This window comes from Juglans regia, chromosome 13, assembly GCF_001411555.2.
Source record: "Juglans regia cultivar Chandler chromosome 13, Walnut 2.0, whole genome shotgun sequence".
In the NCBI taxonomy this organism is placed as follows: Eukaryota; Viridiplantae; Streptophyta; class Magnoliopsida; order Fagales; family Juglandaceae; genus Juglans; species Juglans regia.
Genome location: NC_049913.1, coordinates 3,002,585 through 3,138,606, shown reverse-complemented (window position 1 = coordinate 3,138,606; position 136,022 = coordinate 3,002,585). Strand labels below are relative to the sequence as shown.

General features: G+C 34.2%; 13 protein-coding genes, 1 long non-coding RNA gene and 1 other non-coding gene across 29 annotated transcripts in view; 7 read left to right on the top strand and 8 right to left on the bottom strand.

Annotated features, from left to right (window-relative positions):
- The window catches only part of LOC108990885, a 5,738-nt gene extending 3,765 nt beyond the window's left edge, over positions 1-1,973 (bottom strand). For all 3 annotated transcript variants that reach the window (XM_018964997.2, XM_018964999.2, XM_018964998.2), the window contains exon 1: positions 1,031-1,973. In XM_018964997.2, coding sequence (XP_018820542.1) covers positions 1,031-1,878 — 848 coding nt within the window. In that variant the 5' untranslated portion in view covers positions 1,879-1,973. The remainder of the gene's footprint in view (positions 1-1,030) is intronic.
- Positions 1,974-14,245: 12,272 nt separating this feature from the next.
- TRNAY-GUA lies at positions 14,246-14,332 on the bottom strand. Its single transcript is given in 2 exon segments — positions 14,246-14,281; positions 14,296-14,332. It is a non-coding gene; the product is annotated as a tRNA-Tyr (tRNA).
- A 10,477-nt stretch (positions 14,333-24,809) lies between these two features.
- On the top strand, positions 24,810-26,813 carry LOC108990880 (7-deoxyloganetin glucosyltransferase-like). The gene is made up of 2 exons (XM_018964993.2): positions 24,810-25,344; positions 25,675-26,813. The coding sequence occupies exons 1-2, from the start codon at positions 24,831-24,833 to the stop codon at positions 26,616-26,618; spliced, it is 1,458 nt and encodes a 485-aa protein (XP_018820538.2). The 5' UTR covers positions 24,810-24,830; the 3' UTR covers positions 26,619-26,813.
- A 6,484-nt stretch (positions 26,814-33,297) lies between these two features.
- Positions 33,298-33,900, top strand: LOC109012606 (7-deoxyloganetin glucosyltransferase-like). Its single transcript, XM_035684462.1, has one exon. The coding sequence runs from the start codon at positions 33,298-33,300 to the stop codon at positions 33,811-33,813; it is 516 nt and encodes a 171-aa protein (XP_035540355.1). The 3' UTR covers positions 33,814-33,900.
- A 72-nt stretch (positions 33,901-33,972) lies between these two features.
- Positions 33,973-37,909, bottom strand: LOC109012607 (NADH:quinone reductase). Of its 2 annotated transcripts, none has more exons than XM_018994324.2 (6): positions 37,578-37,909; positions 37,143-37,355; positions 36,435-36,530; positions 35,492-35,637; positions 34,698-34,917; positions 33,973-34,419 (listed from the first exon to the last, which is right to left on the bottom strand). In XM_018994324.2, the coding sequence occupies exons 1-6, from the start codon at positions 37,710-37,712 to the stop codon at positions 34,231-34,233; spliced, it is 999 nt and encodes a 332-aa protein (XP_018849869.1). In that variant the 5' UTR covers positions 37,713-37,909; the 3' UTR covers positions 33,973-34,230. The 2 variants fall into 2 exon arrangements, with proteins under 2 accessions (XP_018849869.1, XP_035540354.1); XM_035684461.1 differs by having other exon boundaries at positions 33,997-34,419; positions 37,230-37,355; positions 37,578-37,867.
- A 6,180-nt stretch (positions 37,910-44,089) lies between these two features.
- Positions 44,090-49,375, top strand: LOC109017871. 10 transcript variants are annotated; one of them, XR_004797984.1, is made up of 7 exons: positions 44,090-46,270; positions 46,701-46,798; positions 47,630-47,706; positions 48,101-48,373; positions 48,465-48,539; positions 48,983-49,128; positions 49,297-49,311. It is a non-coding gene; the product is annotated as an uncharacterized LOC109017871 (long non-coding RNA). The 10 variants fall into 10 exon arrangements; XR_004797981.1 differs by lacking the exons at positions 48,983-49,128; positions 49,297-49,311 and having other exon boundaries at positions 44,098-44,738; positions 46,138-46,270; positions 48,465-48,974; XR_004797982.1 differs by lacking the exons at positions 48,983-49,128; positions 49,297-49,311 and having other exon boundaries at positions 44,099-44,738; positions 46,148-46,270; positions 48,465-48,974.
- A 13,529-nt stretch (positions 49,376-62,904) lies between these two features.
- Positions 62,905-67,052, top strand: LOC118344164 (protein FAR1-RELATED SEQUENCE 5-like). The gene is made up of 8 exons (XM_035684108.1): positions 62,905-63,029; positions 63,195-63,258; positions 63,359-63,481; positions 63,595-64,965; positions 65,116-65,916; positions 66,010-66,096; positions 66,178-66,258; positions 67,029-67,052. Exons 1-8 carry the CDS (start codon positions 62,905-62,907, stop codon positions 67,050-67,052), a joined length of 2,676 nt encoding a protein of 891 aa, XP_035540001.1.
- A 315-nt stretch (positions 67,053-67,367) lies between these two features.
- LOC108998241 lies at positions 67,368-68,320 on the bottom strand. Its single transcript, XM_035684107.1, has 4 exons — positions 68,137-68,320; positions 67,727-68,029; positions 67,561-67,564; positions 67,368-67,462 (listed from the first exon to the last, which is right to left on the bottom strand). Exons 1-4 carry the CDS (start codon positions 68,311-68,313, stop codon positions 67,368-67,370), a joined length of 579 nt encoding a protein of 192 aa, XP_035540000.1. The 5' UTR covers positions 68,314-68,320.
- Positions 68,321-69,529: 1,209 nt separating this feature from the next.
- On the top strand, positions 69,530-71,454 carry LOC108998285 (7-deoxyloganetin glucosyltransferase-like). The gene is made up of 2 exons (XM_018974805.2): positions 69,530-70,072; positions 70,400-71,454. Exons 1-2 carry the CDS (start codon positions 69,559-69,561, stop codon positions 71,335-71,337), a joined length of 1,452 nt encoding a protein of 483 aa, XP_018830350.1. The 5' UTR covers positions 69,530-69,558; the 3' UTR covers positions 71,338-71,454.
- A 17,930-nt stretch (positions 71,455-89,384) lies between these two features.
- LOC108980006 (protein EXORDIUM-like 2) lies at positions 89,385-91,137 on the top strand. The gene has a single exon (XM_018950818.2). The coding sequence runs from the start codon at positions 89,462-89,464 to the stop codon at positions 90,368-90,370; it is 909 nt and encodes a 302-aa protein (XP_018806363.2). The 5' UTR covers positions 89,385-89,461; the 3' UTR covers positions 90,371-91,137.
- A 530-nt stretch (positions 91,138-91,667) lies between these two features.
- On the bottom strand, positions 91,668-95,500 carry LOC108980005 (phospho-2-dehydro-3-deoxyheptonate aldolase 2, chloroplastic-like). Its single transcript, XM_018950816.2, has 5 exons — positions 94,945-95,500; positions 94,353-94,630; positions 93,735-94,011; positions 93,244-93,489; positions 91,668-92,480 (listed from the first exon to the last, which is right to left on the bottom strand). Exons 1-5 carry the CDS (start codon positions 95,410-95,412, stop codon positions 92,214-92,216), a joined length of 1,536 nt encoding a protein of 511 aa, XP_018806361.1. The 5' UTR covers positions 95,413-95,500; the 3' UTR covers positions 91,668-92,213.
- Positions 95,501-96,156: 656 nt separating this feature from the next.
- Positions 96,157-101,627, bottom strand: LOC108980008 (ABC transporter G family member 11-like). Its single transcript, XM_018950820.2, has 8 exons — positions 101,116-101,627; positions 99,428-99,507; positions 98,146-98,616; positions 97,972-98,058; positions 97,756-97,881; positions 97,426-97,620; positions 97,215-97,301; positions 96,157-97,046 (listed from the first exon to the last, which is right to left on the bottom strand). Exons 1-8 carry the CDS (start codon positions 101,489-101,491, stop codon positions 96,342-96,344), a joined length of 2,127 nt encoding a protein of 708 aa, XP_018806365.1. The 5' UTR covers positions 101,492-101,627; the 3' UTR covers positions 96,157-96,341.
- Positions 101,628-108,423: 6,796 nt separating this feature from the next.
- LOC108980007 (ABC transporter G family member 11-like) lies at positions 108,424-111,927 on the bottom strand. Its single transcript, XM_018950819.2, has 8 exons — positions 111,506-111,927; positions 111,249-111,328; positions 110,683-111,153; positions 110,488-110,574; positions 110,068-110,193; positions 109,765-109,965; positions 109,353-109,439; positions 108,424-109,203 (listed from the first exon to the last, which is right to left on the bottom strand). The coding sequence occupies exons 1-8, from the start codon at positions 111,843-111,845 to the stop codon at positions 108,481-108,483; spliced, it is 2,115 nt and encodes a 704-aa protein (XP_018806364.1). The 5' UTR covers positions 111,846-111,927; the 3' UTR covers positions 108,424-108,480.
- A 5,987-nt stretch (positions 111,928-117,914) lies between these two features.
- Positions 117,915-123,681, top strand: LOC109014828 (2-carboxy-1,4-naphthoquinone phytyltransferase, chloroplastic-like). The gene is made up of 12 exons (XM_035683920.1): positions 117,915-118,672; positions 119,500-119,605; positions 120,337-120,583; positions 121,016-121,119; positions 121,375-121,446; positions 121,697-121,835; positions 122,141-122,247; positions 122,333-122,432; positions 122,518-122,556; positions 122,650-122,760; positions 122,912-122,977; positions 123,177-123,681. Exons 2-12 carry the CDS (start codon positions 119,514-119,516, stop codon positions 123,309-123,311), a joined length of 1,212 nt encoding a protein of 403 aa, XP_035539813.1. The 5' UTR covers positions 117,915-118,672; positions 119,500-119,513; the 3' UTR covers positions 123,312-123,681.
- A 3,579-nt stretch (positions 123,682-127,260) lies between these two features.
- Positions 127,261-132,988, bottom strand: LOC108980004 (heterogeneous nuclear ribonucleoprotein Q-like). Of its 3 annotated transcripts, none has more exons than XM_035684218.1 (11): positions 132,710-132,988; positions 131,580-132,088; positions 131,037-131,126; positions 130,687-130,926; positions 130,162-130,383; positions 129,075-129,375; positions 128,679-128,986; positions 128,478-128,599; positions 128,197-128,303; positions 127,978-128,075; positions 127,261-127,883 (listed from the first exon to the last, which is right to left on the bottom strand). In XM_035684218.1, the coding sequence occupies exons 1-11, from the start codon at positions 132,825-132,827 to the stop codon at positions 127,794-127,796; spliced, it is 2,205 nt and encodes a 734-aa protein (XP_035540111.1). In that variant the 5' UTR covers positions 132,828-132,988; the 3' UTR covers positions 127,261-127,793. The 3 variants fall into 3 exon arrangements, with proteins under 3 accessions (XP_035540111.1, XP_018806360.1, XP_035540112.1); XM_018950815.2 differs by having other exon boundaries at positions 131,580-132,085; XM_035684219.1 differs by lacking the exon at positions 132,710-132,988 and adding an exon at positions 132,190-132,442 and having other exon boundaries at positions 131,580-132,085.
- Positions 132,989-136,022: the final 3,034 nt, after the last annotated feature.

Here is a 136,022-nt window from a genome sequence, read left to right as displayed (position 1 = left end):
TAAGTACATTTTTAATGGATCTCATCTTGTGAAGCTTTGGTTGAATAATCATCACCAATGCGCCTCTAAAAACAGTTGTACAATTATTTCTTTTATAAGAAACAAAGAGTTTATTAAAATAAAGGGAAAGTCATAGGGGAGAACATTATACCCCCACTAGAAGCTGCAATCAGAACTTCAAAAGAGCACTAAGATCTGAAAATGAAGAATCGTTAAGCTTCATAGTCAAAAACTTAAACTCCATATATATCTAGCAACCAAACAGCCTATGAAAAAATATGAAACAAAATAAGGAAGACCACCTTTTGTATTGACAAAATATATGAAGGTAATTAGGCCATCTGGCCGGCCCCTTGAGCCTCAACATAAGCCTCCATCCAACCATGGCAAAATTACATTACCATCCAAAATATATTATATGGTATTCTTCTAAATTAAGCACTCTGCCCACTAAGGTGCAGTTTGAATAGTGAATGGAGATGAAAGTTAAAAATTGAATAAAATATTATTTTTTTAATATAATTATTGTTTTGGAATTTGAAAAAGTTGAATTATTTATTATATTTTGTGTGAGAATTTGAAAAAGTTGTAATGACGAGACGAGACGAGACGCTTCTTGTATCCAAACAGAGCCTAAATCACCACTCAGAAACCCAATCACAAGTAAATGTCCCTAAGCACAATTTGAATGAACCCCAACTTCCACAGCTTTACAATCAAAGCAGAAATACTGGTCTAAAACCGTCAACATCCATAATTAACAGGCATTTTCCAGTTCATCTTCTTCCTAGATAAGTACTCATAAATTCATCGTGCAAACCATTTCAAGATCGAACTAATGTCCCAACCTCAACATTATAAACTAACATTAAGCGAAGCTAAATAATTAGAGAATATTGCCAAATTAAGTATAGGAACACAGAAATCACATAACTCTACTAATTTCCCAGAAATCAAACGGACAGAGAAGCCAATTATAAAAAAAAGGGGGCAGAGAAGCCGAAATTTGAAACAGAAACAGGAAAACCACCTTATATATCTGCGGCAGTAAATTGAGGCGCGCCCGTCTCTCCTCTTGATCCCCAGTAGTAGCTTCCATCCGACCGGCAAGGCATCACCGAACACGCCAGCCTCCACAATCTTCCTCTTCTTCCTCCTACTCCCCCATTGCCCACCCAATTCTCTCATAAACCCCAGCAACTCATCCTCCCTCTCCATCCCGAGAGTCCTCCTCCTCAATTCTTCTCCATACGGGTCTTCCAAATTTGCCAACGCCGCAAGATCCACCGCCACACCGTTCCTATTAACAACGTCCACTACACCCCTCCCATACCCCTCCTCCAACTGCAGCACCTTCATTTTCGGCTTCCTCCCCCTCTTCCTCTTCCTCTCCCCGCCGAAACTGACCGTTTTGTCTGGCTCCGCCTCTTCGTGATTCGTGCTAACGAAAAGGGACGATATAGACGGCAGGGTTAGGTCGAAGTGGTCGAAACGGGGATCTTGGTCAAGGAAATGCTTGAGGTGGCTGATGATGTGACGGTCCTCGACGCGTTCGGGATCATCAGAGAGGACGGTGGGGAGCTTGATCGTGGGGAGAAGCCCGGCGACTCGGCGACGGTGGCCGGCGGTGGGGGTGGAATTGGAGGGGCTGGAATAGGTCTGGCGGCGGGACCCTGCGGATTCGTTGAAAATGGAGCGGTCGATTTTGGGGGGAAGGAATTGGGAAGGGTGGCGGAGATCGAAGGCGGAGGGGGAGCAGAGGGAGAGGGCGCGTAGCTCGGATTGGGAGAGTGTGGACATGTCTATGTGAACTAGGGAGTCGAAGTTAAGCAGTCCAAGCGGTGCTGGTGGCGGTGCGGTGGTAGCCACCGTCGCCATATTCCTAGCGGGCGAAGAGAGTGCTTGTACGGGAGGGAAAAGAAAGAAGGTAACCGAGCACTTGCAGGACTAGTGGTAGTAACCCTTACCTTCAATTGTGCATCACTGCATTTAATAATAGAGTAATTTTATGTGGTAGAGTTATACAATTATTTTAAAAAAGAATAAAATTTATTATTAAAAAGTTAATATTTTTATATAAATTTTATATTTATTTAATTTTTTAAAATGATTATATAATATTTATATATTCACGACAGTCATTATAATTTTTATTAATAATAATAATAACAATAAACGGATCAAATTTACATGTTAAATCATTTTATTTATTTTTGGATGAATTGTTTAGAACGTATTTTCTTTTCGAGTTTTGCTATTTATAAGTTTAACATACCATGTATCATAATTTATTTTATTTTTTATTCTTTTTAAAATAATTAAATTATTCTATTTATTATCTATATATTACACATTTAATAAGAAAAAAATTAAAAAAAATGATGCATTATGTATGAAACTTATGAATATAATTTTTTTTTTCTAACCAAAACATCCAAACAAAAATTACCCCATGTTTTCTTGTAGAGTTTTGCTATACAATTTTTATCATACTTTACACTTTATATTTTTTAAAATTTTTAAAATTTTTTTTAAATTTATTTTTTTAAAATTATTTCAAATTTTTTTATTCATTATTCATATAATAAATATTTGATAAAAAAATAATAAAAATTAAAAATAATATAGAGTGTAAAATGTTAAGAGATTATAAAAAATTATTCTTTCTTATATCAGTGGTCAATGATCGAAGTTGGTCCCTCCAAATTTAGGCGGCTACGTCGGCTAGAGGTGAGTTGCGACACACCGGACATGAAACATGCCAGCCGTAACCACGAGTCGACGCACTTGAGATGAAAGAGATGATCGCAAGTCGCAAGAAGGTAATATAAATCATTGATATTGATTTCATGAAAGTTATTTTTAAAATATAATGAAAATTATATAATATATATTTTTTATAATTTCAAAACTTTTTTATCTATAATTTTATATTGAATTAATCATTAGATTCATCAAAATAATATAATTTTATATTGAATTAATCATTAGATTCATCAAAATAATAATATAATATTATTTTTTTAATAATAAGATTTTTAATTTTTTTTTTTATATTTTACAATTACACTATTTAAAGAAAGTCCAACGATTAAAAATAAAAAATTAAACAAAAGGCATCCCATATAACATCGTCAACTTTTTTACTTGCATGGAATTAGATGGGAGCATCATATTTTTGAGCTAATAATATTATATTATATTATTATAACAAATAAAACTTACTATAGATATAACCCTATAATATTAACTCTATACGAATTTAATTGGGTTATTATTTAAAAAAGCAAACTATTATAATATTGTATTAAGTTTACGCAGGAAAGAAGTTGGTTTTAGTTTTTATAATAAAATATTACGTTTGAATATGAACATTACAATTATAAAATCACTGTAGCTCAAAAGTTCAAGCTTTTACATTTTAATAAAGTCAATGTAGATGATTTTATCTACATTTTTTAAAATTTTGAAGATGTATTAACTTTTGGTGAAGCCAATACTCATGCTAGCATTGACATTGGCTTAGCTATTGTCAAGTCCAAATTTTAACTAAAACTATAGCTTTTGGCTAAAGTTCAAATCAATAGAGATAGTGATCCACATTAGATTAATCATTTCAAAGTCAAAATAATAATATTATATTATATATTTTAATAATAATTTTTTAAACTTTTTTAATATTGCAAATACAACTTAACCTGACTGCAAACACTTAAAACTTCATTTCCACCAACAATTCATAAAACAATATAGATTTCCACCTTCATTTCCACCAACAATTCATAAAACAGTACCAACATTTTTCAGTAGCAACATTAAAAGTCGATAACAGTTTCCACCAACTTCATCAAAACAGTTCATAAAAACAAAACATCTATACAGAGCAGCTCATTCAGCAACATTTCCAACATTTTCAAGTTCTGCAAAACATTTGAGTCCATACAAAACATCTGTTGGACATAAAAACATCAGCAACATTTTCAACATTTCCAACTTTAGCCAGATACATTTTAGTCAAACACAAAAACAAAACATTTCCAACATTTCCAACTTCAACTAGTTACAAGCCACTTTTACAACCAGTTACACACTCCATAAGGTGTCGAATGAGACTCCACCAGTATTTGCAATTATAATTGGCTTCTTCTCTCTGCAGAAACTTGCAACAATGAATGTTTTAATATTTCTTTTTCAGCTGCAAATGTAAAACCAGTTTCACAATGAAGCAGATGTCTCTCTGGAGATAAAATGCAAAATGATTTACTATAATATCATTCTCCAAGAAAAAAAAAAAAAAGAGGATAAAAAGACTACCATGAAAAAAACCACCATCCAAAATTCACCTCATCAACAAATCATGACTACCAAACCACATTTTTAGTGTATAGTATATACCATGACAATAGAAAGTTCTTATTACCTTTGTTATTCCGGAAACAACTTTAAAAAAAAAAAAAACGAAATAACAAAGGGATTGCCATATGCTTGCCAATTGTTCAGTCATCTAGATGATTTGATAAATTAATATTGCCAATATTAGTTTATCGTGTGACTCTTGACTTTTGAGGCCTAAGTGATTGCTAAACGGCCAAAAGAAGCAAAGACAACAACAAATCCATTGATGCATACCCATACCGTGTGACCCAGAACATAGCCAATTTTGTGTAACATTGGACGTACCCCACTCATAGCCACTTTGTGGGGTTTCTCCAAAAAAATACATTATAATCCCACTATGAATTTTGGTTATCTTTATGGGGACATCAATAATCTCACTCTCCTTGCACGTCTGATCAACAAACTAAAGGTTGCAGGCCATCTTTGGAAAAGTAGAAAAAGATGATATCAAACATTATTTAAGACCCCACTTACAACCAAACATGATGCGGACTAGATCATGCCAAAACCAAAAGTAAACAGTAATATTAAAAATCGAAAAAAACAAGAGATGAGAGTTGATTACCTTATGTGAAGCACTATAGATTTCTAATAGAGGCATGACCAATTGATTAAAATCGATTTTCTCTTGCAAATCGATTGCTCCTTCTCTTAGTACCAAATTCCCAATTTCGATAGCTCGGGGGTAACGAAAACTGCAAGAGAATTGGAAAAAATAGAGAGAAGGGGAGAGAGAGAGTGTCGAGCCAAAGAGACAACCGATAAAAAATAGAAGAGAAGAGAGAAACGGGGAGAAAAAATTAAAGGGGTGTTCGGCAAGGGAGAAACGAAGAGAAATTGAATGGTTTTGGGAAAAAATGGATTCACGAGAGAAATAGAATGTTTCGATTGAGAAAACGTGATTTAAGAATAAAATAATGATTTGGCAATAAACAATATCTCGGTCCTCGCTATATATATATATACACGACTAATGTTAATCATCATTCTAATTTTTATCATCTTCTTATCATCCTATGATGTGACACTAGATTATTATAGATTATTTATTATATTTCATTTATAAACCTATAATCTAATGTCACATTATGAAATTATGGAAGGATGATAGAAGTTAAGATAATGAATAGATATTTTCTATATATATTTTCTATGTATATATATAGAAAAAAATCTACACAACCGCTTACTATTCATACAACCTCCACATATCACACTTTTTTTTAATTTTTTAATTTTATCAAATATTTAATATATGAATAATGAATAGAAGAATTGAATTAGTTTAAAAAGAATAAACTCAACAAAAATTAAAAATTTTTAAAAATATGATGTGTGGAGGTTGAAAAAATTATGTAGCATTGCACATATATAATATATATATATATATATATATATATATGAGCAGTTGTGTAACATCTTATACATATTAGTAGAAGATGTCACGTGCCTAGGCACGTATGCCCAGTTGAATGTATTTTATATTATTTTTTTATTAACAAGACACCTATCTAATTTACAGAATTTTCACAAGTGGATAAAAACCAAAAACTCTAGTATTAGAGAAAGAAAACAAACCAACAACAAAATTAAATTAAATATTGAAATCCAGTAATCTACCATGCATGAATCTCCGTCTCCGTCAATTAGTCACAGTCTCCCCCATAATCCAGTAACCTAAAATTTTGTAGCAGTTATTAATTTTCCATTATTTGTTTCTTTAACTTTCCTACACAAATTTTGCACAATTTTATTATTACTTTTCAAGTAAAGAAAAAAGACGATTAATCTTATTGTAGCACAATCGTATGATTACTCATATCTATTTAAAGTTTTAACTATTATAATTATAAAATAGATCTAATATATTATATTAAATTATCCATAAAAAAAAAAAAAAAAAAAAGTATATTATGAGACTTGTGTTGGTAAGTCAAGAAAATTTGTTGGTCTTTATGCTAGAAGATTTTAAGGGTGGTTCCGGTGGTATTTCCTCAAGTTCTTAATCTACTTATTTCTCTTCGAATATAGGAAATCTTTGCTATAAAACCTATCTCAATGAACTCTTTATTTAAATTTGATGAATCCATTACTAGTAGTCTTATAGAAACTGATAACATCAATCAAGAGGATTACAATATAATAGATATAGAAAAAAATTTACAAGATTTGACAATTTCTAATGTTCCAAAAAATCAAATATATAAACATTCTACTTTTTCTTCTAAATTATAATTTCTTACTAATTATACTATTAAAATAGTAGAAAAACTATTAGCTTAAATAATGATTATGAATCATTATAACTATTAACAAAAGAAGTTATCAAAGATCACAAAGAATGTAATATTTTTTCATACATATTGGATTAGTATAAGTAGCTATTAAACTACTAACTAGAAATAGATTAAACACATCAGTAATACTCTGTCTAAGAGATGGAAGACGCTATAATTTTCATGATTTATTACTTGGCATGGTAGAATCAAGCTTGTTCCAAAGTCTAGTTTATTTTAATTATTCTATTTCATTATTCGATATTAATATCTTACACGTTTTAATATTAAATATTAAAACAAACAGTTATTATATAATGAAAGGATCACATCATTTAACAATAGTATATAAGATCTATTATAAACTAATGAAAACAATACTAGAACCACAAACTCTTATTACTAATCCAAAATGATATATTTTATTATTACAATCTAGTATACAAAATTCCAGTGTACAAATTCTTAAACAAATTAATTGGAATCAAATTATTCTCCCTAATGATTGACAATTAAAAAATATTACTACATTACCTAAAATAGAAAATAATTTTAAAGATGATCTTGAATATATAGATAAAAAAAAAAGAATGGAACAATCCAAATTTGATGCAAACCTCAAAATTACCTTTCAACCTTTTAGAATATCTTTATCACATTATTATTCTCCAGCATATTCTAGTTATAATATACTCAGATCTGTTCTTACATCAATTTCTCGAAATAAATCTCAAAATTTTGACAATAGATCTCAGAATCTAGCCACATAGATTCAAGAAATTATTCATAAAAATATTATTAATACATCAGTATATACTGTTAATCATCCGGATAAGGCATCCACCTCTCATAACCCTAAAAAGAACATTCTTCTTCAACATATTCACAAGTAATTGGAGATGATACCTAAATATACATCCTAAGTAAAGAAGAATTTAAAATTAATAAAGAATATCTCAAACAAAAGTATATGAAGGAAGAAAATAATCATAAAAGAGTAGCATTTTTCTCGACTTTTAATAAAATAGAAATAGATTATATTCAAGAAAAATATTACGAGTATTTAGAAGGAATACAAATTAATATAATTTTCTTTACATGGTATGAAATTTATAAATCAAACTAATTATCAACTATAAATAGGATTATTAATCAATGGATTAAATAAAAAAATAATCAAATTGTTAATGAAGAATATCCTCTTTTTGAAGCCATTAAATATAATAAAAGAAATACTCAAATATTGGCCTCATTAATAAAAAAATATAATAATTCAGTAGAGGCTAAAAACACTGATAATATAATCCAATAATTAAATTATACTAATTTATATCTAAAAATCATGAGTAAACAATTAGAAAGAATTGAAATCCAAATATCTAATATTAATCCTATTATTAAAGAAGTAAAAGAAACTCATTTATTTATTCCCAATGAAATCTCATCTCATCTCATCTAAAAACTATTTTTTCTAAAACCAACGATTATTTATTAGAACAAATATCTAATAAATTAGAAAAATTAAGTATTTCAAATACAACATCTACCTCAAAACAACCTCATACTAATATATTAAGTAAAACAGATTCACCTATACTATCTGATTCTAAAATTAGTAATATTAAAAACCAATTTAAAAATTTAGATTTACAAGTAAATAAGATTATAAGAGATCATATTAATATTTTTTCAGCCAAAAATTCTAAATATCATGTCTCTATTACTCGTAATTAGTATCTGAGACCGGATCTTTAATTTTGTCTATTAATTCTAATATAATAACTTCATATTTTGAAAGTACATTAATGGTTTTACTACAAAAACAATTATTTTTATCCAGAAAATTACAGCTCTGTATCTCATGTTCTTCAGATTCACTATCAGAAGTTTGTTCTGAAAAGTTTGATTCTTTTAATTGATAAATTTTTTCTTCTTCTAGAGAGCTTTCCTCTTCTTCATTTGAACGCATTATAAAAATATTTAATAATTTTTCATTTAATGTTTCAGATATATCTAATTCATTAATCTTTTATTTGACCTTATAATTTGATTTATAATGTCAAACTTTTCTACATTTATAACAAACAATTTGTTTTCTTTTATTAGTTTTTTTTGAATTTTTTTTTGATTATTATATATCTGTTTATCTTTTGTCTTTTTATAAGGTTTTTTATATTTTTGTTTTTTGTGAGAATAATTCTTATAAATTCTTTTTCCCTTTTTGTATCTTCTTGAAGGAGCTACTAATGGAGTATATCCAAATTGTTCACAAAAGGTACATAATTCATTTTTAGAAAATTTCTTTTATTTATCCATTTGTTTTTTTAATTTTAAATCATTACACATAATCAAACTAATTTTATTAATAGTAGTTATTATATCATCATATGTAAGATTTATAAAATCAATAGTACCATTTGACTTTACTAATGATTCTCGTACCTTTGGAATGAAGTAGTATGGAAATCTAGCTATGAATTTTTCCTTCCAGTATGGTTGTTGACAGTCATTTATGATCATAACTTTAGTTAGAAATACATCTTTATACCAACGAAATCAGATAATTGAGGACATCTTAAATTAATTAGCAAATCACTGATTCTTTCTTTAAATTGAACAGGATCACCAACGAAATGTTTAGTTAATACATATATTAAAGTATTTGCAACATCTTCTAATGGTAGACCATCTTCTGTTTTAATTATTTGCATATTTTCATCAAATTTATATATAGTTAATAGTTTTATTCTTTGTTCAAGTGAAAGATAATGATCCCACCAGCCTTTTAATTAGCTAGTAAAACCTATAACTATAATATGGGCTACTTGGTGATCATTTTTACTATTACTATTATAAACGTTCGCAACCATAATTATTTCTTAGAAAAGATTTAATATTTCATACTCAGATAATCCATCTATATTCCATTCATATAAGACATCTGGTACAAAAGAAAATCTTATTATATGTTCCATTTCTTCGAATTACATATCCGGTGGAGTATGTCTCAGAAGTCAAATACAAGTAATAGGGACATGGTGTTTAGAAGAGAGGCTTGTTAAACTGGTGATAATATGGATTGTTGCAATGAAGATAATCTGACTGGATTCTATGTGTCTGGATTCTGTGCGTCTTCGTCATCATTGTTTGAGACTTGTGACATTGTCTCAGCTAATTTTTTCAAGTCTTTTTGTTTGGTAATGAATGCTAATTGTGCTTGAAATCTATTATGCTGGACTAAGACTTCCAGGACTTTGGTATTTTAGAAAATATTTTTAGTACATGATCATAATTATATTTTTTCCACCATTTGATCGAGACTTGGCGGGCTAAAAACTTGATGTTCTTGAGAGATGGATGAGGTTTGAGAACATATTCTCATTTCATAATCCAATTTAATTTTGTTTTGAGAAAGAAAAGAAGAAGTGATGAACAATGGTTTAATGCTGGTGGACAATCGTCTTATGAAGAAAAGATCCGAAAACTTTTCTGGAGAGGGAGATGAAGAAGAAGATGTTCGGATCTATAATAGTCCCATCATAGTAAAAGCCATTTTGAGAGTGTCCAAATTTCTTGTAATTTGTCAAAGTGCAGAAACCACGAATGACGCAAATTTTTATTTTGTTTCAAAAATATTTTTGTCCACGCCTGTTGATAATCATAATATGACGGATCATAGGAATGAGAAAACTTTCTTGTTAAATATGGATTTTTTCTCCATTGTTTCAAAGTGAGTACCTGTTTAATGGTAATTTTATGAAATGCAATAATTGGATATGCAGGTGGAGAAAGTTGAGTTTAAAATGAACAATGGATCTCAGAGAGAATAAATGAATCAGTGTCTACTAATATGAATTCATAAAAGTGTTGGGTTTTCTTAATGTTTTGAGGGATATAATGTCAATCTGGTAAAAGAAATACATTAAGTAATTTTTGAAGGTCAGACAAGTGTTGAATTTCAGACTCGATAGGGAAGATTGGGTGCCATTGAGATTTAATGATAATAGGAGATGCATGACACTGAGATAGTAATGAGAGATTAACAATTTGAGAAGGAGAATGAGAAACAACTTTGAAGTATGTTGGTAATTTTGAAAAAATTAATGGTGAGAAGTTAATTTTGTCACTGGATATTTGATAAAAAGATATTATTTTAAATGTATTTTTATTTAAACAGAAATGATATTTTGAGTTTTAAGTTGTGTAAATCTCGTACATTTTCTCTAGAAAAAGTAAGCAAATTTGAAACACATATAAAAAATTACTTTTTATAATGAATTTCACTTTTATTTAAAAAAAATGCTCAAAACTTACGCACTCAAAATTATATCTAAAATCACTCTTTTAGAAAATCTACACCGAAAGATAAGATCCATGATCTACATGTTCGTAAAAGCAACTGGCTGCATGAAGATCGACTTTAATTTGTTCATGGAAAGAAAGTGGCATAAAATAAAAAATAAAAAAAAGTTCAATACCACTCAGTCCACGTACGTACGCTTTCTACATGACCTAGAAAATAGAAAAGAAATTATGTGCATCAATATATGCCATAACATAGTGTTAGATGAGATTCCATTGCATAAAACCAATCATGCTTTAACATATCTAATCGATTCTTTAATATGATTTGATGTGGTGGGCATGCAATTGCATTGATAGTGTCACTTCATCACTTTAAACCATATAAAGGCAACAGTTTGAATTCAAAAATTATTTTTTATTCATCTCAATTTATCTCATTTCATTATTATAATTTTATCAAATTCTCACATAAAATATAATAAATAATTCAATTTTTTTAAATCTCAAAATAATAATAATAATATTAAAAAATAATATTCTAATAATATTTTATTCTACGATTCATAAATTATCTCAACTCATCTCTAAATCTAAACGATTATATATATATATATATAATTGAAATCATAATCTAAGTGAAAAGTACCCCCACTCTCTTCTAGTCTAATATAGTTCATAATAATACACTTGAATTTTTGTTCGTCAGTATAATCTATATTATTGATTTGAAAAAAAAAAATAGTTATGTTACTCTCTCCTCCAATGGCGAGTTAGTTACTCACCGTGCCTAGGTTGCTTCACTCTGGAAGGAGTTGGCGAATTCTACCGTGGATGCCGATTACTATCGTTGAGAAATAGCAACAATTGGGAAAGAATGAGATGATCTTGCCACTGGCCTAAATCAAACTGAGTGAGTTGTGCAAGAAAGGAACAATTTAGCTGCTCAGGTAGAGGCTTTTAACAAAGAGAGAAATGAGTTGGCTGCTTGAATGGAGCTTGCCTTAAAAGAGCGGGATGACTTGGCCCCCAGCTTTGATCGTGCAAAGTTAGAGATTGAAGAATTATCCAAGTCCAAGTCTGACTACGCTTCTCGCCTGGCCTCTCTTGGAAACGAACAACGAGGGCTGTTCATAAAGCTGGGGGTGGCCAAAGGGATGAAAGCTGAAGCTGAGAAAAACTTGGCCGAGGTGAAGAGTCTTCTCAAAAATAGCAACCATCAATATCTTCAGCTTGATGAAGTTGTGAAGTTTGCCAAGAAAAAATTGCTATCATGGAGAAAAAATTGGCCGAGTTAGGCCCAGCTTTGGAGAGTTTTCAGAATGACCTCAATCGGGTTCTCTCCTAACTGGCTACCGCCCCCAAGGTCCGATTACGAGCCTGGGGTATAGGTTTTGGAGTTGGGTGTCAAACAACTCTGTGAGCTTCTTCTTCGGGATCCCACAACGAATCTGCATACTCTTGAGTGGAAGTCTATTTGGACTAGTGAGGTTGCCCTTCATTTTTGTGACTCCCTTGGCTGAGTCGAGATGCCTGACGTTTTCCCTCACCCATCCTAACATTTGTACATTTTGAAGTTCTCGCATCCCGTGAGGAATTTGTTTTAACTTTTTCTAAAGCTTTGTACATAACAAAACTTTGTAAGTCGCTTTGAGGCTATTGAACTTTGTTGCTCGGTTATTAAGTATTTATTGTTGTTTCTTGGTAACCTGTATCAAGATATCAACGTATGTTATTCATATCTTAAACATTAGGCTATGCCGTTCGCAACTTGAGGCTAGTGGGAGATCCCTCGACCACGTCGCCTTTTGGCGAAAATGTGTTAACGGGAGATCCCTACACCGTTTTAACCTTTAGTTTTTTTTAGGCTAGTGGGAGATCTCTTAACCACGTCGCCTTTTGGCTAGAAGAGAGATCCCTCGACCGTTTTACATTGGGAGATCCTTCGACCATGTCGCATTTTGGCGAGAAGGTGTTAACCGGAGAATCCTCGACTATTTTACCTTTAATTATTAGGCAGTGGAAGATCCCTCGACCACGTCGCCTTTTGGCGAGAAGGTGTTAGTGGGAGATCCCTCGATCACGTCACCTTTTGGCGAGAATGTGTCAGTGGGAGATCTCTCGACCGTTTTAACATTTAAGTTTTTAGGTTGGCGAGAAGGTGTTAACTAGAGATCCCTCGATCGTTTTTACCTTTAAGTTTTTAGGCTAGTGGGAGATCCCTCGACCACGTTGCTTTTTGGCGAAAAGGTACTAACGGGAGATCTTTCGACCGTTTTAACCTTTAAGTATTATGCTAGTGGGAGATTCCTCGATCGCATCGCTTTTTGGCAAGAGGGTGTTAACGGGAGATTTCTCGACGGTTTTAACCTTTAATTATTAAGCTAGTGGGAGATCCCTTGACCACGTCCCCTTTTGGCGAGAAAGTGTTAACGGGAGATCTCTCGACCGTTTTAACCTTTAATTATTAGGTTAGTGAGAGATCCCTCGACCATGTCATGTCTTAGGAGAAGGTGTTAACGGGAGATCCCTTGATCGTTTTAACCTTTAAGTTTTAGGCTAATAGGAGATCTCTTGACCATGTCACATTTTGGCGAGAAGATGTTAACGGGAGATCCCTCGACTGTTTTAACATTTTAATTACGCTAGTGGGAGATCCCTCGACCACATCACCTTTTGACAAGAAGGTGTTAATGGAAGATCCTTCGACCGTTTTACCTTTAATTATTAAGCTAGTGAGAGATTTTTCGACCACGTCACTTTTTGACGAGAATGTGTTAACGGAAGATCTATCGACCGTTTTACTATATTAAGATATTGATAAATATGATGGACCTATATGTCTATTAAATCTATTTATCTCCAATCTGATCTTGATATATGTTATGTTTAGTTGTTGAACCAAACTCAACTCATCTATCTCAAACTAATCATTGATGAGATTCACTATTTTTCTAACTTTTCATAAAAAAGTAAAACTCATATTAACCTATTTAATATATTTTAACATAAAAAAATTTAAATTCATTTTATCTTAAAAAAATTAAATTTTTTTCAATAAAATTCATAAAATATTACTTTTTAAAACTCAACTCCAAGACATCAAAAAAATCTGGATATCTTGTTTGAATCTGACGTACTACGGACACACATATCGAAGAAAATATCGAGACCTGTGCCCACGCCTTCGTGAGGAGCATGGACGACCAAAAATTTGATCATGTTTTGGGCCTATGAAGGTCCATTGAAAATACAAAAAGATATTAACTTCCGACCTGCCGGATTCGAACCAGCGACCTAAGGATTGCTTAGTAAACAACTACAGTCCTCCGCTCTACCAACTGAGCTAAGGTCGGTTCGGTACTTATTTTTATTAATTAATAATAGAACATGATAAAACGATACGTTTCAATGCATAAACTTTAGCAGCTGATATAAATGCGTATATATTGTACTAATTAAGTAAACATAATGTTGAAATAAAATGATAATAATAGGAATAAAATTATTTATTTATTTTTTGAAATTCGGAAAATTAAATTAAATTACTGAATGCTTTCAGTTTTAAGAATATTATATCACATTCTACATCCATCTATATTTATTGAAAAAAGAACAAAGAGATAAATCTATAACTATATGCTTGATATTTACAAGACTCTTAACGCATATTTGAGATTGTAGTGGAAAATATAACTTATAATTTTAAGATTTATTTAAAATTAAAAAATATTGCTTTAATATATAATACCTAAATAACATAATTTGTCCATTAAAGAATTTTCAAGACTATTTAAGCAACACCAAACAGGTCCTAACTGCGAGGGTCGACATTCTCTAGCCAGTGCTCTACCCCTTTTTCAATTTTTAAATAAAATCATACATCACTTATGTGGTAGCTTGCCATATCAGCATTCTTAAAAAATTATTAATATTTAATTAAACTCTTTATTTAAATACATTAAGAGAAATGATATTTGTAATCGTAGAGTGTGCAAGTACTGTATAATCCCTTTAAAAAAATGAGTAAATATAAGATTCACATGAAAAAATAATATTTACAAGACTCTTAACGCATATTTGAGATTGTAGTGGAAAATATAACTTATAATTTTAAGATTTATTTAAAATTAAAAAATATTGCTTTAATATATAATACCTAAATAACATAATTTGTCCATTAAAGAATTTTCAAGACTATTTAAGCAACACCAAACAGGTCCTAACTGCGAGGGTCGACATTCTCTAGCCAGTGCTCTACCCCTTTTTCAATTTTTAAATAAAATCATACATCACTTATGTGGTAGCTTGCCATATCAGCATTCTTAAAAAATTATTAATATTTAATTAAACTCTTTATTTAAATACATTAAGAGAAATGATATTTGTAATCGTAGAGTGTGCAAGTACTGTATAATCCCTTTAAAAAAATGAGTAAATATAAGATTCACATGAAAAAATAATATTACTCATATATTAATAATATATCATACTCTTTTTCAAAACGATTGGGCATAATTTACACATTTCGTGACTATAAATATTATTACTCATATATTAATAAGATCTTCAATAATTATTATGCGCATATCTAACTTATAAGTAGCATATATAATTGATTAGAAAAAAAAAATAGCATGTATAATTGAAATATGAAACATGGTCCATCCTATGCAATTCAATCGTATCCCTAGTACTCTAGAGAAAGTCTATTTCCAACCGGTAAGGGGAACCGCGGAGTAACCACGTCCCATGTGGCAAAATAGAAATGACGATGTTTCTATCTTCATCGTCTTCCCCTTTTTTTCTCATTTCAGAATCAAGATTGAGGCAACCATTTCTAGAGCTCCCAGACCACTCGAAATCACAATTTCCCCCATTTCTAGAGCTCCCTCGAAATCCACCTTCCTCCTTTCCTCCTTCGTCTTCCATTTAAAGTTCTCACTCCTTCGTCTTCACTAACCTCATAGTTCTCACTCCTCCATTTGGATAAATCCCAAAATTATTGAAAGTTTTTGCAAGGAACTGGGTAATTTTGACAAGAATGATCATTACTTTACCACTACCAAAACAACAAGTTATGTAGGCGTACTAACTACCAGTTTTTTCTAACAATTTGGAGCTTAAAGAGGCAATGGGAAGATGATAGCGAGAAAAATAATTACCAAACTCATAAAGGGATATATAGAAACAAACCATTCAAATTAGAGATTTTTTTTTTCTAAATATCTGATTGCTACCATGACAACATCAGGAAAAACGAAGAAGCTCGATCAAATATTGAAACTAGATGGACGAGATCAACTAGACCCGAAGACAATGACGACCGCAATCTTCTTTCTTCCAATATAAATCAAAGGGGATGAATCTGAGTTGGGAGTGAAGTATAAATCAAGTTTTATGGGCAACAACCTGAGTTTCTTCTAGGATAGGAGCAAAATTGCAGTTTTTCTTCCAGACCCAACTTGTTCTGAAATCTAAGTTTTCCCTCTTCCTTTACCTCCCATTTACCTCTTTGTTTTGTTTTGCTTTCTTTCTTTCTTTTTTTACTTTTTTTCCATCACTGACGTGGCTTTATATAAATATATATATATATATATATATATATATATATATATATAACCCCATGGTTGCCCCTAGCAGAGCTGAGTACTCCAAGTAATAAATATACAACAACCACTTCAACATAGTAGGTTTGCCATTTAATATTATATATATATATATATATATCTTGGTTTCTAAGTAAGCAAATTGATATAGGAAGGGGTGAGATTCTCTAACAAATACCTCAGTACAATAATTATAGTGCAAAAGTGATAGAAAAAAGAAAATTAAAACAGTTTTTGGGATCAATTTCTTGGTCTCCACCCATGCCATACAAAGAGGGCGCTATCTTAAAAGATGGTTTTTAAATAACCACTAGAGGCGGTATAAACTGTGGATGCACTGCAGTTTGTTGTCTTGAGATATTTTTTGAAGAGATCTTTAGTCCATTTTCCAAAATCATCAGTTAGGAAAAGTGATAACATAATAGTCCATTTTACAAGACCGGCATTGAATGGACTCGACTGTGGCCTGCGCACCTGTAGTGGTGGGTGGAGCCCACGCGCTGATGGTTGAGAGGTGAGGTGGAGCAGATCTGAAAGATCTCGAGGTGGGCAATCTGCTAGTGTGGCATGTGTAACTGGTGGACGCTTCGAGGAGAAGCGGCGAGTGAGTGCCACGAGCAGAAGCAAGCCGCACGTGTAGCTCATGCGCCAACATTTTCGCCTCGATTCCGCTTCCTTCCAGTAGATAGGCGACTGTAGTATTGCGTGGTGAGGCACGTGTCGACAGGTGGTCGCTGGAGAGGGGAGAATGGGGAAAAAAAACACTTCCATAAAAGTATATAAAAAGGGAAAGGAGAGGACACCCTCCACTCCGGCGAGAACACTCTAGAGAGAATGGAGACTTTCTCTTTCTAAAAGCCAAACGGCCATGTAATATTTAATATTATATATCTTGTGAGATCTCAATTTTTGCTAGTTATAGTGTTATTTTATTTGTGTTATTTTAATTATGTTGTTTATACTCTTGGTATTTTATTTTTTAAGTGTTATTTTATTGTTATTTATTTTGGTATGTTGGGTTTTATTTCCTTACTATTATTTTATTGGTAATTTTAAATTCCATGTTATTTTATATGTGTTATTATTTTGGTGTAATTTTATTTGTAGTAGGTTTTATTTATTTGTGGGCTTTTTAATTATAATTTCTGTGTTTTAATTTTACTGGGCCGTGTGTGTGTTTTAGTGAGACCCAGCCCGGTTTGAGAAGCTCGAAACCCAACCCAGCCCTGTAGCCCAGCCCGTGCGCCAAGCAGGGCCCAGCTCGTGCCGTGTGACCCAGCCCCCCACTTAATCTTTATGGTGCCGTTTAGAGGGTTCCTTAGGGTTTCATAAGGTTCTTCATGCGCCGCACACCCTTCCTCTCCTTCCTTCATCTTCTTCTTCCTTCTTCTTCTTCTTTCTTCTTCTTCTTACGGGCAGCACACAGCAGCTTGCCGTGGGCCACCTCCACCTTCCCACGGCAGCTTCATGTCGCTCGGTTGCAGCCCGAGTGCTAGCTATCCGGCTCCTACTCCACACTGCCACCACCTCCTTCCTCAAGCTCCTCGGTGGCGTTGTGCATGACTTCCGTGTGAGCTGCCCTTGCCGCCGCGCCACACGTCAGCGCGAGACCTTCTCCACTGCCACACACGGCTAGCTGCCGTTATTTACTTCTTCCCCCGTGCAACACGCGTGCCATGCGAACCGCCACATTTGGCCTATAAATAGGCCACGGCTTTCTCAAGATTTGGGGATTTCGATTTGAGTTTTATTTCTCTCTTAAGCTTTCATCTCTTGGTAATTTGAGTGATTGGTCTTTGAATTTTGGAGTGAACCCGAGTGGTTGTGTAAGCTTTGCCGAGTGCTTATTGGTTCAGAAATTGTGAGTTTTAGGTGTTTAAATCCGAGAGCTTGAGTTTTTGTTGAGCTTGGTTTTGTTCTAGTTTGAGAGAAAATCAATTGGGTTGTTGCCGTGTAGTGAAACCCATTTTTTTGGGCACTGTTTTGCCGTATGCCGCTGTGGTGCCGCCACTTTGTACAACTGTTCATTTTGCTTGATCTTTCAGATTATTTCCATTCGTCGTGTGTATGTAATTTTCTCGTTTATTAATATTGTATGTAATTTCTCAATTTTATAAATAAATTGTTGTAATTATATTTTGTAAACTGTTATCTTTGTTGTAAATATTGATTGTGTTGGAATTGTTGGAAATTGGGCCTTGGGCCGGTTTGGAGGATGGGATACGTGTGTAGATGTGAAATTGTATTTTGGCGTTTATTGAGATTTTGTTAATGAATTATTTAAAAGTGTATTCCATTAAATGGTGATTGAATATTTATCGTTTTATTAAATTGTGCGGTGATGTCACAATATCGGTTGGAAATTGATACTATTGCGTGGGTGCGTGTGTTTCACGACCCCAAGCCGAGATGGGGCATTATCTCGGTAGAGCTCCTCTGGTCACTTGGGAGCGTAACAGACTGACGTAACATCCCCTGAGTTGTCGCAGGGCGACGATGGAAACGGACGAGATGGTAACGCTCTCGTACTGATTTCATGACCTTTGGCTGGCGATGTTAGAGGATGCTTGGCCATGTACGTGCTGAAGGCAGAACTGGGCATCGCTCGTTACGAAGTCTCATGCACGGACGTTACCCGTGATGTGACGAAAAGAGCCAGGTCGTGTGGACGGTCCATAGGGGAGACCGTGGCGCATGCTTAATAAAATAATGGTTATGATTGAGCCAAAATGGGATTTTGGTGTGGGTGGTTTAAAAAGGGTATTTTGAAAAAAAGAACATGTGCTGTTGTTTTTTGTGGATTATGTCCGTATGGGGACGTGTGATTTTTATATATCTCTTGGATGTTATTTTGGTTAATTACTTGCTGAGATGTCATAATCTCATTGTGGTGCTTTACCCTACAGTTCCATTTTATGGTGCCGTATAGTTTGACACAGAGCCCAAGTTTGAACCTGAGGGGCCGACTCCGCCAGAAGTATAAGTTGCTGATTTGTTATTCAGCATTTTGGGATTTGTTTTCCTTATGATATTTCATGTCTTTAATTTATCTATCTGATGACTGTATAATTCTTGTAAAGTTATTTTATTGTTTTTGAACAAATTCTGGTACTGAATAAAGAAAAACTTTTTTTTTCTCTGCTGCGAATATTATTTTTGTACACTTATTGCATGTTGTACACACTCTGAGCACTGGTCGATGGAGTGCGTGATTCGTGTGATCATCATCTCGGTGTCACAAACTCCACTAAAATAACACGTGGGGGTCGAGGGCGCCACATATCTACTTAGACGTTAAAGTGTAAACCAGGTCGAATAGATGAATCATCCATCATAAATATTTTAGTTATAAGAAGATTTTATAAAAATAAACTCATAAATTAATGTGCTTTAATGTGGGTACGCTAAATTCTAAAACTGTTTTTATTATAAAATAGATTTAATGTTTTATATGAAATCACGACAATTTATAAATATTTAATTGATTTGGCTAATGGTCTTCGTGCATGCAGCCTTGATGTTTAAGAATAGTTCCTTTAACTTTAGTGTATGTGTGTGTGTTATGCTTAATTTGTAAAAAACTTTAGTACAATCGGTGTTGGGAATTAAATTGACTTGGCCAAACACTTTGGAAATCTATCACTAATGGAATAAGATAAAGCCAAAAGATAAGACAGGAAAGAGATAATGCAAAGAAGTTGGTTTAGACTCCTAAAAGGAAAATGTATCACAAGTCAAGTTGAACTTTATCACTCCAAGGAAATAACCTTTATATAAGGAGCAGCTCCCCTACAAATTTGGGAGGCTCACTCCATGCACTCTCCACCAGTTCTCTAGAGAGACTCTCCTGAGACAAAATTCTCCTATTGTATTGAGCAATATGTGAGGCTACGAGATATTGTAAAATCATCACTTGATATAATAGATTTTGCCCCCAACAACCCGTGGACGAGCAAATAGCACAGTATCGAAGCTCATATAGCGTATGTGGGTCGGGGTTGACTCTTTCTTCCTTTCCAGTCTGTTGTGCAATTTTTGGTATTAATAATTGGCGCCGTCTGTGGGATCGACTTTTTCTCTATACCGAAATTGGGAGAAGGATGTTCTCCGACTCACGGGATCATCTACAAAAGTTCAAACTCCTTGGCTCACGAGTTCTTCTCCAGAATATAAGATAAGTCCAGCCACCTTGCATTTATTATTTTATTTCAAAAACACTGTTAAAACATATCATATATATAATATATGTTTATCTAATAGAGCAGATATGGTAAAAAGATCATTAATTTATCTTGTAACTTGAACATGAAGATCTTATTCGAGTAATCATGCAAACACAGTAGTGAAGAATAGTAGTACTTAAGATCTTATGTAATTTTGATTAGCCAAATTATAACATATAAATTCATATGTGGCCACAAATAACCAAAAAAGTAGACACAAAAACAGATTTGATCAAGGCTCCAAACCTGCGAGCAATGCCTGACTTTTGTCAATTAATTTGCATGCAGACGATGAGGTGTATGATAATCAATTCTCCACCCATTTATAGTTTCAAGGGGCTGGTCTCATGTATGTATGTATGTATGTGAGTCTATATATATATATATATATATATATATATTTATAAGTTTTTAGAAGGTCTATGTGGTGTTTTGAACTGATACTAACATGTGGGGAAAGTGGGTTAATTGTTAGGCCATTGCAAGATCTTATTGGGCTTGAGCTTATTGTTAATTACTTTTTTTTGGTTATGTAAAAATTGATGAAATTTTCCTTGGCGTGGTTGTCAAGAACACGCACCACAAAAAGTATCTCTCGCCATACACATTATTTTCAACGCCATATACACATGAATTTTATTCAGCGATACAATGAAAAAAAAAATCACTCGGAAGCGAACAACTTCAATCAATGAATAGTTGGATGCAACAACCAAATTACTCGAACCGTTCGGTATCACAAGCATCACATGTCCTCATCGTTGCCAAAGCATAGTGGCCAACGGATATTGCCCATATGTCACCAACCTTCACCACTCAAGCGAGATGGACCAGGTTTTCAAACTTCAAACTTGTGGTTTGGATTATTTAACCAAACATATTTGTTTTTATTGGTATGATCAATCTCTAGCTCCCGCCACAGATTGCGGTTGCGCTTTGTCTCCCACCTCAAAGGGTTACGTGGTAGAGGCACTCTCCCACTACACTCATCGCTAGAGTTACGCGATCGATGGCATCTCCCACTACACTTGCATTGTCAGGGTTACGTGGTCGAAGCACTCTCCCGTTAGCTTAATAATTAAAGGTAAAACGGTCGAGGGATCTCTCATTAACACCTTCTTGCCAAAAGGTGATATGGTCGAGAGATCTCCCTTAGCCTAATACTTAAAGGTTAAATGGTCGAGGGATCTCTTATTAACACATTCTCACCAAAAGATAACGTGGTCGAGGGATCTCCCCCTAGCCTAAAACTTAAAGGTAAAACGGTCAAGGGATCTCCCGTTAACACCTTCTCACCAAAAGGTGACATGGTCGAGAGATCTCTCACTAGCCTAATACTTAAAGCTTAAAACGGTCGAGGGATCTCCCGTTAACACATTCTCACCAAAACGTGACGTGGTCGAGGGATCTCCCACTAGCCTAATACTTAAAGGTTAAAACGGTCGAAAGATCTCTCGTTAACACCTTCTCCCGCTACACTCACTTCCGAGTGTCTCCTTTAGGAACAAGTCAACGAGCTCAACAACCACCTAAGATGGATCCAGGGGGTCAACGGGCACCCTGACCACTTATGTGCGGGTTACTACAACAAACTCTTATATCCACATCAAAACGGAGAAACACCAACAAAAAACTATAGCACGAGGCAAAATCCACTGAGGCCACTAAAAACCCAAAAACGATCACCGAGCACAAAAATAAACGCACTTTACTAACGATAAGCATTCACATACAATCACTACACAAACGTTCTTACAAACAAACTTCTCAAAGGCCTATCCTCAAAGGCCCTTATTACACATTTTATAATTTCTTCTTGAGGACCACTCATTGAGATCTCCTTTGCATAACATTGAAAAACTACGAACCAACTACCAGAATTTCTTTCTTTACAGGTTACCTCCACCACGATTGACTTTAAGATTGTCAAGGCCTTCTTGATAAACAAGTTGACTTTAAGAATCGATGGCATCTGTTAGGAATTAAATTGACTGGGTCAAACCCTCTAAAAATATATCACTAAGGGAAGAGATAAAGTCAAGAGATAAGACAGGAAATAGATAAGGCAAAGAAGTTGGCTCAGACTTCTTATAGGAAAATGTATCACAAGTCAAGTTGGATTCTATCACTATAAAGAAATAACCTCTAAATAAGGAGCAGCTCCCCTACAAATCTGGAAAACTCACTCCATGCACTCTCTACCAATTCTCTAGAGGGACTCTCCTGAGACTAGATTCTCTCATTGTATTAAGCGTTATGTGAGGCTACGAGACATTATAAAATCATCACCCCTGATATGGTAGATTTTGCCCCCAACAATCCATGGACATTTACGCAAAGAGCATTGTATCAAAGTCCAAATCGCGTACGTGGGTCAAGGATATCTATTTCTTTCTAGTCTGTTGTGCAATTTTTGATATTAGCAATCAATCAATCAATCAAATTTGGCTTCTAGCTAAGGCATTGCAACGTATTTATTAAAACCATAATAACAGCTTATTACTGGCTAGGGGCCGGGTTGCACCTGTAAATTTTAGCGCCAGCATGCTTGGTACATACGCTTTTTATATGTGTGAATTTGTTAAAATATTAACCATGATATATACAAATTAATTGAAGTACTACTGGTCGACTTTCTAATTTCAGCAAGAAGAGCTCCTCGATCTCTGAGAGGGCCATTAATATTAGCAAATAAATTAGGAAAAAGGAGGTAGAGCTTCATTAATTTGTTGACTAAATTACCAGTCTAGAAAACATTGGACCCCATGCTTGATCAGGCCGGTACGTAAGGTTTTTTTTATGGACGGTACTAATTACGTCCACCGCTCCTAACTCTCGCAGAAGCTATTGTTAGGTTTAATTATATATATATATATGTTTTATACATTTTTAAATATTTTTTAAAAAATTATAATAATATTAAAAAATATTTTTTAATTATTAAATAAAAATAAAAATAAAAAATTCCAACAGTAAGGTTTTTCTATATGGATCATGCTGGGGCTGTAGTATATATTATATGTGTTTTTTTTTAAGTTGTTTTTTATATAATTTTTTTTAATATTTTTTAATATTTTTTAAAAAATAAAATAAATTTAGAACATCATTAAAAATACTTTCTTAATCAAGAAGTAAAAAAAAAAGTTATTAAAAAATACTTTCTTAATCACGAAGTAAAATAAAAAATTATAAAAAAATATTTTATATTTTATTTCGTGATTAAGCAAGTATTATTTAATAATATTATAAAAATTTTTATTTTTTAAAAATATTTAAAATTATTAAAAATATCTATATAAAAAAAAATTAAAAAAAATACATAATAAAATACACTGGGGCTCCAGCGGGAGCCCCCAGCGGGAGCTCCAGCATTTTCCTTTCTATATACAATAAAATCATGATGACGAAGGTTGCGCACCTGTAAGGGAGAGGCGGGTTAGGAGCGATCGCGTACGAGTCATGTGCATGGAGATAAAAAGTACTACTAGGCTTCTTTGATTTGACAAGTGGGATGAAATATAAAATTTTTATCTCATTTTATTATTTTAATTTTTTAAATTTTTACGTAAAATATAATAAATAATTTAAAATTTTAAAATTTTAAAATAATAATATTAAAAAATAATATTTTAAATTTTTATTTAAAATAAAAAATTATCATCTCACTATTTAAATTTATCCAAAAAATTCTTTTTATTAATTACTATTTACTATCTCACATTCCAATCCTACGTAGCCTATAAAAAAAATATCTACACATTTTATAAAAAATTATAAATATTGAATGTATGATGGCTTTGTTTGTTTTTGTAGATTAGATGAGATGAGTTAAGATTAAAATTAAAATTAAAAAATTGAATAAAATATTGTTAGAATATATTTTTTAATATTATTTTTATTTTAAGATTTAAAAAAATTAAATTAATTATTTAATTGAAAATGATAAGATCAGATGTATATGCAGAGCCCTCGCTATAAATATACATTAATATCTTGTTCTGCCAATTGAGAGAGATAGAGAGATGGGTTCTGTGGAGGAGAAGCCTCATGCTGTTTGCATCCCATACCCAGCTCAAGGCCATGTTAATCCGATGCTCAAACTAGCAAAAGTCCTTCATCACAGAGGCTTCCACATAACTTTTATCAACACCGAGTTCAATCACAGACGCTTGCTCAAGGCCAGAGGTCCCGATTCCTTGGACGGCTTGCCGGACTTTTGCTTTGAAACCATCCCCGATGGTTTGCCTCCCTCCGATGCCGACGCAACCCAAGACATCCCATCACTGTGCGACTCTATCGCAAAGAACTTCATGATCCCCTTTCGAAATCTACTTGCGAAACTTAATGATACTGTCTCCTCGAATGTTCCCCCGGTGAGCTGCATAGTTAGTGATTTCAGCATGCATTTCTCCAGTAACGTTGCTGAAGAACTGGGAATCCCTATCCTTCTGTTGTCCACTGCGAGTGCCCGTGCCTTTTTAGGCTTTGCACACACCCGCCGTCTAGTCGAAAGTGGTATACTTACACCACCCAAAGGTACGATATATTCCTTGGTCCTATTAATTGTTACTTCTTCACGATCTTCTTTTATCAAACATCTTCATATGCACTTCTATTTACGATCGAATCTCAAAATCTTGGACGGGAGATCATTTAACGCAACCTCAGCGTTAAGATGTGGTGCAAGTTTTTGCAGATAACATGTTTCCACCTAGGCCGTTAGGCGTTCTTTATATGAATGTTCCACTTAGGTTCAAACGTATAGGCTAGACGAGATGTTTAAATTTCGTAAAAAGTTTTAATTAATTACACGTGATTAATCTTCAATGAACTCTATTTTAATTTTTTTGAATGAAAATCATGCAGATGAGAGCCATCTTCCAAACAGGTACATGGAGACTACAATTGATTGGATTCCTGGGATGAAAAATATTCGCATCAAGGATCTCCCCAGCTTTCTATTCGCATCAGATCCGAAAGGTATCATGCGGAATTTTATTTTGGAGATGGTAGAGAAAGCTTCAAAAGCTTCCGCCATAGTTGTGAACACTTTTGATGCATTGGAGCATGAAGGATTGGATGCTCTTTCCTCCTTGTTTCCTCCTGTTTACTCCATTGGCCCTCTTCATTTGCTTCTCAGTCAGATTCCACAAAACAATTCAAAGTTGAATAATATCGGTTCCAATCTTTGGAAAAATGAAGCTGATTGTCTCGAATGGCTCAATTCCAAGGAACCCAACTCGGTTATTTACGTGAATTTCGGCAGCATCACAGTCCTAACCCCACCACAAATGGTCGAGTTTGCTTGCGGACTCGCTAACAGCAAGAAAGCCTTCCTGTGGGTGATTAGGCCTGACATGGTGAAGGGTGACTCGGTGATTGTACCCCACGAGTTTTTAAGTGAAACCAAAGACAGAGGTATTGTGCAGGTAAGTTGGTGCCCACAAGAGGATGTGCTAAGCCACCCATCAATCGGAGGATTCTTGACCCATTGCGGATGGAACTCGATGATTGAAAGCATGTGTGCTGGAGTGCCTGTGCTCTGCTGGCCGTTCTTTGCCGACCAGCAGACAAACTGTAGGCTCGCGTGCGTTGAATGGGGCATTGGCATGGAGATCGATTGTAATGTGAAAAGAGATGAAGTGGAGAAGCTTGTGAGAGAGTTGATGGAGGGAAAGAAGGGTAAGGAGATGAGGAAACATGCCATGAAGTGGAAGAAAATGGCAGAGGAAGCAGTTGGTACAGATGGTTCTTCAAACTTAAATCTCGACAAAGTGGTTAAGGAGGTGATGCTGCAGTTGAATCCGTAGATTTTTATTTATGAAAAATTTGTTGAATCTTTTCTTTAAGATTATCTTTATTCTATCTACGTACGTAGAATTAATGCCCTTGAAGATATTTATCAACTACTACCAAAAAGACTATCCCAAGATTGGGCTTAATTGGTTGTTAACTAAGACCCGAGTCAAGGACATTGAAAAGCACCCCCGTCTTTGAATATTGTATCCACAATGTCTATGTATGAGATTTAATAATTTGATACGTAATTAAGGCAACTTATAAAGTAAAAATTATACACATGAGACGCAAACATGCATACACATGCACAGACAGACAAATAATACAGTCTCCCATGTTATTGTCGAAATCATCTCCTCCTTTACAGCCTTGCAATAGTTATTGTGTTGGCAGACACCAAACTTGTAGGATAGCATTAATTAACTGACAAATAAAACACCCTCCCAATAAAAATGCTATTTTGCCTACAGCTCAAGTGTACCGCTTGTCAAAAGAATTTTTTGTTTTTGTTTTTAACTTAATGATTAAGAAATTTATTTTTTGTATATTAGAATATTTTTTTATATTTTAAAAATATTTAAATATATTAAAAAAATAAAAAAAATAACTCAAAAATTAGAAGCGATAAGGTTGAGCAGAGCATCAGAGTAGCCCGACTCTATTGTAATTCCTCCAACTGAATCGTACAAATATATGTTGTTATTATGTCTGCACGGAATAATATTATATGGAAAAAACTACTTTATCCTCCTAAACTTATCATTCCATTTGACCGTTTGTTAATTTTTTTTTTTTTTACTTAGTGATTAAGAAATTAATTTTTAAATATATTAAAATATTTTTTTAAATATTTAAATATATTAAAAAATATATAAAAATATAAATATAAATATAAAAACTAAAATATAAAAAGACGATAACTATGAGCGGCTACTCTGCTGACTCATATTATATATATATCTACGGCCACTTCAACAGTGGTAGGTTTGCCATTTAATAATATTTTGCTTATTATATATATTATATATAGTTAATTACTTAGCAGAAGTGTAAACCAGACCGAATACATAGATATTGCAAGCGAATATAGATAAATATAACACATGGTATATAATTGATTCGGCTAATGGTATATATGTGCATACCTAGCTTGATAAAAAAAAATATATAGTTCCTTTAATGGTCAATCAAAATGGTGGCTTCTCAAGCATTAAAACGTATTTAGTAAAACCATAATAACATGTTACTAGCTACTTAGAGCAATCTCATTGAAATAGCTCAAGATAATAATAATAGAGCAATGCTAAATATAGTCTCCATTTGAGGATTACAATACAAGCCTAGACAATTTTATTTTTAAAAATTTTTAAAATTATAAAACCATCCCTCTTAAAATGATGTTTTTTCTCATTTAATAAAGGATCTGCACATGCAGCCTCTAAGTGAAGACTGCAAATAGAATTTCTCATAATAATAATGATAATAATAATAATAATAAAATAAATAAAAAACTTCAAATAGCGATTAGCACCAAAAAACCGATGGCATTGGATTAGGTAAAGGGTAGGCTACAGCTAGTTTTAGCTACAGTAATTTTAAAATCAAAGTCTTTTTTTTTTTTCTTAAATAGACTTTATTTCGTTCAATGAATCTAAAGTTACAGCTGTCACTAATCAGTACAGGAAAAACCCAGATTACCAGCCAAACTACTCATCTGTTATGGGCTCCTCCGCCCACAAATTTTTTTGTGGTGGACATTATCTTAACTTCTATAAACTCTCTCCTAACAAACGTCAGAGAGAAAAACGCTCTGTAAAAATAGAACTAAACAAACTCACTCCTCCAAAGGAGGTGAGGTACTCTTCTGCTATGGATATCAAGTCCAATATCATATTTCTTTTTATTTTTAACTAACAACAAAAGACAGAACAAAAAATACATAGGAAAAAACTGAAAAATAAAACAGATCTTCAACCAGAAACACTGGACTGAACAAAAACACTGGACAAAAATTTTAGGAGTTAGCCCAAAAAATGCCTCGCGTGGCATCGGCAGAAAGCTTCTTGCGATGGCGCATGGAAGCCACGCACGCACCTTCAACCCGCGCATGCGTGCTATGCGCCATTCCTTTTGTCGCCGTGTTCAGTAGACTGGAAGATCGGCAGTTGAGGAACACCATGGTGGGGCACGTGTAGTCTTTTGGTTGCCGAGAAATCCCAGATTGGCGTTTCTCCCTTATTTGACCTGAAAAAATACACAAAACAAAAAAAAAAATACAGGAAAACAACATCTGGGCAGGGAGGGAGGGAGGGAGAAGCCAAAGCTCCCACCCCACTCAAACTGGTTTCGTTTTTGTAACACTCTCTCTCTTCTCTCGACATTTTCTCACAAACTACAGTCAGTTTATTTCCCTTTCAATTTTTTCATTAACGTCTCTTCTTCTTTCTTCCGCCCCTGTGAAAAATCTTAGATGTTGGTAAAATCACAGCTTCAAACTCACACCCCGCAATAGCTGAAAGTCTCGTCGGCAACAACGCCACTGCACGACCCTCTCTCTCTCTCTCTCTCTGATCTCGCATTTCTCTTCCTCTCAACCAGGTATTTCATCTTCCCCATTTCTTGAATCCTTTGCAATAATAACGTTATTTCTCATTATGATAACAATCCTAAATTCTCCAGCAAAACCTCATAAAACACACGATCTTTAATTCCAAACCTAAAACCCTAAGTTTATCAGTTCGGAGCTCTAGGAAGCAATGTTCATTAATTTATCATTTATTATATAGAGAGAAGTTTGGGATCGATGAATTTGGGGCTTACCATATGTGAAGATCTTTTTGAGGCCTATTGCGGGTTTTTAGGGTCTGATTTTGTCAAAAATTTTGGTTGGTTTCTGAGAAATTGTTAGTGAAAAAAATTAAATCAAAGTTTTGGGACCTTTTATATCATGATTTTGGAAATTAAAACCATTATTAACCTTGTTCTTCTTTAACCATAGTGGAAATGACAATCTGTCAATTGCATTTTTTTGTACAACTCATGGTAAAATGCCTTTACTTGATTGATGATGTTCATTCTTACCACTTGTAGATAGTCGTTTATCTACAAGTTTACTTTTTCAATATTTTTTCTATAACAGAGAACTTGTTGCTCATTGGCCTCATTTCTGAAAAAGAAATTTATGTTAAATAAATTACTCATGGAAATTAGCTAATTCATCCCAAAAAGCTTTTAGGCGAGTAAAATAATTATTTACGAAAAGCTGGCCTTGAGAGAGAGCAGAAATCGATTTCTACAATTGAAAAATGTGAGGACCGTTCTTTTGTGAAAAACATTCCTTAAGATTTATTCATATTTCATGAGCAGTAGTGATGTACAAAATACTAGCAGAGATATAAGGAGAAACAAAATTTAAGAGCCAAGATATCACCATATTATTGCATCAGAGCCATGGAGCAAAAAGAGGATCTGTAGATCTCGAAGGCATGGTGAGAGATCCATCGACAAAAACGAGTTTGTTCTTTGCCAAAAGCGCCATGGACATCGATCGAGACCAAGCATGGTACGTAGTTGTCGCCAACAAGGGGCTGAGTGACGAGGAGAACACTAGGGTTGTTACTAGGACGAAAAAATAAATGAGATGTAGCATCTTCAAAGACGGGTATGTGAGGGCACCATGGAAGGAAAAAAGGTCTGATACCATCATGTAAAGTTCAAACCCTAGAGGAAAAGAGAAGAAAACCTAGAGAGGAAGGGTTTGGAAGATTGGAAATGAGTTACAAAAATAAAATAAAGAACAATATTTATAGTATGTAAAAAATAATCAAATAGAGACGTGTATTTAAAAATAATTCGTGACAAATTACATGAATTTCGATAGCATCACAGTCCTAACCCACAAATGGTCGAGTTTGCTTGCGGACTCGCTAACAGCAAGAAAGCCTTCCTGTGGGTGATTAGGCCTGACATGGTAAAGGGTGACTCGATGACCCCATGAATTTTTAAGTGAAACCAAAGACAGGTATCGTGGTAAGTTGGTGCTCACAAGAGCATGTGCTAAGCCACCCATCAATCGGAGGATTCTTGATCCATTGCGTACGGAACTAGATGATGGAAAGCATGTGTGCAGGAGTGCCTGTGCTCTGCTAGCCATTCTTTGTCGAGCAGCAGACAAACAGTAGGTTCGCGTGCGTTGAATGGGGCATTGGCATGGAGATTGATTGTAATGTGAAAAGAGATGAAGTGGAGAAGCTTGGGAGAGACTTGATGGAGCGAGAGAAGGGTAAGGAGATGAGGACACATGCCATGAAGTGGAAGAAAATGACAGAGGAAGCAGTTCGTCCAGATGGCTCTTCTGCCTCTTCAAACTCGAATCTGGACAAAGTGATCAAGGAGGTGCTGCTGCAGTTGTATCCATAGATTTTTTTTTTGTTGAATCTCTACTTTGAAAGAATATCTTTACTCTATCTACGTACAATACCGTGGGAGATATTCAACAACTACCAAAAAGACTATCCCAAGATCACAAATTATTTTTGCAACAGAGAGAGCTGATTGCCTTCTCTTAATTAGCTTTCCGAGCATTGGGCTTGATTGTTAAGGACAATTAAAACCACCTATCTTTGAATATTGTATCCACAATATCCGTGTATGGAACTTAATAATTTGATGCAATTAAGGCAACTTATGGAGTAAAAATTATACACGAGACGCAAATATGCACATGCACAGACAGACACGCATTCCATATGAGCGGTGAATTGCCCCAAGTATGCATCTCCTCTTTTACAGTCTCTCATCAAGACTGTACGTACAAATTCAGATTTTGTCGTCCACTGTACCCCAATTTGCAAAATCAACAACATTTAAATGCCACCAAATTTTTGTTGGATCAGATGCTGAGCCCCTTCAACGACCAGTCTTTCGACAACTTCACCTGCTGGTAAAATTTCCTTGATAAGGCCCTACAGCTTGGCCAGCATACATAGCCATGCTTTCAATGTCGCCTGTGGTTGTCGCATTTGGAACAGTACCTGCAAACTGGCGAATTTCCTTCTCCTGATGAAACAAAAAGTGTCAGCTCATAGATATGGGCTCCAACTTGAACTAGAAACCATACTTTGAAATAAATCCATATGAACGAGCTTCGGTACACTCGCCACCGGGCTTATCAACAACAAAGATTTGTCAAAGTACTTAAAGAATGGCAAAAATGGCATCCTAAATAATTACTCGTAGGAAAATAATTTACACGCAATATTTTTTATAACATTTTACACAACTATGTTTTAATAAGGGGTATTTTTATAAAACATCTTATAAAAAGAACATCATTTTACAAAAATATCCTTATTTTATAACATTGTTGTGCAATGTATTGTGTATATCATTACTCTTATGTCTGCACAGAATATATAATAAATATACAACAACCACTTCAACAGTAGTAGGTTTGCCATTTAATATTATAAGATTTACTATGCATCAGCCGCAATTCACTCTCACACTCCATACATGTAGCTTTTTCATAGGGTGTGAGAGTATTTTTCATAAAATATAGAGTATTTTTCTTAGAGTATATGATATTTTTCATATGATGTGAGATGTTTTTCATATATGCTATATCTTTCATCGATTGTACAGTACTTATACATTTCACAACTGTAAATAACATTACTCATATATTAATAAGCCCTACAATAATTATTATGCTGCATGCCTAACTTATAAATAGCATATATAATTGAAATATGAAACACGGTCCATCCCTAGCAATTCAATCGTATCCCTAGTACACCAAGTGAATCGTACTTGTGTTGATATTATGTCAGCACTGAATATATAATAAATATCCAACAACCACTTCAACAGTAATAGGTTTGCCATTTAATATCATCCTCTATTTATTTTTACCTTTTATATTTATAACTTTTTCATAATGTGAGGAATGTTTTTCGTAAAATGTTTTGTGTGAGATGATTAATAGTGATTGATGATAATAATTTTTCTAATATTATATATCTACTTAGACATAAAATGTAAGCCAGAATAGACAGAATCATCATAAATATTTTAGTTATAAAAAAGTTTTATAAAAATAAATTTATAAATTAATGTGAGTTAATGTGAGTTTGTTAGACTGTAAAATTATTTTTATTGTAAAATAAATTTAATATATTATATAAAATTACGTCAATTTATTAATTTATTTTTATAAAATCTATTTATAATACAATGGTATTTAATTGATTCGGCTAATGGTCTTCGTGCATGCACCTTTTTTTTTTTTTGGAAGAATCGTGCATGCAGCCATGATTAGTAATAGTTCCTTTAATTTTATTATATATATATTATGCTTAATTTGTGAAAAAACTCAGTACAGTCGGTCAATCAAATTTGGCTTCTAGCTAAGGCATTAAAACGTATTAATTTATTAAAACCATAATAACATGTTAAAAAAAACTATTTTACCTCTCAATTTAATCGCTCAAGATGATTGCTTGACAAAATATTATTTTTTTTACTTAGTGATCGATGAAGTAATTTTAAATATATTAGTATATTTTTTTTATTTTTTATAAGTATTTAAATATATTAAAAATATAAAACAAAATTAAATTACAAAAAAAATTATAAAAATAACTAACGATCAAAGTGAACAGACTATTCTGAGTTCTAACCCCACCACAAATGGTCGAGTTTGCTTGTGGACTCGCTAACAGCAAGAAAGCCTTCTTGTGGGTGATTAGGCCTGACATGGTGAAGTGTGACTCAATGATTGTACCCCACAAGTTTTTAAGTGAAACCAAAGACAGAGGCATTGTGGTAAGTTGGTGCCCACAAGAGGATGTGCTAAGCCACCCATCAATCGGAGGATTCTTGACCCATTGCGGATGGAACTCGATGACTGCAAGCATGTGCGCAGGAGTGCCTGTGCTCTGCTGGCCGTTCTTTGCCGACCAGCAGACAAACTGTAGGCTCGCGTGCGTTGAATGGGGCATTGGCATGGAGATCGATTGTAATGTGAAAAGGGATGAAGTGGAGAAGCTTGTGAGAGAGTTGATGGAGGGAGAGAAGGGTAAGGAGATGAGGAAACATGCCATGAAGTGGAAGAAAATGGCAGAGGAAGCAGTTGGTGCAGATGGCTGTTCAAACTTAAATCTCGACAAAGTGGTCAAGGAGGTGCTGCAGCAGTTGAATCCGTAGATTTTTATTTATATTTGTTGAATCTGTTCTTTAAGATTATCTTTACTCTATCTACGTACGTACAATTAATGCCCTTGGAGATATTGATCAACTACTACCAAAAAGACTATCCCCAGATTGAGTTTAATTAATGATAGTTAATTAAGGAGTGCAAGGACATTGAAAAGCACCCGTCTTTGAATATTGTATCCACAATGTGTATATATGAGATTTAATAAGTTGATACGTAATTAAGGCAACTTTTAAAGTAAAAATTATACACGAGACGCAAACATGCACATGCACAGACAGACACCCATTCCATATGAGCGGTGAATTGCCCCAAGTATGCATCTCCTCTTTTACAGTCTCTCATCAAGACGGTACAAATTCAGATTTTCTCGTCCACTGTAACCCAATTTGCAAAATCAACAACATTTAAATGCCACCAAATTTTTGTTGGATCAGATGCTGAGCCCCTTCAACCAGTCTTTCGACAACTTCACCTGCTGGTAAAATTTCCTTGATAAGGCCTACACCTTGGCCAGCATACATAGCCATGCTTTCAATGTCGCCTGTGGTTGTCGCATTTGGAACAGTACCTGCAAACTGGCGAATTTCCTTCTCCTGATGAAACAGAAAGTGTCAGCTCATAGATATGGGCTCCAACTTGAACTAGAAACCATACTTTGAAATAAATCCATAAGAACGAGCTTCGGTACACTCGCCATTGGGCTTATCAACAAAAAAGATTTGTCAAAGTACTTAAAGAATGGCAAAAATGGAATCCTCAAATCCTCAAATGCAATGTTCCTCAATTAAAAAAAATACGAAACATACTTTTCCACGGGTGGGGAAACAACGGTAAGTTTCTAGTTATCATGATGACAAGATTTGGTTCTCACCATGCCATGTATTGTTGCACGACCAATAACAGGCTTGTCGAGTTCATTCAAGTTAAAAGGAAGGGATTTATGATCACTGAAGAAAGCTGTTTGCAGGACACGTTGCGGTGCACCGGGCCACCTTGCCCGGCCAAATATATCAGTATAAGCAGTTTTGTCAAGTTGAATTAACTTCCTCTTGTATGTAGGGTGAGCATAGCTTTCCACAGTTGCAACAAACCTGCAACATAATTGTAACCACTTTGTAAATTTTGTTAAGAAGCTACCCGGGACTGGCCAGATCGCATTTCCTTGGCTTTTGCATAAATAACAAAAGAAATTAACCCAAACTCAACTTTTTCAGAAAACAAATATGGTTTGTCCCTTGTTAAAATCATAGAAATAATTAAAAGGATTTGCTTCTAACTTTGAAGCAAAAAACAAGAGTAGAGTCCAAGAATTGGACACCACGTGAACACAAAACTAATCCACTTCATTTGCGAACTAAAAATTCCATCGAGCTTGCACTGCAAATAGCACCATCCCCAGAATAAAGACTATAATAATACCCAATTTCATCCTCTCTTTTTTCAGGCTCAAAAAGAGTTCAAAACCATGACTACTATGCAACACGTTGAAATCATTTATCCATTGTGAAACAAATGATATAAACTCCATTGCATCTGCAACTAGAAAACCCTCTATTTCATGGCTGCGTGACTCTAAATGCAGGCCATGTGTGCTGAAATACCACAGCATGATTAGACAAATGAGTTCCCTAAGTTTACTTTTATGTAAATCGAATTGTTCCAAACCTGGTGCCTAAGCAAATGCCTTGTGCGCCAAGGGCCAAAGCAGCAACATACCCACGTGCATCAACAATGCCCCCAGAAGCGATTACCGGTATATCTTGATCCCCAATAAGATCAACGACTCTGGGCAACAATGATATCAAACCATCCTACAAGTAATTGAATAAAACAAGGGGGGTCAAGACATACTCAATAATTCAATTTCATAAGTATCACGTTCAAATAGCATAGAAGCAAGAAGAAAAAATCAAAAACATGAAAATCATCAATGCATAATATCTATGAAATCACTCACTTTGTAAATTAGGGAAAGATACAACACAGCACGTATCAAAGACCACAATTCCGACACTTCAGTTCAATATGCTAATGAGCTAGAAGAAATCATTTCAATCTGAACTGCTTAGAGAAAAGGGATTTCAATCTGAATCTAATACATAAATAGGTAACTATTCTATGAAGAGCACCAAGGACAATCTAGAAAGTTTTCAATGTGGAAAATGATTTTAAGCAGACATCATCTTCTATCACAACAATTTAATCGAAATGACCAATTTTCTACATCTGTGACCACGACTTAGATTTTAACTCATCAGTTCCGAAATGCAAGCTTCTGGCTAAGCCCTTATAGGCACATATTTCTTGCTGTTAGTCGTTCTCTGTCTCTCTCTCTCTCTCTCCCTCACTCTCTCAAGCACACACATTATTTCTTTTTCCTTCAATTGTAAATTTTGCTCAGCCTGTGGGCCACTCTTAACTTTTATCTAATTTCCATTGGTCAAGGTCTTCCAGTACCCCCTGAATTTTATTTTATTTTATTTTCCTTGTTCCAATTTGTTTATCTACAAAAGTTATTGCATATTATTGGATCTCAACTGAAAGCCATAACAGATTCATAACTGCACAAGTATACAGCAATTCTTCCAGAAACAAGGAGCATGGATACCTGGCCAATTACATGCCCTCCCGCTTCACGTCCTTGAACAATGATTGCGTCTACACCTGCATTAACTGCTTTTTTTGCTTCTTCTAAACTCCCAACCTCCAATGCAATCATATGTTACACATGATAAGCACAAAAAAAACAAAAACAAAAACAAAAAAACTAAACAAAAGAAAAGAAAAGGAGCAAATAAATATCATACTACTATTTAACTTGTGGGTTGGAGAGAATGGATTCACATCCAACATGAAAATAGTAAATGAATCCTTTATGACATATGGAATGGCCACTACTTTCCCTATAGCACAATTTTTTGCACATGATCAATGGTCAATAGTCAAATTTTCTACGGAGCTGTACTCTGCATGATAGATCAAACAAGACACAAATTGCTAAACGAAAACCACTAGAAAACATGATATCACGATGGTAAGGACTTCATGTTTTTCTGTTGTGAAATGGTTTTCTTGAGCGCCACCATTGAAAGTAATCCACTTTTGATAGTTACTGATTGATTCAACTCTAAAACATTTTCTCTTACACCCATAGAATTGTAGTGGGTCCCCTATTTTCAAGTAGGCATTACTTATGGTGCCTAATATAGGTATAATATGTCAAGATAAATTATCTTCATGAAAATATGACCTTTAAAAGCCTCATGCACGTGAAAAGATTTTTTTTTCGAAGAAAAAATAGGAAGAAAATACTCACTTGGGGAACAACCTTAACCCCAGCACAATGAGCTTCATGTACAAGCTCCTCGGAAAATTCACCCCAAGAAAGTTGTAGGAACCCTACCTTCTCTTCCAATACAGCCTTTATATTTTCCTCATGGGGAAAGGCCAGAACAACACCGACCCCAAATGGTTTGTCAGTTAAGTTTCGTGTTTTCCGTATCAACTCCCGTAAGTAGTCCGGCGACTCCTGGTACCGATAATTTGAAAAGAGAAGGACCGTATATTTCAATTAAATTTATAAAAATAGTAAATTCATAAATATAGTAGGGATAAAATGGAAAAGATGTTCACTAATCTAAAAATATGAATAGCATGAAGGCAGCATCGCAAACTTGCCCGGTTGATTCTATTGTAAGATGAAGATTAGCTCAAACATAAAAAGAAGGCGGGAAAAAATAAGGAGTAATACCCAATCGGGGGCTCGGAGGAAACCAAGTCCACCGGCATTAGCAACTGCAGCAACAAGGTCTGGACCAGAAATATCAGGTCCCAATGGTCCCTGAACGACGCCATACTCAAAACCCAATATCCCTCTCCATCCCATCTCTCTGAGACCCTGTCTCTCGTTCTCTGCCTAAGGCCAGCCGGCAGGATTCTTGTCTCGAGTACCGGAAGGATTTTGTTCTCTCTCGATGGTGGCTTTCGTTAAAACTGACACAGGCAGCGGGGACCCACGGTCAAAAAGCAAGCAAGGGTTTGGCTGCGTTTCGATCGAGAAAACAAAATTGAGTAACGCTTCGTGTGTCTGCGTAAATGTTATGTAATTATTTTAAAAATAATAAAATTTATTATTAAAAAATTATTACTATTTTATATAAATTTTATATTTTTCTATTTTTTTAAAAATATTTATATGATATTTACGACAGCAATTATTATTTATATTATATAATAATATTATAAAATAATATTATTTTTATAAAATATTTTATAAAAATATTTTTCATTTAAAATATAATTATATAAAATATTATAAAAAATATTATGTGTAAAATTTTCCAAATAAAAAGCCAACACAAATCCAAGTCGTTCAATATGGCTTGGTCGCCACTTGAAGATAAGCTGCGGTAAATACGCAAGGCGATAGGGCGATAGGTGAACTCCATATAATAAGAAACAAAATTAATAAATCTAAATTTGATATAAATGAGTTTGAGTGAAACAGGTTGAGTTATTAATATATTATTAATAAAAAGATTAATAAAAGGTCAATTCGATTAATTTGTAATAAATTGTTTAAATTTTATTTTTAAATTATAATTTTATTTTTATGGGATTGTAATATTAATATTTGTCGATAAAAAATTTTATTTATTAGTCCTACACCACTTACCTGTTTTTATTTTTATTTTTTTTCTCTTAACAGGTGTATAGTATAGGGCTGCTAAGTAGCAGACTATTTGTCAATATGTTTATATTTTTATTGTTAAGATTATAATTCTGGACCTATGCTGATTTTTGTTATTGTTGTATTTGTAATATTAGTATTATTATATATTAAAAACTGAAGAATATTCATAGTTTTTTTTTTGTTAGTAGCTAATCTTGTTATTTTTTTTTATAGATATGGTGGTTACTAATAAATATAGATTTTAGTTTTTATATAAAATTATATTAATCAAGTTAAATGAGTTATACAGAGTAGTTCAACCCATTTACATAATACAGATTAAAATGTTAAAATATTTCTAATTAGTTATTAAACAGATGACCAAATCTGTTATTTAAATGGATCGTATTAAAGTTTAAAGGTCTGATCTATTTAACTTAACGGATCGTATTTGAATTGGCTTATATAATCAAATGTCCGACCAAGAACATAAATTTCAATCCTACTTAGAAAATAGAATTGTAACTCGTGAGTCTGTGACCTCCCCCATATCCGTCCTAATCTTGACGTTGGGCTGCGCAGGACCATTTTTTACAATCACTAGAAAAGCAAAATGTGGTGTATTCTTGACTATTATAGATAAGAATAATGCATCGTAACGTAAGCGAGGACGTTCTTTTGATTCCATTTTGTATAGCTTTCTATATTTAATTTCAAGTGACGCCAAAGACTTCTTTTAAATATGGGTAGTACTAGTTTGCCACCAGCTGTTAAAGTTGGAGGTGTCCGCTAGAATATTTTTTATTTTACATTTTTTTATATATTTAAATATTTTTAAAAAAATATATTAATATATTAATAGTCATTTCTTTAATCAATAAATAAAAAATAAAAAATTAAATATATGAGCGGTTAAAAGAAAAGAATAAAATAAGACGGAATATTATTCTTTAAATATATTTCGGGCAAACTCTTTTTCTTTTTCATTTGGGCTGGACTTCAGCCCTTACATCCTTTGGGCTCGTCTCGGCTGGACTCGGCCTGGGGCCTGTGTTTTAAGCGACCAATCAATCAAGTATCCCATCCCTTCATTGATTTTCATGCCTTTAAACAAGCATTCTATTCTTGGGAATGAAAAATCATTGAGCTTCAAACTTTTCACATGTATTCCAGAAAAGAATACTTTATTTATATAACAAGAGGATTGGTGTATTTCGCATTCAGATTGTTTTTAAGGTCCATTCATCCCAGCTTTGACAAATTACGAGTAAAACGACTCATGTGTGATGCAACTCTCACGCTAATTTTGTATGTTCAATTTTGGAAAGTCGGCGCAGGCCTCATGCTTTATGACACCTATAGGGTACTACTGCATGGGCTGTGCTGCTCACAGACAAAATCTAGTAAGCAAATACACACCAAGAAGACGAGGATTCAATATTTTGAATGCCGTACCGGTTATAAGGTACTAGAACGAAATATTTTAATATCGATACTGTTTCGCGATAGTCTATATATAAATAAATTATATATATTTAAATTATATTTTAAAATAAAAGTCTATATATGAATAAATTATATATAAATTATAAATAACCTAACCTGAATTTAGAATCAAAAAATAAACTTGTAATTTGAGAAAAAAAAAATTAAAAATCGAAATATTGGCTAGTAAAGACCAGTATTTAGACCGGTATAAAATATATATGATACATGTATCGGCTCAGTGACCGATACGATAAATACAAATACGATACGAGATTAAAAACAATACGAGGATTATTAACCCAACATATATATGATGGGCTTCAAGTTAATGGTTAAACAAAGGACCAAATCCAATGAAGACCGCGGCCATTTATTTATTTATTTTATTTATTTAAAATGTGTTTATAAACTGATTTATTGACATTCTCAACATGTTAGTAAATTATAGATGTTTTAGTATTTTTTATAATTATAAAGTGTGTTTAAACACCAACTTATAATAACAGAGTTATTTATATGAATTATCAACAAATAAAAGAGCAAAAAACCATGAAGTGCATGCGTTCCTCAGCTTGTATCCAAGTCATTGTTACTTGGCTTAAAAATCTAGACGGCCAAAGTATTGTGTGGTCTTTGAACCTCTTTCAATTTCAAAAGTTAGTTCAAAAAGTAAGACTGATCGGTCCCTTCTGCTACCAATGTGGGACAACCAACACAAAAGTTACTTGGCGGTGTTAGCTGGTATCAAAGTTCGAACCTTCAATAATTGCTTTCAAAGGCATCTTGTTGACCTTCTTTCATCAGTCTCTGGATTTTACGAAGTTTTGGCCAAATATATATATATAAAATTTCTATTCATTAATCTCATTCACCATATATAATTTTTTTTATAATTTTTTATAATTATTTTCTCTTATTAAATATTTAATATATAGATAATAAGTAGAAGAATTTAATTATTTTAATAAGAATAAAATCAAAATAAAATTTAAAAAATAAATAAAATTGTAATGTATAGTATATAGAGCTTATAAATAACAATACTCATATATATATATATATATATCCATGACCCCAATTCGACCACTGCCCATTACCTGTTTTGCTCTGATCAAACTTCAAAGCTACAGTAATTGCTTTCAAAGGCAGGCATCCTTTCCGGCTATCACCCTCGTCTCTATTTTTTAGCACCGTTTGAATAATGAGATAAATTAAAATAATTTATAAATAATAATTAAATTATTAATTAAAATTAAGTAAAATAATTGGTTTCATCTCATCTTTATATCCAAACCAACTATCTTTTAAGAAGTTTTGGACAACTGCATATATACTCATATATATATATATATATATATAATACCATAACTCAAATAATTAACAATACAATGAAGCCACAACCATACATATTTGACTCGGATTTTTTCAAATTGGTCGAAAAGAGTACTTATTTGACGTGAACCAGCCTCTTTGAATTTTCAGCCGATCACTCCCATATATTATCCAGTGGGCCACTCTTTGATCTTGTCCTGATCAAATTAAAGGCTTAAACACACTACTGTCGTTTCCACACCAAGAAAATGCCACTTTGGTTTCTATTCTAATTCAATGACTGGCTCTCTAGCTAGCTAGCTACTTATTTGGCTTCATCTTACGACTGGCAGCAATAATGCACCTACCAAATCCCCTAAACCAATAATTACTTTCATATGATCTGCGAGTAAAGACTTGAAAGAGCTAGGGCTTGAACATTCTCTGTACCTGTACGTGAGTAGTTCTATCCTAGCTAATATCATGCATGCATGGACAAAAACATGACTTGGATTTATCTTATTTTTCTTTCTCCAACATTAATGACTTTGAATATTCATCAAATCAATTGATCAATACTTTTTTCGCATACTGCCCGGCCCAGTACTCATGACTCCTTGTCACCGGCCAACCTTCAGTACTATTTCTCGTGCCGTCGTCGTGTGTTCTTTTTCTTGTGGGTAGGCTAGGCAGCTAGTTAGCACCATCCTAACTTCTACTGTATATAATGTATACATTGACTGAGAAAAATAAGAGCTAGCTAGCTTGTTGTGGGACTATAATTTCGTAATAATTTACTCAACTATGCAACCTTATTATAGCTAGCTAGAGTTCTTATAATTATAATCATCAGCACCATCAACCTGCAGTCGATCGAATAATGCAGATGAGTTTCCTGCCTAACTGTCGTCACATTAAATGGATCAATAGTTTCCTCTTAATTAAGAGTTATGGGTACTATCACTGCTAATCGCTTTCTGCTAATTACCACGATCGACTACCCCTTCAATAATATGACATTGGTTCCTACTCAAACTCAATGTACGTTAAGTCTTTTCAGAATTGACCTACCTGTGAAGGTCGAATTTCTTGTCGCCTCCGATTTCCATTTATTTTCACGATAAAGCATGTTAAATTCGCAAGCATACCAAGAGGAAGTAGCCAAGTTCATAATTTCCACCACGCTTTAAGCCTTAAAATTCATGAGAAAGTTGAAATTTGTCATGAATACCTTGAACATGTACAACTAGCTAGTGGAAAGCATCAATCAGACAGAATGAGATCAATTAACGGTAAAAACTTTTACTACTAGCCCAAGTATTTAGTGTTCAAGCAGTAGAAAATTGGAGTGTTGAAAAGTCTCATACGACTTATTTGCAAATTCATCCTAATCATTATAATTAAGAAATTATCTCACTTTTTCTGTGAAGTCTTTGATTAAGAGAAATGAGTGTCTCTATATGATATCAGAGTGATCAGGTTAACTGCGACCTATGTACCTACGATAATGGTACTGAAAATATCAGTACATACATGATGGGACGTGTTGAGAAGTCACATCCGGTTTAAGAATAAATTCATCCCGATCTTTATAAAGAGTTATCTCACTCTTCCTATTAAGTCTTTAAAAAAAAAATTTGTCTCCACGTGGACTAGGAACATATATAAAAATTGCTGTTCGTGCGTTTTTACAGAAAATGTAATTTGCTAGACTTCCCAAGTGTGTTGCTCGAAAATATATATGCATTCCTTTTCCACGCTGTTATTCAAGTCCCAGAGAATGCACCGTCGATATGTCTGAGAATCTGCACTTTTCTCCAGTTTATTAGAATTACTAGTACATTTTTTTTAAAGAACATATGATGGCTGGCTTGGGCAATTGGGTGGTTCCAATTGGAAAAACCGCTCGTCGGCTCCTGCAACTTTGATTATAGAAAAAGTTTCATTGGTTAGTGTAATTATGTTTGCTAGACAAATAAGAAGCCAACTTGATCCTCAGCCGTCAGACTCGCCAGATTCCTCGATTATTAATGTTACTGTTAGTGTTAATTTTCTATCGAGGTGTACATGAAGCGTGTAATAATTATAAATATATCGAGGAGTAGGTACTCTTCGATCGGATGCTTTAGATACATGTCATGACTCATGCCTAGCTCTCTGCATAAAGATTTAAAATTGTTAATTATTATTGGAAATAGATGAACTGATAGCTAGGCAGGCAGCATTATTGGTAAAAGCTTAACGCCTCGTTAATTGGTTGTAAAGATGAGATGAGATGAGATGAAAATAATTTTTTAATATTATTTTTATTTTGATATTTAAAAAAAGTAAATTAAATTTTATATTTTATTTAGAAGTTTAAAAAATTTATAATGATTGGGTAATGATTAGATAAAAAACTTAATGAAAATTTAAAATTAAAAAATATTTGTATTTAAATGATATTTGTATATTGAAATGAGATGAGTTGAAACCATACATGAAACCCAATGGCCTAAGTCTAGAAAAAGAAAAGCTAATTTCCATTTTAAGTTCATGGAATTATTTATTTTTAACTATTTTGGAGTATTCACTACAAGAAATAGTGGCTTTTGCGGCAAATTTATGTTCGTCCCAAAAGAAATCGCCGCAAAAGGCACGTGATTGCAGCGATTTTAGATTCGCCGCGGACTTTTAGCCTTGAAAGTGCGGTTTCGCTATTAGCCTACCAGTATTTGTCTACTTGCGGCAATTTTATTCCCTATTGTGACGGTTGTTTTCATCGCAAATAATGATTGAGGGTTGCGACGATAGTGATTTGATGATAAAAGGTGTTTTAAACTTTTCATAGCGCGCCGAACACCAAAATAGGGGCGGCAAAAGACACAAAAAAATCTCTCTACTTTTTCCCCTCAATCTCCGTCAGCTAGAATCCCAATTTCCCTTTCCATTTTCGACTAACCTAGCTGCAAATCCACTGGATTTCCACATATTCGACCACAGATTCAGGGTTGGTTGCTACACGACAGGAAATCATCCATAGATCCGACCCCCTTTCACCTTCTTCCACTGGATTTTCTGTCTGGGAAAGGCAACAACTCTCCTCCTCTGTTGCAATCAATCGTTGGTCTCCATCTTCTCGCATTTCCATAGCAAAATGCCAAAGCCCTTTGCTTGTTAGCTTCTCATTTCCACTACAAGCTTAACCCTTTTCCTGCTGGGAAATTTTTGGGCCAACTTGCCTCTTCCCCCTCCTCCACTCTCCCTTCCCGATTCCCAAACCCTCTTCCTATCCAAATCCCGACGCTTGGTGACTGGCGTCCTATACACGACTTGGTTCATCCACAAGAGTTGATCACGAGTTGGATTTTAGTCACGTGTAAAGCTCATCCACATATTCATTGCCCTAGCAGCCTCCTCCACTGGATTTCCCTGTTTAGAGAGCTCTTTTATGCACCATAGGTACCTCTAGATGTCTTTATCTATCTTTCCCCCTTCACCCTCGTTGCTTTCCAAAAATTGTGCAATGGGACTTGTAGAATATGCAGTCACCATAAATTTTTGGCATGTCCTTTGTTAAATATGTTTATATCTCTGCCTTTTGTGTACTAGGTGCTCTATGCTGTGGGTATTAGTCCATGGCCTTCCAACAAATTAAGTTTGCCCCAATTATTTCCGTATGCAATACCAGCTCCTGAAGTTAGTCTTAGTTAGTAGGGTTCCTTTGACAAGGTTGTACTATATATAGTTTGGAGAAGTTATGATATCTTTGGAAAAATACAGCACGTGTTTTGTGTTTGCCAGTCGGCCAACGCCAAACTTGTACTAGCTAGTTAGATTCATTTCGATTATACAGTACTTGATTTATATTATTCTCTTCATCTGTACTTAGTACTCCTGAAGGTAATTCATGGAGGTTGTCTGCTTGATCTAGGGTTAATGTGTTATGAATTATCTCTATAAACTGGATATGGTCAGACTTAACAGTGTTTGGAGTAGTTTGTTTAATGTTTGTCGTACGTATTGAGGTGCCTTGACATTATGTTGCACCTAAAGTTCATATTAATCGGCTAAAATGCGACGTACTTGTTTTGATTCAATGTTTTCTTTTAGTATGAGTTGATGCTGGATGCTTTCATTCTTATACTGAATGTTCTTTTAATATGGAGTTGACTTAGGTGTTGTCGTCTTACTTTAAAGGCTGCAGCTAGTATTTTTTGCATTTATCATTGACATTTGTTTCTATAGTCCATATTGATTAAGGCCTCTTGCATATAGTCACTAAGAACCAAATGACTTTTCACTTGGTTCCTAGTGCTTCCATTAAAGAATAATGCCTCACTCACTAGTATTCACATCTAGTAAATAGAGATTTCTTAAATTCCTATCCAAATAGTTATTGTTTCTTGCTTCTTTTTTTTATAAGTAAAATACTATAAACGATGTTGCACCAGCTGGGAAACTTTTCTTGCTTCTTGATCATGAAGTGTTGGGATATAGTTAGCATGGATATTTTTGTTGAAGTTCTATGGATTTTTTCCAGGGTCTGCCTCTTTCTCTTTATTTTCTTCATCTTTATTAGATAAAGTTTCTAAAATGCAAATTTTTCTAAGAATAATATCTTTTTTTGTGAAATATCCCAAGTTTTGATAATGATAAACCTTATTCTAATATTTTCTTCTCTTTGGGTTAGGATTCATTGCTATAGCTGTAGGGATCTCTAGTTTTGTTTTCTTTTGAATTTAAGATTTGGCAGAGTATTATACTACCACATATTATGCACTACTTGTTTGTCTATTTTTTAATGTTGTTTGATTGAATATTGCTACTGAATGGATTTTGCAACTCACTTTAAGTTCAGTGTTGAACAGATATTGCCTCATTAGCAACTTGGTTCACTTCATTGGACACATACTTTAAATATTCTGAGGTATTTGTTGCTGAACAGAAGTTTACCTTGGCCTGTTGCTGGTAAACAAAATGCGCAGCTTGAGGTATTTGTTGCCCTTTTTTAAGGGAGGGGGTGATATTGGTTCCTGCTTTGTTTCAAGATTGAATGGATTATCAATTAGCTATCTTACTTGTAAATGATTTTAATCTAATGACTTGCATTGCATTTTTAAATGATTTTTTTCTATAAGCAAATTTTTTTTAAGATGATGACATTGCATTGTCGCAATATTAAAAGGACTATATATGGTTTTGTGAGCTTGTACTGTACTACTAATTGTCTAGCAGAGAATTTAGTGCTTCTTTAGTCTTTGGGCCATGCATAAGTGCAGTGGAGAGTGAGATTGCGTTGCTCCTACTAATATCCTTTCTACTTCAAATAATCTAGTCTTTAACTCATAAACCAAAGTGTCAATTGATTTTTGCCATGATTTTTCATGCTATTAATTTGATTCCATTGTTTATTGTTCTTAGGCACCAGAGTTGCACATGGAGATAAACAAGCATGGACTCCTTCAAATATAGGTGAGGACCTACAGACAAAGTGCTTGCTCTAGCTCTATGGTCCAAAGGTAAACTAGATACACTAATCTATGACAATTGCTTAAATTATTTAGATCCCTATAGCTGTAAAATGAAGGTAAGGCAACATTTGTCATGAGCTTCCTTAAATGTTGCATCAAATTCTTGTGTGCTTACATGGATTTTTCAGTTTGTGAATACCTTGGGATGTTTTTCAATTTTTTAGATTGTGATATATGACCTCGCAATAAGTTTTAAAGATAGGTGTACATTGTTCAAGTGCATTTGGTTGAACCTTATGCTAATAATACATAGGCTCTTGATATAAAAGGCGTGCTTGTTGTGAACTTCATCATCTCCATGGCCTGTTAGAGTTGTAATTTGACAATGACTATTAGATAGAAACAGGACAAAAGAAAAGTGAATATACCTTTTTATGTGTGATCAATTTTAGAAAATCCCCATAATATGTCTAGAACTATTTCTAATTGGTGGTGGGAAATTTAAACTTAAAAACTATAATCTTGCCATGATTAGGAAAAGAAATGCCCACACAGAATATAGTTCTTAGGCATTGACATAAGTAAATTTGAACCTTTCATTATTCACATTGCCATGCTAGATTTAAACCTTTCAGTAACTTTGACTCTTCACCCATAAATACAAACATAAAATCAATAGTTACCTGAAAGCTAAATATGAATTATCTTGTGTTCTTGCTTACTTGCACATTTGTGTGAGATTGAAGCTTCTCATACATCTATCGAGCCTCATTGATCGTATCTTTGTTCAGAAAGGTCCAATTTGCATGTTCTTTATCATTGAAATAGTGAATCTATCAATAATTTGGCTTTATTATGTTTGGCTGTTTTCACTTGCAGGTCCAAGATTTGAAGGAAAGTGATATGGAGTTAAAGTTGATTTTGGAAATGTATAGATGTGAATTTACTGATTCAAGGTTAGAGAATCTGCACATTTTGTTTTTCCTTGTCCACATTTCTAATGATATTGGTATCTTTACTTAAAAAAAAAAACACTACTAATTTGATATACTTTGTTAAAGGCCCATTGGGTATTGTCTAAAGTTGTTAAATGCGCCGAGAGGAATCTTTCTACAATCATCACATTTGAATGGATAAGTGTGTGCGCTTTTTTGTCGGAATTAAACCTAAATAAACCACCAAATCTCTTAGATGGGTAAATGGTGTTCCACAAATTGCTAGATGCTGCTATCTTCTTCTATAACACCTACATAATGTTGGTTCTGGTTCTGTAGTATCAATATGATGCTACAACTGAATTTTGCATAAAAATAAATAAGTTTTGCACATTCAATTCCATTATTTTTACAGGTTGCTCAGATGATGTGATATATATTAGTTTGTTTAGTGTTATGATGTCATTGTTCTTAGAAGTTTATAAGATCTACAAGGATGTCATGGAAGCCAGAGACTCAGAATATAAGGCTTGGGCCCATGTTCAAACTTTGAAATCCTCTCTTGATGAGTGCAACTTGGAATTACGAGTCAAGACTGCAAATGAGCTGAGGCCATATCCCAGCAAAGGCTTGCTGCAGTAGAAGCTGAGATTGCTAAGCTGAGGCAAAAATTAGAAGCTTCCAAAAGGTTTGATTTACTTTGACAGAACATGTTGAAAAATTTTATTTTACCCTGATGTTACTGTTGATCTGAGTTGATTTTTAATGTTTATTTTCAGTTCAAGTGGCTTCTATGAATCTGCTTGTGTGCGCAGACAGCTGCAATTGTACTAAGCTTAACAAGTTGTTGATTGGTATGTTGGTTTTTCTGGGAAGCTCTACCTATTAGTTGGTTTTTCCCTTTCAACTTCATTTAGGGATGTATGGGATGGTGCTCTGGTTGGGTATCGATATATTGTCAATCGGAAAGGCTTGGAATGTAGCTCTGTTGTGAAGAATGCCATGAGTTGATATTAGAACGTTTGAGGTTGTTGATCTTTTTGAGATCAAACTTAACCTTCAATTTCAAAGATCTCAAATATAGCCCTTTGATTGGATGATTATATCAAGCATATTTTTCATATGCTTTTTGAGGATTAGATTTAGGAGTTTTCCCATTCCCTTGTTGAGTTTAGTTCTCCTGTATATTTCTAAGTTTACTAAGCCTGGTTGGTATTCTGTGTGAAGACTTGATGAATTTTTTTTTTTTTCTCATTTAGCATCATTATGATCTATGGTGCTTTATATTAACCTGCAGGCTGATATTGAAGCATTAGGTGGTGATTGTTTAAACTTGATAATGGCGTAAAAGTTCTTACCAAGTGTATATTGTTTGCATCTTTACTTAGTGATGTTCTAAAATCCAAAAATTAAGAAAATGGGGCTTACTTATCTGAAATCGAGGTTAGTCTTCTGCCTTTTTTTTGACTTATATATAAAAAAAAATTCTGTTATCTAATGTGGTGTTCAACAAGGTCGTTATCTGCTATGAAATTCATTCTTTTGTTTTGTTTCTTTTGCTACTTTAACATATTCCTTTAATTTTTATCTTTGTTCACATGATTTCTCCAGGTTGGAGAAGAGTTATTGGTTTTTAGATTATTTGTAAGTCTGTTTTTGAACTTCCCACTTGTGCAATTTTTTTTTTTTGAGCATGAACATATAATTTAGATGTGCATATTTTTTTTGTTGTGCATTTTTTTTTTAAATTTCCTTAAACACCTTTTTCGGCGACTAAAATTCGCCGGAAATATTTTTTTGTCTCATAAACATATTTGCGGCGATATAATATCACCGGAAAAGAATATTTGCGGCGAAAGTACCTGCTGGAAATAAATAATTGCATTGATAATTAAAAATCGCTGCCAAAAATAATGAACTAACTGCAGCGCTTTTTTAACCTTTTGCGACAAAGTATTTTGCCGGAACTGACTTATTGCAGCGATTTTGATGGGAAATGGAAATTTCATTTTCGTCGATATTATATATAATACCTAAAGAACATAATTTGTCCTTTAAAGAGTTTTCAAGACTATTTAAGCAACACCAAACAGGTCCTAACTGCGAGGGTCGACATCCTCTAGCTAGTGCTCTACCCCTTTTTCAATTTTTAAATAAAAGCATACATCACTTATGTGGTAGTTCTTAAAAAATTATTAATATTTAATTAAACTCTTTATTTAAATACATTAAGAGAAATGATATTTTTAATCATGAAGTGTGCAAGTATTGTGTAATCCTTTTAAAAAAGTGAGTAAATATAAGATTCACATGAAAAAATAGTATTACTCATATATTAATAATATATTATACTCTTTTTCAAAACGATTGCGCAGAATTTACACATTTCATGACTATAAATATTATTACTCATATATTAATAAGCCCTTCAATAATTATTATGCATATACCTAACTTATAAATAGCATATATAATTGATTAGAAAAAAAAATAGCATCTATAATTGAAATATGAAACATGGTCCATCCCATGCAATTCAATCGTATCCCTAGTACTCCAGAGAAAGTCTATTTCCAACCGGTAAGGGGAACCGCAGAGTAACCACATCCCATGTGGCAAAATAAAAACGACGACGTTTCTATCTTCATCGTCTTCCTCTTTTTTTCTCATTTCAGAATCAAGACTGAGGCAACCATTTCTAGAGCTCCTAGACCACTCGAAATCACAATTTCTCCCATTTCCAGAGCTCCCTCGAAATCCACCTTCCTCCTTTCCTCCTTCGTTTTCCATTGAAAGTTCTCACTCCTTCGTCTTCACTAATCTCATAGTTCTCACTCCTCCATTTGGATAAATCCCAAAATTATTGAAAGTTTTTGCGAGGAATTGGGTGATTTTGACAAGAATGATCATTACTTTACCACTACCAAAACAAGTTATGTAGGCGTACTAACTACCAGTTTTTTCTAACAATTTGGAGCTTAAAGAGGCAATGGGAAGATGATAGCTAGAAAAATAATTACCAAACTCATAAAGGGATATACAGAAACAAACCATTCAAATTAGAGATTTTTTTTCTAAATATCTGATTGCTACCATGACAACATCAGGAAAAACGAAGAAGCTCGATCAAAAATTGAAACTAGATAGACGAGATCTACTAGACCCGAAGACGATGACGACCGCGATCTTCTTTCTTCCAGTATAAATCAAAGGGGATGAATCTGAGTTGGGAGTGAAGTATAAATCATGTTTTATGGGCAACAACCTAAGTTTCTTCTAGGATAGGAGCAAAACCGCAGTTTTTCTTCCAGACCCAACTTGTTCTGAAATCTAAGTTTTCCCTCTTCCTTTACCTCCCATTTACCTCTTTGTTTTGTTTTGCTTTCTTTCTTTCTTTCTTTTTTTACTTTTTTTCCATCACTGACTTGGCTTTATATATATATATATATATATATATATATATATAACCCCATGGTTGCCCCTAGCAGAGCTGAGTACTCCAAGTAATAAATATACAACAACCACTTCAACATAGTAGGTTTGCCATTTAATATTATATATATATATATATAAATATATCTTGGTTCCTAAGTAAGCAAATTCATATTTGAAGGGGTGAGATTCCCTAACAAATACCTCAGTACAATAATTATAGTGCAAAAGTGATAGAAAAAAGAAAATTAAAATAGTTTTTGAGATCAATTTCTTGGTCTCCACCCATGCAATACAAAGAGGGCGCCATCTTAAAAGATGGTTTTTAAATAACCACTAGAGGCGGTATAAACTGTGGATGCACTTCAGTTTGTTGTCTTGAGATATTTTTTGAAGAGATCTTTAGTCCATTTTCCAAAATCATCGGTTAGGAAAAGTGATAACATAATAGTCCATTTTACAAGACCGGCATCGAATGGACTGGACTGTGGTCTACGCACCTGTAGTGGTGGGTGGAGCCCACGCGCTGATGGTTGAGAGGTGAGGTGGAGCAAATCTGAAAGATCTCAAGGTGGGCAATTTGCTAGTGTGGCATGTGTAACTGGCGGACGCGTCGAGGAGAAACGGCGAGTGAGTGCCACGAGCATAAGCAAGCCGCGCGTGTGGCTCATGCGCCAACATTTTCGCCTCGATTCTGCTTCCTTCCAGTAGATAGGCGACTGTAGTATTGCGTGGTGAGGCGTGTGTCGACAGGTGGTCGTTGGAGAGGGGAGAAGGGGAAAAAAAAACACTTCCATAAAAGTATATAAAAAGGGAAAGGAGATGACACCCTCCACTCCAACGAGAACACTCTAGAGAGAATGGAGACTTTCTCTTTTTAAAAGCCAAACGGCCATGTAATATTTAATATTATATATATTGTGAGATCTCAATTTTTGCTAGTTATAGTGTTATCTTAATTATGTTGTTTATACTCTTGGTATTTTATTTTTTAAGTGTGTTATTTTATTGTTATTTATTTTGGTATGTTGGGTTTTATTTCGTTACTATTATTTTATTGGTAATTTTAAATTCCATGTTATTTTATATGTGTTATTATTTTAGTGTAATGTTATTTGTAATGGGTTTTATTTATTTGTGAGCATTTTAATTATAATTTCTGTGTTTTAATTTTACTAGGTCGTGCGTGTGTTTTAGTGAGACCCAACCCGGTTTGAGAAGCCCGAAACCCAACCCAGCCGTGTGTGTGACCCAGCCCTATAGCCCAGCCCGTGCGCCAAGCAGGGCCTAGCCCCTGCCGTGTGACCCATCCCCCCACTTAATCTTTACGGCGCCGTTTAGAGGGTTCCTTAGGGTTTCATAAGGTTCTTCATGCGCCGCACACCCTTCCTCTCCTTCCTTCATCTTCTTCTTCTTACGGGCAGCACGCAGCAACTTGCCGTGGGCCACCTCCACCTTCCCACTACAGCTTCGTGTCACTCGGTTGCAGCCCGAGTGCTAGCTGTCCGGCTCCTACTCCACGCGGCCACCACCTCCTTCCGCAAGCTCCTCGGTGGCGTTGTGCATGACTTCCGTGTGAGCTACCCTTGCCACCGCGCCACACGTCAGCGCGAGACCTTCTCCACTGCCACGCACGGCTAGCTACCGTTATTTACTTCTTCCCCCGTGCGACACGCGTGCCATGCGACCGCATTTGGCCTATAAATAGGCCACGACTTTCTCAAGATTTGGGGATTTCGAATTGAGTTTTATTTCTCTCTTAAGCTTTCATCTCTTGGTAATTTGAGTGATTGGTCTTTGAATTTTGGAGTGAACCCGAGTGGTTGTGTAAGCTTTGCCGAGTGCTTATTGGTTCAGAAATTGTGAGTTTTAGGTGTTTAAATCCGAGAGCTTGAGTTTTTGTTGAGCTTGGTTTTGTTCTAGTTTGAGGGAAAATCAATTGTGTTGTTGCCGTGTAGTGAAACCCATTTTTTTGGGCACTGTTTTGCCGTATGCCGCTGTGGTGCCGCCGCTTTGTACAACTGTTCATTTTGCTTGATCTTTCAGATTATTTTCATTCGTTGTGTGTATGTAATTTTCTCGTTTATTAATATTGTATGTAATTTTCCAATTTTATAAATAAACTATTGTAATTATATCTTGTAAACTGTTATCTTCATTGTAAATATTGATTGTGTTGGAATTGTTGGAAATTGGGCCTTGGGCCGGTTTGGAGAATGGGATATGTGTGTAGATATGAAATTATATTTCGGCATTTATTGAGATTTTGTTAATGAATTATTTAAAAGTGTATTCCATTAAATGGAAAATTGAATATTTATCGTTTTATTAAATTGTGCGGTGATATCACGATATCGGTTGGAAATTGATACTGTTGCGTGGGTGCGTGTGTTTCACGACCCCAAGCCGAGATGTGGCATTATCCCGGTGGAGCTCCTCTGGTCAATGGGGAGCGTAATAGACTGACGCGACATCCCCTGAGTTGTCACAGGGCGACGACGGGAACGGACGAGATGGTAACGCTCTCGTACCGATTCCGTGACCTTTGGCTGGCGAGGTTAGAGGATGCTTGGCCATGTACGCGCTGAGCGCGGAACTGGGCATCGCTCGTTACGAAGTCTCATGCACGGACGTTACCCGTGATATGACAAAGAGAGTCAGATCGTGTGGACGGTCCATAGGGGAGACCGTGGCGCATGCTTAATAAAATAATGGTTATGATTGAACCAAAATGGAATTTTGGTGTGAGTGGTTTAAAAAAGGTATTTTGGGAAAAAGAACATGTGCTGTTGTTTTATGTGGATTATGTCCGTATGGGGACGCGTGATTTTTATATATCTCTTGGATGTTATTTTGGTTAATTACTTGCTGAGATGTCATAATCTCATTGTGGTGTTTTACCTTACGGTTCCATTTTATGGTACCGTAGAGTCTGATGCAGAGCCCGAGTTTGAACTGAGGGGCCGACTCAGCCAGAAGTATAAGTTGCTGATTTGTTGTTCAGCATTTTGGGATTTGTTTTCCTTATGATATTTCATGTCTTTAATTTATTAGTTGGATGACTGTATAATTCTTGTAAAGTTATTTTACTGTTTTTGAACAAATTCTGATACTGAATAAAGAAAGACTTTCTATTTCTCCGCTGCGAATATTATTTTTGTACAGTTATTGCATGTTGTACACCAGGGCCGGCTCAATAGATTTTGAGGCCTAAGGCGATAAGTTAAAATGGGACATTTTCTTATATCAAATTAATTAACTTATATTTAAATATATTTTTATTTAAAAATTATTCTTCTTGCTTTTTGAGATGCAAAATTACTAATTAAATTTTTATATTCAAGTTTTTCTAATATCTCCTTTTCAATTGATAATATGGCTAGTCCATTTAATCTTTCTGCGACATTGTTGATCTTAAATAAGATTTTATTAATTTTAATTTTGAAAAACTTCTATCTGCAGAAGCAACAGTAATAGGTATTGTCAATAAAATTCTATAAGCGATACATGCATTTGGAAAAGAATAAAGTCTTTTTATATAATTTAATATATTAATAGGAGTGCTTTCCACTACTGGTAAAAAAAATTTTAAAACTTTTAGTTCAGAAAATAAATCTAAACCGTCAATATCATATTTCAAAAAACTTTCAAGACTAAGACAATTTTTTTGCAAACTACCATCGTCAAGTGATTTCAATTTATTTATATCAAATAGAAGACCAAAAATATTTTCATATATTTGAAATTGTTCAAACCTATTTTGAATTGAAGAAATTGCTTGATCTACTATAAATAAGAAATAATTAATTCTAAAAGATTCTTCAGCAGATTGTGTTATCTCCTGATTGACATTTTCATCAAACTGTTTTTTTCTATGAATTATTCGTTTTGCTCTAAATACAGGTTCTATTTCCGTACTAATTGCAATCTCTTTCGATGAAATCATAGCAGATTTAAATCCATTTTCTCTATAATCTTGAAAAAAAGAAATAAGACCTTTTAACTGATCAATGGCAACATCTATATGCATATCTTTAGATTGCAGACTTTTACTTACAGTATTGACCGCAAATAATATATCATACCATATGGTCATGCCTAATATGAATTCAAAGTTCTCAATTTCATATGCTACTAAACAATTAGCTTCACTTTTTATTTTAGGATCTTCAGTTATTTTTGTTAGTTGCAATAAAGCTTCTCTTATTTGTGGAGTTTGAAATTTTATTACTTTGATACTTTCAATTCAACTTTCCCAACGTGTTTGTGATAGTGGCTTAAGAGTTAGAATTGACACATTATCTTGTAAAATTTTCCATCGCTTTGTTGATGAAGAAAACGAAGAATAAATACGTTGGACTATTCCAAAAAATGATATAGCTTTAGGACAAGAATTAGCCATGTCACATATAACAAGATTAAGATTATGACAACCACATGGCGTGTAAAATGCTTTGGAGTTTATATCAAGCAATCTTCTTTGCACCCCTTGCTCTTTTCCTTTCATATTAGACCCATTATCATAACCTTGTCCTCGAACATTATTAATATCAAGTTCAAGACTTTTTATTGCATCTAATAATTCATTGAAAATACCTTTTCCACTTGTATCATCTACTTTAATAAATTCTAAAAAATTTTCATCTATTTTTATTGGGCTTGTTGAAATATTAACACATCTTAGTATGAGAGACATTTGTTCTTGATGACTTGCATCTGGGGTACAATCAAGTATAATTGAAAAATATTTTGCTTCCTTTATTTTTTTAATTTCAGTTGCTAGCAAGTGTATTAATTCATTTTGTATATTATGCCCAAGATAATGATTATGAATTTCATCATCTTGAATACGTCGAATGTGCTCTTGCATTACTGGATCAAACTCAGAAATCATTTCAATTAAACTTAGAAAATTTCCATTATTTTCTTGGTAGACCTTTTCATTTTGTCCTCGAAATGGTAAATTATTTTTACCAAGGGTTTTTACTACAGCAACAATTCTCATTAACACTTTTTTCCAATGATCTTTTTCTTTGTTAATTTGTTCTTGGATTTTTTTGTCAATCGTTTTATTTCTTAACAATCTCATTTCTAAATCAAGCCAAGCAGTAATGTTAGTAATATGCTCATTGGTTGTTTCATGACTTTTAAGCTTAGCACTAAGATTTTTCCAATCATCGGTTCCTTCATTAGCTAGTTGGCTTATACTAAGTTTTGAATTAAACAACTTGCAACAAAAGCAGAATACTCTATTCAAGTCTTTTGAATATACTAGCCATTTTCTATCATGTTTCTCCCCATTTGATTAGTTTCGTATATAATATGTAGTAGAAAAATGTCTAGAGTTCTCATCCTTAGGAAAGTTTATATCGTTATATCTAATTGGACCCTTTTCTACTAATAAATCTCTAAACTTTGTATCAACGTATTTCCATTGAGCTAGGTCATAAATATTTGAAGGAATAGAATCAGATATGTCCTCGGTATTTTTATTTTCTTCTGTACTTTTCCAAAATTCTCCATCAATAATTGTAGCAGTACATGCTTGAGTACTATCCTCATATCCCTTTTGTTGGGTTTGTTGTGTTGTTTCATTATTTCCATATCCCTTTTGTTGTATTTCTTGATTTATTTTGTCATCTTGTGGTCCTATTTGGTGTGTTTCTTGATCATTTACAAATGTTTCACCTAAATTTTCTACTATATTTTGTTTGTTGGTAGTAACAAATTTATTTAAAAATCCTTTTTGAGATTCAATCAATTTTTCTATTCTTCTCTTTTTTTTAAGTTTTTCATATCCAGATGCATATTTTCTATTAGACATATTTTCTAGTAGAAAAGAACAATATCCACTATATAAAATCTTATTATGATTATGAATAGTCTAAAAAAAATAAATATTAATATAAAACAATAGAACCTGATTTAGCAAACGAGATCCACTTTTATATAACAAATGACCTTCACTTTTATATAAAATTGTTAATCTGCACAATGAAATAAAATATCTTAATGTTAATATCTAAAATTAACAAATAAATTATAAACTAAAAAACATAAAAAGAAAAAGAATAAGAGTTTGAAAAGTGATGCATATGTGATAGGTGTCGTGGCCCATGGGCCATGCTGCATGCAAATTGTGAAATATCAATTAATTGAAGAAAAAAAAAACCAGGGGACATTGTCCCATATTCTCGAAAATTCTTCCGAGAATCCGAATAGTAACATGGACGTGGCTGTTTTATTGCCACATATCTTCACAGACTTATTCACCGCATATATGATACATAATATAGATAAAACACTCTCACTTTATACAAAGTAACAAACGTGAAACGGCAAGCTGCAGTTTAGATTAATTAGCGATTGAGCTTCGTTTACCTTTCAAAATGCAGACTATACAGCAGAGTTCTTCAACGTTAGACGGTGCAAAGAGCCAGAGAGACTGTCAGTGCATACGAGCAAGATGGGCATAGACGCAAGAGAGAGATTAGAGAATGGAGAGTGAAATACAAAAGCCTAAAGGTATGAAATTTTTTTTGTTAATTTCATATATAAAAAGCAGAGTTTTTGAGTTCCGTTGGATTTTTTGGGATTTCCTAGAAGTAGATTGAAGCCATTAAATTACAGTCATTATTGTGAATTTTGGTTTCCTAAGAGAAGTTGCAGCGTCTGTAATTAATAGAAATTTATATTTTCTTTTTATAATTATTAACATTTTTTTAACCGTTGGCTTGTTAATTTATTTCAGACGAGTTTTTAATTTCTTTATTTAGTATAAATATATTTTTTTTTACTTAATTATTTTTTTAATATTTTTTGAGGCCTTCTTTCACTACGGGGCCTTAGGCAACTGCCTAACTCGCCTTATGGGAGAGCCGGCCCTGTTGTACACACTCTAAGCACTGATCGATGGGGTGTGTGATCCGTGTGGTCATCATCCCGGTGTCACGAACTCCACTAAAATAACACGTGGGGGTCGAGGGCACCACATATCTACTTAGACGTTAAAGTATAAACCAGGTCGAATAGATGAATCATTCATCATAAATATTTTAGTTATAAGAAGATTTTATAAAAATAAATTCATAAATTAATGTGGTTTAATTTGGGTACGCTAAATTCTAAAATTGTTTTTATTATAAAATAGATTTAATGTTTCATATGAAATCACATCAATTTATAAATATTTAATTGATTTGGCTAATGGTCTTCATGCATGCAGCCGTGATGTTTAAGAATAGTTCCTTTAACTTTAGTGTATATATATGTGTGTGTGTGTGTGTGTGTGTTATGCTTAATTTGTAAAAAAATTTGGTACAATCGGTGTTGGGGATTAAATTGACTTGGTCAAACACTCTGGAAATCTATCACTAATGGAATAAATAAAGCCAAAAGATAAGATAGGAAAGAGATAAGGCAAAGAAGTTGGTTTAGACTCCTAAAAGGAAAAGGTATCACAAGTCAAGTTGAACTCTATCACTTCAAGGAAATAACCTCTATATAAGGAGCAACTCCTCCACAAATTTGGGAGGCTCACTCCATGCACTCTCCACCAGTTCTCTAGAGAGACTCTCATGAGACAAAATTCTCCTATTGTATTGAGCAATATGTGAGGCTACGAGATATTATAAAATCATCACTTGATAGTAGATTTTGCCCCCAACAACCCGTGGACAAGCAAATAGCACAGTATTGAAGCTCATATCACGTACGTGGGTTGGGGTTGACTCTTTCTTCCTTTCCAATCTGTTGTGCAATTTTTGGTATTAATAATTGGCGCCGTCTGTGGGATCGACTTTTTCTCTATACCGAAATTGGGAGAAGGATGTTCTCCGACTCACAGGATCATCTACGAAAGTTCAAACTCCTTGGCTCATGAGTTCTTCTCCAGAATATAAGATAAGTCCAGCGACCTTGCATTTATTATTTTATTTCAAAAACACTGTTAAAACATATCATATATATAATATATGTTTATCTAATAGAGCAAATATGGTAAAAAGATCATTAATTTATCTTGTAACTTCAACATGAAGATCTTATTCGAGTAATCATGCATACACAGTAGTGAAGAGTAGTAGTACTTAAGATCTTATGTAATTTTGATTAGTCAAATTATAACATATAATTCTCCACCCATTTATAGTTTCAAGGGGCTGGTCTCATGTATGTATGTATGTATGTGAGTCTATATATATATATATATATATATATTTATAAGTTTTTAGAAGGTCTATGTGGTGTTTTGAATCGATACTAACATGTGGGGAAAGTGGGTTAATCGTTAGGCCATTGCAAGATCTTATTGGGCTTGAGCTTATTGTTAATTACTTTTTTTTGGTTATGAAAAAATTGATGAAATTTTCCTTGGCGTGGTTGTCAAGAACACGCACCACACAAAGTGTCTCTCGCCATACACATTATTTTCCATGCCATATACACATGAATTTTATTCAGCGATACAATGAAAAAAAAAATCACTCGGAAGCGAACAACTTCAATCAAGGAATAGTTGGATGCAACAACCAAATTACTCAAACCGTTCGGTATCACGAGCATCCCATGTCCTCATCGTTGCTAAAGCATGGTGGCCAACGGATATCGCCCATATGTCACCAACCTTCACTACTCAAGCGAGATGGACCAGGTTTTCAAACTTCAAACTTGTGGTTTGGATTATTTAACTAAACATATTTGTTTTTGTTGGTATGATCAATCTCTAGCCCCCGCCACAGATTGCGGTTGCGCTTTGTCTCCCACCTCAAAGGGTTATGTGGTCAAGGCACTCTCCCACTACACTCATTGCTAGAGTTACGCGATCGATGGCATCTCCCACTACACTCGCATTGTCAGGGTTACATGGTCGAATCACTCTCCCGTTAGCTTAATAATTAAAGGTAAAACAGTCGAGGGATCTCCCATTAACACCTTCTCGCCAAAAGGTGATATGGTCGATGGATCTCCCCTAGTCTAATACTTAAAGGTTAAACGATCGAGGGATTTCTCATTAACACCTTCTCACCAAAAGGTAACGTGGTCGAGGGATCTCCCCCTAGCCTAAAACTTAAAGGTAAAACGGTCAAGGGATCTCCCGTTAACACCTTCTCACCAAAAGATGACATGGTCGAGGGATCTCTCACTGGCCTAATACTTAAAACTTAAAACGGTCAAGGGATCTTCCGTTAACACATTATCACCAAAAGGTAACGTGGTCGAGGGATCTCCCACTAGCCTAATACTTAAATATTAAAACGATCGAAAGATCTCCCGTTAACACCTTCTCCCGCTACACTCACTTCCGAGTGTCTCATTTAGGAACAAGTCAACGAGCTCAACAACCGCCTAAGATGGATCCAGGGGGTCAACGGGCACCCTGACCACTTATGTGCTGGTTACTACAACAAGCTCTTATATCCACATCAAAACGGAGAAACACCAACAAAAAACTATAGCACGAGGCAAAATCCACTGAGGCCACTAAAAACCCAAAACCGATCGCCGAGCACAGAAATATACGCACTTTACTAACGATAAGCATTCACATACAATCACTACACAAACGTTCTTACAAACAAACTTCTCAAAGGCCTATCCTCAAAGGCCCTTATTACAAATTTTATAATTTCTTCTTGAGGACCACTCATTGAGATCTCCTTTGCAAAACATTGAAAAACTACGAACTAACTACTAGAATTTCTTTTTTTGCAGGTTACCTCTACCACGATTGACTTTAAGATTCTCAAGGCCTTCTTGATAAACAAGTTGACTTTAAGAATCGAGGGCATCTGTTAGGAATTAAATTGACTGGGTCAAACACTCTAGAAATATATCACTAAGAGAAGAGATAAAGTCATGAGATAAGGCAGGAAATAGATAAGGCAAAGAAGTTGGCTGAGACTTCTTAAAGGAAAATGTATCATAAGTCAAGTTGGACTCTATCACTATAAGGAAATATCCTCTAAATAAGGAGCAGCTCCCCCGCAAATCTGGGAAACTCACTCCATGCACTCTCCACAATTCTCTAGAGGGACTCTCTTGAGACTAGATTTTTTCATTGTATTGAGCATTATGTGAGGCTACAAGATATTATAAAATCATCACCCTTGATATGATAGATTTTGCCTCAAACAATCCGTAGATATTGAACGCAAAGTGCATTGTATCAAAGCCCAAATCGCATACGTGGGTCAAGGATATCTCTATTTTTCTTTCTAGTCTATTGTACAATTTTTCGATATTAACAATCAATCAATCAATCAAATTTGGCTTCTAGCTAAGGCATTAAAACGTATTTATTAAAACCATAATAACAGCTTATTACTAGCTCGGGGCCGGGTTGCACCTGTAAATTTTAGCGCCAGCATGCTTGGTACATACACTTTTTTATATATGTGAATTTATTAAAATATTAACCATGATATATACAAATTAATTGAAGTACTACTGGTCGACTTTCTAATTTCAGCAAGAAGAGCTCCTCGATCTCTGAGAGAGGGCCATTAATATTAGCAAATAAATTAGGAAAAAGGAGGTAGAGCTTCATTAATTTGTTGACTAAATTACCAGTCTAGAAAACATTGGACCCCATGCTTGATCAGGCCGATACGTAAGGTTTTTTTTATGGACGGTACTAATTACGTCCACTGCTCCTAACTCTCGCAGAAGCTATTGTTAGGTTTAATTTTATATATATATATATATATATATATATATGTTTTATACATTTATAAATATTTTTTAAAAAATTAAAAAATATTATAATATTATTAAAAAATTAGTTCTGCTATATACCACCGGGTGGTAACCCCGGCGCGGCTTCGCGGCTGACGTGGCATTTGCCACGTCAGTCGATAAATAAAATTTAAAAAAAAAAAAAAAAAGAAAAGCCGAAAACGAAATTTACTCACACACGCGGGAGGGAATTCTTTTTGTTTTGGTTTGAAGAAAGCAGAGAGCCCCCAAACCAGAGCCCCCCAAACCCAGATCTGTCCTGCGGCGCGCGGTCTTCTTCCACGTTCTTCGCTTGCGGTCTTCTCTTCTGGGTAAGAGATCTTCGTTTGCTTCTCATTTGTGGGATTTTACTTCCCATTTTCTGGGTTGGTTTTAGTTGTCTTCTCCTATGGGTAGTCGAGGTCTATAAACTGCCGTTGGTGAGCCGATGCTTGTGTTTGTATGTGATTATATGTGCTTAATGGGTACTGGGTTATAGTGATTATATGTGCATGTTCGATGGCCATGGACATGATGAAGCAAAACCCAGAACTTTTAGCTTTTGAAATCTTATATATACGGCCCTTTTCTTTTCTTTTCTTTTGGCCCTTTTCTTTTCTTTCTTTTGGCCCTTTTCTTATATATATACTTTATAGTGATTATTTTTTGGCCCTTTTCTTTTCTTTCTTCAGCAGAAAAAGGGTATGCATTGCGGTTTTTGACTAGTTCATAAAAAGTGGTATTCAACTTAGTCAAAGGATTTTATTAGCATGAAAATTTACCAATTTGTTAGTTGATCAACACCAAACACGTATCAGAACAGTACCCAAAAACAGAGGTCAGATTTATAACTTAACTCATTGATTGTAACCAAGCATCGGCTCGAGGGTAAATTTGTTTTGTGTAAATGGAAGATGCTTGTACATAAAATTATCAAACTACAATGCAAAGACAGAGTACCCAATAAACATATTTAAGAAAAACAAAGGAGATCAACTGGAAGATAATCAATGAGATTCGTTGGATTTGGATGATAAAGTATAATTCGTTGGATTTTGTATTGGAAGATAATCAATGAGATTCGTTGGATTTGGATTTTGTACTGGGTTATATGTGATGTACAGCTTAATGGTGGGTATTGGTACTGGGTTATATGTGATGTACATCTTTGTTTTAGCTGTACCTGCTGATAAACAAAAGTATTTGCATAGTTTTCACCTAGAAAATATCTTTATTTTCCTCTTATGAGGGGAAGCAACATATGCACATCATATAGATACAATAAAAAAAAAAATTCAAGTGTTTGAGATGCTTGAAACATACAGATGGCAGCTGTTTAATAGCTAATTTATACTAATTTTCAGAATGGGAAACGAAAAAGAACAGCCCAGTACGCAAACATTATCTAGCTCAAATCCCCCATCCGAGGTATGTATGTTATACGATTTAATATATCAATGACATTGGTATTGTTCAGTCGATATTTATTTCAAAAATACATAAGTAACTTTATCTAATGACATGTTAGGCCATACCATCAACTAGTCCAAATATCCCAAATTACATGCCGGGTTACTTTGGACCAGTGCCTACGTGGTCACCGACTTTTTTACCATATCCGGTTGGTAACCAATTTCCAATCAACATACAGGTGATGATAATTAGGATTTATTCTTAATAAGTTGGTTTATTTGCACCTATTAAAAAAAAAATAAGTTGGCTTATTTGTAGGAATTTAATTGCAAACTTTTGTGTTTATTATAGAATGCTGGTTATCCATTTCAACATATCATGGAACCGCCGGCTCCTATCAGCAATACAAGCTCTGCCACAAGCAGAATAGTTGATTCAGAGGATAATAGACCTGATGGTGGGGAAACTGAAGCGCCATGTGGATCCCCTAGAGCTGAAGAATGTACTGAGGATAGACCAAGTCCTATGGAACCTGGAGATGGCAGTGCTGAGAAATCTCAGAATGTCCAAGTGGATGATGATGATACAATTGAAGAGCCAAAATCGGGAATAGAGTTTAATTCATTTGAAGATTTATTAAGTTATTATAAGGAATATGGTAAGAAATGCGGGTTTGGGGTGATGACGAAACAGACTGAGAGGGGAGAAGATGAGTCTGTTAGATATGTCACCCTTGCTTGTGCCCGCGGTGGGAAGGCCCAGAATAGGACGTTGAATGTTGCCAACCCACGTCCAACAGGGAAAACTGAATGCAAGGCAAAGATTAATGCCTTAAGGCAAGATGGTGTGCTTCGGTTGACGACAGTACATAATATCCATAACCACGGTCTCAGTCCAAAAAAATCTCGTTTCTTTCGATGTAATAGAGAAGTTAGTGATGCCGTAAAAAGGGTCCTTGATACAAATGATTTGGCTGGCATCCGAACGAATAAGAGTTACGGATCTCTTGTTGTTGGCGCAGGTGGATTTGAGAACCTACCATTTTTGGAAAAGGATTGTCGTAATTATATTGACAAGGCCAGACATTTACGACTTGGAGCAGGTGGTGCTGGAGCGCTCTGGGATTACTTTTTACGGATGCAGTACAAAAATCCTGGGTTCTTTTATATGATGGATATAGATGATGAGGGGAGGTTAAAAAACGTCTTCTGGGCAGACCCTCGTAGTAGAGCAGCGTACCAAGATTTTGGTGACGTGGTCACATTCGACACCACGTACCTAACGAATCGATATGGGATGCCCTTTGCACCATTTGTTGGTGTAAATCACCATGGACAGTCAATTTTGTTGGGGGCAGGCCTGATTTCCAGTGAGGATACCGAGACCTTTGTGTGGTTATTCGAGACATGGTTGCAATGCATGGATGGTATGGCTCCGAAGGCTATTATCACTGATCAGGATAGAGCGATGAAAAATGCTATCGCAATTGTTTTCCCAAAAACCCGGCATAGATTTTGTCTTTGGCATATACTAAAGAAAGTCCCTGAGAAGCTTGGCTCATATAGTTCGTACAAAACTGGCATGAAAAATGCATTGATGAAATGTGTCTATGACACCCAACTTGTTGATGAGTTCGAGAAATGTTGGGATGAGTTGATTAACACTTACAACTTACATGAGAATGCGTGGTTGCAAAGCCTATATGTTGAGTGTGAACATTGGGTACCGGCCTTTCTGAAGGAGTGTTTTTGGGCTGGAATGAGTACAACGCAGCGAAGCGAGAGCATGAATGCATTTTTTGATGGTTATGTTCATGCTAGAACAAACTTGAAGGAATTTGTAGACCAATTTGATAATGCGTTGAAAAAAAAGATTGAGAATGAAAATCTTGCGGACTTCCAGTCATTTAATGCCACAATCCCCTGTATATCTAGATCCCCGATTGAAAAGAGGTTTCAAGAGTTGTACACGAATGCTAAGTTTAAGGAAGTTCAGCAGCAAGTCAACGGCATCATTGACTTGAATCCAAAGTTACATAAAAGTGAAGGTGCAGTAAAGACATATATGGTAGAGGATGAGGTAATCATCTTAGAAGAGTTCACTAAGCCGGTTACCCATTTTGTGAACTTTAGTGGCGAAGATGCAGTTGCAAAGTGCTCTTGTGGATTATTTGAGATGAGGGGGATATTGTGTCGGCATATTTTGGCCGTATTCAGGTGTAACGATATTAAATTTTTGCCAGAAATGTACATTTTAGATCGATGGAGGAAAGATATTAAAAGGCGATACACATTAATCCACAGCAGATACGATGGAGGGGAACAACGGGCAGATTGTAATAGATATTCAAGTCTTTTAAATATCTGTTATAAGATGATTACTCTCGCATCGGGTTCGAGAGAGCATTATGAGGATGCGAGCACTAAGTTATATGCAATGATTGATTTGTATCGTGCCAATCAAGAACCCCCATCGATGACTCAAATTGGTTCCAATGTTCACAGTACGGCAAAGGACACTACGGTCGATGGTTCAAGGGAAGTACGTAGTCCGCATGTTGTGCGGGGTAAAGGCAGACCTCCATCTCTAAGAAGAGCATCCAGGATGGAGATAGACATGCGGAAAGCTAAAGCAAAGACCAAGAAAGCACCAGCAAAGGGGAAGCGTAAAGAGGTGATGATATTTTAATACCCGCAGATTGTTTTTACTTTTGTTGATGAAGAACCATTATTTAATTTTAATTTCTTTTGTTAAATGAATCATTAGCGGGATGGAGGACATACCCAAGTAGTGGATAGAGAAGATACACCGATCGTAGAAGTATGCAGGAATTTATTTGGCTCTTCTGAGATGGTATATTCGATTCGGTTTATATATAAAGTTATTACTAATTTCCATTGTAATGGTTATATATTTACGTTTAATTTTCAGCAGGCTATTCCAGAAAGAGAAAGTGTGGCTGTAGACGTTATTGGAACCGAACCACGAGAAATATTGATGCAGAGTCAAGAAAGCGTAAGTGGTTCATACCTTTTTTTTCAAATAATATACTAATATAGTAATATATATTACTTGAAGAAGGTAATGATGTTGTTTATTATTTACAGATGCAATTTGGATTAGATGGATCACAACCGTTGCAATGATGGATATATTTGATTGTTTTTTTGTTGGATTTGATAAAAAAACATCTGGATTGGTTTTATTGAAGGTATGGTGTGCTTCGGGATAGTGTTGTAATGGATATATTTGATAAATTAGTTGTGGATTTGATAAATTTTATTTATTTGAGAATCTAGTACGTTTCTTGTAATGGATATATTTGTTAAATTAGTTGTGGAATGGATATATTTTGTTTATTTGAGAACCATTACGTTAGTTGGATTTGTTAAATTAGTTGTGGAATGGATATATTTTGTTTATTTTAGAACCATTACGTTGGTTGGATTTGATAAATTATTTGGTGGAATGGATATATTTTGTTTATTTGAGAACCAAGAAGTTTGTTGTAATGGTTGGATTTGATAAATTATTTCTTTCCATGGATATATGTTGTTTATTTGAGAACCATTACGTTGGTTGGATTTGAGAAATTATTTGTGGATTTGAATTATTTTGTGTATTTGAGCAAAGGACTTTGTTGTAATGGGTGGATATAACAGGGGTTGGCGGGGAGGGACTTTTTGTCTTTGATGTTGTGCTTATAACAGATTTTGGTGAGTTAGGATCATGGATGGTGATTTTTGCAATGTCAGATAAATGTTGTTCTTCAATCTCTGTTTCAGGTTTCAACAGCTAAGTATGAATGAAGTACATATATGCTGCTCCAGCCATTTGAGAGAGAAATTTTTCTTCTTGACAATGTATAATAAAGAAAAATTAGAACCCTGTTTAGTATTGCTGGGTTGATTCCCGGAAGTACAGTTCAAGGTGCATCTTTCAAATAGACTATAGTTGGAGAAAGACAAACGTCAGTTTCTTCAAGTCTAGAACCACGTTGCCCCACATAAAAAACAAAAACAAAAAAAAAGTCTGCAACCATGTTCAATGGCTAAAGAAAATAAAATGCTTGCAATTTTGTAATGATTCAGATCATCTGAAGTGGTGTCAGGATCAATGATGAGTCATATACAGAGATTTTGGAGGCCATTTTTCTTTCCAATTGGCCACTTAGTTGAGCCATTTATTTTGTCAAGATACTTGGGGAAGAATTCATAAACTGTGTGTAATGAAATACATAAACTGTGTCAAATATGGATAAAGCTAAACACAACCATTCTATATCAATCCCATTCAGATTTGGACGTTATGGTATACCAATCTGATTGAAATACAAAGATAAAACAAATCTGAAAGTCCAATACAAGTTACATAAAACAAATGTGGAAGTCCAATACAAAGATAAAACAAATCTAGAAGTCCAATACCTAAACATAGAACTAACAACAATCCCAAATTACTTATATAACACTAGGTAACATACATGTAAAAATGCAAAATAACAATAAATCCGAAATAGCGTGCCTACACGCCTAAGTTTAGCTTCTTGTGCATTAAGCACCAACTCCTTTTGTATAACATCGTCGCATTTATTGGATAGTACCATCTGCCCCCTCTCGAGGCGATCCACTATCTTACGCAGCTCAATCTCCCTCTTTTCAAGAAGCTCGAGTATCTTCTCGACCTCTTTCTCTTTCTTTAACAGTGAGGCTGTTCTTTCTTCAACTTGTAGGTCAATTACTTCATTACCATCCAACCACTTGAAAAACTTACAGTATGGTAAGCCCTGCTCATTTCATGCATATATTGAATTGTATTAGAAAATACTGAATTGTACAATATATGAAATTAATATATATAAAACATGTTTCGGACAACTAATAATGCAATTACCTGGGTATTGTACTTTGAACACCCTAAGAAAGGTCTTCTAGGATTTTTTGCATTACTTGACCATTTCAATGTGGCTTCGAGCTCGCAAAAGCACAATGGTTTTCCCAAAGTACTTTTGGGAAAAGATGAAGAAGATATTGATGAAGATGATGATGACATTCTAAGATTAACCCCCATAAAACAATTGAATAACAGTTTTATAATGGTGGAATAAAATTGAATAGCAGGAAGTTTTAATTCAGTATTTGAACTGCCCCTGCCCTAACATGAAAATATCATGCAACATGCAACATGCAAGGGGCAGAACAACATCAGACGTGTAACCATGTATGTGGTGGTTGGATGTGTTCACCCAACACACAGGATAAAAAAGATGCTGAATAGACAAAGAAGAAACCGAGGAAATGAAGGCATATAAAAAGCAATACCAGTTTGATACATGAGATAGTGGCTTGCTTTGGTAACCTTTACTTTTTATTGTCAATTTGCTTAGATTGGTAATTGTTAGATTGAGACTTCAAACAATTTTATTAATCTAAGCTAATAATTTGATTATATGTGCATGTTATTCTATAATTTGATTTAAGCTATAGTGATCTAAGCTAATCTAAGCTATAGTGATTATATGTGCATGTTATTCTATAATTTGATTTGCATTGCAAGAGATTTAAAATTCAATTATCTTGTGATTTTAATGCAGGCAGGATATATTTCCAAAATATAGCACCCAAACTAACCATTTTCTTTGGTTTAAAAATGATGCGGAATGCTGCAATCCACATTTAACAGCATATGACAAGCATGTTAAATACTGCAAACTGTAAGGGAGAGGCGGGTTAGGAGCGATCGCGTACGAGTCATGTGCATGGAGAAAAAAGTACTACTAGGCTTCTTTGATTTGACAAGTGGGATGAAATATAAAATTTTTATCTCATTTTATTATTTTAGTTTTTTTAAATTTTTACGTAAAATATAATAAATAATTTAAAATTTTAAAATTTTAAAATAATAATATTAAAAAATAATATTTTAAACTTTTATCTAAAATAAAAAATTATCATCTCACTATTTAAATTTATCCAAAAAATTCTTTTTATTAATTACTATTTACTATCTCACATTCCAATCCTACGTAGCCTATAAAAAAAATATCTACACATTTTATAAAAAATTATAAATATTGAATATATGATGGCTTCGTTTGTTTTTGTAGATTAGATGAGATAAGTTAAAATTAAAATTAAAATTAAAAAATTGAATAAAATATTGTTAGAATATATTTTTTAATATTATTTTTATTTTGAGATTTAAAAAAATTAAATTAATTATTTAATTGTAAATGATAAGATCAGATGTATATGCAGAGCCCTCGCTATAAATATACATTAATATCTTGTTCTGCCAATTGAGAGAGATAGAGAGATGTGTTCTGTGGAGGAGAAGCCTCATGCTGTTTGCATCCCATACCCAGCTCAAGGCCATGTTAATCCGATGCTCAAACTAGCAAAAGTCCTTCATCACAGAGGCTTCCACATAACTTTTATCAACACCGAGTTCAATCACAGACGCTTGCTCAAGGCCAGAGGTCCCGATTCCTTGGACGGCTTGCCGGACTTTTGCTTTGAAACCATCCCCGATGGTTTGCCTCCCTCCGATGCCGACGCAACCCAAGACATCCCATCACTGTGTGACTCTATCGCAAAGAATTTCATGGTCCTCTTTCGAAATCTACTTGCGAAACTTAATGATACTGTCTCCTCGAATGTTCCCCCGGTGAGCTGCATAGTTAGTGATTTCAGCATGCATTTCTCCAGTAACGTTGCTGAAGAACTGGGAATCCCTGTCCTTCTGTTGCGGCCTGCGAGTGCCTGTGCCCTTTTAGGCTTTGCACACACCCGCCGTCTAGTCGAAAGTGGTATACTTACAGCACCCAAAGGTACGATATATTCCTTGGTCCTATTAATTGTTACTTCTTCACGATCTTCTTTTATCAAACATCTTCATATGCACTTCTATTTACGATCGAATCTCAAAATCTTGGACGGGAGATTGAACGCAACCTCAGCGTTAAGATGTGGTGTAAGTTTTTGCAGATAACATGTTTCCACCCAGGCCGTTAGGCGTTCTTTATATGAATGTTCCACTTAGGTTCAAACGTATAGGCTAGACGAGATGTTTAAATTTCGTAAAAAGTTTTAATTAATTACACGTGATTAATCTTCAATGAACTCTATTTTAATCTTTTTGAATGAAAATCATGCAGATGAGAGCCATCTTCCAAACAGGTACATGGAGACTACAATTGATTGGATTCCTGGGATGAAAAATATTCGCATCAAGGATCTCCCCAGCTTTCTATTCGCACCAGATCCGAAAGGTATCATGCGGAATTTTATTTTGGAGATGGTAGAGAAAGCTTCAAAAGCTTCCGCCATAGTTGTGAACACTTTTGATGCATTGGAGCATGAAGGATTGGATGCTCTTTCCTCCTTGTTTCCTCCTGTTTACTCCATTGGCCCTCTTCATTTGCTTCTCAGTCAGATTCCACAAAACAATTCAAAGTTGAATAATATCGGTTCCAATCTTTGGAAAAATGAAGCTGATTGTCTCGAATGGCTCAATTCCAAGGAACCCAACTCGGTTATTTACGTGAATTTCGGCAGCATCACAGTCCTAACCCCACCACAAATGGTCGAGTTTGCTTGCGGACTCGCTAACAGCAAGAAAGCCTTCCTGTGGGTGATTAGGCCTGACATGGTGAAGGGTGACTCGGTGATTGTACCCCACGAGTTTTTAAGTGAAACCAAAGACAGAGGTATTGTGGTAAGTTGGTGCCCACAAGAGGATGTGCTAAGCCACCCATCAATCGGAGGATTCTTGACCCATTGCGGATGGAACTCGATGATTGAAAGCATGTGTGCTGGAGTGCCTGTGCTCTGCTGGCCGTTCTTTGCCGACCAGCAGACAAACTGTAGGCTCGCGTGCGTTGAATGGGGCATTGGCATGGAGATCGATTGTAATGTGAAAAGAGATGAAGTGGAGAAGCTTGTGAGAGAGTTGATGGAGGGAAAGAAGGGTAAGGAGATGAGGAAACATGCCATGAAGTGGAAGAAAATGGCAGAGGAAGCAGTTGGTACAGATGGTTCTTCAAACTTAAATCTCGACAAAGTGGTTAAGGAGGTGAACAGAGCATCAGAGTAGCCCGACTCTATTGTAATTCCTCCAACTGAATCGTACATATTATATGTTGTTATTATGTCTGCATGGAATATTATTATATGAAAAAAACTACTTTATCCTCCTAAACTTACCACTCCATTTCACCGCTTGTTAAATTTTTTTTTTATTTAATGATTAAGGAATTAATTTTTAAATATGTTAAAGTATTTTTTTAATATTTAAATATATTAAAAAATATATAAAAATAAAAATAAAAATAAAAATAAAAAAAACTAAAAAGTGAAGTGACGGTAACTATGAGCTGGCTACTCTGCCGCCCAGAATAGCCCGACTCATATTATATATACATCTACGGCCACTTCAACAGTGGTAGGTTTGCCATTTAATAATATTTTGCTTATTATATATATTATATATAGTTAATTACTTAGCAGAAGTGTAAACCAGACTGAATATATAGATATTGCAAGCGAATATAGATAAATATAACACATGGTATATAATTGATTCGGCTAATGGTATATATGTGCATACCTAGCTTGATAAAAAAAAATATATAGCTCCTTTAATGGTCAATCAAAATGGTGGCTTCTCAAGCATTAAAAAGTATTTAGTAAAACCATAATAACATGTTACTAGCTACTTAGAGCATTCTCATTGGAATAGCTCAAGATAATAATAATAGAGCAATGCTAGATACAGTCTCCATTTGAGAATTACAATACAAGCCTAGATAATTTTATCTTTAAAAATTTTTAAAATTATAAAATCATTCCTCCTAAAATGATATTTTTTCTCATTTAATAAAATATCTACAGATACAGTCTCCAAGTAAAGACTGCAAATAGAATTTCTCATAATAATAATGATAATAATAATAATAATAATAATAATAATAATAAAATAAATAAAAAACTTCAAATAGCGATTAGCACCAAAAAACCGATGGCATTGGATTAGGTAAAGGGTAGGCTACAGCTAGTTTTAGCTACAGTAATTTTAAAATCAAAGTCTTTTTTTTTTTAAATAGACTTTATTTCGTTCAATGAATCTAAAGTTACAGCCGTCACTAATCAGTACAGGAAAAATCCAGATTACCAGCCAAACTACTCATCTGTTAGGGGCTCCCCCGCCCACAAATTTCTTTGTGGTGGACATTATCTTAACTTCTACAAATTCTCTCATAACAAACTTCAGAGAGAAAAACGCTCTGTAAAAATAAAACTAAACAAACTCACTCCTCCAAAGGCTCCAAAGGAGGCGAGGTACTCTTCTGCTATGGATATCAAGTCCAATATCCTATTTCTTTTTATTTTTAACTAACAACAAAAGACATAACAGAAAATACATAGGAAAAAACTTAAAAATAAAACAGATCTTCAACCAGAAACACTGGACTGAACAAAAACACTGGGCAAAAATTCTAGGAGTTAGCCCCACTGTTGATCTTGAAAACTAAGTAACGTTGGCCCCAGAAATGCCTCACGTGGCATCGGCAGAAAGCTTCTTGTGATGGCGCATGGAAGCCACGCATGCACCTTCAACCCGCGCATGCGTGCTATGCGCCATTCCTTTTGTCGCCGTGTTCAGTAGACTGGAAGATCGGCGGTTGAGGAACACCATGGTGGGGCGCATGTAGTCTTTTGGTCACCGCGAAATCCCAGATCGGTGTTTCTTCCTTATTTGACTTGAATAAATACACGAAACAAAAACAAAACACTAGAAAACAACATCTGAGGGAGGGAGGGAGGAGCCAAAGCTCCCACCCCTCTCAAACTGGTTTCGTTTTTGGGTGAAGTTTTAGAGAAAAGGGAGAGGTTCTCTCTCTAGGGTCGGCTGAAAAAATTTCATATGACAAGATTTCTTAGAGTTAAATAAAAGTCATATTTGAGGTATATTGTAGATGAACCAAATCTTTATTTTATTATTTCTTTTGTAACACTCTCTCTCTTCTCTTGACATTTTCTCACAAACTACAATCAGTTTCTTTCCCTTTCAATTTTTTCATTAACGTCTCTGCTTCTTTCTTCCACCCCTGTGAAAAGTTATAGATGTTGGTAACAATCCTAAATTCTCCAGCAAAACCCCCACAAAGCACACGATCTTTAATTTCAAACCTAAAACCCTAAGTTTATCAGTTCGGAGCTCTAGGAAGCAATGTTCATTAATTTATCATTTATTATATAGAGAGAAGTTTGGAATCGATGAATTTTGGGCTTATCATATGTGAAGATCTTTTTGAGGTCCATTGCGGGTTTCTAGGATCTGATTTTGTCAATAATTTTGGTTGGTTTATGAGAAATTGTTAGTGAAAAAAATTAAATCAAAGTTTTGGGACCTTTTATATCATGATTTTGGAAATTAAAACCATTATTAACCTTGTTCTTCTCTAACCATAGTGGAAATCACAATCTGTCAATTGCATTTTTTTGTACAACTCATGGTAAAATGCCTTTACTTGATTGATGATGTTCATTCTTACCACTTGTAGATAGTCATTTATCTACAAGTTTGCTTTCTCAGTTTTTTTTCTACAACAGAGAACCTGTTGCCCATTGGCCCCATTTCTGAAAAAGAAATTTATGTTAAATAAATTACTCATGGAAATTAGCTAATTCATCCCAAAAAGCTTTTAGGCGAGTAAAATAATTATTCACAGAAAGCTGGTCTTAAGAGAGAGCAGAAATCGATTTCTACAATTGAAAAATGCGAGGACCGTTCTTTTGTGAAAAACATTCCTTAAGATTTATCCAGATTTCATGCGCAATAGTGATGTACAAAATACTAGCAGAGATATCAGGAGAAACAAAGTTTAAGAGCCAAGATATCACCATAATATTGCATCAGAGCCATGGAGCAAAAAGAGGATCTGTAGATCCCGAAGGCATTGTGAGAGATCCATTGACAAAACCGAGTTTATTCTTCGCCAAAAGCGCCATGGACATCAATAGAGACCAAGCATGGTACGTAGTTGTCGCCGACAAGGGGCTGAATGATGAGGAGAACACTAGGGTTGTTACTAGGACGAAGAAATAAATTATATGTAGAATCTTCAAAGACGGGTATGTGAGGGCACCATGGAAGGAAAAAAGGTCTGATACCATGTAAAGTTCAAACCCTAGGGGAAAAGAGAAGTAACCTTAGAAAGGAAGGGTTTGGAAGATTGGAAATGAGTTACAAAAATAAAATAAAGAACAATATTTATGGTATGTAAAAAATAATCTAATTGAGACGTGTATTTAAAAATAATTCGTGACAATTTACATGAATTTCGATAGCATCACTGTCCTAACCCACAAATGGTCGAGTTTGCTTGCGGACTCGCTAACAGCAAGAAAGCCTTCCTGTGGGTGATTAGGCCTGACATGGTGAAGGGTGACTCGATGACCCCATGAATTTTTAAGTGAAACCAAAGACAGGTATTGTGGTAAGTTGGTGCCCACAAGAGCATGTGCTAAGCCACCCATCAATTTTGTTCTCTCTCGATGGTGGCTTTCGTTAAAACTGACACGGGCAGCGGGGACCCACGGTCAAAAAGCAAGCACGGGTTTGGCTGCGCTTCGGTCGAGAAAACAAAATTGAGTAACGCTTCGTGTATACTGCATAAATGTTATGTAATTATTTTAAAAATAATAAAAATTATTATTAAAAAATTATTACTATTTTATATAAATTTTTTATTTTTATTTTTTTTAAATATTTATAAGATATTTACGGATTTACGACAACAATTATCATTTATATTATATAATATATTAATATTATAAAATAAAAATATTTTTATAAAGTATTTTGTAAAAATATTTTTCATTTAAAATATAATTATATAAAATATAATTATAAAATATATTATGTGTAAAATTTTCCAAATAAAAAACCAACACAAATCCAAGCCGTTCAATATGGTTTGGTCGCCACTTGAAGATAAGCTGCGGTAAATACGCAACGCGAGAGGTGAACTCCATACAATAAGAAACAAAATTAATAGATCTAAATTTGATATAAATGAGTTTGAGTGAAACAGGTTGATTTATTAGTATATTATTAATAAATAGATTAATAAAGGGTCAATTCGATTAATTTGTAATAAATTGTTTAAATTTTATTTTTAAATTATAATTTTATTTTTATGGGATTGTAATATTAATATTTGTCGATAAAAAATTTTATTTATTAGTCTTACACCATTTACCTGTTTTTATTTTTTATTTTTTTTCTTAATAGGTGTATAGTATAAGGCTGCTGAGTAGCAGACTATTTGTCAATAAGTTTATATTTTTATTGTTAAGATTATAATTACTATGCTTATTTTTGTTGTTGTTGTATTTGTAATATTGGTATTATTATATATTAAAATCTGAAGAATATTCATAGTTTTTTTTTGTTAGTAGCTAATCTTGTTATTTTTTTTATAGATATAGTGGTTACTAATAAATATCGATTTTAATTTTTATATAAAATTATGTTAATCAAGTTAAATGAGTTATATAGAATAGTTTAATCCATTTACATAATACATATTGAAATGTTTAACATATTTCTAATTAGTTACTAAACAGATGACCAAATCCGTTATTTAAATGGATCGTGTTAGAGTTTAAAGGTCTGATCTATTTAACTTAACGAATCGTATTTGAATTGACTTATATAATCAAATGTCCGTCCTAATCTTTGACGTCGGGCTGCGCAGGACCATTTTTTATAATCACTAGAAAGCAAAATGTGGTGTATTCTTGACTATTATAGATAAGAATAATGCATCGTAACGTAAGCGAGGACGTTCTTTTGATTCCATTTTGTATAGCTTTCTATATTTAATTTCAAGTGACGCCAAAGACTTCTTTTAAATATGGGTAGTACTAGTTTGCCACCAGCTGTTAAAGTTGGAGGTGTCCACTAGAATATTTTTTATTTTACATTTTTTTACATATTTAAATATTTTTAAAAAAATATATTAATATATTAATAGTCACTTCTTTAATCAATAAATAAAAAATAAAAAATTAAATATATGAGCGGTTAAAAGAAAAGAATAAAATAAGACGGAATATTATTCTTTAAATATATTTCGGGCAAACTCTTTTTCTTTTTCATTTGGGCTGGACTTCAGCCCTTACATCCTTTGGGCTCGTCTCGGCTGGACTCGGCCTGGGGCCTGTGTTTTAAGCGACCAATCAATCAAGTATCCCATCCCTTCATTGATTTTCATGCCTTTAAACAAGCATTCTATTCTTGGGAATGAAAAATCATTGAGCTTCAAACTTTTCACATGTATTCCAGAAAAGAATACTTTATTTATATAACAAGAGGATTGGTGTATTTCGCATTCAGATTGTTTTTAAGGTCCATTCGTCCCAGCTTTGACAAATTACGAGTAAAACGACTCATGTGTGATGCAACTCTCACGCTAATTTTGTATGTTCAATTTTGGAACGTCGGCGCAGGCCTCATGCGTTATGGCACCTTATAGCGTACTACTGCATGGGCCTCACAGACAAAATCTAGTAAGCAAATACACACCAAGAAGACAAGGATTAAGTATTTTGAATGTTATACCGATTAAGGCATTAGAACGAAATATTTTGATATTGATATCGTTTCAGGATAGTCGATATATATATAAATTATATTCTAAAATAATAGTCTGTATATGAATAAATTATATATAAATACATCTATATAAATTATAAATAGTCTAATCTGAATTGGGAGTCAAAAAATAAGTTTATAGTTTGAAAAAATGAAAAAAAAAAATTAAAAACCGAAATATCGACTGGTACAAGCCGACACGGCCGATATTTGAACCAGTACAAAATATATATGATACATGTACCGGCTCATTGGCCTGTATGGTAAATACCGATACAGTACGAGATTAAAAACAATGCGAGGATTATTAATCCAACATGTATATGATGGGCTTCAAGTTAATGCTTAAACACAGGACCAAATATTTATTTATTTATTTAAAATGTGTTTATAAACTGATTTATTGACATTCCCAACATGTTAGTAAATTATAGATGTTTTAGTATTTTTTATAATTATAAAGTGTGTTTAAACACCAACTTATAATAACAGAGTTATTTATATGAATTATCAACAAATAAAAGAGCAAAAAACCATGAAGTGCATGCTTTCCTCAGCTTGTATCCAAGTCATTGTTACTTAGCTTAAAAATCTAGACGGCCAAAGTATTGTGTGGTCTTGAACCTCTTTCAATTTCAAAAGTTAGTTCAAAAAGTAAGACCGATCGGTCCCTTCTGCTACCAATGTGGGACAACCAACACAAAAGTTACATGGCGGTGTTAGCTGGTATCAAAGTTCGAACCTTCAATAATTGCTTTCAAAGGCATCTTGTTGACCTTCTTTCATCAGTCTCTGGATTTTACGAAGTTTTGGCCAAATATATATATATATATATATATATATATATATATCCATGACCCCAATTCGACCACTGCCCATTACCTGTTTTGATCTGATCAAACTTTCAAAGCTACAGTAATTGCTTTCAAAGGCAGGCATCCTTTTCGGCTATCACCCTCGTCTCTATCTTTTAGTACTGAATAATAAGTTGAGTTAAAGATAATTTATAAATAATAATTAAAGTATTAATTAAAATTAAATGAGATTCTTTATATCCAAACAGTCCGTCTTTTGAGAAGTTTTGGACAACTGCATATATATATATAGATATATAATACCATAACTCAAATAATTAACAAGACAATGAAGCCACAACCATACATATTTGACTCGGATTTTTTCAAATTGGTCGAAAAGAGTACTTATTTGACGTGAACCAGCCTCTTTGAATTTTCAGCCGATCACTCCCATATATTATCCAGTGGACCACTCTTTGATCTTGTCCTGATCAAATTAAAGGCTAAAACACACTACTGTCGTTTCCACACCAAGAAAATGCCACTTTGGTTTCTATTCTAATTCAATGACTGGCTCTCTAGCTAGCTAGCTACTTATTTGGCTTCATCTTACGACTGGCAGCAATAATGCACCTACCAAATCCCCTAAACCAATAATTACTTTCATATGATCTGCGAGTAAAGACTTGAAAGAGCTAGGGCTTGAACATTCTCTGTACCTGTACGTGAGTAGTTCTGTCCTAGCTAATATCATGCATGCATGGACAAAAACATGACTTGGATTTATCTTATTTTTCTTTCTCCAACATTAATGACTTTGAATATTCATCAAATCAATTGATCAATACTTTTTTCGCATACTGCCCGGCCCAGTACTCATGACTCCTTGTCACCGGTCAACCTTCAGTACTATTTCTCGTGCCGTCGTCGTGTGTTCTTTTTCTTGTGGGTAGGCTAGGCAGCTAGCTAGCACCATCCTAACTTCTTCTGTATATAATGTATACATTGACTGAGAAAAATAAGAGCTAGCTAGCTTGTTGTTGGACTATAATTTCGTAATAATTTACTCAACTATGCAACCTTATTATAGCTAGTTAGAGTTCTTATAATTATAATCATCAGCACCATCAACCTGCAGTCGATCGAATAATGCAGATGAGTTTCCTGCCTAACTGTCGTCACATTAAATGGATCAATAGTTTCCTCTTAATTAAGAGTTATGGGTACTATCACTGCTAATTGCTTTCTGCTAATTACCACGATCGACTACCCCTTCAATAATATGACATTGGTTCCTACTCAAACTCAATGTACGTTAAGTCTTTTCAGAATTGACCTATATGTGAAGGTCGAATTTCTTGTCGCCTCCGATTTCCATTTATTTTCACGATAAAACATGTTAAATTCGCAAGCATACCAAGAGGAAGTAGCCAAGTTCATAATTTCCACCATGCTTTAAGCCTTAAAATTCATGAGAGAGTTTAAATTTGTCATGAATACCTTGAACATCATGTACAACTAGCTAGTGGAAAGCATCAATCAGACAGAATGAGATTAATTAAAGTTAAAAACTTTTATCATTGGCCCAAGACGTATGTGAAGATCAAGCATTCAAGCAGTAGCAAATTGGAATGTTGAAAAGTCTTATACGATTTAGGAACAAATTCTTCCTAATCTTTATAATTAAGAAGTTATCTCACTCTTTCTATTAAACCTTCGATTGAGAGAAATGATTGTATCTATATAATATCAGAATCAGGTTAACTGCGACCTACCTACGATGATGGTATTAGAAATACTAGCCCATATATTCGTGATGGAGCGTGTTGAGAAGTCACACACAATTTAAAAATAAATTTATTCTGATCTTTATAAAAAATTATCTCAATTCTCCTATTACTGTCTTTAAAAAAAAAAATACTGTCTCTATATGTACTAGGAACAGAAAAATTGCTGTTCGTGCGTTTTTACAGAAAAAGTAATTTGCTAGACTTCCCAAATGCCGAGTGTGTTGCTCGAAAATATATATGCCATTCCTTTTCCACACTGTTATTCAAGTCCCAGAGAATGCACCGTCGATATGTCTGAGAATCTGCACTTTTCTCCAGTTTAGTAGAATTACTAGTACATTTTTTTTAAAGAACATATGATAGGCTTTGGGTAATTGGGTAGTTCCAATTGGAAACACCGCTTGTCGGCTCCTGCAACTTTGATTATAGAAAAAGTTTCGTTGGTTAGTGTAATCATGTCTGCTAGACAAATAAGAAGCCAACTTGATCCTCAGCCGTCAGACTCGCCAGATTCCTCGATTATTAATATTACGTACTATAAGTGTTAATTTTCTATCGAGGTGTACATGAAGCGTGTAATAAATATAAATATATCGAGGAGTACGTCATTACGTAGGAGCAGGTACCCTTCGATCGGATGCTTTAGATACATGTCATGACTAGCTAATGCCTAGCTCTTACCATAAAGATTTAAAATTGTTAATTATTATTGGAAATAGATAAACTAATAGGCCCAGGCAGCATTATTGGCAAAAGCTTAACGCCTAGTTAATTGGTTATAGAGATAAGATGGGACAAAAAAAAATTTTAATATAATTTTTTAACATTATTTTTATTTTAATATTTAAAAAAAATTGAATTAAATTTTATATTTTGTTTAGAAGTTTGAAAAAATTATAATGATTGGATAATGGTTAGATAAAAAAGTTGATGAAAATTTAAAATTAAAAAATATTTGTATTTGAGTGATATTTATATATTGAGTTGAGATAGGTTGAAATCACATTTGAAACCCAATGGCCTAAGTCTAGAAAAAGAAAAGCTAATTTCCATTTTAAGTTCATGGAATTATTTATTTTTAACTATTTTGGAGTACTCTATATATACTTGTTTATTGAATTGATGATCATGACATAAGGTAGTAGCATGGTTCTGATTCCAACTGCGAGGCATCGTTAATTAATTATAACCAAACTACTAGATAAAAAAAAGTAAAAGAAAATTGTAATAAATTATACGATATAAAATTTACATAATTTGACAACGTGTTTATATCTACGTAATTATAAAAATTTTTATTTAAATGATAATTAAATATATAGTGTAACAACCGTATTAATTACAGGCCGGTATGATAGAATTAAGAGTAAAAAAAGGTTAAAAATTTTTCATTAAAAATCTATAAAAATATCGCAATAAATCTTTGTCAAGTCAGATAATCGAATCGGGCAGCCACAAACACAACCAGACTTTTTACACATAGGGAGGTCCAACACTAGAAATTAAAAGCAAAATCTTAAACTAATTCAAATTAAAAGAAATTAAATTTGGTCAAAGAAAACCCAAGTAAACATTTAAAGACAACTGTATAGGCAGTTTTTTTTTTTTCCTATATCTGTCATTTTCCATTCAAGCGCGCTGGGTTCGTCGAGGTTCATGTACTGATAACCCTTTTCTCTGAGCTGTTGTAGTAATAGCTAGTTGATCACTATAATGTGTTGGTCCCCGCTAATTAATATATGCAAACTCATGCATACTCATGACCATGCAGGTAATGTGTACATGAATACAATGATGAATATCATGTATCTTTCACTTAGGCGGCTACTGAAACTGTTCGTGGAGTACTCCAAACCTGCATCTTGCTGGTTATCTTTGCCGCCAATCCATCACTTTGATGGAGCCATGCACACGGCCTTAATCTGTATTATTAATGTTTGGAGTCGGCATGCATGCATCTTGATCTTGATCTTGACCATCAATCTCAGAAACAGTACTGCAAATTGGTACACGGAAATTAAAATTATGTCAATTATTAAGTTGGTCGACTATATTTTCTATTGCCCCGCGTATTAATAATATGAGTCGACATTCTAATTTCTAACTACAGCCTGTTACTAATTAACTATATATAATCATGATCAGCATAATTAATGCAGATGGGATCGAGATCGATGTGGATGTGGATGTGTTTAATTTTTTGGCTAGCTATTTGTTGCAACGCTTGCATGCATTGGTGAAATGGTGTTGACAGCTTGGGATTTAAAGGCCACAAAAACTTTGCTGTTGAAATAGATTTTCCGGCCATTTAATTTGTAGCAACACATGATTCGTACGTACTGGGTTCCATCGTTCATCACGACCCACTCATGGATCGAGACGGGTTGTAATTTTCATCCCACAAGTATATATATCGATTCTCTGCATTGATTCCTTGTGTTTTAAAATGGAGATCAGAGGCTTTTAAGGAAAAAAAAAAACACACGCATGCACAATACTACCTACCCAATGATCGAGCAACAAGTACTTATCCATGATCAAAATCTTCATTCCCAATACCTTCTTTTTCCTTGGATGTCGACTCTGAGATATATATTTTAATTATAACTTAGGCTGGATTTAGATGTTGAGTTAAATTCAGTTGAACTCAATTCTTTATGAATAGTAGTAAGTTGAATAATAGAGAGAGTTATGTGAGGCTCATCTAAACTGAATTTAAAGTGTGTTTAGATGTTAATATAAATTTAGTACTTTTTATGGAAGTTGAAAAAAATTGTGGATCTCACGTATAAAGATGTGTTAAATTAAAAAAAATTGTGAATCTCACGTGTAAAGAGATTTTGAGTTGGGATGAGTTTAGTAATTTAAAAATTGAGTGTTTAACTGTTAGATTCAGCTTAAAATTAGACTAAATAAATTTAGTTAAATCTTATAACCAAGCGTAGCAAATAAAATTTGTATATGTAGTCTTTGAATGATCATAAGAATAAACGCCCCGACGAGAAAAAGATGTAGATCTAAAATTTCTTGAGTGCGCTCTGCCAATAGATTATTGTATGGATGGATAGGGCCATGGCCATATGGAAGCAAAACAAAACTATGGCAATTTTCCGAATCATTATGTGTAGTCAATTTTATATATAGGCTGTAACTCGTACAATGCAACCTCTTTGAAATTGAGTTAAGTGCATTTATGACACGTCAATTTAGGGTTTTGAAGGTTGCAGTACGAGTCCCCTACCTTATATATAATTGAGGCATCTGCAATAATTTGGGTGAACTGATGATCTTGACTAGCTGCCTTTTGCAACTACGTACGTACAGATTAATAAGTTTAATTTTCTTGTACGTTGGACTTGTTGAAACAATTATTAGAGAAGGAATGAAGTACTGAATCATTAGACCGGTGTTGAATCACGTACATGAAACCCAGCTGCTCGTTTCAATACAGTTACTGATCAGAAATTAATAAGCAATTTACACGTACAGTCGGACTTAATCCATATATCACATATATATATATATATATATATATATATAGAGAGAGAGAGAGAGAGAGAGGAATTACCATCGGAGAAAGGGAACTATATTTACACCAAAAAAAGGAAGGAAAGTAGCATATATATAGATGAACGTGTTCTTTTGCACGCCCCAAAGGAAAAAGCTCTGTTAGTTCTAGTGTCTTTGTCAGTCGCATCTGGTCTGTTTAGTTTGCTCTTTCATGGTGATCTCAGTATCTCATATTCTCACTACCAAAAATTGAAAAAGAAAAGAAAATCCTAAAGATGATTTTGTCCCGTGCATGTCGCAGTCTCCGAAAATCTTACGTCTCCAATTCTTTTTTTTTTTTAATATATATAGGGGTTTTTGTTATTTTTCTTCTATATATAAATATAGATCATGCCCCCTCAATGATTACGAATTTATTTGAAATGGCATAAACAATTCGAAGTGAACACGTATGTACGCACTGCCACCCACCCTCAATTCATTAGGTCGTCGCAAGGACAACATGACTACTTGTGTTTATTAAATTATTAAAGATGAAATGGACAGCACTTCGAATTCTTGAATTTCAAGGATGAAAATGGAACTTGAGCCAAATTTTAGGAAGTACTAAAAACAATGCGTTCGTGCGAGACTCGAGAAGAAGAGAGGGCCAAATAAATATAATTATAAGAAATAAAACATATAAATGATTCAAAATGAATGTCTAACTAAAGTACGTAGTACCGATTCCGTCAGTGTTTTAGATACAAAGTGATTGACATAGGGAAGGTATGTATATTGTATCAGATCAAATATAGTTGTACCGGTTCGTTTCGGTTAATATCAACTGATTTTTAGTGTATCGGTCGGTTTTGATGTATCGACTAAAATTAGTGAATTTTTATATTTTTAGTAAATTTTCATAATTTTCATTCTAATTTTTACATCTAAAGATTATTTTCTTAATTTTTTTAACACATTTTCTCGAGGACTAAAAATTAAATCTCTACTCTCATTTTCATGATGAAGATGAGTGATTATTTTTTCATATTTGAATTAAGAACTTAGAATTTTTATAAATATGTATTTTATTTTTTTAATACTTGCATTGATGTTATTTTGAAATATAATTTATGAAAACTACTACAGATATAAAGAGATTGCACAAAGTAAACCTACAAATTGATATGATTTCATGAAATCTATTCAATGTACTTTATAATAAAAGTAATTTTACAATCTAACGTATCACATCAAGTTACATCGGTTTGTAAGTTTATTTTTATATAATCTTTTTATGATTAAAGTAATTTTCATAATTTACACATATATTATTAATTTATCTATATATAGATTATTCTAAAACGATACCGATATCAAAATATTTCGTTCTAATATCTTAACCGAAACGACATTTAAAACTTTAGTACCAAAACCGCATTCAAAACTTTGATACCGATAACGACTAAAGTAATAAAAATAAAAATTAATGTTGTGTAGACTACAAATGAATGAATGCCCACGCGCTTCCAATTATGGAGCAGCTGCTAGCTCATGTATTAATCCGACTTAAAGTACTGAGGACCAAACTTTTTGGGCAATCGTTGATCATTGTGAAGATGAGAAAGTAGCTGTGGTGGAGTTGGTGGTTTAGCTTTGCCTGCGAGTGAGAATGGATCCAACCAAACCTTATGTGTTTACGACACGACTCAAACATGCATGCTTTGTCGTTCCTAAATGAGACGTTTAGGAGTAGTAAAAAGATGCGCATCCATCAATACTGTGTTCTCATAAATCGACCGAATCCTAACCTTCCCATGGGATCGAGGAAATTAAAAACAAATCTAAAACAAAATAAATCAAAAAGTAAGGAAGATAGTATTATTTTTTAAAAAAATATTATCATGACAAATAAATTTTATAAAATTAAACTCTTATATTGACATGATTTTATGTGATATATTATATTTAATTTATAATAAAAATAATTTTATAATCTAATATACTACATCAAACTATATTATTTTATCAATTTATTTCTATGAAAAAAATTTATAACTAAATTATTTTTTATTTTTTGTTTAAAATTTTATCATATTTTATTTATTTTAGTTATAATCTAAATATTTATTTTGTCACAGTATGAGTTAAAAAGTCGGTGTTAAAACCAAACCTCATCGATTCAAATGATTCTGCTGGTTAGAATCGCATTTTTTTATTATTTTTTGGTTTGGTTTAATTTTATCGAATTGGTGTAGGTTATGTGAATTGATTTCTCTCCGTGTTAGCTAGGCCGTTTGAATAGTAAAATCATTTCATTTCATTTTATTTTATTTTATATGTTTTTATCATTATAATTTTTTTAAATTTTTATATAAAATATAATAAAAAAATTTTAAAATTTTAAAATAATAATAATATTAAAAAATAATATTTTAATAATATTTTATTTAATTTATAATTTTCGTCTCAATTCATCTCATCTCAACTCACTATTCAAATTTTACCTTAAAGCTAATTTGGATAGTAAGATGAAATAAAATAATTTTAGATAAAAGTTAAAAGTTGAATAAAATATTGTTAGAATATTATTATTATTTTAGTATTAGAAAAAATTGAATTGAAATTTGAAAAAGTTGAATTGTTTATTATATTTTATAAAAAATTTTAAAAAAATTATAATGATGAGATGATGAGATAAAACAGCTTTTAATATCCCATTTGAATTTGAAACTCATATCAACTCATCTCATCTCATCATTATAATTTTATCAAATTTTTATATAAAATATAATAAATAATTTAATTTTTTTAAATTTTAAAATAATAATAATATTAAAAATAATAATCTAATAATATTTTTTTAACTCATTTAAAATTTTCACAATTCATCCCAAAATCCAAACAACCTAAATCGCCCTTAATCTGTTTATGGATACCAAATTTCCAATGAAGTGGGAGGGGGGAATGGACCCACTTGACCATATGACTCCTCGTGAACGCACGTGTGAATGGTGGGGCCAATGTGAAATTATCCGAAAGGCAAGAACTCGAAACTCTATAAAAAGGCTTAAAAGCCTTGGGGATTTGTGCCTCTATTGGGCTCCACCAATACCCAAAATTTGACCAGAGACACCCCCAGTTGCCGTATGTGCCGACACAGTCCATAGACACTAGACTGTACTTTGAAACATTCGGCTTCTACGTTCTGCCCATTCTTTCAACAGCTAACAAAGCTTTACAGATACATTTCGATGTACTTCTGCTCCTCCCTTCCTTGATGTCTCCTTTGGTTTGTATCAAATTCAAATGTATAAATAAATAAATAAATCTCATGATAAACATAAATAAACAAACGAACAAACAAACAAAAAAAAGGTATGGCATTCGTTATAATAAGTATCTTGAAGAGCCCTATGTACACACTCATATGGACCCCAAAAAAAACATCATGAGACCGGAATAAAAAGACATGAGAAAGAGGAGAGGAACAGAAAACAAGATCATAAAACGTACGTCAAAATGTTGATCATGCAAAAGCAGGTCGCGTGATGCGCGCAACTCACGAGAGCAGTCGGCACCGGCCCACATTTCCCACGTTTTCCCACTACCTTCTTTGAAATTTACATTACCCTTTTAATAATCCTAATAATTTAACACAGAACAGTAAAAAGTGTAGGCGAAAACTTTCTCAAAAGTTTGTTTTTTAGAAACTATTGAGTATCTCTAAGACACTTGCTCCTAAATAAAACACAAAACAAAACCCCACCACTACCGCCAACCTAACCTCGGTGGTGGGTTCCTAAATTGCTTTGCTCTTTTCTTATTTTACCATCATGCCTCGTAGCATTCAATCAATAGAAGATTTTTTATTTCATAAAAATAATTTTTATTTTAATTTATACAATTTTATTAAATAAATATTTTAAATATCAATATCAATATGCGATTATTTGATAGACGAAGTTGCGAACTGATTTACAATAAAACTTTTCCTACAATAAAAGAGTATAAATACGAAGGGGCCCAACACACGTAGCTTAACAAAAAGCCGGCGAAACTTCGCCCACCTTTCTCTCATAGGTCCAAGCTCCATACTTGAACACAGCTCGATTCTAGACTCTAGTGAGAGCTTAGGTCCCCTATGATAGGAGTCAGTACTCAGTAGTATTTGTTCTTGATTTAAAAAAATGAAGTGCGTTCCATCACGCGTGACCATATTTAAAAGGATCGTGCTACAGCTCCGCTGGGAGCTTCCGCTGGGTGTAGTGTTATTTTATATGTGTTTTGTTTAAGTTATTTTTTATATAAATTTTTTATTATTTTAAAATATTTTAAAAAATTAAAAAAAATTTAAAATATTATTAAAAAAATATTTTCTTAATTTAAAAGAAAAAAATATATATATTAAAAAATATTTTTTTAATCTCGAAATAAAATAAAAAATTATTAAATATTTTTAAAAAATAAAATAAATTTAAAATATCATTAAAAAAACACTTTCTTAATCAAAAAGTAAAAAAAATAATTATTAAAAACTACTTCCTTAATTATAAAGTAAAAAAAATTATTAAAAAATACTTCCTTAATCACGAAATAGAATAAAAATTATTTTTATTCTACTTCGTGATTAAAGAAATATTTTTTAATAATATTATAATTTTTATTTTATTTTTTTAAATTATTTAAAATTATTAAATAGATCTATATAAAAAAAACTAAAAAAAATACATCTAAAATAATACTAGAGCCCAGTGGGAGCCCCCAGCGGGGCATCTAGCATTATCCTATTTAAAACTGTAATACCACAAAATTAGGTCTAGTTTATTTTTAGAAAATATCTCATCTCATTTTATCTCATCTCACTTAATTATTACAACTTTTTCAACTTTCAATACAAAATAAAATAAACAATTCAATTTTTTCAAATTTCAAGACAAAAATAATATTAAAAAATAGATTCTAACAATACTTTAATTAACTTTTTAATTTTAATTTTAACTCATCTTATTTCATCTCATCTCAAAAAATAAACCAATCCTAAAATAAGTATTACTGTTGAATCAACCCTATCTTGAATTTGAATATTTTATTAAATTAAAAATATTGAGAGAAAAAATTAAATAAAATTAAATAAAAATGTTATAAAAATTTTTAAAATTTGTATTGTTGTTTATATTTTATTTGTAAGTTTAAAAGAATTCTAATTATTAGATAATTTTTATATTAAAAAGTTAAAAATTTAAAATAAAAAATATTTTATAGGTGAATGATATTTAGAAATAAAATATTTAAAAATGTATTCCTAAACCGTCCCAAACCTTAAGCTCACGTCATTGTCCATAAAAACTCCGCATTGGGCCTCCCCCACTTATACTTTACTGCTTAGCGTAGCGGATTTTTGTAGTATTTTTTCTTATGTTTTTATAAATTAACTACTCAATATTTTTTTTCATATGTTTTCAACTATTATTTTAATTAATATTTTAAATAAAAATTTAATTTTTTTTTGTAGGTATGATAATAATTTTAAATTTTCTTTTTTATTTTCATAGTTATTTAAATTATTTTTAAAACTATTATTTAAAATTATAATAAATATGAATATGAGAAAAAGTGTACCTAATTATAAAATGAATAAAATATTAATAAAAATAATTCAAAAGATGAATAATAATTCTCTATATTTAAAAAATTACTATTTATCTCCTAAATATTTTTTCTAAAATAGGAACTCGGATATAGAGGAGTACTTTAATCAAAACCATAAACTAATTCTTAAATTATAGAAAAAAAAAGTTATACGGTACCGGATAGGAATGCTCTGCCTAGTTGCCCACTTATCCTACCCACCTGTATCAATGTTGATGTTTTCTTTCTTTCTTTCTTTCTACTGGGATTGTTATGCCCACCGTTTGAACAGAATTTACAGCCAATCCAAGTCCATACGATGATGAACCCATTGAACCACCCTCATTTAGAATCAACGGCGTATTACATAGAGAAAAATAATAAATACATATCATTTTTTATAATATTTAAAAAAATAATATTTTTATAAATTAATTTGTGAAAAGAACATAATTTTATTAAAATACTCTTATTTTATAAAATGTGTTGTGTATCATTAATCTTATACAAAATCAACGAATATAATTGATGTCCGCGTCCACGTCTCGTCCTCATAATACAATCAATATCGGCTGCCGCATAAACTAGACCACCACGTCATCTCCCAGAACCTTGACAGCCTGGCAAACCTTCCCCCCACAATTCAACGCCCAACCAGGAATCTCCACGTGGCAATGTCTTGATGTTGACACCTCCGCTTCAAACAGCTGTCTTCCTACCTTAGTTGTTCCCCAACTATAAATACCAAACCCCGCTTTCTCTTCCTCTTCAAACCTTAAGCAGCCCTCCTTTCCAACTCAAACTCAGCCTCGAACGATTTGAAGCCTTTTGACCCTCACTTCACCCACCATGGCTTTAATTTGCCGTCTCGCCATTCTATTTCTCTTCTGTTCCATCCGCTCCACTGTGGCCTCTTCCCGGAAGCTCACCGCTCTGGTGGAGCAACAGCCGCTCGTACTCAAATACCACAACGGAGCTCTCCTCAAGGGTAACATCGTCGTTAACCTCATCTGGTACGGCCAGTTCACCCCCATCCAACGTTCTGTAATCGTGGACTTTATCCAGTCACTGAACTCGCCACGTGCTCCGCTCCCCTCCGCGTCCTTGTGGTGGAAAACGACGGAGAAGTACAAGGGTGGTGTGTCCACCCTCGTCGTCGGGAAACAGATCCTCCATCCGCAATATTCTCTTGGGAAGTCACTCAAAACCACGCACTTGGTGGCCTTGGCCAACAAGGGCAACCAGCTGAACGCCATTAACGTCGTTCTGACCGCAAAGGATGTCGCTGTCGATGGATTTTGCATGAGTAGGTGCGGGACCCACGGGTCGACTCGTTCTCGTGATGGAAAGACTCGGTCGGCATATATCTGGGTTGGTAACTCGGAGACTCAGTGCCCGGGTCAGTGCGCGTGGCCATTTCACCAGCCCATTTACGGCCCACAGACCCCACCTTTGGTGGCACCCAACGGAGATGTAGGAGTCGACGGGATAATCATTAACCTGGCCACGCTTCTGGCTGGCACCGTTACGAACCCGTTCAACAACGGTTACTTCCAGGGCCCGGCTACGGCTCCTTTGGAGGCCGTATCGGCATGCACCGGGATTTTCGGGTCTGGAGCGTACCCGGGATACCCGGGTGAGGTCCTGACGGACAAAAGCAGTGGAGCGAGTTACAACGCTAACGGGGTAAACGGACGGAAATATCTGCTGCCGGCGATGTGGGACCCACAGACGTCAGCCTGCAAGACACTCGTGTAAAAGAGCGAGATAGACAGAGATATATAAATGACGACGTGTCATAATATGTGTCAGAAAATGTGTGTTCGTATCGTATTGTAAATACGGATGTTGGGGGGGCCGTGTTATGGGGGAATGAAGAGGATTGGCTTTCCCCATATTTTTGTCGACATTATAAGTTTGTCGTCTTTTGTGACGTGTAGATGTTTCTCTTTTTCAGAAAATTGCAAAAAAAGATGTTGAAATTGGGCAATAAATAAATATATTATAAAAAGGGGGTTTTCGGAGTTTCAGTGGATTGTGATAGGAACAAAAGGGGTAGAGATGAATCGGCGGTGGGGCCAGTGGAAATGATGAGCAGTGTGGGCTAAAAAGAGACTCGTAACGATTTATAATCCTTTGGTGTTTAGGCATATATCGAAATGGTAAAGGGTTTTGGGAGGTGTTGGCGTTGGTAGGGCAGTGGGGACCAAAACGAAGCGGCAGCCCATGAGAATCGTGGGGTAAAGAAGGGAAATGATTCTCTAAAGGAAACACGACGAAGAAAGAAATGCGTTTTGTGTTTTGGCTTATTACAAATGTCCTTTCCAAATGATGAAAGGATCTCCTTTTATCCCGCTGATGCTATATCTCAATTTCCTTTTAATTTTTCACCTTTGCATTTACTTTATAGACTGTGAGATCGATTATTTGTGTGTTTACCTTGACACCTATGAGTGAATTAAGATCCAAACTTGTAGTGAAGCTTTTAGAGCAATGTTTAAGTAATTACATTTATGTATTTTGGACATTAACTCGCATCAAAAGCTACATTAAAATTTTCAATTATACGATCATATGTACCTTTTGAAAAAAAAAATCTTTCAATCACAAAGAAATATCATAAAAAATAAATTTATAAATTAACGTATCCTGATATAATAATATTATGAACATGTTTCACCGCTGCCACCTCACAATGACCTGCAACTAAAGGGTAAGATGGCTTGGTTATGAAGCATTAGATTGTATAGTTACTTTTATTATAAAATAAATCTAATATATCATATGAAGTCATGTAATAGAAAATGTAATAAGGATGAAATACTTCATAAATTCAAATTCGTTGTAGATACAAAGGGCATTTGAGGAGCCCAGACCTCCAAAAGAAAATACTCAAAATGACTATCAAATTCCAGATGCCCTGACAATTCCCCCTCTGCTCCCCTATATTCTTGGCAGGGATAACTAAGAAGACTAATAACTAGATGACCCATGGAAAGTAAATAACAAACTTCAGGAGTAAAACGACTACAAGGAATTGAAATGCAAATATCCCAAGGAGTGAAATGCTGCGTTGCAACATAAATTCATATCGTTCATCTACAAACGACATCGTTACAATCGGGTTCATAACATCTTCGAATTCTGGCCGCACTCTCGACATAATTTGGGAGGTTCGAAAACAGGACATAATTTGGGAGGTTCGAAAACAGGACAGATATTGTTAACTTTGGAAAATCCGGCAAAACCCGAGAAAAGCAGATTCAAAAGTTCAACAATATCGGTATCAGTCTTTCATAATTTGATCACCTTCCGTGGAAGAGAGGTTATTCAGAGCATTTAGCTTTAGATCCACAAAATTGATGCAAGCCTTGCATTTACGATCATAACAGCAGCAGTCCAAGTCCAAGTCCAAGTCCATATAATACAATGCCATTACTGGTTTCTTTAGTTCTCAGTTTATTTCTTTGCCCCCAATTGAATCCCCTTTCACACCATCACTACAGAAACCACAGATAATCCACAAAACAACATCTAAGTTTATAAGAAGAAAACAAACACATGATCCTAAAGGTTATACCATTAAACAAACAAAAGCCTACTAGAATCCAATTGAGGCCAGTGAATGACTTGATCCGATTCTTCTCTTTCGTAGCCGCTCCGCAATAATAAAGGCAAGCTCTAGAGATTGCGAGGCATTCAGCCTTGGGTCACAATGGGTATGGTACCGCGAGCTGAGATCATTATATGTTACAGATAGTGAGCCTCCCACGCATTCTGTCACATTCTGCCCCGTCATCTCCAAATGAACCCCGCCAGGGTAGCTTCCTTCTTGATCATGTACATCAAAGAATGCTCTCACCTCAGCCTACCAACAACACGATAACATAATTGTTGTTATTATTTTTTATTTCCAAAGGAGTCTATAAATGTTTCGAAGTGAGTTTCTTCTACATCACAGAGGAAGAGAAAACCAAAACAGCAACTACAAAGGAGTGTTACAAGGTGAAGGCCCAATAGAAGTCTTTATGAATTATAAAATAAAAAATGAGGCTTCGGACACCTGGGAATGAGATATTGCTAAAAGAGTTCCAGTCATTTAGGGAGCCAAAGATTTCCAAATCAATCAACAGCTTCTTTTCAGAAACTATTTTGCGTATGTTCAGTTCACAACCTTGAAATTTTTTTCTTTTAACAGTTCCATAGTATTGCACAAGTCAACATCTAACCTCTTCCAAAGTAAAGAAGCAGAGGAAAAGGAGTTTTCCTTCAAAGTATTCACCGCCTAAGTTATTTTTGAATTAGTTCTACCAGACATTCTAACAAATGTCTTTATGCCACCTGATGCAGAGTCCTCGTATATCTGCAGTAGGCCTCATCAATAAGCAATTGTAGAAGTTCTGTGCCAACCAAATATGCCAGCAATAGAGGTAATCAAAATGGGCAATCACAAAAAGACACTGGTAAAGGTGGCTGAAGATCACAACTATAAGTTGAATGACCTATGAGGAAGTTATATAGAAACTTGATTCTAAGCAGTTCTGCAAGATATTTGAATACCAACGGAAGTAAATCTAACCATCCAAATCCATGTGGCAGATAAAAGTTTTAAATGAAGGCATAAACCATACCCTAATTGCATCGAAGGAGCGGGTTTTAAGTCCACAAGGAGCTTTAATGGTATTCCCATGCATGGGGTCACTGACCCAAGTGACAATTTGACCTGCTCTACGAACAGCTCTGATCAGATGAGGAAGCTTAACTCTCATGTTCTCAGCTCCCATTCTTACAATTATTGTTAATCTTCCTGGCTTGTTCTTGGGATTTAGAATATCTATGAGCCTAACAAGCTCATTCGGATCCATTTTGTCACTCACCTGCAGCACAATGAAATTTTCTATTGGCACTCAGATTTTTCACATCAGAGCAAAATTAAGTCATCATGCACGGAAGTAAATTCATTAACACTGGAATAAAATAGGAGTACCAAATTTGCAGGAGAAAAATGTTTTTTTGCTGGCTGCCGCCCGCCGGGGGGGGGCGGCCACGGGGTGAAGCAACGAAATAAAAGGGAGTTTCATTGAAATATAAAATATAAATAAAAGCAAAACATAATATATACCTTGATGCCAAGAGGATTGGCAACTCCACTCAAAAACTCAACATGTGCACCATCAAGTTGGCGGGTACGTTCCCCCACCCAAAGCATGTGAGCAGAGCAGTCATAGTACAGCCCAGAAGTAGAATCCTCTCTTGTAAGTGCTTGCTCATAAGGCAGAAGTAAGCATTCATGAGATGTCCAGAAATCTGTTGTGGTCATGATTGGATGTTCAGCAGTCAGTCCAGCAGCACCCATGAATCCAAGGGCCTCGTCCACTCGGTGAGCCAGTTCCCGGTACCTTTTGAGTCATAGAAAATGACCATTTAATTCTCCGAGAGGCAGAATTAAAATAATAATAATAATAATAAATAAATAAATAAAGGAAGCCTTTGCTTGGGGGAAGTGGCGGAAATGTTTCAGTGGATTTAAAGTCTAACTAAAATACATAGTAAAAGAAAAAATTGATACGATATATTTTGTACAGAAATTTTTCATTTTAGTAAAATATTAATTCCAACTGTCCTTGTAATATACCTATCGCCCTGCTCTTTAGAAATTTAGGTATGAAGCTTTAAACGAAGGCAAAAACAAAACGGAATTGGTGGTAAATTAAACTCAGTGAGTCAGTAAGCAATATACCTATCTCCCTGCTCACTGTGCTCCATGAAATCTAGATTCCAGTGGGTGACTCTCTGCATAGCCGCGTACCCTCCAGTGGCAAACGCCCTTAAGAGGTTCAAAGTTGCGACGGATTGGCAATAGGCCCTAATCATCCTATCAGGGTCTGGATTTCTTGATTCTTTATCAAATGCATCGCCGTTGATGTTGTCACCTCTGTAACTTGGCAGCTTCACTCCATCCTTCTCTTCAAATGGATCCGATCGAGGCTTTGCAAACTGGCCCGCCATTCTCCCCACCTAAATAATTATACCCACAATCTTTCAAAATTATTCAATTTGTATGCCATCATTTCGTCTTTAAAATCATCATCAACTTAAATAACATCAATCAATTATCATAAATATATTCCGCCTTAATGTCAGCTTTCTGAAATTTCCATAATTTCTTAAGAGCAAATGCTCTTCTTCGTTTTGAATTTGTCATCTCGGGTTCTAAATGATAGAATCTAAAATTATCCAGCCCTTCAAACCTCAAGTCCGAATTGGATCGCGGATAAAGAAAAAGAAAAAAGAAAAAAACAGACTAATATAAATAAGCCGAAATGCAAGACCTTGATGACAGGCATTTGTCCTCCGAACATGAGAACGACGCCCATCTGGAGAATAACACGGAAGGTGTCACGAATGTTGTTGGCATTGAACTCCTTGAAGCTCTCAGCACAATCACCACCCTGAAGCAGGAAAGCCTTGCCCATAGAGGCCTCGGCCAGGCGGTCCTCGAGGCTCCTGGCCTCACCGGCGAAGACGATGGGAGGGAAAGACTCGAGGGTGTTGAGGACGGATTCTAGCTCATTTTGATCAGGGTATTCAGGGAGCTGGAGGGCCTTCTTGGCTTTCCAGCTTTCCAGACTCCATTTGGTTGGAATTGAGGGGGTTACGGCCGCGGCAGATGATTTGGAGGACTTGGAGGGGTCAGCGGCGTGGACGGCTAAGATGGGTTTGTGAGAAGTGGGCAGATAGCGGTGATGGTGGCGGAGAAGGGGTTTGGAGGAGAGGGGAGAGACGGCGGTGAGAGCCATCGAGAGAAAAGAGAGTCAACGGCGGAGTGCGAGGAAATATCTAGAAGGGAGATATATCATATATCTGTGTCTAACGATCCAATTCTAAAACAGAAACGATTTGGGTTCGGGACACAAATAGTGTCCCACTGTCCGAATGAGTTTTTTTTTTTTAAATATTTTTTAATAATATTATGAATTTTTTTATAATAATTAAAAAAATACATAAAAAAAGAAAAAATAAATAAAAAAACTAAAATGTATTCACTAATTCTATTCGAGATATTATTTCGATGATTGTAGCACCGCTCATTCTAAAAATAGAAAAAATATATTTGTAATAGTTAATAATTATATTCATCCTATTTATACAAAATATTTATTTTTATTTTTAAGTATTTAATGTAAGGATGATGAAAAGAAGAACTCAATCAATTTAAAATAAATAAAACAAAATTAAACCAGCAGTAGTATTGTGCGAAGTAGGCAGCTGGATAAAAAGACTCATTTGTAATATGTTATATACTCATGTAGCTCAATGCTAGTTATAGCCAGAATTTAGATAAGTTTATATATATGTATATAGGACAATTTTACACCATTTTAGTTCAAATTTAGCTACTTGATCCCTAAACAGTAAACCAAGATCAAGAAAAAGATGGATTTTTTATGCTTCCAATTTACGCGAGTTAAGAACCTTGCTAGCTAGCTGGCTAGGCTGGCTAATTGAATCATTTACTTTTGATGCATTCTATTAAAAAAAAAACACACGTACACACTCGCATATATTATAAATAAGGTAAATAACTCTTCAGGTAGTACTGATCTCATCTACTGCAACCTGTACTGTAGCATTATTATCAAACACAGGTTCGATCTTATAATTTGTTTTCGCAAGGATATGATGCTTGATTTTCAGTACATGATATTTAAACCTAATCTACTAGTAATTAAAGGTTCTCTTCATGCAAGGGTGTAGAAGAAGGATTCACGCCAACCAGTACTGCAGCTTGTTTGGAAGTCCTAGACTTGAGAGCCTTGATCAGGGGCTTGAACTTTTCAGTACCCTTGATGATGACCAGAAACAAGAGTCGATAGCAAGCTATCATTCCTAGCAAAATAGCAAGATCACCCCACTTGGAGTAACCCATTTCAGCTTGCCATGTATCTCTCAAGATTTCATCCCCAGTGATGATCATGGGTACTGACCCTCCTCCATCTAATTTCTGGTTATTCTGAAACACTGCTCCTTCAAATTCATTCTTGAACATTCCTTGGTAGGCGTACTTATGGAAAGCTATTTCATGTAATGGGTATTTCCACACGGGTTTAGGAAGATCATTTGGCAGTCTGAAGAATCCCCCAACTAAAATCATTAGCCCTTGAATTCCAGCACCAGTTATTATACCCATGAGATAATTGGGCACAATGCTTGCCACAACCATCATTAGGCTCTCCACCAACATCATGCAAGCAAACAGAGCCGAAACAAAGTAAAGAAAGTATTCTTGTCCTTTGCGTAGTCCAGGTAGGTAATAAGCTATTGCTCCAGGAATTATTGAAACCAGTAACAAGTAGGGCACGGCAGAGAATGTGTTGCTAATGACAAATGCACCAGCACCGTAATGCCCATTTAATCTTTCTCGCTCAAATATCTGGATGATCATGGTGGAATGAAAATTTAGTAATTAATACTGACAATGCGCCTACTAACATGATGATATTCCAACTAGCTAGCTAGGTGTATTCTTGGCCGGAGTATGCTATCCTTGGGATTAACTGACAAAAAAGTTCCAAAAAAAAAAAAAAGTCGAAGTACGTACCTTCATGTCCTCCACAAATGAAGGAAAACCACCGATGGCCATGAACGTTAGGAATGAAGCTATAAATGTGAGCAGTGAACCTCTAGCCTGAAACAAATCAAAAGCACAATGTTCAATTTAAATACTCATGTCACGTAATTTGCAAGAATGGAATCAAATTATGCTAGTATCAGCCTCTCTCTCTCTCTCTCTCTCTCTCTCTCACACCCACCTGAATTGAAGCGTAAGAATGCCCAATGTTGAAATACACAGTACCAAGGCCAATAGCCAGTGCGATATAAATTGCCAGGCGCAACCAGTAGTAGCCTAGATCCCGATACATATTCACAAAAGATCTTCTTGTTAGAACAAGACACTGAGTAAGGAAGCTGGCATGGCTTCTCTTCGTCTCCAAGTCTCCGTAGGCCTGAAAAACAAGTTAAAAATCCCGTTCATCGATTTTCTATTTTGGGCTCAAATGCCATTCATCGATTGGTATAGCTAGCATGCAGGTTTGTCATGTGAACAACGTAATTATTCAATATGTTAGATGCGCGCTCACCTGTTTACATATTTCAGCTACCTGCTTTGGTACTTGTTGGTACCTTTCTGATGATTTATACGACTTTATAAGTAACTGAATTACTTCCTCTGTGGATAGCGCTCCAGCTAAACCCTCTTCAAAGTCCTATGATGATCGAAATACACTATATTAAATAACAGAAGAGAGAGGTTATATACTGCTAGGACTGGAGAACTCGTAGGAAAAATAGCTTACCTCTTCGAAATCCGTGTTTATGGTTTTTAGGAAGTGATCAGATGGATTTTGGAGGGTCGGGCAAGGGAAACCACTCGAAGAGAAAAACTACATTGAATTGAAGAAAGAGTAGTTAGTTACTTTACTCCAACTCTAATATGCTTAAAAAATATTGAAAAAGTTCCATTCATTTACCTCATTTGCTGCTGAAGCACGACCAAAGTATACAGCTCTACCTGAAGACAGGAGACAAAGATTGTGAAAGAGCTGAAAGACTTCGCTGCTAGGCTGATGAATAGATGCAATAACGGTCCTTCCAATCCCATCCCTCTGACCTAGGCGTGCAATCCTGCTCATGACATAGTATGAAGCTGCACTATCAAGCCCACTTGTTGGTTCGTCTAGGAAGAGAAGCTTGGGGCGGGTTAGGATCTCTATGCAAATGCTTACTCTCCTCTTTTGTCCACCACTAATGCCTTTGACTCCCCAACCTCCAATTCTGGTATTCATGGCTTCTTGCAAACCCATCTCTCTTATTGTCATGTCTGCTCTCTCCTTCTTCTCTGATTTTGACATTGAGTCCGGTAATTGGAGCTGAGCTGAGTAGTACACTGCTTCTCTTACCGTCAAAGTCATCATTAAAGTGTCATCTTGTGTTACATATGCCTAGGTTCGACAGAATGTAAATGGGAAATCTGTCAGAATTAATAGAATAACATCTTTTGTTATCCTCAATATATATTATGTTTTACTCCAATTATCAACTACTTCAAATCTCAAATTTATAGCACTAATCACTCTGATAAACTTGTGTCAATTAAATTAGAAAACCCGACAAGATCCAATCACTTTTATCTTTTGCCAACTAAATTTTCTGTTTGTAAATTGAAACTTGACAAAATTTTGAGAAAAGTAAATAAATATAGGATCTACATGAAAAGAAAATTAATTTTTCATGGTAGATTCTACTTTTTTTAAAATAACTGTACGATTTTTATATACTCCACGATTATACGTAATATTAGAGGATGCACATAAGGGTATTGGTTGGTTGTGTTTTGGACCCGTGGAATTTTAAGTTGGGTAGGGTGTTGGACTAATGCTTTCAGACCCAATAAATAGTTGGGTCGAGTTCAAATGACTGAAACACCCACAAAGTAGTTGGGATCCGTGGTATTGTAGGTTAGGTAGAGTCTTTCTGAGCCAAGTAAATAGTTGGGTCGAGTTTCAAACACAGATGGATGGTTTTCCTTTTGGGGGTCCAAATGACTTTTACCGTTTACTTGGACCGAAACACCCAGAAAGTAATTGGTCCAAGCTAGCTTATCATGACCCGGTCCCCCATTACATACGTCGTCTTACGTCTTCCCACTGTTTAAAGAGCGAAAAACAGATTTGTATGGACTCTGGCCTATCGCACTACAAGTACATTAATTGACTGACTTGATAATATAATATATCTATCGACTTTGCGTACCGATGTTCCATAAGCCAGGACCTGCTTACGACCGTTGATCAGAATCTCTCCTGTTTGCCTCGTGTTTGAACTCAACCTCCCTGCAATATCAGCCATCGAACAAGTTGGAGTTTTGCAGGTAAAAGTAATACGCACATGAGTCATACAAGGTAACAGTGTATACTATTCATTATCTTATAAGGAAAAAAAAAAACCGACAGATATAGAGTGTAGGGATGAACCGTGGCTGATGAAGCAAAACCCAGCAAATCATAATTTCCAATTGTCAAAGTCAAATGGAGGACTAATAAAATAGACCAAAAAAGTCTTTTAGCAATCTTGGAAGGAAATAAATGGGCATATAATGTCAAAGATGAACGTCTCTCAAGTAAACTTTTCTTTTTTTTTAATATATATCTGAAAATGATTTTTATTTTACTCAATCGTATTAGGTTTCCGATCAGTGAATATGAGATCGATCGGTGGAGATCACTGAAGTACGCATGACCGAGTAATTAATTAATATATATATATATATTATTGAAATGAAAGAATAAAGTATTAGAGATAAGAATATGTCAAATAGTGTACTGTTTTTGTCGTTCTTTCGGCTCGGTCTCCATTAATTACGGCCTCATGATACAGACGAGCACAAGCTATAGCAAACAATGTTTGCTAGCAGCTATATATGGTGGCTCAGGCACTGGAGTCGGACTCATCATTAAAATCAGATCATGTTCATGACTCACGGCAGCATGCAATATCCGACTAATTAACATGATTTGGTGCGTGGCTTGAGTCTCAAATTTTGATCATTTTATGCCTTTGGCGATGATGAGTCCTACTTTAGATTTTCTCGATGGGCAGCATTCTAGCACTGAAATATTCCTTCGCGATTAAATAAACCAAAATCTTGGATATTGCAGAGTCCACTAGCTAGCTAAATAGGAGTACCGACGACCTTATTGCGCGTAGAACCCATGATATATGATCCCATTCATTGAATATGATGCATATATACTAAGGTTAAAAGGAAAAAGAATATGTATAACAGTATAAGAATTAAGAAATAAAGGGAAAACAACAAGAATCCTGCGCAAATAGCTAGCAAACAGATAGAGGCTAGCTGATGATCATACACTCCAAAGTTTGTGTGTGCGCGCTCATGAGTCATGTATTCTTAATTATTTGGTATTCAAGAATGAAGTACCCTAGCTATACTACCTAGCTAATCAACATCTTAATTAATTCATCTATTATACCTAGCTTATACACGAAAACTCATAGACTAACATTTTTTTTTTAAATACGTACGTAGTACCGGTTGAATCTATATAATAAATTTTTTATATACAAATTTTGAACAGATTTAGCTAATTCATTCAAGAAATAAAAAAAGAACAATTGAAAAATAAATAAATTAGGGAAAATATGAAAATAAGAATTGATTAGAAATTAGATTTTTCCACCACCCTTTCTCTTTTTCATGATAAGCGATCACTTCCTCCAACTTCTAGTTACTAGGAAAAAGGAGGAAAAAGAAGGCATGCAGCTCCCTTTAATAATATTAGCATATATATTATAAAGTTTTAATTACGTATCCGAAAGAAAGGAAGAGTCGAGGCAATTAAGCATCCAATTTAGCAGAGATCTAAATATAGACTAATGTTTTCTTATATATTATTACAGTTAAGAATTAATGTCATTACCCGCTAATGCATCAAGAAGTGTAGACTTGCCACAACCGGAAGGACCCATTATGGCCAGAAGCTCCCCAGGTCGGGCATAACCAGTCAGACTCTGAAGGATCGGTTTTGGGCCACTTTTTCCATTGGAAACAGTTACGCATAGATCCTTCCATGTCAAGAAAACACCATCCAGATGATCATCTGCAGGCTCATGATGATCAATATCACGAGTCCGAATTAGCTGCTTCATGTTTAGATCAGCATCTTCTTCTTGATCACTTTTGTTTTGCACTACGATATTGATCATGGCAGTACTTTCCATTTCGAATGCAGTCTTGATTTCTGAGTTTGTACTACTGTTGGGTTGGAGCGTTGAACGAGGTGGAAGAGAGGCCATGAGATCAGAGGCCGAGATCAGAGAGTTTTAGCTTAATTTTATGGAGTGATCATGATGAGGGGAAAACTTCCATATAAAGGCATCACGGCATCTACTGCTTCGCCATGACGCATGATCAGATGGTGGAAGACAAGATATCATTGATGGATTTTAACGTGTACATATGCAAGTATTGACCTGATGATCTTATTCCATTTTGTCTAGTGGTAGGAAGCTTCCTAAAGTCATGATGTCATGACTAGGTTTACATCCTTTATTCCATTTACGTATGTCTATATTACTTTACCTTTTTAATTATTAGAATATATATATATATATATAAATGGAACATGGAACATAAAATATATATTACTTGCGATCCAAAAATAAAACAAAATTAATGTTGGCTGCATTGGTATAATGAAACCCATGGCATCTGTACGATCTTCCATCTTTTTGACCGCATAATTAAAGTACTGGTATATATTTATTGATGCCACTCATGATCAGAATTAAGCACGGGTACTTAGAGCATGACTCACTACAGCTAGCTAGGAGATTTTTCAGATCATTTTAATCTGATTTAAGCTAGGGAACAAACTAATTTCTGTTTTCGATCCTGCGAGCAAATGGATTAATTTAGTTAGTATACTCATGCAGTTTTCAACTTTTGATCATTATTATATGATCTCAATCACACTACAAGAAAAATGAACATTTATGACGAATTAATTACGACGAGAATGACTATTTATGACGAAACATACTCATTTTAGTAAGAAATAGTCTTTTTCATAAGAAATAATTGACAAAAAATAAGCAGTACTTTCTTGTAGGGTCTCTTTAAACCCATGAATTATCAAATCTTCTTTATTTGTCTGCTCTTCCTTTTTTTATTGGTCGAATTTTCAAAAGGTTATACTATTTTATATATATAATTAAGTACTTGGGTAATTAATTTAAATCTTGCACGTGTGGTAAATTAATTTTATCCTTAATTTTACGGCCTATAAGGGTTTTTATCCTTAATTTCGTAAGTGTATAATTCACTTAATTCCCCCGATTAATTACAAGCTAGGGTTTTTATCTGGTCGATCTTCGTCTTCCTAATTGAATTTCTTATAAGCTAGGGTGGTGGTGAGAATGATATCATACATTCATATCCTACATATATATATATATATATATAGAAGTAATTAGAGAAACAAAGACCAATTAATTAACCGGCCATGATGCGTGCCAACAAAGACTTGGAAAAAGATATTACGCAAGGTACTGCTTTTTTCCGCGGTGACTCGGTACTCATCATGAGTCATGACCGCATTTCTTCTGGCCGCTAGATAAAGGTTTTTTCTTAATAATTAAGAATATATAACTTTGGGACCAAGCTGGGTCGTATTATATATATATTAATATTCATATATCTCTAGAAGCATATATGTATATATATATATATATATATTATTCGTCATGGTCAACTATTCTTTCAATTTATTCCTTTCCACTCCTACCTTATATATAAATTACGAAAGAACCACGATCGAGATATTCAATCAATGAATTATGAATTACCACTTAACTTTATATATATGCCTCTCCAATAGTTTTGGGATATCGTTGAATTTTGTCAGGAAAAAACCCACCAAAGTTTAGACGACAATATTGTGTGTGTGTATATATATATATATATATATAGGTAGTGTACTTATCATCATGAGTTGATGAAGACCTTCGAGCACTGCCTGCATGCATCTCATTTCCACCCTAATCATTAACTGTTAATTGGACTGCTAAACCGTCATGGACCACAAAAGTTGTATTGATGCACCGGCCTTCAACAAAAAGGCAGAAGTTAATAATTATTAACGAAAACCAAAAAAAAAAAAAAATCAGATTTTGATTAAAAAAAAAAATCTACTATTGTACTACAAGAAAAATGAACATTTATAATAGATTATTTGTGACGATAATGATTATTTACGACGAAAACAGAGTAATCTTAACAAGAAAAAATCATTTTCACAAACAATAGCTAGTCACAAATAAAATTTTTTTTTATTGGTGTCTGCATGCTCATTATCCTATGAGAGAGGGTGATATTTCATTCTGGTTTGATAATTGGGAGGAGGGGGGCCCTCTGCATGGTCATTATCCCGTGATTGAGAACCCTTTTGCTTAAGATTAAAGAGTGTCGCATTGAAAATGGGTGGAATATTCCTCTTTAGAACACCTAGTGGGTTATCAAAAAGCTTCTGATCTGGATAATCTCTTGGCTAGTCGTAAGGGAGGGCAGGACGTGTTAGTTTGGTTGAAGGATTCTCATAGTAAGTTTACTACGAAAAGTATTTGGAATTGCATCAGGGTTCGATCACTGCCTTTACCTTGGGTTTAGTAGATTTGGCATAATAATCTTCCTAAAAAAATTTGTATTGTGATGTGGAAGGCTTCCAATAACTGTTTGAGTGTTGATGATAAGATTAAAATGGTTGGTATTCTCATTGTCTCTAAATGTAATTATTGTGCTATAGGTCACATTAAAGACCTTAATCATGTTCTTTGTACTGGTGACTTTGCTTGTCAAATTTGGTGTCTGGCTGCGACTCAGTTAGGAGTGCATATGGGTATCTTTCACACTTGGCAGGAGCAAATAATTTTTTGGTTTCGTCATGTTGGTAAGTCTTCTCAATTACAGATTGTTTTTTGTCTCCTCCCATCGATAGTTTCTTGGAAGGTTTGGTAAAGGCGTTGCAAAGCTAGGTTTGAAGATAAGATTGAAACGGTTGAGTCTATTTGGCATGCTATAAAATTATGGTTTCGCCAGATTATGCAAATGATCATGAAAGTGTTGAGGTTACCTAATAAGGATGTGGCTATTTTAAAGTAGTTAAAGATCTCGATTTTACTTCTCATTCCTAATAAGGTTCGTGTGGCGAGATGACATAAGCCTCAACATGGTTGGGTTAAACTTAATACTGATGTGAGTAGTTTTGGTAATCCTGGGTCGTCAGGAGCAGGAGGTGTTATTCGAGATGAGAATGGTAATTTGTGTGCGGCTTATTCTGTCTTCTTGGGTCAAGGCTCTAATAACTTTACTTAAATGTAGAGTTTATTGGAAGGCGTTCGGAGGTGCTATCAACTCGACTTTCATATGGTAGAAATTGAGATATCACTATAGGTATTGGCTTGTACGAAGATGATCCATTTGTATTGGCTTGTCAAGCTACCCAAGTCCATTATTTGATTGATCCAATGAAAAGTGCTGATGAAGATAGTGGAGAGATAACTTGGCGAGTCGTACAAAAATTTATTCCTCGAAATATATATGAAGCAGGAACGAATGCAGATTACGAGAATAGTGGAAATGAAGATGACACTCCGATTGTTGAGGCATACCAGGAAGATGGAGAGGGTATTAACTTGTTTGTTGACCTCGGTGTACTCGAGTTGCTCCCCTTGTGTAGAGATGATGTCCCACCCGTCCATCTCGACTCATCTGTATTAAATGATCATTCAATTCAAGTAAGTGAGGAGGAAGAAGAAGAAGACGAGTCAGAAAATGAAGACGAATCAGAATCCGGGCAGGAGGTGGATAAGGATGATGAAGAAGAGGTGCATGATGATGATGAAGATGTTATTGATGGAGATTCTGAAACAAGCATGGAGAATTCATCTGAAAATGAAGAATAAAAGTACTAAATATTTTATTCATATAGCTAGGTGACTATAAAATATCTTCAATTTTAATAATTTCTTCTAATTAATTTTCTTTGATATAATTAATTATTTTCAAGAATGCTGCCAAAACGAGCACGAAGAAATGTGCCTCCGCCAAGTCCAAGTCCTGAATCCATTGAGGACTCTCCACTCGAGGAATCCGTTCTTGAAGATCAATCTAACACAAAAGAGAACAACAGCCAGTCGACACCTACCAGTAAGGAAATATTTTCGTTGATAATTATATATATAGTTAATATTTGTTTCTCAATAACTATATAATTTTAATTATAGTATATCTATTATCATGTAGTTGATGCATCTGCACGTCGCGGTCGTGGCTATACACGTGGAATCTCTCTTGAAAAAAATAGAAGGCACGGTAAACTGAAGATCACAATTCCTGATAATTCCACTGGAGGAGTGGATGATAGTACAACAGCGCTTTCCTCCTATATTGGCACAATAGTTCGAGCTTATGCTCCATTTTATGTGCGCTCATGGCGAGATGTTCCGAATGAGATTAAGGAGCACATTCGAAGTCGTGTGCTGGTGAGTTTACTTTTCAGTACATTTTTTTCACCTAGATTAATATATTATATTTTTGACCTGATTCCCTTGTTAGGATGAATTCGACCTTGACTTTGGCCGTAGTGAGGATTTGAGAACCGTGAATGAGTTGATGACTACACTATTCCGACGTCACAAAGAACGATGTCATGACCACTTCAAGAAGTTTGAGGGGTTGGAAAAGGCTGCATAGTCTCCTTTTCAGCAGATGAAGTTAGATGATTGGAGAAAGTGTTGTGATCTTTTCGCATCTCTAGATTATCAGGTATTTTACATTTATATCTTTTAATTATTTACATTCATATTCGTTTTATATATTATATGTATACATATTACAATTAACATTTTTAATATATTTTGTAGCACTTGAGTTCTACAAATGCACAGAATAGATCCGCTCTGACTGTCCACCATCGTGCCGGTTCAAGGTCATTCTACCGTCTTGCTGAAAAAATGGTAATTAAAAAATTATAGAATTCATTTATTTTCCTGATATTCTTTCTGATAAGTACTAACATTATCTTTTTAAAATTGCTAATATTGTCGCTTTGTTAGAAACGTGATGATCCTGAAAATTTTTCTCTCATTCATGTCTATGCTGCTGCTCACATTAATGAGCATAGTGAGTGGATGGATCCTGTCGCTGCAGATAATTATGTAAGCAGTGTTAATTTTGTTAAATAAATTATTTATATAACATTTTAATAGTTTATTTCTTATTTCTATTTCTTTTAATACGTTACTAAATTATTTACGATCATTACCTTTTAAATTGCAGAGAAAAATGATGGAGATACAGTCGGCTTCTAAGGAATCCTCTCCTAGTGACATAGACATATTCACGCAAGTGCTCGGACCGCAGTCTAGTATGGCAAGAGGTTTGGGACGATCTATCAAGCATAAATGTTCATTCTCCTCAACCTCATCGGCTTCACAAATTAATAATCTTACGGCAAATTTAGAAGCTGCACGGCGTGAAAATGAATATATGAGGTCGAGACAGCAAAAGTTAGAGTCTCTCTTAGAACGATAGTCTCATTTAGAGACGCGTTTGCAGGACCAACAGAGAGATCAAGAGGAAAGAATACGCAGTGAAGTGCAAGAGCAAGTGCAACGAGAGATGATGGTGCAAATGGAGCGTATTATGTCGTTGCAACAGAATCCCCGTGGGCGAGGGAAAAAGAAGAAATAAATTTTATCAATATTTCTGACTAGTTTTAATATCTTATTTTGTACTTTTATAAGACATTGTTACTTGTTAATTGGGTATGTAATATGATAACATTGGTATTATGTTTTTAAATTTTATGAAATTAGTATTTCTGATATGTACGTTCGAATGTAAATAAAATTCTTTCGAACGTTGGTTCACACTCTAACAAACGTTCGAACGCAAATACAATTTGATCGTTCGAACGTCAAACTATACGTTCGAACGTTAAAGCGATTAACGTTCGAACAAAGAACTTGCATTCGAACACTCATTCGTTTACATTCAAAATATCGTCCAAACATTAAACGCGCTACGTTTGAACATTTACGTTGACGTTCGAACAAATATTCGAATGTTTATTGTAATTAACGTTCGGACGCATTAACATTCGAACGTAAATATAATACGTTCGAACGATAATCAACGAACGTAAAATTCTCTCATTCGAACGCCAATCGGTCGGGTTAACGTCCGAATATAAATATGATACGTTCGAACGATATTCAACGAACGTCAAATTCTCTCATTCGAACACCAATTGGTCGGGTATAACGTCCGAACGTTTTATTTTACGTCCGAACGTGATTTTCTGTAACAGTTCATAACCGTCACAAAAACAGGAATGTTCGAACGTTGTACCGAACTGAACACTTCCAACCATCACTAAAAATATTTTTTGTGACGGTTGAACAGTAAACCGTCACCAAATATTTTCTGCGATGCACTTTAAGTGACGGTCGTGATGACGGTTTGAAATCGTCACCAAATATGTTTTGTGACGGTTTGCCCTTTTTTTGTGACAGTTTCCTCTGTCACAAAAGACACATTCTGTTGTAGTGGGAGTACTGCGTGAAACATATTTTTCAGGAAGGAAATGCGGTAGCTGATTTTCTTGCCAAGAGTGGAGCTGCAAGTTTAGATATGAATTGGACAAGTGATAGAGATAGACTGCACAGTAATTTAAGAAGCCTTATTCGCATGAATAAACTTGATCTTCCTTATTTGCGGATCTCGTAAGGTGTTTCCTGATAGGATGCATTTGCTTTATCTGTTTTATTAACTTTATATGCATGCGGATTCTTTGATCTTATTTTCTTGTAGATTTTTCGATTGGTTTTATATATTTTTTGTTAAGCATTTTCTTTTTGGGTATATTGTATTCTGGTTGGGAGTCTTAAATTTTTTTATACCTGAGTTTAGAATTTTTTTGAATGTTTCATGTACTCCCCAGGTATCTATGGATGTAACTACAGTTTTCTTCCACTATAATTGAGAGCTATCAATAAAATTTGGGTACTGTCCTCTTTTTTTTTTTTTTTATAAATTAGTTTTTTTATTATGTGACAGTCCTTGATATATATCTACCCAGTAGAAGACAGTGATATATCTTAATTACTTAAATTAAGAATCGTGCGTGGTAATTAGCAAACTTAATATATATATATATATATATATATAGTACATGAGCTAGTATAGCTTCATTAATTATTATCTTAAAATTACTGATTACATGCTACACATGAGACTGAATCTGATCCCCATGTAAAGGTGTAGCAGAGGGAGTAGCAGAGGGATTCACCATCACCTGGGTTGATGTTTTCTTGGAAGGCACTGACAATAAAGCTCTTACAATAGGCTTCATCTTTTCATTGATCTTGATCATGCCCAAGAACACAAGTCGATACAAAACTACCATTCCGAACAATATAGCAAGATCTACCCACTTGGAATAATCACTTTCCACTTGCCATCTGTCTCTCAGAATCTGTTCACCACTGATGGTACTGGCTGCCCGGCCTCCAGCTTGAACGTTGTTCGGAAATGATAACCCTTCAAACTCGTTCTTGAACAATCCTTGGTACGCATACTTGTGGAATGCGACGTAGTATAAAGGATATTTCCAAAATGGTCTTGGAAGATCACCTGGCAACCGAAAGAACCCGCCGCCTAAGATCATAAACGCTTGAATTCCCGAACCCACTATTATACCCATTAGAAAATTTGGCACAATGCTTGCAACAATCATCATCAGGCTCTCAACTAACATCATGCAAGCAAATAGGACGATGGCAAAGTATAAAAAGTGTTCAGCTCCCTTATGAAGACCAGGAAGGTAATAAGTTATTGCTCCAGGAATAAGTGATATCAGCACCAGGTATGGAACTGCAGCAAATGTGTTGCCAACTACAAAGGCTGCGGTGCCATAGTGGCCATTTAATCTTTCTCGTTCAAATATCTGGATAAACGACACATCATGATCATGAACATTGGTATTAATTACAAACAGCTGGCTGGAAATTTATACAATAATTAGTTGCCTTTACTTTTTCATGAATATGTTTAAAATCTATTGATTAAAAGTACTGATCAGTCGTCAAAGCAAACCTTCATGTCCTCCACGAACGAAGGGAATCCACCGATGGTCATGAAAGTTAGGAATGAAGCGACAAACATGAGCAGTGCACCCCTTGCCTGAAAATTAAGATCGATGATCACGTGTATAATAATTAATTAATGTTGGTTTTCAAGTAATAATATTCCTAATTAATTGCGTATCTTCCCTTTTAGTAGAAAAATATATATAATTTACATAGTAATACTATAGCGACAAGTCCTAAATGTAATATAAATCTTACCTAAATTTTTATGTAATTTTTTTTTTATAAAAAATAGAGTATTCCACTAAAAAAATGATTTTTTTTTTTTTCATTTTTTCATAATGAAATACACTTTTTTTTTTTAAATGACTTGTATATATCACTATTTGATTTTTTTTCAATCTCTCTCACGGTCTCACCTCTATTGATGATCTGCTGCTATAGCCTATATCATAAAAGGCGGTTGCTAGGCCCAAACCCAAGGCAACATAGATAGCTAGGCGCAGCCAGTAGTAACCGAGGTCACGGTACATGTTCACGAAAGACCTTCTTGTAAGAACAAGACACTGAGTAACAAAGCCAGCGTGGCTTGATCTCTTCCTCTCAAATGCTCCACAATCCTGAAACCAATCATTAAATTTCAGTCATCCAGATTATTTTTTTTATATATATAATTTGGGAAAGTTGCTTTACACTAGTGAAATTGGTCGCTTGATCCTTACCTGTCTACATATTTCTGCTACCTGTCTTTGAACTTGTACGAAAATTTCGGATGATTTATATGCCTTTGTAAGAGTGTGAATTGCTTCCTCTGTAGGTACTGCTCCACCCAAACCTTTCTCAAGATCCTACAAATGATTGAAGTCAAATTAATTAGATCGAAAGTTATATTATTTTTTAGAGGAAATCAATATTATTTTCTAGATTTTGGTAAATAATCGTACGAATACGATTAAGATCAAAAGATCGATGCTCGTGCGGCCTAGCTATATGCAGAAACATGTATGAAACCAAGTCCGCGTTAATTAAACCACCCATAGATCATTTCAACAAGATATATTATATATATATATGTATATATATTCTCCTATGAGAAATTAATCAGATACAAGCAAAAATGATTTGCTAATCCCCTTATATACCTTGTCAAAATCTTTGTTTATGGTTTTAAGGAAGTGATCAGATGGATTTTGTAGACTCGGGCAGGGAAAGCCATTTGAAGCGAAAAACTGCATGGAAATGAAATCGAGGACGTATAGTTAATACACCTTACAAAACCAATTAAATAAATACATTTCATGATAAAGAAACATATATAAATTAAGGTACCTACGTACCTCATTTGCTGCGGAAGCAGGACCAAAATATACTGTTTTTCCTGAAGACAGAAGGCAGAGATTGTTGAAAAGTTGGAAGACTTCAGTGCTGGGTTGATGGATGGATGCAATTATGGTCCTTCCAACTCCATCCATTTGATCCAGCCTTGCAATTCTGCTCATCACATAATATGATGCTGCACTATCAAGTCCACTTGTTGGCTCGTCAAGAAAAAGAAGCTTGGGGCGTGTTAGTATCTCTATGCAAATGCTGACTCTTCTCTTTTGCCCACCACTGATGCCTTTGGCTCCCCACCCACCGATTCTTGTGTTCACGGCATCCTGCAAGCCCATTTCTGTGATTGTCACGTCTGCTCTCTCCTTCTTGTCTAACTTTGACATGGAGTCTGGTAATTGGAGCTGAGCTGAGTAGTACACGGCTTCTCTGACCGTTAAAGTTGTCATCAGAGTGTCATCTTGCGTTACGTATGCCTAAGTTAAGATCAGGTAAAGTTGAAGTAATATCGGTAAGCTTTACATTTTCTCATGAAATTTATCAGTCTTTGATGAAAGTTTCTCTTACGCACCGACGTTCCAAAAGCCAGCGCCTGTTTGCGGCCATTGATCAGAATATCTCCTGATTGCCTTGTGTTTGAACCTAATCTCCCTGCAACATAAAATACAAATTATACAATATTTAGGCATGGATTTTTCTGAGTTATACAATAAGTGACAAGCATCGATCTCAGTTACTAGTGAAGAGGGCCGGCTAGCTAGTTTGTAGCACAAGTCTTCAACTAGCATGCATGGTTAAAACACATAAATTAACATGATATTCAATTACCTGCTAATGTATCAAGGAGGGTAGACTTGCCACAACCAGAAGGACCCATTATGGCCAGGAGCTCTCCTGGTCGAGCATAACCAGTCACACCCCCAAGGATCGATCTGCTACCGCTCTTGCCATTGGGAACAGTCACCCACAAGTCTTCCCATGTCAAGAAAACACCCTCCTTCGACGACGACATACTACTTGATCTCACAACGCTTCCTCCTGATCTGTTACTTTGCATTGGAACAGTACTGACGGTTTCTACTTCAAAAGAAGTAGAGTGTGGAGTTGTTGAGTTTTGGTTAGGTACCGAGACATGACTGCTGTTTGGGTCATGAAGAAGGGAAGCCATGGCGAAATTTGCATGTATTTGTGTGGGAGGAGGCGGTTTGGTAATTTTTGGCCACTGCTGTTCCTGTGCTTAAAGGCAGTGCTTGGGGACCATGGAGCTGCTCGGTACTTAAAGACTCACAGGAGCCACCATGTGTTTCACGCGTGGAATTTAATTAGTTAATAAATTTTATTATATACTTTAGTTATTCTTTATACATTTTATTAATGTGATTAACTAATTAAATAATTATTTTATATTAAAAAAAATAATGTAATTAATCACAAAAAAATATATAAAAATAATTGCATATAAGATTTTTATTAATTCATTACGCAGCACGCGGCATGCAAGGCCAGGTACTATATATCCGATGCCAACGTTTCCGGCCGATCTGTGTTCGTGCAAAACAATTTCCAGGTGTATAATAGGAAGTTTGGGACTGTTTATGACTTTCCTGATGGTTTTACATTGGGACGCTTCCTGATGGTTTGAATGAATTAATATCTAGAATTGAATAAAATAGGAAAATGATAAAGACATCATTACTCTTTTCACAATATTTTGACATTGATCATATATTTTTAAAAAGAACAAAATTTCTTATAAAATAATTTATAATAATATTACGAAACGAATCGTGTATAAAATTAATATTACAATACCATGGTAGAAGACTAGATGATCAGGATTCGTGGAAATGAATTATATATACGATATTAATTCAGTAAATTGAAGGCATGTAGGCCCTACTTTACACATAATATTGCGGAGGAAGTAGTTGGAGTAATTAAGAGACGTGATGGAGATCGATGCTCAATGGTCACCTCTCCCATTCTTGACTTCGAGGACACAAACTAAACTTTAAAGTCTTCGAAACGGGTCCCACTTTTACTAATACTGCCAAGCGGCTGCTGAATGAATACAAATGGAAGTGAAAAAATCTACACAATTTCTCTAATTTTTTCATATCACTTTTATTATTTTTTTTTTATCAAATATTTAATATATAAATAATAAAAAAAATTAAACTCAGAAAAAATTTAAAAAAAATTTTAAAAATTTTAAAAAATATAATATATAAAGATTAAAAAAAATTGTATAACATTGCTCGAAATTGCCTTAAGATTAAACTGGCCCAGCTGGCCAAGTAGAATACATTATACATATTACATATATGATATGCTGGGCCAAGTAGAATACATTATACATATTACATATATGATATATCAAAGCGAGGAGTTTTAATTGCCTTCGGAGCTACAACTTATGCATGCATGAATAATGCGATCGCTTCAATTAATAAAAGAAGAAATTATAAACGTAAGAATTATTATTTGTGCCTTGTGGTTTCACAATTAGGTTTCGTTTGATTATGTAGTTTAGATGAGATGAGGTATTTTATTGAAAGTTAAATAAAATATTATTATAATTTAAATTTTTAATAGTTTTAAAATTTTAAAAAGTTGAATTGTTTATTATATGAGAAATTATATATGTAACCGTGAATTGTTCAAACATTACTTAATCGTTTTAAAAATGTGAATAAAATATAAGACTCACATTAAAAAAATTAATTTCTTAATAGTAAATTTTACTCTTTTTTAAAATAATTATGTAGTATTTACGTATTTTACAGTTATATGTAGAATTATTTTTATTATATTTTTTATTAAAATTTAAAAAAATTATAATAATTAAATGAGATGAGATGATTTGATTTGATTTTGTGACCAAACCAGCCAGTGTGTTGTTTCCGTACTCCTTGGCCGGGGATTCACACGAGTTTCACGTGGGTCGACTTGCACGGCAATGACGGCATGCATGCATGCAGGTGGAAAAATAGCCATCGTGATGGAATTAATTACTAATTTTCTCATTCTTATTAAAGAATAAAATGATGTACTGTTTAAGTAGGTGTACGTGGCTGTCTTTTATCGCGCAAAAAACGCAATAATGTTGGGATTTTTCTCCTTGGTTAATTACTTTTGTGGTTTTTCATAGGTCGTTATTTCCTGATATGTCAGAGTACGTACCCAGACTCACTACGAAAGATTGGATTTTTTGAGGTAACAAATTTTATCTCAAAAATTTCAAATTTCATTTTAAATTTTTTTTAGAGATAAAAAAATTTTACCTTTATTTTATCTCAGAAAAACCGTTTTAAAAATTTTTAGAGACGAAAATAAAAATTTTTCACAAAAAATTATTTTTAGAGATAAAATTGGATAAAGTCAATCGAAATTGATCAAACAAAATTTTTTTTTAGACGAACTAATTTTGTCTCATTATATTGTTTGAATGAAAATTTTTTCTATGCGAACCGACACGTCCATTCAAATAATATAAATTACTCATTTGAACTAATGATCATATTTGATCTTGTTCGAACGAATGGAGTGTTCGAATCGATTTTATGCATTCGCATTAATAAATTTTTCAAATAACTTGTATTCAAACATCAATTTTATTTTCAAGAATTATATCCGTTCGAACGGAGTTTTGCATATTAATGTTGTTCGAACAAATATTTTATTGTTCGAACGTCCGTATTTCTCAATTGTCATTCGAATATGTTAGTTTTTGTTTGAATGGATCTGTTTTTATTCGAATAGATTTATAAATGGTAATTTATCGTTCGAATGGTATTAATCATACATATAATAATTTAATTAAAAATATCATACTAATATTATACAAATTATAATTCAAACATCAATTGTTCAAATGTTTTGAAACATCATAATATAAAAACAATTAAAAAATAAATAAATTTTAAAATTATAGTGGTGGCATTAGGAGTGGGCAGCAGGGCCCCGCTCCGCTTCAGCTCTGACCCCGTGTGGCGGAACGAAGTCCCCCCGTCCATCAGATGCGAGGGATGGGTGGCCCCACCCACAACTAACCCCCTAGGCTTGTATATTTTGGATGGTACTTTTTAGTTTGGAGTTCAACTTGCTTTGAAACATATATATATCTTCCAGTTTAATTTTCTCACAGTTTCTATATTTATGTTGGTATTACTTGAGAAAGTGGGTTAAAAGTTTAAATTTTTTGAATGTTGTGCATTTTTTCCCCTTTGTATATATTGTTGGATTTGTAGATTCTGTTATTAATAGGTTAATAAATGTTCTTCTATTTTTAGCCTTTTCATTTTTTCTTTTTTCCATTAAAACTCAAGGGTTTTATTAAAACATACAAATGCTTCTTATTCAGTTTGTAAGGTATTGTTTGGGTTTTATGTTATTTTTTGTTCATTTATTTAGGATTTTAGTTTTTTATTTTTTACATTAGAACTGAAGGATTTTATTGAAAACACAGGCATGCTTCTCATAAAACTAATTGGACTTTAACTAAACATTACTGAATTGATCAGTTTATATTTTTTGGTTGATGAATTTTTAGTTTTATTTATTTTTTAGTTTCTCATCTATCTGTCTTTTAAAAATATTCAAGGATAAGTTTTTGAAAACAAATAAACAGAAAAAATTGAAGGAATTGTATGATTGTTGTATTATGAAAAAAAAAATTGTAAAAGAAATAATTATCCAGACAAAGAACAATTTTGGTCTATGTTTGTAGGTATAGAAAAGAACCAAGTGATTTTTGATTGATTAAAAGTCATTTTTAATAAAACCAAGTGACAAAGGGGGGGGAAAAAAACCTATACATCATTTAAATAACTGTTTAAAAATGTTTAAAATCAAAGTAAAAAGATATTATAAAATTGATGTTTTCTTTTTTATATAAAAAAAGTAATTTGTGTTTCTTTTTGGTCACATTTTTAACCTATCCTCTGCTATTCAACAACATGAGAGAGATACCAAAAGCCAAAACAAACACAAAACGACATAAACCATTAAATTATCTTTTGGTTAAACTTGCTAAACTTGTATTAAACTATGATATATTTTGAACTTATCTTTTTATTTTCTAATCTATTAAAATATGTAATTATTATTATATTTCACTAATCTATCATTATCTAAATTTATTTGCTAAAATTTATTTTTTAATCATTAAATTTTTTTCATAATTAATTAATTTTTTTTAACAAAATCATATAATTTTTATTAAAAAATTTAAATTCATCCAATTAGGCAACGTGCCTTGCACGTTACTACCTTCTTAGTATGTATATATATATATATGCATATGATATTTCATAAATTTAGTACATGATTGACCACATCAAACTCCACCAAGTTCGGCTAAATATTGAATTAAAATATCATGTCCAAAATCTCAGTTGATATGATCAGATCGGAAACTTGACTGCCTGTCGAATATCATTTCAACTCAAGTCTCATTCATTCCATCTAATTAGACGACACATATATGTACGAGAACTTAGACAAATAAAATGTGTTTCGTGTGCACATTGGCCTATACGTACGTAGTCAGCTAATCTGACAAGAAAACTATGTGAATGGCGCTCTTGTTATGGTAATTAATGCATGCATGTACGTGTACCATAATGCATGCATGTGCTTCACGACTGAGACGGAGACGGCTAGCTAGCGTCAGACTAATTAATGTGATATTGGTCGATGAATGGTTGAGGTTGAATGGGTGCATGCATAATGCATTAATATTTCCAACAAACTATGAAGTGACAAAGTCGATTAGGACCATATGTACCATATTATATATATCTCGTCCACACGTACTTCTCGACAACATACATCACCTAATTAGGTACTATTTTTGACTCAGTGAAGATCGAATATTAAATGCATGGATGGATACATGATGATATTTTTGCAATCCAACAAAAGCAACTCATGCACGTAATTAATTCGTGAACCTTAAGCTTTTCAAAATCTCGTACGTACATCATCGTGGAAGATAATCACATGTATCTAATCACATGTGATTATCTTATACTAGTATTTATTATATATTTAGGTCTTGTTAATTTTTAGAAATGAGATGAAATGAAATTAAAGTTAAAAAGTTGAATAAAGTATTATTAAAATATATTTTTTAAAATTATTTTTGATTTAAGATTTGAAAAAATTGAATTGTTTATTTTATTTTGTATTGAAAATTAAGAAAATTGTAATGATTAAATGAAATGAGATGTTTTCTAAAAACAAACGAGGCCTAATCTTCTCTTAAAAATCCGCTTAAAATATAGATATATATATATATCATTCCCAATATTAACTTCAAAATTGAGGAGACGTTCGTTTACTGATCAATAATGATGGAAGCAAGGAACACGGCACGTGCAGTACTGTTGTCTCAATGTTTCGGTGCGTGTAAAGTCTTGTTCTATGGATCAGTTTAAAATAATAGTACGGCCCAATTTAATTGAAGTGCAAACAAAATTGAGTTTTTCGTGTCATAAATGGGCCGGCCCAAATAAATAAAATCGGTTGCAGGGGGGTGCGATATATAATTATATGTAACAGAGAAGCCCACTATGTAATTTTTTAAAATTCTAGTTCCACCCACTTGCCCCTGGGTTCATTGCATCAGCGCAACATAACGCATGAGAGGGATTGCCAGCCCAAAAACACTCTCTGCAACCACAGCTACATGCTGCAAGTGAGTCTATATATATCTACGAGTTTTGTGGAATTCGAATTTTCAAAGATAAATAAATTAGTGTACAAGACATAAAATTTCAAATTAAATTGTGATAAATTGATCATTTTTCACCTAATTTTCATAGAACATAGATTCATATAATACTTGTTTAGTTTAGAGTCTTGTTTGGATATATAAACGGTTTCATTTTATCTCATCTCATTATTATAATTTTTTCAAATTCGTATATAAAATATAATAAATAATTTAATTTTTTTAAATTTTAAAACAATAATAATATTATAACAATATATTTTTTAACTTTTATCTTTAATTTAAAATCATCTCATCTCGTAACTATCCAAACAAGACATTAAGAGTTAGTAATGATGAGATTTTAGTACTTTCATTAAACTAAAATAAGGTCTTAATTAGGTATTGTTTTTATGCCAATTTTCTTTTCCTAATATCATGTTAAATTACTAACTTAATTCGTTGATAATTTGATGGATTTATAGTTCCCTTCCGCATTTGGTCAGCAAAGAAAGGGTCCGGAAGCAAAGATGCACGCGCCGTGAAGCATTGAGTTTCAGTCAAACATCTGTGGGGCTGCATCAAAGATCAGGCGACGCAGGTCTCCCAACATTCTCCTTGCTTTTCTCTTGATACATGGTGAACCATGACTGCTCCGTCAAGGAGAAGAAATCTGAGAAAATCCAGTCTGTTCCTCCTATTATTTTCTATCAAAATTTGACGCCGATGAGATGAAGACTCGTCAGAAATTAGAATTATGGCCGGGCGGAAGGTGGAGATTAATATCAGGCTGCCGCTTTGGTGGAGGCGAGAAGCCGGTATTTATTTTGTCATTCCGATCCCTCTATTTACATTCCGGCTATGAATCAGATTGGAGGGAAATCTGAGAACCGGCCGATTACTATTAGGCAATTGAAGCAAAACAGTTTAATAAAAAATGTTTTTAAGTAATAAACGACAGGTCGTCATGACGCACGGTTTATTCTGAACAGAAAGATGGGCGTATGTCTAGGTGGCGACAGTTGAATGGGTAGTAATTCTTTTGATAGATTACTGTCTTGTAGATAGACAGGATGGGTTGAGCCATGAGTGGACGGGAGCTGCATACTTTCAACTGCCCAGCCGTTTCCGGTTATAGTTTACTCTCCTCCCATAGAGACCCCAGTAATACAATCCCCCTCCCCCTCTATCTCATCTCCCATACGAACCAGAAGGAAGAGACTGAGACAAGGAGACTCAGAAACATGACCCTATTCTCGGTGCCAGAGTAACATTGCAAGGTACCTCTCTTTCTTTTAATTCCCCAGGTTTTGTACTTACTTCTATCGATGTTGAAGAGTATGTCGTTGATAAAACAAAACTATGTATGTCTATGGGAATCTTGTAGGTGTTTAAAACCGGATAATCCTGTAGATAAAAAAGAAAGAAATGCGTGTAGCATGTCACTTAATACACTTGTTTTAACTTTTAGCAAAGGTTAAGTTTGAGGATGGTATCTATCAAGTTTAAGTTCATTAAGAAGTTTTCTGGGAAGAAGAAGCACCTTGTGCTTAATACCGGCCAGTGCCTTCGAGTTTCTTGGTATAAACTTATCTGCATTCCTGAGATGATGCAGTAATTGTGCGAAAGCTCAGGTCCAGAAACAGTTGGACTTTATTTGTTATGTACTTATCTCTTCGATACAATCCCAGTATCTGTTTATATCGATGAGTGACACAATCTTCTTTTCTTATGATTTGATCCGTTTAAAGAAATATAATAATTTTTCAAGATGCTAAATGCCTACAATATTTGGAAGTGCTTCAATATCTTTATTTTCAATGGTGGTTTGGTGCTCATGTCGATCTAAAATGTATGGATGAGGCCATTTGGACCTAAAAACGGGGTCTAATATAAAATTATGCTGTACTGTAATTATTGATATGATTTATGTAACCGGACCCAATATGAACTTTGTCCAGCTTCAAGTTAACATTCGTCGTTTGAATGCAGAAAATCCTTATGTTATTTATTTATTTTGGTGTTTTTTAAACTGTTAGTGTCAGTGAAATAGCTGAATAGGACTAAAAGCATCTCTTCTTGTTTATATATCCTTGTCTCTGGACAGTAATGAATGCATAGATGCGAATGGCTGCCACATTCTGTAACCTAAACCCAGGGTCTGGTCTGAAGAAACTAAATGAATGCCTCCTGCATCAGAGTTACATGACAAGGCAAGTTTCATCTCTTTGTTTTACTCCCAGACATTGTGCAAGTGTTCTTACGAGACATGGCTTTGTGTAGCATGCACATTCTGATTAGTCCTCGGGCACTACATTTTCAATTGAAAAAGGTGTAATACTATATAAAGAAATGAAAATCTTCCCATTTCATCCTTACTGGGTCTGATAGATTCATTAATCATTATATTCTGCCCTTCTAAAGATAATGAATAATTATAAAAGAGAATATAGCATTGTTCAAAAGAGAAGTATACGGAGCTAAAATAAAACATTTTTTTCCAGTTAATGAGAAAATATAACTGTATGAAAAATTGTTGGGCTAGAATTGCAAAGTAGTGCACTACATTGACCTTAAGTGTGATTTGAAGGTACTAAATAGTTCAGTTTTGAAAGGTCATTTTAGAAGATTGAATTTTTTATAGTTCTTCAAAACATTGAATATGATTTTAAGCTCTGGGTATGTTTGAATTTTTCTAGAGCTCATTTAATTTGGTTTCTTGTACGATAAAAGTAGAGCTCTGTAACAAGCTGTAATGCTTATAATTTGGAACAGATAACTCCTTGGATGGCATGCTTCACTTTTACTGATTATAATATGATATATATCTCCTTAAATTGTTTTGGCTCTAGAACACAAATTCATTTTGCTTTGGGGTAGAAGAGAGAGGAATAGGGCTCATTCCCAGTTTTTCAGCATTCACTTGGCATTGCTCATTTTGTAGGTATTATCTGGACTCCAAACGGTCATCATATTTCCTATGCAATGGTAGAAAACTTTTGCATAGCACTTATAGAAGGCAATTAGAAGTCAGAAAAGGACACCAATCTCAATGGGTATGTTTGGTGAGTAAATCAGACTATTCTGGCACTACCAATGAAGAGGAAAAAGAAGACGGTGTGTCTAGGGCAACCTTGATATGGAGGGCGGTTAAATTACCAATGTACTCTGTTGCTTTGGTTCCTCTCACTGTGAGTTTTTTCTGAAAATTTTAGTTGCATTATTATTGCATAAGAGCATAGGCGTTATGAATTTATTTTTGATCAAGTGAGTCTGTTAATTTTCCCTTCTTACTAAATAATTTCAAAGTATGTGTGTAGTTTTTGCACTTGCTGAATGATATATTGCGAGTATATATATATAATCAAGGCTTTTGCTGGCAGATGATAACTTTTAAAGGGCTTACTCAATGTTTTTGTCCTGTTTTGTGAAAAAGGAAGTTTCCTGTATTTATCCACCCCCTCACTTTTTATATGTGGAACCTTCACACGATGAAGATTGATTTCGTTGCTGCTGTTGGTAACAAAACCTCAATAATGAACTCATCTGCGTTAGTGTTTCCCCTGCATTTCAAGTCATACACCTTGTTTGCGTCTTACTCCAATTTTTTAGTATCCAAACAGGTGGGTAGCGCAGCTGCTTATTTTCAAACAGGCATATGCTCAGCTAGGCGTTTTTTTGTTCTCTTAGCTTCCTCTGTTCTTGTTATCACATGGCTCAATTTAAGGTGAGTCATGAATTGATAAAGAACTACTACTTGTCTAGTAGGTACTAAAAGATGACATATCCTTTTTTTCTCCCTTTTTTCAATCATTACCTTGTTGTACATGCATACTTCTGTGGTACAAGGACACACACATATGGGAATGTATGACATTTTCTTGCAACCCAAGTTGGTCCATCAGTATTCATCTTCCCAAACCAACTTTTTTTCATACCCTGAATAGAACGGTGTTTACTAATTTCCTCTTGATCCCTTCAGCAATGATGTTTACGATTTCGACACTGGAGCAGATAAGAACAAAAAAGAGTCAGTTGTAAACCTAGTTGGCATGTAAGTTTCTTTTTCTTTAAGAAGTTATGACTTTTCAGAATTGGTTAAATACTAAATTAGTCCTTGTGGTTATGATGTGCCGTGTTAGTAGGACTAATGGAAGTGTGATGGAAGGACTAAAATGATCAATCTATCCAAAAACCAAACCATATGGACTATTTAATATTTGAATATTCTTTATTTAATTTTCATTTTATGTGTTGATTTACAATGGAATTTGCTAATTAAGCTCTGTAATGCATTTGGGAAGCCGTACAGGAACCCTAATTGCTGCTTATTCACTTCTTGCTCTTGGCTTTGTGGGGCTGACATGGGCATCTATGGAGGCTGGAAGTATACGTTCAATAATGTTACTTGCATGCTCAATTATTTGTGGTTATATTTATCAGGTATTGACAAGCATGTTGGATTTTTGGAAGTAAAATAATAATAATAATAATAATAATAATACTGCATAGATGGAAAACCTTATCCTGCCTTGTTAGTGATTTTTATTTCGAGTCTCCTTTCTTCATTATGAAACTATTTAAAGTCTTTCATTCTTTTTAGTGGCACAGGAAAACAATGTCTTTTTATTTGTTGCCGTAGGGCCTTGGTTCTAGTGGCAAGGGGCTGGGGTGGGTTATGGCAGGTTTTGGGTTCAAAATTTTCAGGACAAAGTCTTTCACACCGTTCAATATTGTTTCTTTTGCAGAGCCCGCCATTTCGATTAAGCTACCAAGGATTGGGAGAGCCCCTGTGCTTTGCAGCATTTGGTCCATTTGCTAGTACTGCTTTCTACCTATTGCAAGGCAGCACAAGGTTATATGGCCTATATGATTACAGGGCAATACGTTTCGATTTCATTTTCCTTAGCTATAATATTGACTTCAAGTGGTATGGACAGGAAGATGAACCATCTTCCCATCAGTGGCACAATTCTTTCTGCATCAATCCTAGTTGGCATCACAACAACCCTAATCCTTTTTTGTAGTCACTTCCATCAGGTATTCTGCTTTTATAAACATTAACTCTGCATTCTGACTATCCTTGGTTGACTGTATCGGTTGACAGTAATTACTTATTATTCAGATAGAAGGAGATAAGGCAGTTGGAAAAATGTCCCCTCTGGTGAACAATCTCATCTGACCTTAAATGTTTCAAGACATTGACATAGAAACAGATATTTGGTTCTATTTTATCTGTATTTTATATTGCTTGCAGGTTAGGCTTGGTACCAGAAGAGGTTCAAAGGTAGTAAAGGTGGCTGTCATAGCACTTTATGTCCTTGCGTTTGCTCTTGGTCTAATCAAAGCTCTTCCTCTTACTTCCATTGTAAGTCCTTCAATCAGTGTAGTATATGACCCCACTTTGGAATTTTGGCACTTCATTTCTTTTTGTTTCCTCTTCCTTCACTTTCTGCGTGGTTGAAAATTCATTTTATACCATCTCCTCATCACTTTTCCTCATTCATGGTTTATTCCAGCTTCTCTGTGCTTTTACATTGCCAATGGGAAAAGTGTTTGTTACATATGTCGAAGATAACCACAAGGTCAGTGATAAACTTGTAAGATGCCTCAAACGTTAGGTTCCAAGCTTCTGTGTTTCTGATCTAACTGTTATATACGGTACCACAATCATGGTGTTGGATAGGAACAAACTCATTGTTTAACCAAAGATGAAAATTTCTTCATCGTTCTACTTACCTCGATTTGGTTTTTAAATTAGCGTTGTAAAACTCACTCTTGCAGGACAGCCAGAAGATCTTCATGGCCAAATACTATTGCGTGAGATTTCATGCTTTATTCGGAGCTGCATTGGCTGCTGGATTGGTGGTGGCTAGAATGATCGGTGAAAGATATGTTCCAAGGCTTATACTCTTTTGAGTTTTTTCTTCATCTTCCATGTCTTTGGCTTTGAAAACACGATGATGAAGTAAAAGCTCGCGTGGTAGATGGTGTGATATGAATGATTGTTATCGGATACAAGTCAGATGTATGCTCGCTGGATTAGCAACAAATTCAGATAACGATCAAAACCTGTCAGAAACAAAAGTGCTTCCTGGAGAAACGTTTGAGTTTATACTGTCCCTTGCTGTGATTTTTTTTAGGAAAGAAACTTTTTGTAAAAGAATCTCTTAAGATACCTATATTCTTGACTCTTGAGGCAAGTCTGTCACCAACAAACGTGCGACCAAAATGTATTTATCCAAGTTTTGAGGAATTGTAATTTTAAATGGTTTTTCTTTTTTTTTTACATTCTATCCGTACATGTGAAATGTTTTTTTGTTTTTGTCACCGCACATGTTATATGTTATTTATTAAGTTTTGGTCAGCAATATTACATTCCTCATAGTACTTTAACAGCATTGCACGAATGACGTAGCCATAGAACATGGTTCGGCCACCCATTTCAAGCGTTTTTGAGATATTCTATTCTAAAGTTGAGGTGTAGAAGTTAGAACAATGAACATATCATCTACATCACTTAAATGATAAGATTTAATTTACGAGATTTAATTTTTTAAAATTTATCTTTCAAATAAAATTATGTTAGGTAAGTACTTTACTATGTGTGTAAACAACGTCAGCTTATAAATAGAATTTTTCTTTATTTTTTAGTAAGAAGTTTGAGTTAATTCTATTAATACGTTGAGTTTCAATTTTTAAGAGATAAAATACAACTAGTACCCTTCACAAGTCTTTTATGTTGAACTTCAACTATTAAAATGACACATTATACTCTCACTAAAATTTTAAAGAAGTTGCAACATATATCCTAGCTATAAGATTCAATCACTTAAGATTGTGATAATTTGCCCACTTTTTAAAATTCTGCATTAATGATCAAAACTGGACAAAAAGTGCGATATGCCAATCTTCAATAGTTTTTTTTTCTTCTTCTTTCTTCTTCTTCTTCTTCTTCTAAGCAAGTAAATTTTTATAAAAACGTAAAAGATGATACATAAAGAGGGGATGAGATTTCCCAACAAACCTCCCAATATAATAACCACAGTACAAAAGTGGTAAAAAATAAAAAAATAAAACGGATTTTGGGACCAAGAAAGACCAATTTCTTGGTCCTCCACCCATGCCCTACAAAGAGGGTATTGTCGTAAAAGACGGTAGTTAGCAGTTCGTAAAGTCATGCAAACTATGGAACCACCACCGATAGCGGTGAAAGTTGTGGGTGCACTGCAGTTTGCTATATTAAAATATTTTTTTGGAAAGATCTGTAGTTCCTTTTTCAAGATCATCGGTTAAGAAAAAATATAACATAGTCGAAAGCACGACATCGGATGGACTGATTTGCGACCAGTCATCTGTCTTCCCATGCATCTGTGGTGACGTGTGGCAACCACGCGCCGGTGGTATGGCGAGGCCGGACAGATCTGGAAGATCTCGACGTGGGGAATCTGCTGGTATGGCACGTGTAACCGGTGGAGGCGTCGTGGCGTGGTGGCTCGTGAAGACCACATGCAGAAACAAGACGCACGTGAGGGCCAAGTGCCGAGTTTTTTGGCCAGATTCTGCTTCATCCCAGTAGATCGACAGCTGTAGAATGGCGCGGTGGGGCGCGTGTCGACTGATGGCGGTCGGAGTGCATTACATCTAACCAAAACCGAATCAGTGAAGGGGAGAAAACACTACTATGAAAGTGTATATATAGTGCGGTAATGAAAAGGGAGAAGAAAGTAAGGTGAGAGTCACAGCTCCACCCTCCTATTCGGTGAAAGCACTATAAGAGATTGAGTTTTCTAGAGAGAATTGAGAGTTTCTCTCTCTAAACAAGAGAATAGAGAATTCAATCTTCAATAATTAAAGCGTGCAATATATATATTTTTTTTTTAACATAGAAGAGGAGGATTCGATTGTTGATTCTCTTTGCTAGAAATTAAAGTATTACCAATTCATCATAGAATTCTTGGAAGGGTGCAATGTATTAGATTTGATAGTTTAGGATGTATAGAGTAACAGCCTATAATAAGAGGGTGTAAAGTTACTTTCTCTCTCTTTTTTTTTTAATTAGAGTGTAAAGTTACCTTTTCTCCTTCGTCTTTTCTTCTTTTCTTTTTTTTCTTTTTTTTTTTAGAAAATCACAATACTATAATGGTGTCCATCCTCCTCCCAGCAGGATTTCTCTATTTTGTTTATATCCACCCAAGTCAAATAGCACCACCATCAAATTTTGTCCAGATCCCTCCAAATCTAGCAAGATTATCCACGATCAACTCATGCTTGACTGCACCCCCAAGAGCACCAAAGGCTTCAAAAATCATCCATCCAATTCAGTGAGAGACTTCAAGTTTTCCGATCAATATTAATGCCTCACGGAAGAAGGGGAGAAAAACGCTGCCTCTTTGAATTACACAGATCAGATGAGATGAAAGTTAAATAAAATATTATTAAAATATAATTTTTATTTTAAGATTTAAAATAGTTGAATTATTTATTATATTTTGTGTATGAATTTGAAAAAATTACAATAATTAAATAGAATGAGATGAGATGATTTGTGCAATTAAACGAGGCCTTAAACGATGTACTGTGTACTGGATCACATCAACAGAAAAAAAGCGTAGTATCAACCAGACAAAAATTGAAAAACAAAAAATACAACTTCTGAAGTGCAACCTGTTAATGTATAGGTTCTAATTTTCTATAAAAAGAGAGAAATTATCCACTCAGTACTTTGACATCCAAGGAAGAACAAAGAATTGCAAAATTCATAGTCCCTTATGAAATCAATCTTCCTATGATCTTTGTCACTACCATGGAATGAAAAAGTGATATGCCAGTAGACCAAAGGAATGAAAATTGATATGCCAGTAGACCAAGGAATGAAAAACTGAGCGAACAGCTGCTTGCTTTTTAAATCTGAAGTCACCAGCAGTGATTGCTACAGCTCTTGGCTTTGATATAATCATCCAAACATGTGCATTACATATTCAGATGGTTGCCAGAGTTCTTATGCCCTTTAGAGGCTGATAGATTATAGAAGCTTATGCAAGGAACAACTCTAGCAATGGCATCATCACATTAGGGATTTGCCATCTGATCAACCAGCACTTCACAACTCACCATAATATATCAGTACGTCAAATCACTATAATTCGTTTCTTTAATTTTCTTTTTATATCCATATACTGAATTCACTCAACTAAATGAATCATAGACAATTTTATGAAAGTAATTGGACTGGTTTCAGGTCTTTAGTCCTAGATAAACCATATCATATATATTCCCAAGTATGTTTTCTCCCTCAATTATTAGCCTTTTGAGGCAATCCGAATGTGCAGTAACTATCCGAGTATTAAATCCTTTGAATCATCAAAAGACTAATTTCTTCTAAAGTCATAAGCTACTGAAGTAAAACTAAGGCGAAAATGTATGTCTTTCTATTGAAGTGGCTGAAAATGTTTGTCTTTAACGACAATCAGAAACTGAAGTCAAGAAGCCCCAGCTCCCATTGAAGTAAACTTCTGAGAAACCTCAATTGTGCCATTTGAACCCAAGTGCAATCATTCAAAATCTTTACCGGTCAAATCATTCCTCTACCATGGAAAGCCCTGTGCAATCCAAGTCCACCTAATATTTAAAGTAAATCAACTTCTTTGAGATTCCATCCATAATCCGGGTGTGTAAATGAAACTATGGCAAGAATGTAGATACCCGAAGAAATTACATGTATAGAAAACCCTTGGGAGATAACTCTCACAAAGTCGCCTGTCAATCTTCATTATCCACTTCAATTGTTATACTAACTTAAGACCATAAATTTGTTACCCATCACACGAAGGCATTCCATGAACCTTGTAATTGGAGTTCCAGAAAATATTCAAGACCAGAAACAATTTATAGCCAACTGTTTTATAACATATTCTTACACACCAACTGGTGTAAACACCATAAAGAAGAATGAGTAGCATTAGCTTCAAATTGTACATCACGAGTCCATAATCCATCCCTTTCTACTACTAACCAAGTGCCAAACACAACTAATTTTCAAATTTCCACTAAATACTTTGTCACTGCAGATCTCATTCTCAAAGCTTCCTGTCTTAATACCAATTTCTCATTCAGTTAACTTCAGAGTAGATGATGAAATTGGACAAGTACAAAAAAAATTCTCCAAACTTCCAAAGGTCTTCAAGTAATGAGAAACCTCACTATTAACACCAAACTCATTCTCTCAAGGATACAATGAGTCTCCAACCACTAAATCAACCTCCAAAGGAGCACTACAACTTCAGAGGATGGTCTGAATATGCAAAATGTGCTATTTAATACAATTATGCAGGGTCCTTTTCTTCTGGTGACTGAATAACGTTTATACAAGGCCTTGGAATAACCACAAGCGAACTCACCTTAATAATATGAGCCTGAACTTCTGCCACTGAAGTATTCATCATTCAAGCGACGTGAGGGGTAATCAGGAGGATATGCCCCTTCATCTAGCTGCAAAAATGATTATTTTACCATATAAGAAAATTTCTTAACTAGATGTGGAAGATAAAAAAGAATATATTTTAAAAGCGCAATATAACCATACATCTGATCGAGAAGGCTCATAATCCCTAGACATATAATCCCTTCCATATCTGGCATACGCCCTTTCTCTATCTCTTCTACTAATCTCATCTGTGAGAACTGAATCCATAAAACAGCATCCATATTTAATTTTCACACAGAGGAAGAGTAACATATTTAAGGACATATTGAAGAAAAAATATTTATATAGATACATGTGAGCTTGTGTGTTTCCAACTACCTCTTTTGTAACCCATAGTGGATGTTTTTGTGACATACACTCCATGAGAGTGCCCTGTAGATCTCCGACTACCTTCATTGTACCCAGGACGAGACCCACGCCCCAGCCTACCAATGTTATAAACAGCAAGGAACAATTCAGATAAGTGAGATGAATATAGCATTGACTTTTCAAACTAGGTTAACCAATACTCCCTAGGGGAACCAACTAAAATACAAAGACACACAAGTTACTTCGGGATCGAGGGAATAAAAAGGTAAAGCACCCAGGTAACAGGCAACCTTGTAAAGTTACTTCGATAAGACTTGTCACTGTAAGGCAAGTCAGAACTGCTTCCTCCATAATCAAAACAGGCACGCGATTGCCTAATTGAGGCTTCAGCATAATGAGAATGATCTTCCTCCTAAAAAAGAACCACTTAATTAGGACAAGGTGAGGAAAAACAGAAGCAGGTGTATAAAAAACTCCAATACATCACTGACAATTGCAGAATGGGGACGCTTTGAGCTGGTGGTAGAACTGTAATCACGGATATAACTGTCACGATAGTTTGAGGGTCGTTCCACATATCTTCCATAGTCATAATCATCGTAAGGAGGAGATGGTCTACGAGTAGCAGCCCGAGAAACCTTCCTTGGAGGACTTCCTGAGTACCCAGATCCACGTGAAGGGTAAGCATCCCTATAAGAAAGTCTATTGAAAGGAGCTCGACCAAAATCAGCTGGCCTGGACAATACTTCATCTTCCAGGATGTAGTCTCCCTTTGAGCCGGTCTTTCCATAAACTTGAACTGTCCCAATAGAGATAGGAATAAGCCAGGGGAAAAAGGGGGAAGGAAAATGGTAGAACCATTATTATTACAGAAACTAACAACATACCGGTGGACCTTCTACCATATGATCTCTCTGGTGAAGAATATTGCTGTCCACTCCCAAGACCATACGATAATACATCTCTGTCCCTTGGACCATATGATCGGTTAGAAACACCATCGCCACGACTTTGAATACTTCTCCCACCATGATCTATAGACCTGCGATGATCAATGCGAGAAATACTAGAGCCCCAGGGACCCCTGTCACCCCGACCACTGCCATGCGCAACAACATAGCCTCCCCGAGCCTGTCTAGCTGACTTACCTCTCTGGCGTGGTCTAGACAACCTTGCCCTAACCTTTAACTGAGAAAAGCATAATTATCTGTGAGCATACATTACTTGCATAAGCTCTGAAAAGAGTGTAGCTGTCCAAATAAATTTTGCTAGACTGCTGTAGAGAAATAAAATTGGATAAATATCACAGCAGTATCTTACTAATAATCATGACTAATGACCGTGGGGGAATATTATAACATTGGGAAGTAGAATAAATGCATAAGATTAGAATGTAAAAGACTCAGTGTTACAGCCACATAACAGTGGAACCTGATGATCCTTTCTCTCATTTTCCTAAGCAGTTAAAATTGTTTATGGCGTTCTTATTCTGACCCACTTTACAGTTAGCACATGTGTTGCATGCTCTCCATCATTAACATCAAGGAAGATCCCAACTCGTCAAACATTTCAAAGTTTTTTTTTATGTAAGTAATAGCATCACTGTAAATCTCAGAAGCAAATATAAATCGACATGTTTATATTTTTTTTTCAAAGTTTATTGTTGTCCCCCTTAAATTCTTGATCATATTTGATCAGATCAACATGTTTATATTAGTTCATTATTTTCCCCACTTCAAACACCTTCTACATTTTATCACTGGACACTTAATTGTTCTCATTTTATGATACGATATAAAATAAAAGCATTGAAACTTTCTACATGGCTGTAAATTAAAAAATAATAACATTTTCCACAAGACACTTAATAGCAGATTAAAAAATAAAAAATACTTATTTTACTTATCAAAAAAAAAAAAGGATGTTCAAAGATCATGTAACAAAAATATGTTTGAACAAAAAATAGCAGATTACCTTCCTATCTCCGTCACCAAACTCAGCATTATTTACACCATCAACACAAGCCATAGCAGCAGCATGCGAGTCAAATGTTATAAAACCAAAATCAGTTCTTTTAGCAGCTGGCATATTCCGAGCAAGTTCCACCTTTTCAATCTTCCCAAACTTTTTGAGATAGTTCTTGACGTGATCCTCATCCCAAGCAGGAGGCAAACCATCAAGGAATACTGTCCTCACCTAGAAAAGGGCATGACAAGTTTTATATAACCGTTGTTGCTAAAAGCTTCAACAAAAATATATTAGTAACATTTCTAGTTTTGAATTATACAACAAAAAGCTGTCAAGTTATTGTTTCTCATCTAAGTGTGATCATTAACAAGAACATAAATGACATAAGAGCTGACATACAAACACACAAAACCAGACATATAAGCATACATTTATAAGTTTAAAAGGAGAATAAGATCCCAAATTTTGCAACTCTCTCTTACTCATGAGAACCAATAAACAAAAGATTAAGACGAGAAAAGAAGTGCATACATGTGACATAATTTCATCATCTGGTTCAATGAAGGTATCTGCAAAGGCAACCCTTGCCGTTCGGTCTGTTCCAAACACAACGTCCCTCTTTTGCAATCTCTTGCAGGCTTCCAAGGCATGTGCCCTGCACGAGAAATCTAAAAAAGCAAAGCCTCGATTCATCCCCTCATTGTTCATATCCTCGACTAGAGTCAACTCCTCGTATTTATTGACTCCATAATGAGCAAGCTTTTCTTTCAACTGAAGTAAAAAAGACAAAATCCAAATAAGCTAACCCCAGATAACCTAACCGATCGGAGGAAACGGTCATTCTAAAGCCACAAACGCATACAAAAACTTAGAGCACTTACAATGTCCTTTTCCCATGCCTTGCATATGTTACCAACAAAGAGGGTGTCACTATCTTGACTTGGAGCCACCCCACATTGCTTCCCATTAACCTGATAAAACTTCAAAGTTATACATGACTGTGGATAATTAACCATCTCCCATCTATGGTGAAAATCGAGGAAAAACAGCAAATCACTGATATCATAACTAATTTTATCAATAAGAAACATTATACTAAAGTATTTTATAACATGCTAGATTTTCTCTAACTAATTATGTCCTTTATGACTGCTGTAACGGATGATTTAAAACCTCACTCACCAGTACCACAACCCCCCACAAAATAAGTTTTCAAGGATCAACTTAAGAGAGTTCTTTTAAAAAAAAAAAAATTGAAAATTCAGCAAAGAGTTCAAGTTCTTAAATTAGATTAGTGGGAGGAGCTTCCTAGAATCATTCAAGAACCTTTTTCCCCTCTTAATGAAGTAACCGTTCAAGAAACTTTCTATAGTATCTCAAGTAGAAGGAATAACTAGGAAGAACAAAAGAGAAGAGATCAATACCACTGGGTGCTTAAGTTCATAAATAGCCCGTCTAGCCTGCTCAACAGTCTCAAACCGCAAGAAAGCGAAGCCCTTGTTCTTATGAGTTACTGGATTCTTCAGAAGTCTGACTTCGGTGATCATACCCACCTGGCTAAAAACCTTTCTAAGATCTTCCTCAGTAGCATCCCTGTCCAACCCCCCTACAAATACTTCAAATTCCTTGCGCTTCCTCCTCTCTTTAACCACATCATGATGCTCTTCCTCATAGTCCTCTATGTCTTCATGCTCATCCCCAACATCCTCCTCGACCACTTCTTCCTCCTCCTCCACTTCCTCATTTTCTTCCACCTCAACTTCCACAATTTCTTCGATCATGTCATCCACATCAATTCTCTCTACCCCATCTTCCTCATTTCCACCATCCATCTCAACAAGCTCTTCCATGTCTAAGTTTCCACCACCATTCTCTTCTGCTTCAAACTGCCGATCATTATCTTCGAGCTCTAGTCTTTCTAATCCCTTTTCTTCTGACAAACAAGGTAATAAGCCTCCCGTTGTAGTTAAAATATATATATATCTTTCTTATAACAAAATGTACAAAATATGATAACGATTCAAAACGCTATACCTGTTCCAGTCAATCCACGAAAAGACAGCTAAATGTATACTTTCCCCAACAATCAATAAGTAAAGAGATTATCGAGGAACACTAATGTATTAATTGCTGGAACTTTGCACGTGTTGATATAAACTCAACTCTCTGGTCGCTAATATTTCGCATGAAATATTTTATAAGATACTTAAGTTTATATACCGAAGCTTTTATTCGGTGTTAACTAGCCAAGTTCAAGGCAAAACTGGACTGTAGAGATGTAACATTCAAATACTGCAGTTCGATTTTTGTTTCTCCGGAGATGTCGAAGCAATTAAACAGAGGAAGAACAACGGGTCAATGGGACAAAAACAATTTTCAGAGGATAGGCTAAAAATTGAATTATCAAATTTCTCTTTCTACATTTTCTAACCAATCAATCAGAGCATGCGTTGTTGCTAATTCAACCTCCAAAAGAGGAAAGAAACAAAAAACAGACAACTGTTCAACAATATACATCTTCTGTTCTAAGGTATTTGTAGGGTAAGTGAAGTACCTTCGATAGGAGGGGCGGAGGGTTCACTTGATACGGATACGCTTTGTCGGAGCCGAGGCCTCTTCTTAAGAGCAGCAGTGGAGGCCGTGTATAGCCGCTTAACAGCGCGTGGAGGCATTCTTTTTTTGGCTTTTAGCTTCTGCTTCGACGAAGCTATGAAAAGGGAACTTTATTTTGGAGAGAAGGAGAAGACTCTGAGAAATTTCGATTTCTCGAAGTCAAGGTCAAGGGAGGAATGGGGTGGGGGTTGGGTTTAGATCGTTAGAAGAGAGTTACGTTGGTTGCGTTTAGATAGCGGGGCGATATCAGATATTTCGTGGATAATAATAAAAAACATATATATATTAATTAATAATAGATTAATAATTAATAATTAAATATTATGCGAATAGTTTACTACTAAACTAGTCCTTAGTTATTTTAAATTTTTAAATAGTCGTGGAGTTACGTCATCTCATAATAGTTGTGAAAGTTGCCGGCTCTTCATAATTATTTTGAAAAATATATAATTTATTATTAAAAATTATTTTTTTAATATGAATTATGTATTTATTTAATTTTTCTAACAAAAATTGCATTTTATATAATTCACAATAATTTTGGATTAGTTTGGATTTAGATATGTGATGAAATGATTTTAAATAAAAGATAAAAAAAATTATTATTATTTTATAATTTAAAATTTTTAAATTGAAATTTGAAAAAATTGAATTATTTATTATATTTTATGTATAAATTTAAAAAAAAATTATAATAATAAGATGAAAAAAAATATTTTTTCTTAAATAAATTATAGAACGCTGGCTTATCTATTATAAACATCATTTCTTACTGGAAAATATTATTCTCATAGAAGATTTCTACCTTCTGTCAAAATTTCTTTTTAATTTAATAATTAAATAAGTGTTTTTAAATGAATATGTGATTTTTTTATATTTTAAAAAATATCTAAATAGTTTACAAAATGGTGAAAGAAAAAAAAAAAAACAAACAAATATTTGAGTATTTGGTAGAGAATTCCGGTAGAAATTCGACGTAGCAACGTCCTTTCTTACCAGAGACGGACTGTTTGCTGTGTTGTGACTTTTTGGGTTTGGGTGGACTCTATTGCGTGAATCTTAAGGCATTCGGTCTGGTCTAGTCTACTCTACACTCGGTATATAAGAAATAAAAATATTTTATAATCGATATTATTTTTCGAAGACTATTTTATTCCGTTGAATCCGATTGGACGCCGCAACCACTTATCCCGGTATAGTTAAAAGAGTAGTACTAGAATAATGGTGGGATTATTATTTTTTTATTTTTTTTTATTTAATTTTTTTACTTAATTATTAAATAGGTGATTATTAATAAAATTAAATATTTTTTTAAACTTTTCTTGATGATTAAAGATATTAAAAAAATATTTAAAAGAAAATGATAAAAAAATAAAAAACTCTAAATACACTATAAATAGTAAATGGATAGTAAAATAATAGTAATTCTATCGCTACCCTAGTTGATATGAATGTGTAGTTTTTTTTCATTTTTTAAAAACATTTTTTTAACATTTTTAACTATAAAAAACTTAAAAAATATACAATTTTATTAATAATCATTTTCTTAATCATTAAATAAAATAAAATTAAAAATATTAAAAATATTTGAGCACTAACTTTGAACGATAACATTGAGAAGGCTAAGTAGCACTTTGCTTAATAAAATATATTTATAAGATTTATTTTTTCAACACCGAAGACATCGTTAATATAAAGTTTTTCTAAATTAATCATGTTAGTAATTTAATTTTTTAAAAATTATAATAGATCACACTATAAGTAGTGTATTGATATATTGACTTATGAGTTATGTGTAGCAAAACTTAAATGTATCACTTTTTATATTTGAATAGAAATGGATCTAAATTTTAGTTTTAAAGTATAAGTTCTGGTTTGGATGTTAAGAGTATCTCAGAAAATCTGAGTTTATACATAAATAGTAACAAATTAAAATGTTTGAGTGAGTTTAGTGGATTCCATTAAAATATATTTTGATCTGTTTGGATTTATAAAATATATTTAACTTTTTAAAAATAAGTTGAAAAATTAGTTTGTCTCATCAATTATTAGTTTATAGTTATAGTGATTGAATAATAATAATAAAAGTTCCATCGATGAACAATGCTGAGTTAAAATGAAAAAAGCTCATCATTTTTTCTATTGGTCCACCCTTTTTGATGGACTAATTATCTCCATAGATCGAACCGTTAGCTATAGGTCGAGTTTATCTATTCAGTCCAAATCAACGTAAAATGGGCTAAACGTACAAGAAGTCCAAAATCACTCTAATGTGTATTTTGACTATTTTCAGCCAATCAATACAAAAAATACATAATGTTTGCAATTTTAAATATCAAATATTTTTATCTTTATTTACACATTTCGTACTTAAAAATAACCTTAAAAAGTTGTAAAATTATCCATACTCTATCCATGAGAATTAACAATCAGCATAATACAGTTAAAAACAAAAAATAAAGAAAAGTGAAATTAAAAATTACCATATATTCTAAGGTATATATGGATATGGATCAAACCAAATCGGTCTGGTTCGGATCGAATAACTTACATCCTTAAAAATGATATGAGATCAGCTTAGCATTCAAACGGATCAATCTCCTTAGTACATGAGATATTAAAATTTACATTTGAGGACCAGATTTAAACTTTTTAATATTTCAAATGTCAAATTACATTAAAATAAAATAAAATTTGGTGTTTCAAATCTATTAACTTAAATTCTAAAATTTGTTTCTTAAACATAATCTAAATATGTTTATAATTTTTCTTACAAATATTAAAGTTTCATCTTGACAGAATCCAAAGTATCCTAATGTTTGTTTTTGGAAAGAGTATATATAGAGTAGGATTTCCGTGCACTCAATGATTTGATTTTTTATTATGTATTAATCACTGTTCACTCTCACATCTTTATATTTATAGTTTTTTTATAGGATGTGGATGTATTTTTTATAAAATAATAAATTATTTTTTATAAAATGTGAGATGTGAAATGAATTCCGTCCACTCAATGATTTGATTTTTTATTATGTATTAATTACTGTTAACTCTCACATATTTATATTTATAATTTTTTTATAAGATGTGGATGTATTTTTTATAAAATAAGAAATTATTTTTCATAAAATGTGAGATGTGAAATGATAAATAATGACTGATGAGAATAATTTTTCTAACAAGAAAGATATAAATATATGACTGATTCTCATTTTTTTGTTTTTATTTGTCTCTGAAATAATATTAAATAGTAT

Coding starts and splice junctions, on each gene's coding strand:
- LOC108990880 (XM_018964993.2), top strand. CDS start 24,831: ATGGGTTCTGTGGAGGAGAAGCCTCATGCTGTTTGCATCCCATACCCA. Junction 25,345..25,674: donor TATACTTACACCACCCAAAG/GTACGATATATT, acceptor AAAATCATGCAG/ATGAGAGCCATCTTCCAAAC.
- LOC109012606 (XM_035684462.1), top strand. CDS start 33,298: ATGGTCGAGTTTGCTTGTGGACTCGCTAACAGCAAGAAAGCCTTCTTG.
- LOC109012607 (XM_018994324.2), bottom strand. CDS start 37,712: ATGGGATGGAGAGGGATATTGGGTTTTGAGTATGGCGTCGTTCAGGGA. Junction 36,531..37,142: donor GGGTTAAGGTTGTTCCCCAA/GTGAGTATTTTC, acceptor ATTGCATTGGAG/GTTGGGAGTTTAGAAGAAGC. Junction 35,638..36,434: donor GAGGGCATGTAATTGGCCAG/GTATCCATGCTC, acceptor AATTACTTGTAG/GATGGTTTGATATCATTGTT.
- LOC118344164 (XM_035684108.1), top strand. CDS start 62,905: ATGAGATTCGTTGGATTTGGATTTTGTACTGGGTTATATGTGATGTAC. Junction 63,259..63,358: donor GCTCAAATCCCCCATCCGAG/GTATGTATGTTA, acceptor ATGACATGTTAG/GCCATACCATCAACTAGTCC. Junction 66,259..67,028: donor TGATGCAGAGTCAAGAAAGC/GTAAGTGGTTCA, acceptor TCTCTGTTTCAG/GTTTCAACAGCTAAGTATGA.
- LOC108998241 (XM_035684107.1), bottom strand. CDS start 68,313: ATGGGGGTTAATCTTAGAATGTCATCATCATCTTCATCAATATCTTCT. Junction 68,030..68,136: donor GTTCAAAGTACAATACCCAG/GTAATTGCATTA, acceptor TGAAATGAGCAG/GGCTTACCATACTGTAAGTT.
- LOC108998285 (XM_018974805.2), top strand. CDS start 69,559: ATGTGTTCTGTGGAGGAGAAGCCTCATGCTGTTTGCATCCCATACCCA. Junction 70,073..70,399: donor TATACTTACAGCACCCAAAG/GTACGATATATT, acceptor AAAATCATGCAG/ATGAGAGCCATCTTCCAAAC.
- LOC108980006 (XM_018950818.2), top strand. CDS start 89,462: ATGGCTTTAATTTGCCGTCTCGCCATTCTATTTCTCTTCTGTTCCATC.
- LOC108980005 (XM_018950816.2), bottom strand. CDS start 95,412: ATGGCTCTCACCGCCGTCTCTCCCCTCTCCTCCAAACCCCTTCTCCGC. Junction 94,012..94,352: donor CACAGTGAGCAGGGAGATAG/GTATATTGCTTA, acceptor ATGACTCAAAAG/GTACCGGGAACTGGCTCACC. Junction 92,481..93,243: donor GCTCCTTCGATGCAATTAGG/GTATGGTTTATG, acceptor TGTTGTTGGTAG/GCTGAGGTGAGAGCATTCTT.
- LOC108980008 (XM_018950820.2), bottom strand. CDS start 101,491: ATGGCCTCTCTTCCACCTCGTTCAACGCTCCAACCCAACAGTAGTACA. Junction 97,621..97,755: donor TAGCTGAAATATGTAAACAG/GTGAGCGCGCAT, acceptor CTTGTTTTTCAG/GCCTACGGAGACTTGGAGAC. Junction 97,302..97,425: donor ATTCTTACGCTTCAATTCAG/GTGGGTGTGAGA, acceptor GATTTGTTTCAG/GCTAGAGGTTCACTGCTCAC.
- LOC108980007 (XM_018950819.2), bottom strand. CDS start 111,845: ATGGCTTCCCTTCTTCATGACCCAAACAGCAGTCATGTCTCGGTACCT. Junction 110,575..110,682: donor CTGCTTCCGCAGCAAATGAG/GTACGTAGGTAC, acceptor ATTTCCATGCAG/TTTTTCGCTTCAAATGGCTT. Junction 109,966..110,067: donor TAGCAGAAATATGTAGACAG/GTAAGGATCAAG, acceptor GATTGGTTTCAG/GATTGTGGAGCATTTGAGAG.
- LOC109014828 (XM_035683920.1), top strand. CDS start 119,514: ATGCGAATGGCTGCCACATTCTGTAACCTAAACCCAGGGTCTGGTCTG. Junction 122,248..122,332: donor CTATTGCAAGGCAGCACAAG/GTTATATGGCCT, acceptor TGGTATGGACAG/GAAGATGAACCATCTTCCCA. Junction 122,761..122,911: donor CTCTTCCTCTTACTTCCATT/GTAAGTCCTTCA, acceptor GGTTTATTCCAG/CTTCTCTGTGCTTTTACATT.
- LOC108980004 (XM_035684218.1), bottom strand. CDS start 132,827: ATGCCTCCACGCGCTGTTAAGCGGCTATACACGGCCTCCACTGCTGCT. Junction 132,089..132,709: donor CTCCGCCCCTCCTATCGAAG/GTACTTCACTTA, acceptor CTTGTTTGTCAG/AAGAAAAGGGATTAGAAAGA. Junction 130,927..131,036: donor AGGCATGGGAAAAGGACATT/GTAAGTGCTCTA, acceptor TTTTTACTTCAG/TTGAAAGAAAAGCTTGCTCA.